The 137,365-nt window shown below is 43.8% G+C and overlaps 10 protein-coding genes across 18 annotated transcripts; 7 read left to right on the forward strand and 3 right to left on the reverse strand.

The window, feature by feature from the left end:
- The first annotated feature begins 10,350 nt into the window (after positions 1–10,350).
- On the forward strand, positions 10,351–26,824 carry stil (STIL centriolar assembly protein). 2 transcript variants are annotated; one of them, XM_026343038.1, is made up of 16 exons: positions 10,351–10,734; positions 13,166–13,273; positions 13,499–13,614; positions 14,129–14,310; positions 15,001–15,248; positions 15,334–15,417; positions 16,170–16,256; positions 18,272–18,425; positions 18,569–18,669; positions 18,919–19,027; positions 19,584–20,528; positions 20,795–20,891; positions 20,999–21,212; positions 21,511–21,601; positions 24,519–24,802; positions 26,226–26,824. In XM_026343038.1, exons 1-16 carry the CDS (start codon positions 10,655–10,657, stop codon positions 26,797–26,799), a joined length of 3,474 nt encoding a protein of 1,157 aa, XP_026198823.1. In that variant the 5' UTR covers positions 10,351–10,654; the 3' UTR covers positions 26,800–26,824. The 2 variants fall into 2 exon arrangements, with proteins under 2 accessions (XP_026198823.1, XP_026198830.1); XM_026343045.1 differs by having other exon boundaries at positions 13,205–13,273.
- A 2,670-nt stretch (positions 26,825–29,494) lies between these two features.
- serpinc1 (serpin peptidase inhibitor, clade C (antithrombin), member 1) lies at positions 29,495–35,856 on the forward strand. Its single transcript, XM_026343062.1, has 8 exons — positions 29,495–29,588; positions 30,412–30,772; positions 31,315–31,530; positions 31,604–31,741; positions 33,845–34,063; positions 34,191–34,365; positions 34,547–34,611; positions 35,559–35,856. The coding sequence occupies exons 2-8, from the start codon at positions 30,413–30,415 to the stop codon at positions 35,733–35,735; spliced, it is 1,350 nt and encodes a 449-aa protein (XP_026198847.1). The 5' UTR covers positions 29,495–29,588; position 30,412; the 3' UTR covers positions 35,736–35,856.
- A 192-nt stretch (positions 35,857–36,048) lies between these two features.
- On the reverse strand, positions 36,049–44,533 carry zbtb37 (zinc finger and BTB domain containing 37). The gene is given in 5 exon segments (XM_026343055.1): positions 36,049–41,464; positions 42,242–42,338; positions 42,406–42,722; positions 42,724–43,348; positions 44,181–44,533. Coding segments are annotated over 4 exon segments (1,548 nt in total). The 5' UTR covers positions 43,330–43,348; positions 44,181–44,533; the 3' UTR covers positions 36,049–40,936.
- A 373-nt stretch (positions 44,534–44,906) lies between these two features.
- On the reverse strand, positions 44,907–50,143 carry lrrc39 (leucine rich repeat containing 39). 3 transcript variants are annotated; one of them, XM_026344992.1, is made up of 9 exons: positions 49,813–50,143; positions 49,488–49,600; positions 48,907–49,050; positions 48,399–48,507; positions 48,162–48,318; positions 47,909–48,045; positions 47,359–47,504; positions 47,126–47,278; positions 44,907–46,990 (listed from the first exon to the last, which is right to left on the reverse strand). In XM_026344992.1, exons 3-9 carry the CDS (start codon positions 49,032–49,034, stop codon positions 46,816–46,818), a joined length of 1,005 nt encoding a protein of 334 aa, XP_026200777.1. In that variant the 5' UTR covers positions 49,035–49,050; positions 49,488–49,600; positions 49,813–50,143; the 3' UTR covers positions 44,907–46,815. The 3 variants fall into 3 exon arrangements, with proteins under 3 accessions (XP_026200777.1, XP_026200778.1, XP_026200776.1); XM_026344993.1 differs by lacking the exon at positions 49,488–49,600; XM_026344991.1 differs by lacking the exons at positions 49,488–49,600; positions 49,813–50,143 and having other exon boundaries at positions 48,907–49,056.
- A 328-nt stretch (positions 50,144–50,471) lies between these two features.
- dbt (dihydrolipoamide branched chain transacylase E2) lies at positions 50,472–57,870 on the reverse strand. The gene is made up of 11 exons (XM_026344988.1): positions 57,768–57,870; positions 55,787–55,904; positions 55,426–55,501; positions 54,801–54,982; positions 54,573–54,700; positions 54,175–54,436; positions 53,845–54,011; positions 53,676–53,753; positions 53,281–53,472; positions 53,121–53,192; positions 50,472–52,587 (listed from the first exon to the last, which is right to left on the reverse strand). The coding sequence occupies exons 1-11, from the start codon at positions 57,810–57,812 to the stop codon at positions 52,420–52,422; spliced, it is 1,488 nt and encodes a 495-aa protein (XP_026200773.1). The 5' UTR covers positions 57,813–57,870; the 3' UTR covers positions 50,472–52,419.
- A 3,057-nt stretch (positions 57,871–60,927) lies between these two features.
- rtca (RNA 3'-terminal phosphate cyclase) lies at positions 60,928–65,643 on the forward strand. Its single transcript, XM_026344989.2, has 11 exons — positions 60,928–61,089; positions 61,254–61,354; positions 62,390–62,533; positions 62,734–62,857; positions 62,973–63,031; positions 63,143–63,284; positions 63,446–63,567; positions 63,833–63,891; positions 64,574–64,668; positions 64,748–64,852; positions 65,389–65,643. The coding sequence occupies exons 1-11, from the start codon at positions 61,039–61,041 to the stop codon at positions 65,485–65,487; spliced, it is 1,101 nt and encodes a 366-aa protein (XP_026200774.1). The 5' UTR covers positions 60,928–61,038; the 3' UTR covers positions 65,488–65,643.
- A 1,703-nt stretch (positions 65,644–67,346) lies between these two features.
- On the forward strand, positions 67,347–85,229 carry cdc14ab (cell division cycle 14Ab). 3 transcript variants are annotated; one of them, XM_026345799.1, is made up of 15 exons: positions 67,347–67,732; positions 68,970–69,060; positions 70,000–70,075; positions 71,705–71,797; positions 72,605–72,684; positions 74,124–74,190; positions 74,958–75,020; positions 77,855–77,942; positions 78,035–78,265; positions 78,711–78,849; positions 79,740–79,905; positions 80,208–80,293; positions 80,651–80,827; positions 81,089–81,425; positions 83,341–85,229. In XM_026345799.1, exons 1-15 carry the CDS (start codon positions 67,636–67,638, stop codon positions 83,368–83,370), a joined length of 1,821 nt encoding a protein of 606 aa, XP_026201584.1. In that variant the 5' UTR covers positions 67,347–67,635; the 3' UTR covers positions 83,371–85,229. The 3 variants fall into 3 exon arrangements, with proteins under 3 accessions (XP_026201584.1, XP_026201585.1, XP_026201586.1); XM_026345800.1 differs by having other exon boundaries at positions 67,347–67,439; XM_026345801.1 differs by lacking the exon at positions 81,089–81,425.
- Positions 85,230–86,417: 1,188 nt separating this feature from the next.
- vcam1b (vascular cell adhesion molecule 1b) lies at positions 86,418–105,949 on the forward strand. Its single transcript, XM_026343548.1, has 10 exons — positions 86,418–86,582; positions 88,462–88,764; positions 96,054–96,359; positions 96,573–96,833; positions 96,912–97,184; positions 97,837–98,115; positions 101,091–101,393; positions 101,982–102,254; positions 104,168–104,428; positions 104,547–105,949. The coding sequence occupies exons 1-10, from the start codon at positions 86,546–86,548 to the stop codon at positions 104,705–104,707; spliced, it is 2,457 nt and encodes an 818-aa protein (XP_026199333.1). The 5' UTR covers positions 86,418–86,545; the 3' UTR covers positions 104,708–105,949.
- Positions 105,950–111,318: 5,369 nt separating this feature from the next.
- On the forward strand, positions 111,319–120,851 carry slc30a7 (solute carrier family 30 member 7). The gene is made up of 9 exons (XM_026346445.1): positions 111,319–111,485; positions 111,771–111,872; positions 114,423–114,536; positions 114,632–114,719; positions 115,288–115,417; positions 115,866–116,087; positions 116,312–116,356; positions 117,005–117,140; positions 120,675–120,851. Exons 1-9 carry the CDS (start codon positions 111,406–111,408, stop codon positions 120,838–120,840), a joined length of 1,083 nt encoding a protein of 360 aa, XP_026202230.1. The 5' UTR covers positions 111,319–111,405; the 3' UTR covers positions 120,841–120,851.
- A 3,602-nt stretch (positions 120,852–124,453) lies between these two features.
- On the forward strand, positions 124,454–136,195 carry palm1a (paralemmin 1a). 4 transcript variants are annotated; one of them, XM_026343213.1, is made up of 10 exons: positions 124,454–124,522; positions 127,628–127,673; positions 128,113–128,193; positions 129,166–129,284; positions 129,402–129,465; positions 129,738–129,759; positions 129,845–129,901; positions 130,204–130,269; positions 134,434–134,565; positions 135,010–136,195. In XM_026343213.1, the coding sequence occupies exons 1-10, from the start codon at positions 124,494–124,496 to the stop codon at positions 135,588–135,590; spliced, it is 1,197 nt and encodes a 398-aa protein (XP_026198998.1). In that variant the 5' UTR covers positions 124,454–124,493; the 3' UTR covers positions 135,591–136,195. The 4 variants fall into 4 exon arrangements, with proteins under 4 accessions (XP_026198998.1, XP_026199015.1, XP_026199024.1 ...); XM_026343221.1 differs by lacking the exon at positions 124,454–124,522 and adding an exon at positions 124,530–124,955; XM_026343230.1 differs by lacking the exon at positions 134,434–134,565.
- Positions 136,196–137,365: the final 1,170 nt, after the last annotated feature.

The raw sequence follows: 137,365 nt of genomic DNA on the forward strand, positions 1-137,365 counted from the left end.
AGAAACGAGGCCTGTTCATAAAAACACACAGAGCAAGAAGTGAAGCAGCGAAAAAAGACGGTTTGAGCCCAGAGACGTGGGTCAGGGTCCAGAAAGACACAAACCTGAACATGGGCCGCCTCGGTCTGAGCGCCACGTGCCGCTTTAAATCCTCTCTTCACTCATGCACACGAACACATCACTGATCTTTATTTAACATATATAACAACTCCCTTTAACAGCAGAACCAGGTTCAGGCTGGGAGGCCATCTGCCTCGACCTCAGCAGATCCAGATCCAGTAACCAGGCAGGGACGCGTTAAATGCAGTTGTGTTTCTTTCCGGTTCAACAATCGTGTAACGAGCGAGTTCTGCTCACAGACGACAACATGCTGCTCTGACGGCCCAATCGTCTTTATGTTGTGGGCTTTGTGTTGTGTTCAGGTTTTTCTGTGACCTTGTTCGACCTGAGAACTTTAGTTTTCCTGTCGCTGCCTCAGTTTAACGGTTCAGTGTTTTCCTCTGACGATGTGTCTGAACTTTCTCATCACACACAGTGAGATCAACCTTGAACCCACAGAACCGTCATCTGTTGTGGATCAGAGTGAACCGTAAACACCAGGATTCCATTAAATCCAGTGAAACATTTTTATTTTCATCTCTTCTCTGTCCTTCGTCTTCACTCAGGTTTTCACGTCTGTCTGACTTTTTCTGAAATGTTGGTAACGCAGCTCTCGGCGTGTCTGCAGACTGTTTCCAGCAGATTCATCCTGCGTTACAGCTGCACGTTGCTGTCCACATGTCATTAGTTTCCTAAGAACTTTACTGGGAGGCAGATTAAACTGGTGGAAACGGTGAAGTCAATGCACCTTTACTGTCACGATGAGCTTCGTCAGCAGTTCTTGTTGATTATTGTACATTTATTTATTGATTATTGTTTTTCAGGATTAATTTTAGCAAACAGACAAATCTCCACCTGAGGCTCACACCAACACGTGCACGTGTACAGCTTTGCTCATATGCACCAGCCGACCCTGACCCAACCAGCCCGGCACGCACGGCCCCTCAGCTTCCTCCCAGTTTCTGACACTAATGTGTCGCAGGCGCCGCGGTCGAGGAAACCTGCAAACGATCGGTTTCCTCAGCTGAACCTCACGTCAGTGGTCACAGAAACGACTCGTGTTCTGGTTCCAGTCCTACAGTCCTTCTTTTTCTTGGACAACTGGTGTTAAATTTTTGTATATTGTGTATTTTTGTGTGTTGCTTTTGCAGTGTGTGTTGCTCAAGCGCAGCGGGAAACCGAAGCAGAACCGTTTGTCACGCTCTCAACGGTTCCTGCAGTGGAAAAGCAGCATAACAGGAACAAATGCTGCACGATGTGATTCTGCTCATTGTCTTGAAACATGTCGTTCAGAGAACTTGATGTGTTTTACTAGGCTGAGCTGTAGTTTTTGTCCGTGTTGTGTTGCCATAGGCCTCTTTAAGAACCATCCTGTTGTTGTTTCTGCTGATGCTGCAGGATTTCCCTGCGTACTGAAGCTCTTTGTGCACTTTTCTGTCTCCAGATCTCAGAGCTTCTGCTGTTAAAACATTTTTTACTCGTGAGTGGACTCAGTGTCAGTAAATGAAATTATGAGGAAATGAAGCGTTCCTCTGTGGCTGCAGAGTCCCAAAGCCAAAAACACAAAACCCCAAAAATGTTAACTTCATTAAGGGTGTTCCTCAAAGCCGAACCGCCCCACAGCAGCAGAGAGAAACGGGCCGAGACTAAGAGGAGAGTCTGGGACCTGATGGATCTAATAAAAACCAACGTGTGAGTCGAACAAACAGTGGAAAACATGAGTTCATCCTGAATGAATCCACTTCAGACTGATTCAACGTCTGCAGCATTAAACTGTGACTGATTTTAATACGTGAGAACTTTCAGAACCAGAAAACACAACAGCTGCTTCAGACCTGATCCGTGGTCTGCTCCCTTAAACACGTCATTCTGCTTCCTGTTCGAGCTGCAGGAAAGCTCAAAGACACGGGAACGAAAAAAAAGCTGTTCGTTCACGTCCCAGACAGAAGGAACCCGTTCGTCGTCCGTTTATGTACTGAAGGTCCAGTCTGGACGGAGGAGGGAAAACCGGTTCGGTCAAAGGTTAAACACACAATAAAAGCATTTCGATTGAGTTGGACCTTTGTAATATCATATTTATCACGTCTTTATCACTTGTTAATCTGACAGCGACTCGTCGTGTCTGACTGACTAAGTGGCTCGTTAACTCCCCGTCCGCTGTCTGGCAGGTTTCTCTCCACCTGACTCCTGCGCTGCTGGTGGAGAAAATGGCGGACGGTTTTTATCCACAGTACAAAACAGAAATGCACAGCTGCAGCCGCCATTTTGTTCCGCCTCTTAACTCTGAGGTCGACCATGCCCCCCGCTGCTTCGACCCACTTAACCCCCCCAAGCTTCACCCCGACCTGCATGAAGAGCAGCCGGGCGTGGCCTCAGACGGACAGTTACAGACAGGACGGCCGAACGATCACAAAAATCCACACACAGGAAGTGCCGCTCATTAATATAACAGCTTCTCTTATTCAGCTGCAGGAACTGATGTGGTGAATACTTCAGAAAAGAGGTTCATTTTGTCACATTTATTCTTCAAATGTTCCAATTTATTTCCTTCAGAAAGAACGAGAGAATTTACAGTAACGTTCTGTGGATCTGAGTTTCACACAGAAGTGAAAACTTTAGTGTCGCTGCACATTTGTAATCCAGCAGAGAACTAGAGCTGGAGATGGAAGCTCAGAAACGCGTGAACTGGGATTTTACGTGTTGTAAATTTTCTATTTCAGCAGGTATTACACGTCAGATTCTCCACATATAAACATTTGTCGACTCACAACGTGAGCCACGATAGTGGTTTTCTTATTTACATTTCCTCAGCTTCTTTATTAAATATCAAGTTTGTTACATTGCACCAACATGAGGGACTTGATCAGAGCAGCTGGACGAGGTTCAACACAATACTGAATAAGAATTAGAATTATTATTAATAAAAGAGAAACGTTCATTCAGTAGTTTGGTCAAATGGATCAATTAGTGTGATTCAGCAAAATAAAAAAATAGAAATGTGATTTTAGCCAGATGGAAACTGATGCTCTTTAACTCTCAGTTGTGTGTGTGAAAGTTTGATCCGTCTTCACTCGCACCAACCTACAGCAGCCTCCTCTTGGTTCTTGGACGTTCACCGAGCTGGAGTTTCAGCTCCATCTGGTTTTGATCTGCAGCTTTCAGACGTCACAGCTCTGAAATCAGAATCTGCACTTTGTCCTTTTCCTCAGAGCGTTCCCGTTAACGTGCAGAGACCAGAAAAAGCAGAGACCAAACAATTTGACTTATTGTAAACTCTGTAGAGTAACGAGATTCCCTCATGACGAGGAGGACGATCGTTGTTTTTATGGTTTCACCAACTGGAGGAAGTCAGCGTCTGTCAGGCCTCCACGTTAGTCAGGAGCTCTCACTACGATCCATCAGAAATGAGAGAGCGAGGATGTTGATAGAAAACCTCATGCACTCATGCTGCTGTAGATATTTCAGTGAATTGTAACCTGAATGTGCTGTGGATGTGAGCAGTGAAACCAGCAGCTGACGTTAGAAACGTCCTGGAGCCAGTTTTCGGGTGTGATTTGTAGGATTCAGCAGTGTTTGGTACTGGTTCTCTTTAAATGAGTGTTTTCTCGTCACTTGGATAATTTGTGTTAGATTCCTGGAAACTGACCATGTTTTTGCAGTTGGATCTGAGCAGTGATGGGAGACGTGCCTCTCTCTCTTTTTCTAATGTGTGTTGGTGGTACAGACCAATAGCGTGGCAGCGTGGCGTCAGCAGGGAGAGGTTTGTGTCAGAGCCGCTCCTCCAGTTATTTTTATATTCTCTCCTCCTCGTGTCTCAGCACTTCATCATGCTTTCTGCTCCCCGCTCATGCATTTTAATGTCTGACCCACATTTCATTGGACACACACACACACACACACACACACACGGGAGAAACTTTGAAGTACATGCTCGAGCACACAGAGGAGGAGGAGGGGGGTGAAAAGCTGCAACCTTTCACTGTTTTCTGATGAAATTCGGCCTGAAAAGCAGCAGCAGAGTCGAGCAGGTCAGAGCAGGAGACGAGCAGGGGACGAGCAAAGCATCACTGCAAACAAAATCCTCGGAGGCTTTTACTTTGAGCTTTATTCAACCTAACCCGTATGTTAAAGCATGGACAGAGCTACACGGCACAAACTGCTTCTGGTTTTACAGGATATTTTGACATTTTAAACATCCTGTTGTCTGAATATAGAGATCACACTCCTCTCTGTTCAGCCTAGCTTAGCGCAAAGACTGGAAGCAGAGGGAAACTGTTAGCTTTGCTCCATCAAGTCTTTTATTATTTTACATTAATTTGCATTAATCATTATGTGTGCGTGAAAAATTCAGCGAGTGACTTCATTATTAAAACTAAAATTGTTATTGCTCTTTTTCTAGATTCAAGATGAAGAAGTCAAGTTTTTCTAGAAAATCCTGAATTGAAGGGAAACTGATCTGAGAACAAAGCCTAAACTTAGACCGAAGGTAATTTAAGATGACGATTAAAATGAGTATTTTTTTACATGTAGTTCTGCGTACAGGTAGATTGGACGTAATGATGTGTTGGCCTTTAGTAATCCCATAAACAATCTCTCTGAGCTGATGCGAGCCGCAGCCGCCGTGATCTCAGGTTGTTTGTACAGACACCGAAGTCTACGGCTGTCAATAAGTACTGATGATGAACTGATTAGCTTTTCTTATTCTTATCAATGCTTTATTTTAGAAGCGCCTGGAAGGAATTTTATTACGGAGACAAACGTCCAGTGGACTCACAAATAAACTTATTAGAATCTGAGTCTGGACTGTGTGTGTGTGTGTGTGTGTAAACTACAACATCACTGGTTAGTTTTCATTGTTGTGTCTATAAAATATCAGAAAACATACATGATGAAACCTTTCACTTTACTGTCTGTTTTCACATTTCAAACTAGAGAAACTTTCATTCCTCCTGGAGGTTATTGCTCAGGTGACAGGAGGACAGAAAGTGTTGACCTCGTGAATTCCCACAACATCGTCCGGTGCATGTTGTCAGACGGTTTACTGACCATACCTTTGGTCCAGCCCCATCGTGTGTGTGGAATTAAATAACATCTAGCGCTCGTAGTAACTGACAGTGCTGGTGTTGTATGAAGATGAAGGATGTTTCCTGAGCGTTCTTTTAATATCAGATCAGATTCTGTGTTTTCTTTGCTCTGAGAGATGAATATCGTTTCCTGGAATCAATTTGGTCCTAAGTTTCAGTCATTGATTCCAAAATGCTCTCATCAGAAGCGCTGGTCTAAACTGAGGTCATCAACAGGTTTAGTCAAAAAGTCTCGTAACAGCAACACAGAATTCAATCAGTACAACATTTACCAGCTTCCACATTTGAGGCGTAGGATGGACGTGGCCCAGAATCTGCTACCGTCTTGTTACAAATGACCCAACCAAATAAATATGAAGTCAATAAATAACTGTTAGTAACAAACACGAAGCAGAAAGTTTTACAAGAAGAAATGGACTAATGTACTAGAAATCAAATCCAGACTCTAATGTGTGAGCAGAACTAATGCGACTTCTAAAGCTACTTTCAGACAGAGATTCAAAAATCAAATCCAAAGAACTGGGCAGACTCAGACAACACCCAGACAGAAAGTTTTGAAACTGTATCGCAGCACTACTTCAAAAAAACTGAAATAAACATGGACATACCAAACTCAGAGACTGAAAACCAAAACACATAAATCCGTTACCAGGTAAAACAGACTATTCTGACCATCAATGAGCCCGGAGACGTCCTGTTAAGCTCTGCAAATACGTAATATATATTATAAATATCTTATATAAAAGATATTTTGTTCATGTTTCACTGGATTAATGAGGAATAATAAAAAAAACTCTGGGAATAATTATTATTAGCAGTCTGAGAAAATTGGATGAAGATTTATTCAGAATCGTTGAAATTGTAAAAGTGGAATAAACACTGATGCTGAGTGAAAACACTCCCTAACTTACCAAAAATAACATATTTGGTCTGAGTCGATTATGTCCCTGCAGATCAGTGACTATCAGCTGAGAAATGACAAGAAATACAAACGCTGAGTTTAGAAATTGTGTCACTGTGTTTTCTTACACTGTGAAATGTGCTGATCGGGTCATTTCCCTGTATTTAAGGAAAACATCAACATACAGTGAGTTTTTTTTTTATTATTATTAATCTTAAATATATCAGTCCATTAAAAACCGAGTACTGGAACAGCTCAGCTCTCCATCACAGAGCAGATGATATCTGAATTTACCTTTGGGGATTAATAAAGTTTATCTTATAATAAATGGTGGACCATCGTCCAGCCAGTTGAATTATCCACAGAGAACAATGACTGAGCTCCAACTTGACGTCAGCTTCTCCTGCACACATTAAACCTGATTACAAATCAAACTCATCGCGCCTGCAGGAAAATGGTCACATGTCTATTTCTGTGCATCCAGACACAGCTGAGGCTTCACTTCCACTTCCTGCTGGTTTCCAGTACAACCACAATACAGCAGCAGCCAAAGTGGACCCATCATTCAGAAAATGCCACAGACAGAACAGGACCATCCTGAATGCCAGAGCTGTCTCTTAGTTTAATCACAAAGTGTCCGAAGTGTCGAAATGTTGACCAATCCCATGAACCACAACACTGAAAATATATCATCTTCACTCTCCGACTGAACATATAGTCGGAGATAAACTGTAACTGGTCTATAAAATGACAGATATTAGTATTGACTTTAACACATTCACTACATGTAGCACAGACAATTCTGTAGCCTCTTTAGCTCCTCAGGAATATTTAACTAGAGGGAATCTCATTGCAAACAGCACCTCACCTGACATTGAACAGCATGCAGTAGATTTAGCAGGAAACTTTGAAGAATGACCAACTTCTAAAGACAAAAAACAAACAAAAAAAAACTAAACAAAAAACAACACTTAAAAACTCACATTTCAACAGAAAACTACACCAACATGTGGTGCATCAGAACACGTACATGTATTTGTCAAAGGTGAAAATGTACACAAGCAGCACAGTATTAGACAAAATGACTTAGTCACTGAGGTGACACAAGAAAAACCAGCTGGTCGGGCCGAGGCTGACAACACTGTGCAGGCTGTAAAGTAGCTAGAACAGGACCCCTCGGGGCACGAATGAGTCCTGACAAAGCACAAATATTCACAACAGGAACTCAAACAGCCCACAGTCTCCATTCCTGACGGCAGCTCAGATATTCTTTATATTCCACTGTTGAGTGTTTTCAGGAGGAAGACAACACGCTGTCAACATGTTTACTGACTCAACCTACTGTCAATCACACTAAAGAATGGAAAACTGACACTTTCGTTTCTGCTCAGCAGGTCTAGCTTTGGAAACATCAAGTGCATCTTCAAACAGCTGCAAGACAAACTGGTTAGTTAGCTCCTGTTTCCTCCCTTTGACAACAACATTTTGAATGACCAACAGGAGAATCAGGTTAGAACAACAATTAATACCGATGATGCTCAGGTTGTGCTTCAGTGGCGGCCTCACAGTCCTCAAAACACAGTTTAACACAGTTTAACACCTGTTACTTTCACAGACTCTAGTGAAAACAGATCTCCATATAAAAAAATATTTTTTAAATTACATTCCTCAGTCACAAACCATCAGATCGTCACTGTTAAAATAGGACTTCTCTTTATTTGCCACTTTCCTTCACTCTCTCCCAGGCTGAAGACTGGGAATCCAAGTAGAACTACACATTTAAAAAATGTCGTGTGAAAGATATTTTCCACGAGTATTTTCCAAATCAGCACTAACACACGAAGCTACGTCGACTTTAGTAAAAATTTAGTTTAGTAAAGTTTCTGTGAAGTTCTTCAGTCTGTCCTCCACCACTTTACTACAACTATACCAACATCCATCCGTCCAGAACACAGCTCTTCAGCTCTTCCACATATCTGACTGTGAGAGTTTCAACAAAAGCCAAACTTCCCCAGTGAAGGAGTGTCCGCAGTGGGCGTGAGAGCACCGTGAGGCTGCTCAAAGTTAGGGATTCTACCTTCCACTTGTTCATCATTCCGATCAATGGCTCTTATTCGGTTTGGAAACCTCGCTATATGCCCAGGAAACCTTCAAATTCTAGCTTTTGTTTGTGAAGTTTGGTGTGGACTTGTGTCCGCAGAGAATGGCCCGTTTCGATGCTAACTCGGCTAACTTAGCTTCCTGCTGCTACCGCAGACACAACTTTACCGACAGCTGAGCTAAAAACAACAGCATCGGCTGCTCTCTGTAAAAACATTGCCCGGCGATGTTCTTATGTTACCGTTCTCCGGTGGGCCTGAACCCGTCAGAGCTACATTTGAGAGGAGTGGGAGCTGGAACAACTCACCCGTCCATTGCACAACACGGAACTGCGGAGCAACAGGTTCCAGCCAGCGGCCAGCACGAGCCCCAGACACCCAGTTATAAACCGACAAAATGGCGTCCGGCTCCAGGAGCGATCTGATTGGACGACCGACACAGTGGTAGGCGTTCCACACAGGAGCTGCGTGCTGATTGGCTTGTTGGACTCAGAGCGCCACAACAAAGGCGTCAGAGGCCACAGATCAAAGGTTGTCTATAAGGACAGCTGACGACTCCGTAGAAAGAAAACGGGCCCAGACTCACTCTGACTCAGGGGACACTGCACTAGTAGTAACTAAATATTGAGGCTACTTTTACTTCACTACATTTGTAAGACAGTTTTAGTCACTAGCCACTTTGCAGGTGTCTTTTAATGTGGGAGGGGGTCTTTTACCTGTCTGTATCCAGTGGCCTTGCTGTGTCATAATCTGGCCATTTCCAGACCCCTCGGCCCCCAAAGATAAGCTACAGGTCTGCTCCATACAAATAAACACTGTACACAACTACAAACTGCATATTAAGTAACTTATTATACTACCCATTCAGTATATATTTGAGTACTCCTTCAGCTCTGCCTCAGCTTTCAGAAACTGTGTGACTAGTCGAAGTTGTCCCTGTTTGTGTCATATTGTTTCTTCTTCAACACCGTGTGGAGAAAACAATAAATATAGTTATAAAGCTCACTGTGATACATGTTCTGTTCATACACTATAAATTTATCATAATTTGAAACCTACAGCAGAACATCAACAAGGATGGGTCCTTCTCCATGGACAGATCATGACATGCTCATTGTGTATATACATGTAAAAGGGTCCTGACCCCATTTACAGGGCAGAGACCCCAAAACCTGACTGAGACTAAACTTTTGTGTCTCTGGAAGTGGACAGGGGACAGTGTGAGTGGCAAGTTCCAGGTTTGTGTCTCTGCTGGACTCAGTGTCAGGTGACACTAATAAATAATTCCTCTACGTGCTGCTTTTCAGGAAATTACTTTGAATGTTGGGAGGTGATTCAGGTGCTCACACATTAATAATTCAACACAGAGAAACAAATCCAATGTTTCACCTGTTGTTAACTGGCAAACTGCCCAATCACCACAAACATCTGCCACTTTTTGTTTTTGAAAATTGTGCAGTATGTTTACAAGTGAGGTTACCATATAAACCCTGCAGTGAGAAGAGTCATGGTGAAGTAGGAGACATCTGGCTCTGAGAAGTTCAACTTTCAAAATGAGATATTTTGTTCAGTTACGGTTTGTTATGTCTCATTTCTGGAACAGGCCACTGCTCACTCTGTTGGCGACTGACTCACATTTTGTGTTGTAATTATACAGCAATTAAACAAATTGGTGTCACATTCAGGTCTTCTTTTCAGGTATTCTTGAGCAGTCTGAACATTTACTTTGAAAAATCATAAATATTCACCAGCTGAACCTTCCATTAGTAGAAAGAAAAAAAGCAGATGTTGCAGCTACACATCAGAAAAGAATGTAACAGGAGGAAATATTAATAATATTTAAGATATTTATTATCTAAAATATACATCTGCAAATTAGCTAAAGCTCTCAGATACATGGAATGGAGGGAAAGTTCTTATAGTCTTGCAGTGGACTATAAGAAACAGACATATTAAATGGAAATACTCACGTAAAGTAAAAATATCTCAAAGTTGTACTTAAATACACTGTAGTTACTTACTGCCACTGTATCCGGTTGGGGGTGGTGTCGAGCTTCGGTTTCTTAAATCTACCGCACACAACTCTAGAAGAAGAAACGGACGAAACGCTATTGGTCAGACTCTGTGTGAATACGCTTCCTATTGGCTGGTTGAGTTGCCCCGCCAGTGGAGTCCAGAAACAGCGGCACAATTAAACTGCTGCGAACTTTTATGTTTTGTAGCTTGTTTGCGGTAGATTTCACCGGCAAACTACAGGAAAGTCGCTCCAGAAAATCTGTGATTTTATTAACGATCGGTTAATGTCTTAGAGGCCCAGTTTGTTTCCGTTTGTTAAGCTAACCGAGCTAAAAGACGGAGCTGATGCCACCCAAGTCGTTAGCTAACCTGGCTAACTAGCTTTGGCCGAACGGGCGGCGGTATTTTCCGTTAAAGTCACCGATCACGGCATCATTCGTTCGGCAACAGTAGCGATGAGCTTCCCGGTGAATCTCCAGGCTTTACCGACTGGAGTTTTGGAAGAAGTTTTTACTCCAGAGAATGTGAGAGGGCGGTAAGTTCATGTTTAGCACAGGTTTAATATGATTACACATGCTGTGCTTGGACTCCTGTGGGAAGTGGTGTAAAGTTACTAATTACACTTATCCAAAGGTGAAATCCTTTAACGGGTGATGCATAATTCATGTTTACACATTAATGCTTCAATAAGTATAATTCAGTAATTCACATATACTGTTCTGCATAAATAATATTATATTAATAAATATTAATTCGATTCAATTAGATTTTATTTGTATAGCGCTTTTTACAATTGACATTCTCGCAAAGCAGCTTTACACAACCAAAGAAACTATGGAAGTTTACATGAACAGTGAATGTGTATGAATCATAATAATCAGATTGTCCCTGATGAGCAAGCTGAAGGAAGCACATTTATCTATACATTAGTAAAATTTGGTGCAAAGACCTTGGTACTTTTACTTCATTGTTTCCAATGCAGGGCTTTAAATGCTGTTTTTATTCCAAGCCACGTCTATAATTCAGTTTTGTTTTTGTATAGCGCCCATTACAACAGAAGTCATCTAAAGGCACTTTACAGTGTTTAAGGTTTCAAACCTTGCAAAATATAACTGTAAACAGAATTATATAGAAAGTCCAACAACCCCACTGGGCAGCACCAGGAGACAGTGGAGAGAAAAAAACCCTTTTAGAGGAAGAAACCTCCAGGCTCTGGGTGGGCGGCCATCTGCCTCGACCGGTTGGGGTGGGTGGAAAGAGGAGATGGTGAGAACAGCAGTCAACAAAAAACAACAAGCAGCAAAAACACTGGACAGATTGGTAGGACCAGTAACTGGACTCTGGAGATATACAGCTCCAGGCCGAGGATACCTGCAGAGGAGAACAGAGAGAGGGAGACAGAGAGGAGGAAACACAACTACAGGAGAGAGAAGACACAAAGTTAATGACATGAAATGGTAGAATTTGAATGGATCAAGGAGAGAGGAGAGGAGCTCAGTGTATCAGTAGAGGTCCCCCAGCAGACTAACCTATAGGACCAGTACTAAGAGATGGTTCAGAGTCACCTGATCCATCTCTAACTATAAGATTTATTAAAAAAGGAAAGTTTGAAGTCTAGTCTTAAATGTAGAGAGGGTGTCTGCCTCCAGAACCTGAACTGGGAGCTGGTTCCACAGGAGAGGAGCTTGATAGCTAAAGGCTCTGCCTCCGATTCTACATCTGGAAACTCCACAAGTGAACTTGCAGTCTGAGAACGGAGAGTTCTGCTGTGAAAATATTGAACTATGAGGTCTTAAAGATAAAATGAAATGGAGACTGATTATTAAGTCTTTTATATGTGAGAAGTGTTTTACAGGGAGCTAATTTAGGAGAAATATGATCACATCTCTGTGGTAACACAGAGAACAACATAAAGAAACATACGAATACTGATACAACAGAAGACATTCATTTTTTTCTTTTCCAGGACATGTACAAAAAGCAATTTCCTGATATCACCTGTGGCTTTATGAAAGTGTGACAGACAATTTTAGGATTTCTGACACATTTATAGATCAGTTTATTAATAGGTTAGATGACAGAAAACTAAATATAAACATCCATATGCAAACTGTAAAAGGTTTTAGAAAGATTTTTTTTTTAAGATTTTACTTTTAGGACTTTTAGATCTTATAACTGTTCATGAGCCTCCAACCTCTAGTTGAAGCTGTGTGTGACCTACTGGCTGAACTGCATTCCACAAACTGAACATAGAAACACAAAACGGAATAAATAACATGAACACGTTCCCTCTATGCAGGAGACCAGGGTTTGAATCCCGACTGTGGCCTAGCTCCAGTAGGGGTCCTTGGGCAAGACCTCCTGACACTTACCCTGCTTTGGCCTTAAACCTAATTTTTAAGTCGCTTTGGATAAAAGCGTCTGATAAATGACAAAATGTAAACGTTTTTCTTAGTCTTATTTCCTTCACTACACAGAATATGTGCAACAATAATCAAGGTGGTACTCTCTCAATACTCAAACTACAAACAGAAACTGACCATATTTTTCTTCTGAGTTAAAAGAGGATTACAAATATACAGTCCAGCCTAGTTTTCTGGCGGCAGTTGAGACCTATGCACAGTAACTGTAGTTAAAGCAAGCATTTGCCATGACACTTAATGTCTGAGAGGAGTTGTTGATCTTACTGGTGTGGTAGCTGCAACGTAGGCCACTGTTTTCTCAAAGTGCTTATATATTGTTCATGTCTGCCATTTTGTTGCTGTTTGTTTCCACTGGGTAACAAAAATGCTGCCACATAAATGATGTCAAAGTGGTGGGGATAGCTACATGGTAATTTTGACTTTCACACATACTGCCTGCTACTCTTGTTCTGTTGCTTATATTGCTGATAATACAAGACCGACACATACTGATGAGAAGTAAGACTTGTTAATTATTACCACATTATATTTTCTGTTGTATAGAACCTCTGTGAACTATCTCACTCCGCTGAGTTTCCCCAGATCCAGATCAGCTCTGTGGGACGGCAGCCCAGCAGGAGAGAAGCTGCGCCTGCACCTTGGCTCTCACAGGTAAGCAGACGCCTGCTGACCAGTTCATAGGAAGGAGATGTGATTGTGGTTTAACTATAGAGATAGCATCTGTTGTGTTCAGTGTCTTGAAAATAGTCACTGTATTGACCTCAGGTGTTCACATGGATAATGTCCCACAGAGGGCAAACAGACCTCTGAGGTCGTCACACTAACTTCAGGTGGGGGTTTTAAGACTCTGGTAAAGGAGACTGTGTGTCTCTTTAGGAAGCCTCGGTTGGTGCTGCTGGAGAAAACTCTGCGTCTGGCTCAGCGTCATGTCCGTCACAGCAACAAACCACACCTCCATGCTTTCTTTTTGGGATCAGTGTCTGTCGACTCAGGTGAGACTTCACCTGTGTCTATCCTCAGCCCTTAACAAAAATGGCCACTGATATTTGTTTTAATCACACTGTAGGTCTAAAATGTACAAACTTAGAAATGATGTAACTTTAGGTATAAAGTGAGAGGAGTTTGTTTTAACTGAAAAGAGGGAGTTCATTTCAATCTGCCCAGAAACACACAGCCAGCCTCAGTTTTTTATTTTTTTTATTATTATTATTTTTTTTTTTTTTGTTAGTTTTTTTTTTTATTCTGGGAAACACCTTATTGGTATCAGGTAAGTGTTCACATGTACACTTCATGTAACACTTACCTGACACTAATAGTGTCTATTGTACACAGCTGGGATGTCCCGTCAAAGTGATATAAACATCATAAATTCACACTATAAAAAGTTGTAGGTTTCCTTATGTCTGTGAAAACTATTAAATGGTGTATTGAAATTATCTTAAAGTTAAATTCTGAGACCGTGATATGAAGTCCTGTCCTCTGTGTCTCTCTCTTGCTGTGGACCAGATGAGGAGGGGGTCACTATAACTCTGGACCGGTTTGATCTGGGTCGTGAGCAGACCACAGGCAGAGTTCCCTCTGCTCTGCTTCCTGGAGACGTCCTTGTTCCCTGTTTGTTCTCCTCTCAGTCTGAGTCTGTGTCAGACTCTTTCGTCCAATCAGAGGCTGAGCTCCATCACCACTTCAAGGCAAGTTTGACACCTGTGGGTCAGAGGTCAGTGTGTTGAGCTTGAGCTGCACATTTGTGTTCTGAAACAGCTGTTGGTTACAGTTTTTGCGCTACCTCCGTGGCTTTTGAAAATAAACGCCCTATCTGCTCTGACTGCTATGTGGACCTGACCTGGCCGAGGCCCAGATGAACCCCAGTGAAGTCTAGCCTTCATCATGAAGCTTTATTTGCACTAAATCAAACAAAGCAGCAGAACACACATTAGTTTCTTCTTACACAGCCGCTGGGATCCCAGTAGAACATACGTGACGTCCAGTGTGACATATCAGAAATAGAAAGTACACTGGTGTCGCAAGTGAGATACTGTTTGGCAGGTTTTTTTGCTGCTCTCACACATTCATGTCGCGATTCAGGCTCAGTTATTGTGTCATGTTTAAGATGTTATGATTACAGTCATGGATTTGTGATAAGACGTGGGACAGAACACATGGCAGGTTGCGAAAATAACAAGCTGTCAGTAGCAGGAGGAGGAGATTAGTCTTTAATTATTAATGTCATTCGATTCTTACAGTTGGCTCAGGACGTCTCTTAATAACTTCAGTGTTTATCCTGTCGCTCTGCTCTTTTACACACCTGTGTAGAATGGGTCTGGAGCTGGATGTTTTTTGTTTTACAGTAAATGATAGCTGACTGAATCTCTGTGTCTCAGGTATTGCAGCAGTTTGTGAGCAGCAGACAGACCCTGGATCTGTCTCAGCTGTTAAAGGTCAGAGGTCATCTCGTCTGCTCTCAGCAGTCTGACGCAGCAGCGTTCTGTCTCAGCTGGTCGGCCATCTGTCCATCCATCAGTGTGGACGTTCAGCCAGTTCGAGCCATTCCCATCATCCCCACGGCTCTGCTGAGGAGCCTGACTAATATCAACCGTCCGCTGCATCCCAGCTCCACCCAGCAGAGAGGGTGAGAACGTGTGACCTTCAGCACAAGACGTCAGGATCCTTCTAATGGAGCCCGGTCAGGTTTCAACTGCTGTTTGTTTTTCCAGGTTTCTGACCATGGACCAGACCAGGAAGCTGCTCCTGTTGCTGGAGTCTGATCCCAAGGCCTCCACCCTGCCACTGGTCGGGCTGTAAGCCAGATATTTTCTGTGTTGTTTCATTAATTAACAATCAGCCAGAAGCCTAACAAAGAAATCTCTTTACAGACAAGATAGTTGTTGTTGTTGTTGTTGTTGTTGTTGTTGTTGTTGTTGTTGTTGTTGTTGTTGTTGTTGTTGTTGTTTCATCATCAAGTATGTGTTCCGGGTCCAGTGCAGCTCAATTCAGAGGATTTACTAGTTTAATTGCAGACAGCGGTTTATTTTGTGTTCAAACTAAACAGATACAGCTGTTTTACAAATGTTTCTGCATATGGTGGGGGGTTCTTTATACTATAACAGTTTTCTTAAAATGTTATATTTAATACTTTCAGCCTGCCTTAAGTATTGCAGGATATCGCAGTTTGACCTGCACTGAAAAGAAGTATTTGGGCCTTGTCCCTCATGTGCAATGACTTCTCCAGATTCTTAGAATCTTTTAACAATATTATGAGAAAAGTCATTGTTAAATCGTTAAATTGTTTGCCCACACAGTCTTTAACAGAGTGCTGAAGCTCACACCTCTGACTCAGCTTCTCTGAAACTCTTTTTAAATCCAATTCTGCTTCTCGCCTTTTGACAATCAACCTCGTTAGTTGTCACTTTACATCAACTTTTACAGCATCTCAACAATTTTGAAACGGGTTGTAAAAAACAACTCAATCGTTTATATAAATCAGCAAAGGCCCACATAAACACACTCTTTGCTGTGCCTTTCTTCATAGTAAATTATTTTATTTTTACAGCTGGCTGAGTGGAGTCACACACGTCTACAACCCTCAGGTTTGGGCCTGGTGTCTGAGGTTCCTGTTCAGCTCTTCCCTCCAGGACAGGTGAGTGATGCCGCTGCTGGTGATAGGAGATCTAAACATCCTCCAGAAAGACATGAAGATATTCTGTTAAAGAGGCACTTCATCAATTTTCAGATTGTAGTTTGTGGACATGAATGTGAATCATGTCCAGATTGTCTCATCTCTCATTTTATACATCAGTGGTCACTATCAGGCAGACTGCGGTCCGGATGCGAACCCAGAAGCTGTCCCATACTGACGCGCAGCTACAGACCAAACCGAACGTTTTGATTCAAAATCTAGCGGGGCACCTTAATTTTAACTGGCACGGTGATCTTTACGTTAAGTATTTAGTGGACGCGAGAACGCATGGGCCAATTGAATGCGAGTTAAGCAATCCCACGTGACTTCACTTAGCCAATCAATTCTGTGGATCACAGGCGGTAAAATTAGCGACTCAACGGTAGATGAGAGAAAGTTTGAGGTTGGAAAGGAATTTATAAAGAAAGACGGTGATAACAGAGGAGAGAGATACAGACGAGAGAGAGATACAGACGAGAGAGAGATACAGACGAGAGAGAGATACAGACGAGAGAGAGATACAGACGAGAGAGAGATACAGACGAGAGAGAGATACAGACGAGAGAGAGATACAGACGAGGGAGAGGGAGAGGTACAGACGAGGGAGAGGGAGAGGTACAGACGAGGGAGAGGGAGAGGTACAGACGAGGGAGAGGGAGAGGTACAGACGAGGGAGAGGGAGAGGTACAGACGAGGGAGAGGGAGAGGTACAGACGAGGGAGAGGGAGAGGTACAGACGAGGGAGAGGGAGAGGTACAGACGAGGGAGAGGGAGAGGTACAGACGAGGGAGAGGGAGAGGTACAGACGAGGGAGAGGGAGAGGTACAGACGAGGGAGAGGTACAGACGAGGGAGAGGGAGAGGTACAGACGAGGGAGAGGGAGAGGTACAGACGAGGGAGAGGGAGAGGTACAGACGAGAGAGAGATACAGACGAGAGAGAGATACAGACGAGGGAGAGGTACAGACGAGGGAGAGGTACAGACGAGGGAGAGGTACAGACGAGGGAGAGATACAGACGAGGGAGAGGGAGAGGTACAGACGAGGGAGAGGGAGAGGTACAGACGAGGGAGAGGGAGAGGTACAGACGAGGGAGAGGGAGAGGTACAGACGAGGGAGAGGGAGAGGTACAGACGAGGGATAGGAGAGGTACAGACGAGGGAGAGGGAGAGGTACAGACGAGGGAGAGGAGAGGTACAGACGAGGGAGAGGGAGAGGTACAGACGAGGGAGAGGTACAGACGAGGGAGAGGTACAGACGAGGGAGAGGTACAGACGAGGGAGAGGTACAGACGAGGGAGAGGTACAGACGAGGGAGAGGTACAGACGAGGGAGAGGTACAGACGAGGGAGAGGAGAGGTACAGACGAGGGAGAGGGAGAGGTACAGACGACGGAGGGGAGAGAGGGAGACGAAAGAGAGGGGAGAGAGGGAGAGATGCAGACGACAAAGTTGCTAGTCTCAGAGCCTAGTATGACCAGTCCACCAGGATCCTGAGCCACAAGCTCAGTTCGATGTTACATAACAGTAAATTTGTAAAAAGGTTTTTGAATTGTACTGAATTAATTTGATTTGACAGTCAAGTATTGATTACCGTATATCCAGGCTACTTGATAATATATCACAGTAAATAGTTAGACATTAAAACCTTTGCTTCCAAAAAAATTTGTGTAATTTTGTGGACCTCTTTAAATTTTAGTTGAATGCCCCTGTTCTACATTAAAATACGTTTCTGCTTCAGGCTGAAATCTTGAAGTTGAGTCATGGCAACTGGACTTCCTTCTTGCAGACAAGACAAGAAGGAAGTCCAGTTACCATGACTCAACTTCCAGATAACTTCACCTGGACCACTGAGAATCTTCACCGACATACAGTACTTCAGGCTGAAAGCTCCTGATGATGTCACTGGGTTTTTCAGTTCAGACGATGCCACCTGAATACTACCATGTTTCCTCTGTTGTTGTGTCTGCTGTGTTTCAGAGTTCTATCAGAGAGCGGCTATTTCCTCCTCGTTCTGTTCGGTTCGACCCACAGAGCTCCTCAGTTCTTCCAGTGTCAAGGACTCAGACCAGGACCAGCAGCACAGCTGAACTATCAACTGCTGACTGCTCTCCAGTCTGTCACACTCCATCAGGTCATCATCACACAGTGATAAATAATTAGTGACATTTTTCCATCTGTGTCATCAAAAGTTCTGTCAGGAAGTCTGTTAACGTAGCTCAGTGATAAGTTTATCATTGATGAAGGTTTTCTGATGATGAGGTGTTTGGCCAACAGGTGGCGTCAGTGGACGGTCAGACTCTGCAGTGTGAGCTTGGTTCAGACAGTCACAGCAGACAGATGGAGGTCTTCACCAAGGCTCAGACCTCGTTCAACAGGTACCGTGTTTAACCTTTTCCAACTGAGCGGTGCTGGTCCAGAATTCTGACCACATGCGGTTGTGTATATGTGAACATAAGGCGCCTCCATCAAATCATAGGTTTGGTACCAGCTGATTCATCAACTGGTTTGAAATCTCTAGATCAGTCCAGCCCCGAACAAACACATTAAGAATTAATGTCTGAGCTGCCTCTTACAGACTAAACGAGTCTCAGCAGAAATTACAGTTAATCTGTTTTCGTCCTCAGGACCCCCCCACCAGCTGCTAGCCTGTCAGTCAGTGATCAGGACTCTGGAGTTGAGGATGAGGACCTTTCTCCACGACCGTCCCCGAGTCCACACGCCCCTGCTCAACAGGTCAGTCACGGGTTGAGTGTTCTAGTTTTGAATGACTCGGTCTGCTGACGGTGCCACAGTCACAGGTCCTCATGTTGTCAGAGGACACACGGAGCCCTGCTGGGATGGTTTCCAGAGACCCATCAGGTGATGTTGAAATCACTACGAGCACCAAAAACTGGTGTAGAAGTCAAAGAGAAAGACAAATGAATGAATCATCTTCAGTTATGGTGGAATGAAAACGCGTTGACAAGAAGCTTCAGCTGGTGATAATAATAATAATAATAATAATAATATCCATATTAGTAATAATCATATTAATAACAATAATAACATTAATAACAACAATAATAATAATAATATCCATATTATTAATAACAATAATAACATTATTAATAATAATAATATCCATATTAGTAATAATCATATTAATAACAATATTATTATTATTAATAATAATAAAGGTGATAATAATAATGCACACTATTACAATCACATGACGACAATATTTATTAATAAATTACATCCGTCTGATGTGAGTGAAACTCGGATCATAAAGTTTAACTTGTTGTTTCAGACTCGCAGAGTTCAACCATCTGTTCCTGAACTTTCTCTGCTCATCGACAGCAGCTTCATCACCAATCTCCAACCTCCCGCCTCCACCCACAGAGCTCCACCTCCTGCTCCTTCGACTGGAAAAATCACCACAACTACCTCCTCGGCTCCCACACCTACTGCTCCTTATCATCCTCTTCACCATCTCCACAGCACCCCCAACTCCAACCTGCAGCAGCCCTGCAGCTGCTGCTCCACCCACACCTATGACTGTACCCCCATCTTTTCTTCTCCAAGACTCCAGGCTGCTACTGCTCCTCCACCTTCCAATCTCCATCCAGCTGCTCCTCCACCTTCTGTCCTCCATCCTGCAGCTCCTCCACCTTCTGTCCTCCATCCTGCAGCTCCTCCACCTTCTGTCCTCCATCCTGCAGCTCCTCCACCTTCTGTCCTCCATCCAGCTGCCCCTCCACCTTCCAGCCTCCATCCAGCTGCTCCTCCTCCCTCACAGAACCACACTTTTCCTCCTTTCAGAAACCATCTAACTACTGCTCCTCTTTCCTCCAACCATTGTACTACTATGCTCTCCCATGAACCTGCTGGTCCTTCCTCCACCCACCAGCCTACTCCTCCATCTTTTAGCCAGCCCACCCCTCCGCTCTCCCATACGCCTTCTTCTCCTCTGTCCATCCACCACCACACTCCTTCTCCCTCCTCCCATTACTCTGCTCCTCCCTCCACGCTTCTCCTCCCTGCTTCTTCTCCACGCACCCATCCTCCTCTCCCGTGGTGTGGTGACTCCCCCTCCCCTGACCCATCCCATCCACCAGACCCTAAATCTCCCTCCTGGCTCACACGTCCCTCCTGTGTGAATCCGTGCTGCAATCAGGGGCAGGGACCTGTACAGTCGGACACCTACCAGCTTCTCCTCCACCAGGATCAACAGCTTCGCCTCCTGCAGGCTCAGGTAAAGGGAAACTCCAATGCTTGTGTTGAAAGTACAACATTGTTTTAGTGTCTCAATATAAATTTACAATAATTAATTCAGAATCTTCTGAGAAGAAAGTCAACAAATGAAAAGGATCAGACAGATTTTACAGTTTAACTCCTGTTCACCTTTTATCACCTTTTCTGATTCAGTTTCTAGAGGAACAGACGTGTTTGGTTTCTCTTTCACAGCCTCTTCAGTTCAGCTCAGTAAAGATGAGCTGTCTGTGTTCTGTCTGTCTGTAGGTGCAGATGCTGCTGGAGGCTCAGATGAAGCTTCAGTCCTCCAGTCAGCAAGACCCTCAGACGACTAGGAGCACAGCCAGCATTGCTGTGGGGACAGGTGAGACTGGTCAGGACAGGTGTTTAAAGGTCTCTGTTGGGACAGGTGTATGTGCTCACAGCATTGTACCGCTCACTATGTTTATGTCCTTACTGTGCTGTTTTCAGGAGCCAGTCTGTTGTGGGGGCACTCAGACCAGCTGCTCGCCCTTGAGGAAACACAGGCTCCTTTTCCCTCCTCTTCACCCACACCCTGCCCCTCTTTCTCTCCTAGCCAATCCTCCTCCTCACGTGACCTGTCCATCATTAAACCTTTGGGTGAAGCTGAGGATGATGGTGTCCCAGGTCAGGTGTCTCTCTGTTCCCCCTCCAGGCAGCACAGGTGAGACGACAGATTTAGAAATACCTTGTGATGTTCAGGTTGTCTGTAGTCCCAATGTCATAAAGGAGACATCACCTTTGAGTGCCTTCAAATGTGGCACAATGTCCACTTGGACTCATGATAAACTGTTCAGATTATGAGTCTGGATTATCTGTTTACTTACTAAATTTTACATTCATGTTCTGCAGAGGAGCCCCCTTTCTGGCCTTACAGCGACATTACTGTGTGTGGTTGCATTTCTATTTAAGGCTTGTGATTAAGACCTGAATCTGACTTTTGACTTTGTGTTTTTGTTCAGCGTCAGCGGTCTGCAGAGTCCAGTTCTGGGAGAAAGTGTGAGCATGTACAGACCTGCAGACGATCAGCAGAGCTTCTACCACAACCTTATGGTAAAACAAGTTCACTAAACATGTCACTAAATGCGACATTTAAATTTAGGCCATTGGCCAGACGCTTTTATCCAAAGCAACTTACATTAAGTGAGATAGATTGCAAAGACAACTAGATACAGCCTTATACAACTCTTACTTAATCTTTATTTAGATAGGAAGCATACTGAGATTTCTTTTGTGTGATGAGTCCAGTGAACAAATGAAAACAGTAGTGCTGATAATGCGGACAGTATCAGTTATGTGTTGGGTTGGGTTCAGCAGTTTTCTTGTCAAATGCACATTTACATTTCGTCAGACACTTTTACCTAGCGTGCAGAGTTCTGCAGCTTATTCATCCATTGTGGGATCACTGAGCTGAACAGTTTTGCTTGGTGTTGACTGTGTGGTGCTGGTGCCACTAGACGGCGTTCCCTGGTTGAGCGCAGTGGACGCGAGGGGATGTAGACCTGAATCGTTGAATTGAGATAAGATGGAGCTGTGGAGTTAACAACTCTGTAGGGAAGAGACAGAGCTTTGAACTTGATCCTTGCAGCCACAGGAAGCCAATGCAAAAATCTGAAAAGCGGTGTGACATGAGGCCTTTTTGGTTGATTGAAAATGAGGCGTGCTGCTGCATTTTGGATCATCTGCAGGGGTTTGGCTGTGGATGCCGGTAACCCCATCAGCAGAGCATTGCAGTAGTCAAGACATAAGATCAAGGCCTGTACAATGAGTTGGGTCGTGTACTCCGTCAGGTAGCGTCTGATCTTTCTGATGTTGTGAAGGTCATATCTACACAACCTCGTTCCGTGAAGGTTGGTCCAGATTTCTGGCCGTCTTAGCGGGGACAATCACCGCAGATCCAATGTACCCTGCGGTACAGAGAGTGTTGCGGGAAAGAAAGTCAGAGAGTTGATTGAAGGCTGCACGTTCCAGGGTCTTGGCCAGGAATGAAAGAAGAGAGACCGGTCTGTAGTTCTCCCCAAGGGAGGGATCCAGAGAAGGCTTCTTCAACAGTGGAGTAATCTGGGCCTTCTTGAACAAGGTGGGAAAGGTGCCTGTTGTGAGAGAGGTGTTGATGATCTGTGTAATGGCTGGTATTAGTGTTGGTGCAACAGCTTAAAGAAGAGTGGAGGGTATCGGAGAGCAGGTGGTCGGGCGATTTGAGGTGGATAGAGTAGAGACTTGAAAGTGGAGAACAGCTTTCTGGTGTCTGGCGTGCTGAGCTTGTCCTGGTAGTATTCAGTCTTTGCCCTAGTGGCACTGTGAAAGAAAGATTGAAGCAAATCCTGATAATCAGTTAGAGCAGGTTGAGACTTGGATTTGCGCCACTTCCTCTCCGCACTCCTGAGCACCGTGCGTTGTTCACGGATCTGGTCGGTGTGCCACGAGTTGGAAGCTGAAGGACGAGCAGGTCTAGTAGATATCAGGCAGAGACTATCCAGACAGAATGAAAGAGTATTGCAGAGCCTGTCCGTGGCTGCGTCTGTGTTAGAGGTGGATAGAACCTGCGGTGCAGAAACCAGGGAAGAAAACTGCTCCGGGCTGAGAGATCTGAGGTTGCAGCGGAATGTTTCCAATGCAGTGGAAGAATGCGACGGTCTAGAGATGAAGACTGTGAGCTGAATGAAGAAGTGATCCGACAAATGCAGAGGAGTGACAGAGATGTCATTCACAGTGCAGTTGTGGCCGTGTTTTGCGAAGTAATCCAGGTCTCCGTAAGTGCAAGCAGCTGAAGGGCTGAGCGTGTAGAAAAAGCTGTAATGAAGGTTGTTCACCGCCGACTGGCAGTTCCACAGGGCAAGAGAAAAAGACTTCCGGTAGCGAGGTGTTCTGGGTGAGGGGCCGCAGGTGGGAAATGCATCGTCCTTTCAGAAAACGCCATGTCCTGCGTCTGCGGAGGTGAACTGGAATCTGCTGAAAACACATTGAAAGAAAAGAAACAGGAGAACAGGCTTTCCAAAAGGGAAGGGGGTTAAAGTGAAGAAAAGAGATAGAAAGTGCAAAAAGGTTGGAAACCATGCATCTTGCAGTGTTGTTGCTCGGTGGACTCGCGCAGGTAGACTCGTCTTTACCCAAAGCGGTCTTCACACAAAGAGGGCTGAACACAAGGGCTGACGCTCCAGCAAAACAGGTGCTTTAATTATGGTCTTAATTGGCTACGGCTGAAACCGCCCCCTGGTAGAAACCAAACTAATTTTGATAGGTCACAGGTGTGAATGCTTGGTGATTGCTAAGCTGAAACTACCACCAACAACAGACCAAAACTATCTAACTACTATTCTTAACACTTATTGAGTCAGACTGACAAACAGGCTAAATCAGCAGACTGGAGAGAAATGACAGAAACTCTGCTACCTCTGAAACTAACAAACAAATTTCAAACAACCCTTACTTATTCAGTAGGTCTCCTGTCCTAGTTTGGTGCTTGTCCTTTTACAAATTTCAGAATCAAACAAAGTGAGGGAGGTTTGCAGGATGCCAGAAGGAGCCTGAGATCTGGAGACGTGCTGGTTAGTTTGCAGTAGCGCTGCTAGTTCAATTCAATTTTATTTCTGTAGCGCTAACAATTGTCATTGTCGCAAAGCAGTTTTACACAAGCAAAGAAATGATGAAAGTTTATATGAACAGTGAAAGTATATGAATCATAATAATCAGATTGTCCCTGATGAGCAAGCCGAGGGTGACAGTGGCAAGAAAACTCCCTGAGAAGGCAACAGGAAGAAACCTTGAGAGGAACCAGATTCAACAGGGAACCCATCCTCATATGGGTGATTACATGCTGTGTGTTAGGCAGCAGGCAGTCCAGTATAACTAGTTGATAACTAGTGTACAAGATGGCTTCATCCGCATAAAAATGTTTCTTGCTCTGCTCAGTAGGAATCAAAACATTTGATATTTCAACATCTAATGACTCGTTCACTTCGCTTTTTAGACTCAGCTGACCAGTCGTCTTCAGGAGTCCGACAGCAAACAGGAAGTGGAGGCTGACAAGTCCAAGAGGAGTAGTCTGTGTGTGGTTTCTGACTGCTCCCAGTCCTCTCAGACCTCCCAGACCTCTCAGTTGTCTTCCTTGTCCAAGAGGAAGCAGCAGAGTCCAGTAGGAGACCCGGTTGTGAGTGCCACCCTGCGGCAGCTGCGGCAGCTCGGAGTTGATGTGGATGAAGACATTCTGACAGAGTCAGGCAGAGACAGGCTCAGAACTGTGGAAAGCACCAGGTACTGAAAACGAAGTAAAGGAGTGAGAAATCACAACATTTAGACTGAAATTTGTGAGAAATGACAGTTCCCTCGCATTGTGACTGACATGAACGTTCAGTTATTAGTGAGATGCCTTCATGCAAATGGACTTACAAGTAAGGTACAAGGCAAAATACCTAAGTCAAGGAGACAAACGTTATTTATTTTTTTACATTTAAGTGCAGAGAAAGTTGTGGAAGAGTTCTGTATTCAGCAAGTTTTTTTTAAATTAAGAGTGAGGCTGATTAGTGTACAGAGGTGGGGAGGTTGTTCCACCATCGTGGAACCCCTGAGGTCAAAAGTTTAACCTGGGATCTTTTAGAGGTGAGGGGACCACAAGATGTGGTTCAATGGCAGAGAGCAGTGAGTGAGAGGGATTGTAGACCAGCGTGAGGGACTGTAGCCCTGGATAAAGGAGTTCAGTCGAGTCGACCACTCTGTAGATCAGAGTCCGGACTTTGACCCTGATGCAGCAGCTCCATGAGGCCAGTGGTGTAACGTGTCCTTTTTACTGATCCACATCAGTCCTCCTCTGGAGCTTTGATGGTGCAGCTGGTGACACCTTCAGTAAGACACTGCAGGAGTCAGGACCAGATATGAGCAGAGCCTGAACAATGAGCTGTGTTGTACAGTCGGAAAGGTCGGGTCTGATCTTTGTGATGTTGATGATGACAGAGGAGGTGTGGTCGATAAAGCTCAGCTGATCGTCACTGATCAGTACCAGGTTTCTGTCAGACTTGGTGGGAACAATCACTGTGGACTCTTCGTTGATATGTTAGATTCCATTCTTCTGTCTTTCTCTGGTCCTGTTGTTACAAACTGTATAAAGGTCAAATCACCTTATTTAGATTTTTGCTGTGGAAGTTCTGAAAAATATTTCAGTTCAAATGAATTTTGTCAGATTAGTGAATAGATAGACTAGATGGACTTTTATTATTTATCCAGCAAATTCTTATGTTTACAGCAGCAGAGGGAAACAGAAACAAGCACAAAAGGATCATTAGAAACAAACGGAACAAAATCTACAAATTTGATGTTTCTAAAGTTAAATACATTTTTCAGAATCGGAACAGTTTTTCACTGCAGTAACAGTGAAAAAGTAATAATAATAACTATTTTTTTATTATTTAATTTTCAATTCAATTTTATTTATAAGGTGCCAGATCACAACAGAAGTCACTTTACAGTGTTTAAGGTTTAAGACCTTACAAAGTAATTTATTAATCAAATAAACAAAAAAGATCTTTAACACCTTCACAGAACGTGACTTCGGGCCTGTGGCTCTACTTTATTTAATCTTTGATTCAGTGGAGTATCAACTGTAAAGTTTCAGTTACTCCTGAATCCAGATGTTCTGACCGGTTCCCTTGGTTTGGTTTCTCCCCCCACCCCCCCCCCCCAGCACTCTGGCAAGCATCTACCCGGCAGCGGTCGTGTCCAGACTGAGCGTTTCTGACCCAACAGTCAGCTCTCTGTTTCCTGGAGGCAGCGTGGATCTGAGTCTGGAGGCCAACGCCATCGCCTTGCGCTACCTGAGCGACAGTCAGCTCAGCAGGTTGTCTCTGGGAGCATCCACCCCCCGACCTGCCATCACCTCCTCCTGTGACTCCCTGTTGTCACCTAGCAACATGTCTTTGGCCACCAGGAAGTACATGAGGAGGTATGGCCTGTTCGAGGAGGAGGACGGTGAGGATGAAGAAGAGCAGGAGGAGGTCAGAGTTCAGGAGGCTTCGAGTCGACAGCCGCTCACCGAAGCTCTAAATGTGAAGCTCCTCCCACAGAGTCAGCTGATCAGAGACCTGCGACCAAAGATGCAGCTACTAGTTGGAGACGCCAGAACGAACTCCCCCACTGACAAGGAGAACTGTTCCAGCAAACAGACGTCTTTAATCCGGGCGAGCAGCCGCCCGACGGAGGGATCAGTGGGAAACATCCTGGATCTGAGCCGCCTGAGACAGCTGCCCAAACTCTTTTAACTCCACAGAAAACCTGCTGTTTGGTTCAGTTTGACTTGATCTTCCATCTTTATCCAGAAACAGCTGAAGAAACTTTCCTGACAGTAAACAACGACCTGCCGTGATGACGTCCCAGAGCTTGTTTGTTTTACATTGAGTCTGGTGGGGCTCAAATGCTTAGTGTTGAAAGACTGACTCCTTCAGGTCATTCTGGATTTACTGGAAACCTCCCATAGTTACTCTGCCAAAGAAAGTGGTGTGAAACATCTGTGAAACCAGAAAACCAACTGCTGTTGGAACATTTTAAAATCTTTTACATTTTAAATAAAGTCTGGTGTGTCTTAGGTGCTCGGTAGACAGAACGCTGGTCTGATTTAGGTCCTGGTTTTCATAGTCAGACTGGTAATCTGCCACCTTTAGGTTTGTCTCACCCGTATCTTTGCTTTGTGAACGTTCGGGAAATGTGAATTTTAGATTTTGTTTTCTTTAGTTTTTTTATGTAAAATCTCTTTTGCAAAGATTTATATTTATTATTCCACAAATAAAATTCATAATATTTTAGTACCTGGATACATGTTTTTTACAAAATGTTATTAAAATGCTCACATGCGTTTTGGGAAGAATACGGTTTCCTGAAATGTCAGATTTCTGAATGCAGCTGTGTCTGAACAACTGCTACAACAGGAGACTGATGGAAAACGTTTGACTTAAAGCTGAGACATCCAGCGGAGCTGATTCTCTGAAACAGGTTTACAATTGTTATAAACTGCATTTTATCATTTAGCTCTTGTCGACACTGTTTTTTTCTTTTCACTTCTGCTCCTTCTGTTTTGCTCCAGTCTTTTGTTGACGTTGTAAACATTAGTGTCCATCCATTAGTGTGTTTACATGCAGTTCATCAACCCGGTCTCTGAGAAACCAGCTTACGTAGGTAATCATTGAACAAGTCAGAGGTGGCTCCAGGGTCCTAAACATGCTGCCACCCAGGGTGTCTGAGCTGGTCGCCTGTGTGATGGGTCAAATCACTGAAGGGAACCGGTACCATTAGACTGACTCCGAGTATCCTACCCAGTGCCAGGTAATGCTAGTTAACCAGTTCATGATAAATAAAAATGTAGTTGACATGACTTTCCACGTCACTTTTACTGTAAAGTTTTCCTGCAGTGTTTCCTCTTATTACTCTTCCTGATTCTTTTCTTTAGTTTTCTTTTCCTGTCTTCTTTCCTGAGCCGCCCTAAACCTTGTGCTTTCTATACCTGTATGTTGCTGCTTTGGTAGACAGAGATTTTTATTCATGCCTCATACGGTTAGTTTAAAAAATGAATAAACACGTTTCTTGTAATTAAAAAATGAAACGGCCAACATGTGAGTGAAGTCAAAACCTTCACCTTTAATTCAAGTCCTTTGACAAAAGTCCTGTGGCATCAACTCATTCAGGAATCACAGACATTTTCATACACACCCCATTTACTAGTGGTTCATAAATATTGGTGTGTCCTGTTCCCTCTTTCCTCCATGACTAATCAAGCAAGTTCTGGTTCAGTTACATTTTCCTTCAGTAGCTGCTCACTAGAACTCTCAACATGTTGTGTATGCAAGTGAAGGAGACTGGGGAAAAAAAAGCCACAATAAACCCATCAGAGAAAGGAACAAAGACACGGAGTGTGACCAGTACAACAGTTTGGATCATTCTTAAAAAGAAGGAGTTAACTGGCAGCTCAGCAACAACAAAAGGTCTGAAGAGCACAGAAAAACTAAAGTGGATGATCACACGATGGATGTTCTGTCCACAGTGAAGAGCAAGTCAAGTTCACTGATAAGGAAGTGACGTGTCGTCGTCGTCAAAGTCTACAGTGAGGAGACACTTCAGAAATGTAAATACAGAAGGTTTACATCAAGGTGCAAGACACTGATAACATGCAGGAACAGAAAAGGAAACCACCTAAAATGATGTGAAAAATGAATGATGTCATTTCATTTGTAGCAGAAATATGGGAAGAGAGGGAAATGAACCTCATCTTTCAAACGTGGTGGTGGCAGTGTTATGGTATGGGTGTGACTGCTGACAGAAATATCAGAATGAATTCTGAGGTGTACAGGTCTATACTCTGCTCCCATTCAGCCAAATGCTACAAAACTAGTGAGACGCAGACGACCCTAAACATACAGCCAAAGCAACTCGAGCCTTTTTTGGGACAGGAAATTATTTAATGTCACTCAGTCGCCTGATCTTAGCCCCGCAGGGCAAAATTTCAGTTACTGAACACTGAAGGTAGAATGGCCCACAAACACAGCTGCAGTGAAGGTTTGGCAAAGCATCTCCCGGGAAGGAACTCAGAATTTGGTCATGTCCGTTTGTTCCAGACCTCAATAAGGCAATACTTATGTTTTCTAATGATGGTTTGTTCCATTATTTATGGTCCTCCAAAAAACAGGCATGTGTAAGGAAATGTCTAATTCCTGAATGGTTGATGCCAACTCTTGAATTAAAGCTGAAAGTCTCAACTGTTTCATTAGCTAAAAATTTGTTTTTTATGCCGCAGCAGGTTTTTGTGATGATGATGTGTTGATGGTCACATGTCTCTGCCATAACTGTAGAAGTTATTGATCGCTGATCAGTGTGATCAGAGGAGGTGAGTTAATCATCAGTGTTTGTGTTCAAATGTTTTCCTGGTATGAAGCTGTTGTGGACTCACAGCCAATCAATGTCTCAAAGGTTGATTTGATGTTCAGTGCTCTGCAGGACACTGACCTGAGTTCAGCTTAAACTGCACAAATCTGTCTGAAAACACACGACTTTACCTGCTCAGGTAAGATTTAAGATTTTTACTCTCTTAATTCTGCAAGCATTAGTTAAGTTTCATTGCTTGTTTCCCAACCACTTTATTCTTTCACTTGTGTTCTTTTTCCTGTGCATGTGCAACAGTTACAGCTGCCGAAAGTTTAATCTCATAGAAAAGCCTGGATTAAAAACACCTCTTCATTCTCAGTTTAATCACGTTGCACCGATGCTTCTAGCCCAGATTGTTTAACAATTTATTTGAAGATCCTAAGGTTAGTCTTCGAATTATTTTTAACTGGATTTCAGTGTTTGATTAGCTTATCTGCTAAATATCAATTCTGATGAAGGAGCACAGAAAAACAACATTTCAACAACAGCCACAACCATCAATGTTCTACCACACCGACAGAGGAACAGTGAAATTGTCTGTATTTAAAGTACAGTCACCAAAAAAATCACTTTTGACACTCAAACATCCTTTGCTGAACCTGAAACGAGACATACATGTTTTTACAGATTTAGTTTTTCCGTGATTAGATTATTCATACTTACAATTTGCTAATGAAAATCTGAGTGGAAATGAAAGTGAATCACATTAAAGTCGGCCTCTTTCATCACCTCCTCATCTGTTTATCAGCCAGTTAGCAGGACAGAAGCCAGACTTCACTCAGGTTTGACTGTGAAGACAATCTGTGCTGCTTAGGATGATGTGGATTCATAATTAACTTTTATCCCACATAAAACAACTGCTGATACTTGGTTCTTTAGAGACCTCGACACTGTTGGTCAAGTGGAAACAAATCTTGGACTTTATTCATCTTAATGTTGACAAATGTCTGTGGTTTCTGCAGGATGAGGGCTGCTCATTGGCTGAGTGTGCTGGCATTCCTGCCGCTCGTGTCTCTCGCCGTCCATCCGGACATCTGCAGCGCGAAACCCAAAGAGCTCCCTCTGGAGCCGCGCTGCATCTACCGCAGCCCCGACCTGGGCTCGAGCCAGACCCAGGACCCAGAGGAGGTCCCTGGGGCCACCAACCCCAGAGTGTGGGAGCTGTCGAAGGCCAACAGCCGCTTCGCCCTGTCACTTTACAAACAGTTGGCCCTAAGCAAGACCCCCGAGTCCAACATCTTCATGTCCCCCATCAGCATCTCTACCGCATTTGCAATGACCAAACTGGGAGCCTGCAACCAGACGCTGCAACAGATCATGAAGGTCAACATGAGAGAAAATTACAACCCGTAGCACTGCAGTGAAGAAGCTGTGATAAATTAGGAGCGGTATTGAGTGCTTACTGTAAAAATATGTATTTGTGTTTTAAACATCTTATGGGGTGGCTGTGGCTCAACAGGTAGAGCATTTGACTGCCAATCATAGGATTGGTGGTTTGATTCCCCGGCTGCCACGTCACATGCCAAAGTGTCCTTGGGCAAGATACTGAACCCCAAGTTGTGTGTGAGTCAGGTCAGCTGCATAGCAGCTCTGCCATGTGTGTGTGCTTGTGTGTGCGAATGGGTGAATGAGACGCAGTGTAAAGCGCTTTGAGTACCAGCTAGGTAGAAAAGCGCTATTGCTTGGTTAAATTGAACATGATCAGATTGTTCCTGAAGTCACTTCTCTAATTACCTCCACATATTTTAAATAAATACACTTTCACTAAGCTAATTTAATAATGATCTTATTTCATACAGTGTATTTTGTTCCCGTGATGTTGATAGTATCTTGATTTGAACTTGTTGGAGGGTTATTGTCTGCAGGTGTTTGAGTTCGACACCATCAAGGAAAAGACGTCGGATCAGGTCCACTTCTTCTTCGCCAAACTGAACTGTCGTCTGTACAGGAAGAAGGACAAGACAACCGAGCTGATCTCTGCCAACAGACTGTTTGGGGATAAAACTTGGACCTTCAACGAGACGTATCAGAACATCAGTGAGACGGTGTATGGGGCCAAACTGCTGCCTGTCAACTTCAAGGTAACGTGTCAGTCCTTTGTAAAACCAGATACCTGTCAGCAGGTACGCTGATGAGGATGGTTCTGTGTTGCAGGAAGACGCGCAGAAAGCACGGGACACCATCAATGACTGGATTGCCAACAAGACAGAGAACCGGATCCAGGACACTCTGCCAGAGGGGGCGCTAGACTCCACTACAGTCCTGGTGCTCGTCAACACCATCTACTTCAAGGTACAGAAGCACCTGAAGAAGAATTCTGATCGAATAGAATTCTGCATTATGACAGAAAGGATCTCCCCCCCAAAGGAAAACCTACACATGCACATTGGGGGCTGTGGCTCAATAGGTAGAGCAGTTGACTGCCAATCACAGGATTGGTGGTGGTTCGATTCTCGGCTGCCATGTCACATGCCAAAGTGTCCTTGGGCAAGATACTGAACCCCTAGTTTCCCCCGGTGAGTCAGGTCAGCTGCATAGCAGCTCTGCCATCGGTGTGTGAATGGGTGAATGAGACGCAGTGTAAAGCGCTTTGAGTACCAGCTAGGTAGAAAAGCGCTATATAAGTGCAGACCATTTACATACACTCCCCTCCAAAAGTATTGAAACACTGAGGCCAGTTGCTTTATTTTTGCTGTAAACTGAAATCTTTTAGGTTTGACATTGATGTATATGAGACTAGATATACATTTCAGCTTTTATTTCCAGGTGCTTACGTCTGGATCCGATACACAACTTAGAAGATAGCACATTCTGTTTGAACCCTCCAATTTTTCATGTCAGCAAAAGTATTGGAACATGTGACTGACAGGTGTGTTTTGTTGCCTAGCTGTGCCCTATTACATTGATTATACACAACAATAAATAGTACTGAATGTCTAGGCTCAGTTTCAGATTTGGATTTTGCCTGTTCAGATTGTATTCATAGTTCAGAGGTGTAACCAACATGAAAACCAGAGAGCTGTCTAATCAACATTGCACAAACATTGGCCATAGCCAGTACAACCATTTGGAATGACCTGAAGAAGAAAGAAACCACTGGTGAACTACGTAACAGATGTCAAACAGGTAGAATGAGGAAGGCAACAGCAGTTGATGACAGAAACATTGAGAGAGCTGTAAAGACAGACCCTAAAACAACTTAGTGACATCGGCAACAACCACCAGAGCGCAGGAGTGAAGGAATCGCAGTCTATGGTTTACAGAAGACTTCATGACTTCCAGAACCGACACCAGAAGAGGCAAACCACTCATTAGCAAGATGAACAGGGAGGCCGGGCTGGAATGTGCCAAAAAGTACAGAAATGAGCTTCAAAAATTTTAAAAATGTTTTTAAAGGTTTTTAAACTGATGAGACAAAGATGAACCTTCACCACAGTGATGGAAAGGCTAATGTTTGGAGAAAGACATGATCTGCTCATGACCCCAAACATACAAGCTCATCTTTGAAGCACAGTAGAGGTCATGTCATGGCTTGGGCTGCATGGCTGCTTCTGGCACAGACTCATTCATCTCATTGATGATGTAAAGTAGAATGAACACCGACATATACAGAAACATTTTGTATGACGAGTTAAAAAGAGAGGTGCTACCAAACGCTTCCTTGATTTTGCACCAAAATAGTGACCCAAAACACAAAGGAGTTCATCAGGGGCAGAAGAGGAAGGTTTTAGACTGGACAAGTCCGTCTCCAGATGTCAACCCTAGAGTATTTTACCTGCTAAAGAGGAGACTAAAGGGAGTAACCCCCCAAAACAAACACCTAAAGGAGGCTGCAGTGAAAAGCTGGAAAAGAATCACAAAAGAAGAATGCACAAGTTTGCTGATATCAGTGAGTCACAGACAGATTTTCAGCTAAATATTAAGTCTTATTCTATTCTATCTGTTCAGTACTTTTGTTGACATGAAAAATAGGTGGGTTCAAACTAAAGATGCTGTTTTCCGAGTTGTGTGTCGGATCCAGATGTAAACACCTGGAAATAAAAGCTGAAATCTTGATCTTTTGTCTCATATTTATCTGTTAATATAAAACCCAAAAAGTGTGATAGATATATATTTTCAGATTTTTAACAATCACTGAGAATTAGGTAAAAACAATAATGAGAATCTAAAGATTTCGTTTAAAGTCTAAAACTCAGAATAATAGAGCAGAGCATCAGAAATATAAAGTAGTAGATTGTCTGCATAAAGTGTGGCCTCACTCCTTCAAACTGAGCGTTAAAACAGTGAAATCCCAAAAGAATCAATTGATACAACAGGAAGAGACGAGGGATCATGAGCAGAACTCAACTTAAACTGTCCTGACTGATGAACAGTCCTGTTGTTTCTGCTTTTTAGGGTCAGTGGAGGAACAAGTTTGACAAAGATAACGTCTACACGTCAGATTTCCATGTCAGTTCGAGTCACAGCTGCTCGGTGAAGATGATGTACCAGGAGACCAGGTTCCGATACGGGAACTTCCCAGAAGACCACGTGCAGGTGCTGGAGATGCCGTATCGCGGAGACGACATCACCATGGTGCTCATCCTGCCAAGCACACACAGCTCACTCCGAGAGGTAGTGATCAGCCAGCAAAGCTTCTTTTTAAAATGAGCAGACTGCTCCTTGACAGCCAAGAAAACCAGAGCAGTTCAGTGAGAGTAGATGAGTTTTCAAAGGAGTGTAATATTTTTGTTGTGTTGAGGTGGAGGAGAGTCTAGACCTGAAAAAACTGGCCCACTGGTTGGATGCAACGAGGGAACTCGCCGTCCACGTCCACATCCCTCGGTTCAAGGTGGAGGACAGTTTCAGTCTGAAGGAGAAGCTGCAGTCCATGGGACTGGTCGACCTGTTCGCCCCCGAGAAGGCTAGCCTGCCAGGTGCAGTCTACTCTCACACAAGTCATCATCAGTCCAGACTGAAACCGGGTTTTTCTTTTAATTTTGGATCAAGTACTGGATTGAACTGGAACTTGGTCCACACAAGCTGATGCTGTATTTGAAACACGAGTAGAGATTAAGTTAGTTTGTGAATCCAGCTGGTAAAATGTTTTTGTTTCAGGGATGCTTGAGGACGGCAGCGATGGTCTCTACATCTCAGATGCCTACCACAAAGCCTTTCTGGAGGTCAGTGACTCGCAGCAGCTCACTACGCATTGAAGCTCAGACACACTCACAGACTCACTGGGAAATGTTGAGGTCTGCAGACCTCCACTGTGGTTTAATAAGGTTCAATTCAATTCAATTCAATTTTATTTGTAGAGCGCTTTTTACAATTGACATTGTCACAAAGCAGCTTTACACAACCAAAGAACAGTACATGAACAGTGTATGTGTATGAGTCATAATAATGTGATTGTCCCTGATGAGCAAGCCGAGGGCGACAGTGGCAAGGAAGGATAGGAAGGAAACTCCCTGAGAAGGCAACAGGAAGAAACCTTGAGAGGAACCAGACTCAACAGGGAACCCATCCTCATATGGGTGATTACATGCTGTGTAGGCAGCAGTCCAGTATAACAGTTAATGTCTTTTAAGTTAATATGGAGTCCAGTTAGTTATTGCAGGTTCTGACTTTGCTTGGAAATTTTAATGTCTTTGATTTTTTTTTAAGTTGCAGATTAAATCCTTCATAAAACTCAACAGAGTTAAAAACATCGTCCTGTCTGTCAAAGAATTTTAACCCCTGGCAGTCCGAGCACGATGATGTATGACACGAGCCTGAGAGTCCGGAGGTGTTGATTCAGCTTCAGCAGTTCTGACCTTCTGCTCACTGAACACAAATATTTTAAAGATGGCTTCAACTTCCATACTTTATTACTTCAGTGAAATGTTTCTTGTCTGTGGTGTTCCTGTCATCACACTGCATTTTATTGCCCAGTCTACTTGGTGTACATGAACCAGTGAGTTAATAAATATGAGGCTGAAGTCTGTGAGCTGTGGGGTGCTAGGTTCGGATTCTGGAGAGCCTAAGGTTTACATTTCTGTGAGCTGTATATTTATCCCTTAGTGTCCTGATCCATGTTCAGCTCAAACTGCACAACAGGATCTTAATAAACCTGTTTCGTGGTTTCCAGGTGAACGAGGAGGGCAGCGAGGCAGCAGCAGCCACCGCCGTTGTGGCCGTCGGACGCTCCATCAACTTGAACACACAGGTTTTTCTGGCCAACCGACCGTTCCTGCTGCTCATCAGAGAGTCGACCATCAACACGCTGCTGTTCACCGGCCGAGTGGCTGACCCCTGCGACCCCTGAATAAAAATTGCTTTAATCTGAACTCAACATCTCCTGAATATAGCATTGTAAAGTTTTCATGTTTACCAACCTAGAGTCCCGCCTGCAGCTCTTTAATAAACCTTCACTTGTTTGTTTTCCAGTTGGCCGAGCTCACTGTTGGAGAAAAACAGTCACAACCTCTGCAGCAGCCACAGTAAACGGTTTGCGCACCTCACTAGAGGGCGCCCCCCAGCACGCAACACTGACACACGTAACCTGACGGTGTTTACAGGGGAATATTTCAGCCAGTGCCCCTCGTAACGGGTCAGACAGTAGAAATGCGACGAGACAGTTTGACACTTAAAGTGCTTTATTTCCTTTGAAGGAGATGCGACCTGTGAGTGATCTAGTGGTCATAGTGAAAGAAGCTTCTTCACATTTTACTAAACTAATCAACCTTTGGCCTCACACCCCCCACCCACCCCCCCCCCCTCCACCACCAGAGACATGCAACATAAAAGATCTTCACATAAAACCTTTCAGGTTCGTCTATTACGTGTTAAGTACCTCCTCCTTAAAAATGTACAGTATTAAAGGTTAATTTAATAAACTCATTTTTCTTTTCTTCTGCTTCGATATATTAGGGATATAATCAACAGAGTAATCTCAATAAGTGAATACATCTAAATGATTCAGAATTAGGCAAGTTGTGGTCAAGGTTACTGGATATTCATCGACTAAACATTTGATTCACACAAGAAAAAGTAAAAAATAAAGTTTGAGACTGAAGAAATGTGACGTTTGTTGTGTAAAGAGTCGATCAGAAGAACTGACGCCCTGATGAAGACCATACGACGATGATGATGATGAGGTTGGGATGTTTTCACAGTTTAACTGAAGGTGACACTGAACTGAACCGAGGAACCATCAAGGAGGAAAGTCAGGTTGTGGCCTGTGAGCTTCAGGGACTAATCCAGTCCAGTGACTAATCAGAACCAGCTGTGTTCTGTCTAGTTCAATCAAACGTGTCCCCACAGGTGTGGCTGGTTTCGCCACACCTGTTCTGGGCCAGAACCAAGACCCTTTAAAGACTTGGTGTAGACTCGGTCTGGTCCCAAACAAATGCTAAGAAAAATATGAATTTGCAGTGGGAATGTGATCGGACCCAGATCTGTTTGGCGGTTTAATGGCTCAGTTGTGTAGCAGCTTCAGTGTGAAGCAGTTTCCCTGGATAAGAACCAGGATTCGGACCGACTGATACGGACCAGAGCAAAAAACACGAACTGTACGTTCATTGTAATCAACACATATGTACGGACAACACGGCAGTAACTAACAGAACACATAAGTTCCTGAAGAGTCAGGTCTGATGCGACTTTTCTTCCTTGACAGATTCCTCGGGAGCTGAGACTGAACCGGACTGAACCGGACTGGCTGTTGTTGAAGCAGCTATTGCTTGACTTTAGCTTGAAATGATGTGCTGTTTTCCTGCTTCACCACAGCTCAGTGCAGAGAGGAGAAAAGTGTTTTCAACCCAGTGACCCAGTGCCCCCAGTCTGGACCAGTCCGAACCGGTCCAGACGGACTAGGAACTGTTTCACATGTCACTGTTTATATGGAACATAAGAAAATCTATTAACCAGAGCATTTGTGACTCTTCTGCACTGACTTCTGAGTTTGTGTGTTGGAGCTGGGCAACATGTCGAAGGTTTAGTTTTACTGGGTCAGAGCTGCACGTTGGACTTTTTCTAACTGCTGTAAATTAAGATTTGCTTTACAGACAAACAAACATTACCGACTGAACAGAAGCAGGGTTCTGCCTTATAAAATACACTTTAATATTTTTCCAGGTGCTCGGCTACAAGAAATTCTAAACTAATCAGCACACGGTGGTTTCTATTCTAGTTTACTACGTTTCCACCGTATCTAATGTCAGACACGTCTGACTTTTAGATTTTTCGATCAACTGAAATCTGTTTTTTAGATTATTCTAAAGGTCGCGTTTGTAAAAGGGGAACGAACCTCAAGACGTCCGAACACATTAAAACACATTTTGAACCATTAATCATAAAATGTAGTAAAGTGCGAATTAAATCTGAATTTCTGTCGGCACTATTGATGCTTTTTTGAGATTTTCTTTCATCATAGTTCTTGATTTTTGCTCAGCAGATGATGTGAAGTGAAATCATGTACTGTGATATATGAGCAGTAATGTACAATAACAGGTCCTGATTTCTGAAAACAAGGAACAGAGTGGAGGTAAAGACACCGCCTTACTGTTCAGGTGTTTAACGACAATAGAAACCAGTATTTTCTGTGGCTGCGGTTCATTAAAAAGAGGTTTTGTGGTTATTGAGATTTCTGTTCCATATTGCCCAGCCCTATCTTGTGTATTTTTGCTGTCCTCTGCTGTGACTTGCAGGGATTTCATACCTGCTGCTGTTGTGTATTTACAGGTGACTGAGGTTAGGCGTTAGCGTTCTGCTACGTAGGGAAAGGTGAACATCTGATTCACTGAATAAAAGCAAAGAGTCTGTATACCTGATAGATCCTGGTTTAGCCTGAAGAGTGAGCGCGGCGGTGTGATCTGGGAGGAAATCTCAAGTCCAGCCAGCCGGAGCGAGGACAGAGCCGCTGGCTTCACTTGCATAAAGATTTTACCGTCCACTGAGAATCTGATTCACAGCTCTGTAGAAAAACAGTAACAGCCGATTCGTGTGCTACCTGCCTGCCTACCACAGCTCTCAATGCAACTCCTAGCTTGTTTACAATATGCAAAAAACATCTTAGTAGTTTAAATATGTTTGTCTGATAATATGTGTAGATTTCTCATTGTTCAGTTTTATAAAAAGTTTCTGTTTCTGACCCCGTCTCTCTCTCCCTAATAAGTGCTGAAGTGTTTTGGTGTTTTGGAGGACCAACGGGGCCATGCCGTCTTTCCTTTGGTTGCCAGGTCAGGTGGTCCAACCTGCTTCCATCCTCCAGCAGGTGAACTCTCACCTCAGGAGGTTTTGTGTTTTTAAAGTCCAACTCCGTGACCTGGCTACTACATCCATCTGGTCTGACAGGGTCTGGCTCTTCAACCTGTCTCTACTGGATCAATGTCAGACCAGATCAGAACTGTCTGTCGTCACTGCTGCATTCGCTCTGCTGCACATGTGCAACTGTGCACAAGAAGGAGGTTGCAGTTATTTAACATTTTATTCATCATTTTACTGGAGAAGCTATTTACCTGTCAGCTAGCACGCTAACTTTATCTGGACAAGATTACACTGTTGTTCAACTTTACAACATACGTTTTTCTTTAGTCTGCGTTTACGTAGCTCTAGACTCAGGGTACTTTGCTAGCATTTCATTTTTCTGTGTCTCAGAAATTAAAAATGTAAAACTACAACTTAAGTTCAGTAAACTACAGTTAGCTAGCTGCGTCACAAACACTCTTATAGCACGCTGTTTTTTGAAGCCCAATGAGTTGATCAGAGACAGTCAGCCAATAAATGTTAGCTTATATGCTAAAAAAAAAAGATTAGCTTTACCAATTCAAACAGAACTGACTGCAAAATACATTTTTAACAATTGAAAACTTTCCATGTTCAGAAAAATGAAAAGGAAAATGAAACATACAATAGGCAGCTTAAGTTAAATAATGTTGGCTAACAATCTCTAAATTATCATATCATTTCAGTAACGTGTGCCATTTGAATGTAATTTGTAAAAACTGGTTGGTAACTTACAAGCTAATGCTGAGTTTCTAGTTAGCATCGGCTAGGTAGCTAATGTTAGCTAGGAAAATTGATGGTGAGCAGTAAAGGACGAGCTAAAGAAATGCCGTATATTAAACGTGTTAGAATAGAAGCTAGTGTAAGTACGATTGTTAACAGCACAGGCTTTAACAGTTCTTTTAAATGATTTATCAACAGTAGCTTCTTTTTGACAAATCTTTCTTTTTTCTCTGCAGTTGAGGTGTTTGGGAGTCGAGTGCAGCAGATTTCAGCGACAGACGTTACTGATCAGGTCATGACACCGTCTCCCCCGCGAACATGAAGCTTCTGTCACACACATTGTCTGAGCAAAAAGTGTCCAAGAAAACAAAAACAACTAAGACATGCTTGTTTATAAAAAATATCTGAGAAGACTGACGGAGATCTCTGTGTGAGTGGATCAGAGCGCCCCCCGGTGGTGCTGTGCTTTGCGGTGCAGCAGCCGTATTGCGTAGTGATGAGAGGTAACTGAGCTGTGTAGCTTATCTGAGGCTGGACCACGTCCAGTTTTTCCTGCTGTGCGTCTGTTTAGTGAACAGGCTGCCGGATGGTCCAGTCTAATCAACCAGATCCTTAAAACTGATTTCAGCTGTCTGAAAATGTGTACGTGTGTTAGAGCCAGATTAGCAGTTTAACCCAGAGAGATTGGAGTTTTCTACTTTTCATCCCATATCATGTAAATTCTGTTTATATCTGTAAAACACCAGTACTGACCAGTATGAGTTTGTGGCATCACTGGTCATCGGTGTATTTTAAAGCAGATTGTGTCCGAATCTTTACGTTGAAAGGTGACAGCTCTGAGACTTTCCAACCAGAGAACAGAACCGGGATTTGAGGCCTACTGTATAACTGGGGACAGAGAGTTGAGCAAATCTGCTGTGAATTTGTTCTAGTGAGATGAAAACTGGAAAACCCTCCAATCACACTGGACCTGAACTTTGATGGCTGTCATTTTCATTTTGAACCTTTTTGTGCGATTACACCTTGTTACGCCGTTGTGGCACTTGCAGAGCGAGCAGGATTGTTTTTAATCAACCCAGCTGCTCCAGATTGTCTCAAGGCAAATATGAACGTTTTGAAATGTTAAACTGGCACTGGGTAGTTTGGCAAAGTTCCCACCAGACAGACTGTTGTGATGCTGCATTGTGAACCTGTAACACCAGTAAATATAAAAGTAGAAATCTGTAACATAAACTAGATGGAGGCAAACGAGAACCACTGCATTGTGTGGCGTATGAGGTTGCTGGAGTGTGTGGCATTTCTTCATTTTAGCTTAATCTGTTCGGTTTGGTTAGTGAAGGTAGATGCGGTTTAAAGCGGAAAAAATCTCAGTTTGGACTTTGAGGTGTCCTTCCCTGTCATAGCTTTGACTTCAGCGGGTTCAGGTGCGGTCATGTGGGCTCCAACAGGACCAGCCGAGCCCTCCATGGCTGTAACCCCCACCCTGACCTCAACTCTAAACTCCTTCCTCCCTCAGGGTCAGTCGGGCCCCGTGGTAGAGACCGAGGCCTGAGGACCCTCCCCGTACTGCCCACCCCCACTGCTGCTCCCACCGCCCCCGCCCTCAAGCTCCTCCTGGCTAGGAGAGGCCTCGTCGCTCGGACCACCCCTGGATGTGACAGATGTGGTGGTGGTCTCAGGGGAGGCACTATGAGCTTCTTGAGGGGCGCAGCCTGGGTGGTTCTTGCGGAAGTGCTGGTTGAGGATTGCCTGGAAGGGGAAGCTTTTGCCGCAGACATGGCAGTGGAAGGGCTTGTTGCCGGTGTGCTTGCGGATGTGGTACTCCAGCTGGTCTTTGCGGGTGTACTTCTTGCCACAGATGCGGCAGACGAAAGGGGTGATGCCCATGTGCAGGCGCATGTGGCGGTCCAGGCTGCCTTTCTGGTTAAAGGACTTGCAGCAGTAGATGCAGGTGAGGCGGGGGTTGTAACGGAACCAGCGATCTCCTACCTGCTCCCTCAAGTAGTCCTCATAGCCACCCATATCAAACGATGCGTGCTCCTCCCCCTGACACACAGAAAATAATGTTAACATATCTGAGACCAACACAGATGGAAACCAACTGGATCTTAATCTCTAGGGGAACAAAGCATTCTTTTTCAAACTGCTGAGGCTTAAGGACAGGCTTACTCTGGTTCCAGATGCCTGAATTGCCCTTTGGAAATACGGGGTCAGACTGGACAGTGTTTAAGCCGTAGACTGGATTTCAAGCTGCAATCCTTTAGAGTGCAGAGCTTGTACAGGTGGTTTTACTTATTGCTAAATTACAATGGAAGTCATCTCAAGGCATTTGACAATGTTTAAGGTTTAAGACCTTACGAAATATAACTGTATACAGAATTATATAGAAAACCCAACAGCAGAACCAGGCTCAGGCTGGGCGGCCATCTGCCTCGACCGGTCGGGTGAGTGGGGAAACTGAAGTGGTTCTGGCAAATATTTCAGGAGCCCTTCAGCTGGTTGAAAACCCAGAGACAGATCTTAAGAGATTCTTATGAAAAGAACGTATAGGAGATTCTATGGGTCAGTAAGGATTTTCTACTGACGTTCAGATGATTGGAGGGATCCTCTGGATGTCTAAACACCTGTGGTTGAGTTTGCAACAATGTGTTCACTCTGCAAAATTTTTACTTTTCAGTTTTCCATTCAGCTGTTAGGTTAAACCAGACTCTCTACATCAAGCTTTACAGTAACCACAGAGACCACGTTCTCACAGGTTTGCGAGTACAGCCTGTCTGTCCCTTCCAGGCTGGAGTGCGCTGACTTTGCGTAGTTAGTGTTTACCTGGGAGCTTGGCTGCCGCAGCTCGTCCGGCCTGGGAGACTCGCTCTTTGCTCTCTGACGCTCTGCCAGGACGACCACGCTGCCAGTGGGACTGAACCTGACACAAAGACAAATGTAAACACATCATCAAGTGACAACTGAGGGGTGTGACCACAGCGACTCACCTGTCTGTCTCACTAAAGCTGGAGGACGGTTGGACGCTCCGAGCCCCCAGCGTTCCCACCGGCCCTGTTACCACCGTGCTGCGCCCTGATGTGTCGATCATCACTGTGGTCCCCTCCTCCACTGGCCCACCTTCCTCTTGGTGCTCTCCTGCTCCGATCCACTCCTCCATCCTCTCCGTCTTGATCCTGACTCCATCCACACCACTTCCCTCCTCAGCACTGCCGGTCCGCTCTGGCTCGCTGCTTGTCTCCACGTACCACTGACCGGCTCTGTTAATCCGGAGGATGGGTTCCTTGCCCGTTCTGCTAGTGGTGGCCCTGGGCCCCTTCGAGTCCACTGTGCTCCACTGTTGGTGGTGGGCTAAGTGGCTCTTCGGCAGGGCTGACCGCTTCACACACCTCTGAGCTTCCCCGTGGCCCAAGGAGGCGCAGACCACCATGATGGCTGCCTCCTCGTACCACGGCCTCGAGCGTCCTGCTGCCCCTAGAGCCCCGCGCTGTCTCCTCCCTGGGCTCCTCCTCCAGGTCAGCCAGGCTGATCTTCAGGTGGATGCCCTCCAGGATTTGGGTGCAGCGGTCGATGATGTGCTGCATTTGCAAAAAGCTGGCTGCCGTCAGGTAGCTGATGATGTCGGCCAGCTGTAGGCAGAGGCGGCCCGTGTAGCAGAAGGACAGCAGCTGTTCGAACACTGATGGGTTTCGGATTACTGTCAGCGACACGGTGCTCATCTGGCCAAGAGACATATGGTCCCTGAAGTACGGAGAGCTAGCAGCGAGGACCACCTTGTGTGCGCGGAAGCTCTGGCCCTGAACGTTGACGACGATGTCACAGAGACGGCCCTGAACACGCAGCTGGTTCAGGTGGGACAGAACCGAGTTACTGAAGTCTGGGATGTCCAGCTGGATACTGCCGGAGCGCTCCATGCTGCAGCCTGCAGGGACGCTGCAACAACAAGGACAGGATCAAACACCGATGTCAAAGACCCGATGAGGATCAGATTCTGTAAATTGTCGACGTGCGACAGGGACCGGAAATCGAACCATCGATCTAACCGCTGAGGCAATGCCTCCCCAACCTGTAACAGAGGTTATTCACACAGTGCAGCCACAGTGTTTCTGTTCCAACAGTTGTCAAAGGTAATTCACCTGCGGTGACATCACTGCCTCTCTGGTTGTATCAAATCTGTATTTTTCCATAAATGTGATTTTTATGATGGGGAGAACATTATTGACCATTCTGACAGGTGAGAACACTGTCGACCATTCTGACAGGTGAGAACATTGTCGACCATTCTGACAGGTGAGAACATTGTCGACCATTCTGACAGGTGAGAACACTGTCGACCATTCTGACAGGTGAGAACATTGTCGACCATTCTGACAGGTGAGAACATTGTCGACCATTCTGACAGGTGAGAACATTGTCGACCATTCTGACAGGTGAGAACATTGTCGACCTATCTGACAGGTGAGAACATTATGTTATATAGGCTTCATGTAGAATCTTTTATTTAGAGTAAGAGCAGCTTTCTCAGATCACGCGGATGCTCAACTCTCACCTGTGTGAGGTCAATGCACCTGGTTAAACACGACAAACGTGTCTCTGCTCAGGACTCCGGATCAGGTGTTCCAGTGTCATATCGCAAACAGATCAGAACTAGATCTGCTCATAGAACCAGACCAGGACTAGTGTGACAGTGCGCCCCAGAACCAGATCTATGTCAGTCTGACCCACGAGAGCAGGTAAACATCCAGATGTGCAGCCGGTCTCTTACCTGAAAGGGGGGACAAGGGGAGATCGGGTCTGGTTTCAGGGTGCGGTGCTGTCAGTCCTGCAGCTCGCTGAGCATCGTCAGCAGGAAGGGAGAGGACAGCGGCTCGGCTTGGTTCGGCTCGGCCCGGCAGGCTGCAGCTCCACCCGCCGTTCGTCCAGGCTCCGGAGTTCCAGCGGCGCTCGCGTCGCGTTCAAGGCCGGAAAACAGCAGCTGCGTTCGGGCTCCGGTCTGTCAGCAGCCGCTCTGCCGCCATTCCGCTGGAAGTCAGGCTCGGTTCAGTGTGGGCCCAGTGTCGGCGGGCTGCGGCTGCTTCTCATCTTCCTTTTCACGGCAGAAGGGCCGAGGCTGCAGGAAGGAAAGGGGGAAGGAAGAAAACGCGCGGGGCATCATGGGAAATGTAGTTCGTCGTGCGGGAGAGAAACCGGTTCTTATTTAGTGAAAGACTCCACTTCCCAGCATGCACCTGTGAGCAGAAGGGTCATGATGGCACTTTGAGTTTGGGAGTTCACAGAGGTGGAAGCAGTACTCAAGTAAAAGTACTGCATTTAAATTCCCCCTGAATAAAAACCAGTCGAGTATCTACCAACTGCTTCGTGTCGTGTCACAATTCACATTTTTACTGTTTCTGTCTAAAATAAAAGAACTTCATACTGTTCAAAGATAGAAATGTGTAATATACACAGAGCAAAGCAGGAAAAAAGGTTGGATTTGTTTTTTTGTAAAGTTTAATTAACAGAAGATGAAAAACCATTTCAGGTAAAATCACAAACAATCACAAAACGGAAAAGAAAAATCGATAGTTTTCAATGTGGGTCACACTTGGAGAATAACACTCAGTACTCTGACCTTTTACTGCAAAAGAACTGTAGAGTAGTAGTAGTTAGCAGTTCTACTGTGGTGATCAGAGAACGAGAGGTGAGCAGAGATGAACCGTTAATCACAGAGTCGGTCCGACACAAAGTGGAAGTCGGCTGAGACAGACTGTTCTTCTCAGGACCATGTTCCTGAATTTACAGTCTGACATGTTGTTTACGTTCAGTTCAGTTCAGTTCCTCAGACAGGACTGAAACTGGTTTTCCTTTGGAGGGTTTAGTTGAAATAGGGATTCAATTCAAAGGGATTCACGTTGGATTCTCATTTGTTTCTGAATCAGTCTGAGCTAAAACAGGGTCAAGTCCTAAAACTAGGTTAAAGGAACCAAACTAACCTAATGAGACAGAAAACTGCACCTGTTCATTTGTTTACTGTGGAAAAAGATGCCGTCGTTCACATTTCCCGTGTGAACCTGAACAGGCTATTAGAGTCAGAGGGATGAAGATCAGCTGTGAGTCTGGGAGATCCCGACTTCACTGCTGCAGGGTTGTAGAAGCGAGTCCCATCAGATTTCTAAAGAGCTCAGAAGAAGAGTTGTTGCTCCACCAGTCACCAAGAGCAGGTGTGTATAGGAGGAGGCCCCGGGAAACCTCAGGGTAACGTCTGGGAAACTAAAGGGCTCTCTGACAATGGATAACATCAGTGTTTGCAAGTCACCGAACTAACATCTACCTTTAAATGAACAAGTGAAAGTTCTTGTCTCATTCGTTTAGTCGGCTTCGTTTTATCAAGTTTGACATCACACTCATGCAGAAACGGAGAAAAATCGAACATGAACATAAATATGAGAAACTGAGCTGTTCTTTCTTTAATGTTTGTACTGAAGCTCATCAGATGCATTCAGGTGCTCCCATTAAATAACAGCACATTACAGTTCAACCATCTGAAATCTCTGGATGTTCTAAACCACATCAACATCTGTTCCCAGTTGGAAGAAATAAAAAAATCAATAACCTGTAGAGGAAACAAACAGTCTTTACAGCACCGACGTGACAACTCCTGTAAACTAAGAATCTGCAGCTGAAGAAGAAGAAACGTCTGATTCATCTGAAGAGGCGTCGTTCGGCTCTGAAACGTCCACAAACACATTTTCTGTAGAAATAATCCCCACAGGAGATTCTGTTCAAATATGTTGTAGACACACGATGCTGCAGAGATTTACTTTGTTATTAACATTATTAGTATTATTATCGTGTCAGTATTTTAAATATTTGTTCTGACAAAATTGTAACTTTGAAAATTAAAACTAAAAACTGTTCAAAGTGGTTCCAACCTGGACCCAGTTCACAGGTCACAAACCAAGAAAATAAACATCAGTGACCAAAACCAGCAAGTTGTACTGGTCTTCTTTGTCCTGATGTTGCAAACTGGAGGCTGATTGTTTGAAACTGAACCTCTTAGGATGTAGGTTGTAAATCCTTTACAGGGACTGAAGTCTGGAGCCACATACGTCAGAAGATGCTGGTTTCTGTTTTTGGGGGTTTTATCTTCAGGACGTCAGACTTTTACACTAAACCCAAAATGAAAGCTAAATTAGACTCAGTATCTTCACCAATCAAAGAGTTAGAACCTTTGTGTCAGGAGACACAAACACTGAACACAAAGGAGCCAAAGACATCACCAAGCAGGTTTAGTTTCAGGGTCCAGGCGACATCCAAACTGTGTTAATGTATTAAAGACTAAACTGTTACGGTCCAACAGACGCAGACCGGAGTTAAGGTCCAGGTCATCAGTGGAGAAACGTGCTCACGCAGTGTTGGTACTAACGGTTCACGCGGTGCGCTCTCTTTCTGGCCTCCCGGATGTAGATCTGCATGAACTCTCGTCCAAACATCTCTCGATCGTCTTCATCATCTTCACCGTCGTCCTCGGTCTTTGTCTTCCTGAGAGGCAGCGTCACGTCCAAAGTCAGAGGGTTGTCCCGGAAATTCACAAACCTGCTCAAAAACGAAGACACAGATCAGTCCTTCAGTCCTGGTTCAGCAGAGGCAGAGACGACTGCAGGTGTATTGCTTATGGAGGAAAAAATGTTCCAGTTTTTTATTGGTTGACGACACTCTGAACCGTCTCACCTGAGATTGGACATGTCCTCCATCAGAGAGGGGATGTCCCTTAGTCTGTTGCTACTGAGGACCAGAGTGTCCAGACTCGCCATCCTGCTGATGTTTTCTGGGAGTTTCTCGAGCTGGTTCCTCTGCAGCCACAGCGTGTGCAGCTTCGTCATCCTGAGGACACAATACTTGGCGTTCATTGGCTGATAGCTGAGGTGGGCAGGGCTCAGATGATGTCACTGTCCTTCACCCACCTGTGTACGTCTTCAGGTAAATGCTGCAGTCGGTTTCCTCCTATATCGAGCCACTCGAGTGCCGGCAGTCCAACCACGCAGTCCGGCAGGCAGGTGAAATTGTTCATGGACAGGTCCAGGTGCTGGAGCCTCTTCAGGTTCCTGAACTATGGTACAAAACACAGAATAGACGTCACATAAGCTAGATCGGAGGTCTCCGGGTCAGAAAGATGGTTTAGTTTTGTTGTGGTTTGGGTTTGTATCAGGTCTAGAAGCTGGTTAAGATCTGTGTCCCACCTGGTTTGAAAGCTGTCTGAGCTACTGGTTACTACCAACCAGGTTTATGTTCAGACCTGGTCTGGGAGGTGGTTTAAGTTCAGACTTGGTGTAAAAATTGTCTGTTATCGATTTTCTATCTATCAGGTTCAAGTTTGTAGCCACATCTGATGTGGATCCTGTTTGAGGCATACAGGTACATGTCTAAGGCAGAATCTAGTCCAGGTTTAGGTTCAAACCTGGTTGAAGTTCAAATGTACACCTGCTTTAGAATCTGGTTTACGTGCGTTTGTACCTGGTCTGGAAGGTGGTCCAGGTCCCGGTTCATGGCGAGCTCTAGTCTCTCCAGACTTTCACAGTAGCTCAGCTCTTCAGGGACAACCTGGACTCTGTTGTAAGAGAGCAGCAGCTCTCTGAGATGGATTAGCTTCCCTGAGACCAGAACAGGACAGCAGAAGACTTACTGGAGCGTCTACAGACTGAATCTGTTTGACAGGAAGAAACAAATTCTGTTTCCTATTTTAATTTTTACCGGAAGAGGTACTGACCGATCTGTCTAGGGATCTCACCGATACCGTTGCGGGACAAATCAAGAACCAGAAGGTTTTGGAAGTTGGAGATGAAATGAGGGATCTTCACCAGTCCAGTCCGGTGGATTTGCCATTCCTGGACCTGACTCAGCTGGACCAGACAACCTGGTAAAGACTGGAAAAATTAAAAAAATGACAGATCAGATGTTCCTATCAGGTCCAGAGGTCAGACCAGGTAAATCCACATGACGTTACCTTCCACTCTTCCTGTTCAATTCGGAGGATCAGTCGTCCGTCTTCTGTCTGCAGCTTCTGTTTCAGTCGAGACAGAACTGCCCGGTCCTCCCAAACACTGAGACTCACCCTGAACCACAAACACAAAGAAACAGCAGAGACCAGAGTACAGGTGAGTACAGGTTTCCTTTTAATCCAGTTTTCTGGGTTTGGGCTGCAGCGGCACTGGTTCAGGTTTTCTAGTTTATTTTTGGTGAATCCTGGATCTACCCTGGATGGTCCCCCTGCACGAGAATCTTATTTGAGCTGCTTGTATCCATGATCTCATCTCTCTGTCACTGCCCACACCTGGTGGTGACAGGTGAACTGAGAGTTTTGTTTTGTAAACAAACTCTGTCACTGTCAGACTGAACAGAACTAACCTCTGTTCAAGTGAAGTTAAATAAAATGACGTCTGGTGTGGTGGAGACCCATTAGTGTGCTGAAAAAACAATCAAAAAAGTTCTCAGGTGAGTGGAAGGGACCTTACCTGCCTGTGGCCCCGCCTCTTAATGTCCTCCTCCTCTGCTCCTCTTCCTCCTTTCTCCTTCTGATCCTTGTCTCCCACAGAGCTTTAATGGAGCTGACTGAGCCGCACGCAGCCACGCCCACCATCATGACCACTTCCTGTCAGCTATGTGATGTCACAGTGCACAGGTGAGATGACCTCTGACCTGTATTCTGCCTCTGATCATTCTGTTTGTTTTAGGTTTTATTAATATTCAAAGTTTAAAATACAACAAACTAGCAGATTGAAAGTAGTTAAGTGTTGTAATATTCCCATCTTACATTTATCTTTTATCCAAAGCAATTTGCGTAGGGAGGTCTTGCCTATAGACCCCTACTGGAGGTGAGCCACAGCTGGGATTTGAACCCCATTCCCCCACACAGAAGGCAGTGATCTTACCACTACACTAACCAGCTGGTGGTACTACCACAAAGAACACGGTACTACACTAGCTTCCTGCAGCTGCTACTTCAGGGTCAGAGCCCCGACTCTTCTTTACAGAGTGGTCGACTCAACAGCACCGGTACCTGAACTCCCTCATCCAGGTCTACAATCCTTCTCACCCACTGTGCTCTGCCAGTGAACCACGTCTTGTTGTCCCCTCTCCTCCAAAGATCCCAAGTTAAACTTTTCAGCTCAGTCCCACCTCTGATCAGCTGACTCAATTTTCAAAAACCTGCTGGAAACAGAACTCTTTAGAATCTTTTCCTGCAAAAAAATAACTACAAATCTCTTTCTAGAGCACTTTACTTTAAAGTTCTTCTCCTTAACTCGGATCTTCTGTTTCGTTTCTCATAATCAATATAAATGTACTGCAGTGGCAGCATAGTGGTATTTCTGTTGTACAGTAGTAGTAATAGTGTTTCTACTACCGTACTGTGTTGTCACCTTGTGGCAGCGGCGTAATATCCCTGTAGTAGTACTGCAGTACTCCTGTCACCTTGTGGCATCGGCGTAATGTCCCTGTAGTAGTACTGCAGTACTCCTGTCACCTTGTGGCATCGGCGTAATGTCCCTGTAGTAGTACTGCAGTACTCCTGTCACCTTGGGGCAGTGGCGTAATATTCCTGTAGTAGTACTGCAGTACTCCTGTCACCTTGGGGCAGTGGCGTAATATCCCTGTAGTAGTACTGCAGTACTCCTGTCACCTTGTGGTAGCCACTTCTCTTCAGCTGAAATCTGATCTCTGATCAGCTGCTGGTTAATTTTAGCCTCCTGGTCATATGACACCAGTACACACAGCTAGTTCTCAAAGTTGCAGTACTTCAAATTCTTTACTTGAGTTGAATGAGTTGACATTTTAAAATTAACTTGAAGTACAAAAGTATTGCAGTATTAAAGTATTTTAACCAGTGTTGAACTTAACAAAACCTAAATGTTTGAGTCCAGATTTGTTCCACATCTTGTAAATCCGGTTCTGTTCCACAGAAATTCTTGGACAAACGCTGAAACACTGCTGCACGTTCTTGTCGTCTATTACAGATGTATTTGTTCAGGTATTTACAGGAGTACATGCCGATGCTGAGTGAATTATTTCAGAACGCCGGTTTCAGTTTGTGCCGTCAGCTTTATTTAGTGATTCAAATGTTTGAGTTCAATCGAGTCTGAAAATTCATCAACAGTTTCTGTTTTTACAGTGTGCTAACATACAACATACAGCATGTGCTCTTTACCCAGCAGCCCTCTGAAGAAGTCCGGGAGGAAGAGTTTAAAGCAGAAGAGTCGTCATCATCATCATCATCATCATCATCATCATCATCATCATCATCAGGAATGAATCGTCTCAACATGTGGAGATTAAACCAAACAGCTGGATGAAGCTTCAGGAGCAGGAACACTGAGCTTCACTGAGATAAAACGGCTTTATCACATTAAACAAAGGGTTCCTGAAGTTCTACTAGGTTCTAATCACACCTGCTGCCGCTGATCCAGCCTGATGTTAAGTGTTAACGTCCGCTTTTGAAGCCGACATTGAAGAGACATGTTTCAAACCTGAGGACGGTCACATGCGGAGCTGCGACCCACAATCACTGATTGGAACCAAACAAGTGCTAGTTAAAACAGTTTTGTCCGAGGACTGAGACAGGATTAAACAGGGACAGTAACTGCACTGGGAAGGTCAGATCCAGGACCGATCCTGGATGACACAGACTGGAGTCACAGAGAGAACTGGAACTAGGCTGAACCTGTCTCTCTAAGAGAAAGACTGGATTCAAATGACTATCGGCACCGGCAGGCCCAGACTGGAAGAGAGTCCAACTGAGTCCAGTCTGTATGAGGATCAGACCCTGGTTTCTACAGGGAACTGGTTTCAACATGATGAGATGGTTTAGTCCTGATCCTGGGTTTCAGTAACAGTCTGTAATAAATATAACACTACTGAGGACAATCATGTGGATCCTAAAGGACCACAGAGGGTCACATAGCTAAGAGAGGCCACCAGAGATCACAACAGATGAATTCAGAATTAATAATCATCTGTAGCTTAATTTGGGCTTTGTCAGTCTTAGTCCAGGTACCGGTGAAGATTCTACGCTCTGATCAGGAGAGAGTGGATGGTTCTGATCCACTTCACCTGGCAGAGAGCCCTAACCCTAACACAGACGGTCTGGTTCTGATCTGATTGGTTAACACAGTGACTGTATGTCTGTCTGCAGTTCTTAAAAGATTTAATCTGAAATGCGTCTTCAGTTCTGACCGGTGACGGCTCCACCGGGATACCCGAGAGTCTCCACCAGTCACAACTGAAGAAGTCAGAACCACTTCCCACTGAATAGTATGTTTAGGAAAACCAGGACCTGAGATGAGATAGATCCTGAGCAGTATTACCAAACTTGTTTAGACGTGACATTGTGAGAGGGCCTAGTTTTAAAATATGACTCCATGCAGCACAGCTGAGGCGGACCACAAACACAAACATACCTGTGAGAAACTGCAGGTTCTGAGTGTTCTGACAAACCCAAATTTCCTCTGGGATGATAAATACAAGGTTCTGTGGATTTGAAGGTGACGGACTGAGGAGAAAGTTTGGTGGACTCACAGGTTTATAGTCTGACAAAAGAACCCAAACAAACTTCACAGGGCCACACTGAGGTTTTCTCATGTTTCAATCTGTGTACTAATCCAGAACTGATAAACTGGACCAGTTCCTTCAGCTGGACTCTCCCTGACCATTTAGTGGCTGTTCTGGAGCTTTGTACTGAATTAGGTTTCTGAAATCCTACAGATTTGCATCCAGTAAAGCTCCAGAACAGCTGTTTCCAGGTTAAACCAGCAGACACAGAATCCCTCATGTTACCGGACAAACAGAAACCGTCAGTGTGACCCTTTGGAACTAAGAATCTGTAGGTTCACTTTGACCGCCCACTCTGTGTCACTGGTCGTCACGGAAACAACACGACCCCCCCCCCCCCTCCCCCCCCCGTCAGAGCCTTGCTCAGAGGCAACAAGGGAATGAGAGCACGGAAACGCGAAGGGAGAGGAGTGGTCGTCTGTTTATTTAAGGTCCAGAACCATGCTGGCCGGGTTCTCCAGGTACTCCCTCCAAAGGTTGGAGAAGCGACACATAGTGGCTCCGTCGATGATGCGGTGGTCCGCTGACCAGCTCACCTTCATGATGTGAGCCCGGATCACCTGGCCGGTGGTGTCGAACCGAGGAAGAATCTGACAGAAACAAAACAGAGTCAGAGTTTTAGTTGCAGGTTCTGCAGACGAGCCGAAAGCTACAGACAAACCAACCTGACGACTGAGTAAATCCACTTAGAAACAAACCGGACCCCACAGGTGCCGACTGTCAGAACAAACCAGCAGCTCGGACTGTTTCTGTTCAGGGGGAAAAAAAACCTGTGACGTGCTCGGTAACAGCGGCTGTTCACTGCCAGTGAAGCCTGGTTTAGGGTTACACAACAGGTCGACACTCGGCTTTACAAGCATCATTAGATGCAGCCAACAGACGAGAGCAGAGTCAGGTTACAGCCTGATGGTCTGATGGTCACAGTTTCTGTTTCAGTTCTCTACAACGTCTTTAACTATCACAAGACTAAAACAGAAGAAACAAATGTGGAAAAACAAACCACAGCCTTCGCTTGTGTCCAGTGAATTACTGCTCAACACAACTGTGAGGTGCGTGCAGGACAGACTGAGCCACAGTCTGAACATCCCGACTTTCCAGGGCCCTGGAAAGGTTAGGAACCCACCTGGATTTTTCCCAGTGCTCCGATAGCGACCTCTGGAGGAACAATAACCGGTTTGGCATACGTCCCGCCGATCTGGTTTCGCCACAAAACAAAACAGGTCATGTTAGTGCAGTACCAGGGTTGGGTTCAGGCTATGTTGCTGTTGTGTAGCTGGACTCACTGATCCGATGTTGGACAGGGTGAAGGTTCCCCCGCTCAGCTCAGCTGTGCCTAGCTGACCTGCAGCTCCCAGCGCCTGCAGACGGTTTAACGCCTGCGCGATTTCAAAGACGCTGAGCAGCTGCGCGTTCTTCACGTTCGGAACCAGGAGACCCTGACTGGTGTCCATGGCCAGACCTATGTTATGGGATGCCTGAAGGACAGAACACAACATTCAGTGTTACAGTTTTTACAAAAACGACAGTTTTCTTACTGAGGACTTAAACATATTTGATAAGATACTGCAGAGTCTAACTATAAGAGCCGCTACAGCTCAGTCCTGCATCTCTAACCTTCCGCTATGTCTCTCTAGCATACGAGCATCCATCCTGCCCAGCACTGGATGTCTTTCTTTACCTTATATGTGATGTTCTGGCAGGCTTCGTCCACCGAGGCATTAAGGACTGGAAACTGCAGCAGACTGAGGGAGGCGGCCTGAGCCAATGAGAGCGCAGCATTAACACCAACATTCAGCCAAACGTCAGGTTCATCGTTAACTGCCCAATCGTCTCTGCTCAGGTCCCACCTTGATGAAGAAAGGCATGTAGCTCAGTTTGACGCCTCGACCCTCAGCAACAGATCTGAGCTCAGCTCTCAGAGCCACCAGCCGGCTCAGGTCGACCTCGTCACAGTAACCGAAGTGAGGAATCTTCAGGGCGGCCGTCATCGTCTTCACCATCGCTTTACTGAAACCTGGACACAAACACACGAGCCAGAGAGTAAGACGCAGTCGTAGCAACACATTTGTTCTTCTGACAGATTTAACATAACCTCCTATGTTCACTTCTGCAGTTCAGACCTGTTGTAGGGTCCTGAACAGAAAACTTATTGTGTCCTCATCTGAATGACCTCTGACCTTTAAGGGGCTCTGTGATGTCTTTGCCAGTGAAGACAGGTTTGGGTGTGGAGGGTGGAGGTTTGGTGGAGGCTGGAGTGCTCACAGGCCTGGCGGCAGCGGCAGCGACAGCTGCAGCGAGAGGGGGCGAAGATGGAGCCGGAGTCTGGATCTCGGGGGTCGGAGGTAATATGGCCCCGGTCTGCTTCGCCAAGAAATTCAGGATATCCTCCTTCAGGATGCGACCGTCCTTTCCGGTCCCCACCACCTCACTGAGCTTAATCTGAGAGGACAAACCAGTCAAACCAGTAGCAGGTTCTACTGGGGGCAGACTGGGAATACTTCACACTGTTTGGAAACAAAAGCAGCAGAACTGGGATAGGACAGAAACTGACTCGGAACACCGAGGACAGACTTACGTTGTTCTCCATGGCGAGGCGTCTGACAGAGGGCGTGGCCTGGGTCTTGTGACCTTTGATCTCTTGGTGGGTATGTTCTTCTCGAGCCATCGCGGGGGTCTCCACCACATCCTCCTCCTGGATCACCTCTGAACCACAGTCAGGTTTTAGTCTGGATCAAACCAGGACTACAGGACACAAACTAAACCTAGTTTCAGACTGAAATCAGGTGTCAATGCTGCATCTCACCAGAACCAGACTCTGTCTCGATGTCAACCAGCGGTTTGCCCACTAAGGCGGTGGCGTCTACATCGTAATACAGTTTTTTGATGACCCCGTCATACCGGCTGGTGATGGTGACGGACGCCTTGTCACTCTGAACCTCGCAGATGCTGTCGAACTGAGAAACCTTATCCCCTTCCTTCACGTACCTGCAAAACAATGTATTCATGTGGGAACAAAGAAACCGCAGGACACACTGGAAACGGGTCATTTCTGTGGTTCTGGGTAGTTTTATATTATTTGTCTTAGGTAGCTGCTAAGGGCCTTGATAAATTAATTGGTTTCACCGTTTCCGAGGTAACGTAGTCTTTGTGGTCTTCAGGTAGTCTCTATAGAATCAGGGTAGTTTTATCAGTTTCAAGTTTTAGGGTCTTGGGGGAGTTTCCAACCTCCCAGGTAAATTCAATGGTTTAAAATATTTCCTGTAGTTTTAGGTTTTTATGTGATCACAGGTAACTTTAGGGGTCTTTTGTGCGTCCTGTAGTCCGAGGTATTTTTATGGTTATGGGTATAAGCTAATTGGTTTAAGGTAGTAGTTTCTGTAACAGAAAATAATTGAGAAGCACCGAGTTATGGTGACCTACGTACTTACCACTCCTTCACTGTCACCTCCATGATTCCTTCTCCAATGTCCGACAGTTTGAACTGGACGATGGGTCCTCGACTCACTGGAAAAACAAAACAAAACAAAACAAAACACAACACAACAACAATATAAGGACCTGCAGGACTGATGGACTCTGGCTCCACATATGAGAGAAGGTTCATACAAACTCTCATTTTTATTAATGAAATGCTTCTCAAGTTGAATTGAGTAACAGAGCTTAGAACCTCTCAACATCCAGGAAATAAAAAGTAAATCCACAAATTCATCCACTGTCTGCTACAACATAATCCCAAACTGGAGGTTTCTACAAGATTCAGGACTTTAGTCTGTGCTGGTCTGGACTTACCGAAGGCCGTGTGCAGCATCCTGCTGTTGAACATCTGGAGGTTTGTGTCACATCTGAAGATGAGCGGCTGCAGAGTCCGATCAGACCTGAAACACCGGCGGCGGTACTGCTGACTCAGCTACAGGAAGAGTTTAGTGATTAACCGATGAAGAGACAAGAGATTCAAGATTCAAAACACTTTATTAATCCCAGAGGGAAACTGTTCTGCCTTATTACAGTTGCACTCAACTCAGATTGAAAGAAAGGGAACCACAACCAGAAAAGCAGAAATACAAAATACAGAATAATATTAATACAGAAAACTCAGTATATACACAGAATATGTAAGATGGATGAAAAAAGTCAATAATAATAATAGACCAGAGTGGAATGATAACAAAACTAATGATTCTGATGATGATGATGATGATGATGATGATGATGATGTCAGTTCAGTTCCCCTCACCAGAGAGGAATTACAGTACAATACAGTTTGATGGCCACAGGTAGAAAGGACCTCCTGTGGTTCTCTGTGGAGCACTTAATCTTCAGTCTCTGGCTGAACATGCTGCTCTGTCCAGCAGCTCACTGTGCAGTGGGTGGGATTGATTGTCCAGGATTGAGAGGAGTTTGCACAGCATCCTCCTCTCAGCTACAACATGTAGAGGGTCCAGCTCCACCCCCAGAACAGAGCCAGTTCTCCTGATCGGTTTCTTCAGCCCATCATGAACAATATAAAGATTTCTGCTACCTACATGTTGCGGCCCCAGCAGACCACAGCATAGAAGTTGACACTGGAACCACAGACTCATAGAACATCCTCAGCATGGTGCTGCAGACGCTGCAGACGTTGCAGACGTTGAAGAACCTGAGCCTGCTCCCCAGCTCTTTTGTTTTGTCGTCCACTCTCCCATCATCAACACAAGATCTTGGCAAATAATTATTATTAAAAATCTGGACGTGAATAAATGTTGTGACATTGCAGAAGCTTATTGAAACGATGCCACGATGAATGTGTTCTATAATCAAAGCTAAAGGCGGTTCAATTAAATATTAGAGTGTGACTTTTTTTTTTTTAAACTAGCAGTGTATTTGGAGACTCTATCGACTTTACTCTGTATGTCTTCCTTCTCATTTTCAATATTTGCACTTTACTGCTCATATATTTGATTATTTGTTTACACACTACAGCAGCTAGCCTCCTATTACCTATTAGCCCTGCTAAATGCACGCCTGTTCCCAGGAGGGAGACCTGAAATCCACCAGGAGCTAAAGAGGCAAAATGGACGAGTAATCAGTGCTGATCATGGACCACAGCAGGTGATGAATGACCTGACTGCAGAGCTTAAGACACCTGTGAATGTGGTGTAACAGTAGTGTCTCATGGAGGAACACACTGCTTCTCACCTCCCTAATTATCTTTCAATATTTTAATACTGCTATTATAGCTCTAGACTGTCTTTCTTACTGATCTCTCTGCTGCTGGATCTTTCTTTACTTACAACCTACACCACTGTCAGAAAACGGAAGATGAAAGTAAAGTGAAATAAATAACATTATGGAGTCAATTTTGTCATTTAAGCTTTTACAGTACTGTGATTACATGGATAAAAAACGTCATCTCACAGTAAGCAGCATCTGTCTGCGACACTTCTGATCCTCCATAACTCCAAAACACCGTCAACTTGAATTGACTAATCAGTGTGTTTCTACTTGTTTCTATTGTAGCCTACTAAACTTGGCTTTTAGCTGTTAGCAGTTTGCATCAATGTTTCAATGAACCAGCTGTCAGTTAGCAGCTGCCTGTTTAACTTCACTCTGTTAGCATTAGCCGCACAGGTAACATGGCTGCAACAGCAAACTGGCTGAACTAACGAGCTGGTCGGGTAACAGAGTGATGACATCGCTTTAGCATTAGCCCCTCATTAGATCCGATGCAGACAGGCAGAGCGCAGAGACAGAAACATTTAAACACTGAAAAATGAAAACTTAACCTCCTCACCAGCCGTCTGAGAACACTGAAGGAGCCTCTGGTCACCGCCGCCATCTTTCTGTGTGCTGCCGCTGCTGAGCGCACGTCACAGCTGCACGTCACAGCTGCACGCCCCTCTCTGCAGCCAATGAGCGACCACAGTTTTTTTCTTTGCGTCTCTGGCAGTCAGATGCACCAGTGACGTGGCGCTGCCACCCAGCGGTCAGCGAAGGAACAACAGGTGCCTTTTATAATGTCGGGACAAAAAATTAATGAAATCATTTGTATATTCCTTTACATGAGGTTAAATTAAATGTTGTCAGACCCCATTTAAGTATTATTTATTTATTTTTATTTTTTACATTTCGTTTCACCATGTAGAATTTACTTACATGCCTGTTTTAGCACTCTGTTGCATTTAGCCACAGATACTTCTAATTTGCTTTACTGTGTGTCCAATCAGTTGATGTCTTATGTTTTATTTTTTGTTTGTTTTTAGAGTAAACAATACAAATATTTACAGCACTTAAAGCTAAATAATATATTCTAAAACAATGACAATAAGTAATAATATAACAGTAAAAAAAGTGAAGTCCAGTTGTCCAAAAGAATACAGCAAAATCCAAGCGACCAACCAAACAGCAGCTTTACACAACCAAAGAAAAGTTCATGAACAGTGAATGTGTATGAATCATAATAATCAGATTGTCCCTGATGAGCAAGCCGAGGGCGACGGTGGCAAGAAAAACTCCCTGAGAAGGCAACAGGAAGAAACGTTGAGAGGAACCAGACTCAACAGGGATTGAATACTATGGTCAATGGTGACAAAAGCTGCACTGAGGTCGAGTAGCACAAGAATAGTGACACTACCCTTATCAGAGGCCAATAGGAGGTCATTTACTACTTTAACAAGAGCCGTCTCTGTGCTGTGATGAGGCCTAAAACCTGACTGATAGAGTTTGTGTTTGTTATTTCTATGAAGATACGAGGATAGCGGCCCAGCTACTATCTTTTCGAGAATCTTAGAGATAAAGGGGAGGTTTGATATCGGCCTGTAATTGGACAGCTGACAGGTCGAGATCAGGTTTCTTGATTAGCGGTTTAATAACTGCTAATTTAAAACACTTTGGGACATACCCACAGCTGAGTGAGGAATTTATGATTGTCAGCAGGGGTTCTATTATTTCTGGCACTATCTGTTTTAGAAAGTGTGTCGGTATAGGGTCTAATGTACAGGTTGAAGATTTTGCAGAAGAGATGAGTGAAATTAGTTCATTCTCTTCAAGAGGAGTAAAGTAATCTAGGTATTGATCTGCTGAGGTTAGCTCGTCACCTGCGTCAACTAAATTGTCTGGTTTTAAAGCTTGAATTTTCTGCCTTATATTTACAATTTTGTTATTGAAAAAGTTCATGAAGTCCTCACTACTGCACAACGTTGTTGCGGAGATATCTGCAGTGGTCTTCTTTCTAGTTAATTTGGCTACTGTATTAAATAAAAATCTAGGGTTATATTTGTTGTATTCTATAAGAGTGAAGAGATACGTTGATCTAGCTGCACTAAGAGCTTTTTTATAGTTCAGGATGCTCTCCTTCCATACTATCTGAAATACTAACAATTTAGTTTGGCGCCATTTACGTTCTAACTTTCGAGTAGTCTGTTTTAAGACGCGCGTGTCATCGTTATACCAGGGAGCAAGTTTCTTATCTCTGATGACTTTTCTTTTAACTAGAACTACTTTATCTAAGGTATAACGGAATGACGACTCGAGATATTCAGTCTCCTGGTCTAGTTCTGTAGGTGTCAGACGGTGATCCAATCAAAGTTGATAACTCTGGGAGATTACTAATAAAGCTCTGCGTGGTAGTTGATGTAAATGTACGTTTAATGAGTATACATTGTTAATATGACACACTGTAGTTGAAACAAGATAGTGGTCTGAGATAACTTCAGACATTGGGAGCGTAAGTAAATTTCTTATACTTAAACCGAATGATATTATTAAATCTAAGGTGTGACCCGCTTTATGAGTGGGTCCTACTACACACTGATCTACTCCTAGCCAGTCCAATATGGACATAAATGCTGTTCTTAGAGGGTCTTCTGGATTCTCAAAGTGAATATTAAAATCTCCAGCAATTAACGCTTTGTCTACAGAAACAACTAGGTTAGAAAGGAAATCTGCAAATTCACAAAGAAATTCAGAGTAGGGCCCTGGGGGTCTGTAAATGATAATTAGCGGGATCGGCTGAGCAGACTTTATATTTGTATCTATACTTGTTATGTTACTATAGAGACATTCAAAAGCTTTAAATTTGTGTACATGCTTTTGTACGATAGTCAGTTTATCATTATAAATAACTGCGACACCTCCTCCTCTACCAGTCAGACGAGGCTGGTGAATGTAGCTGTATCCAGGAGGAGTTGCTTCATTCAAAGCTACATACTCGTCCTGTTTAATCCAGGTTTCTGTTAAACACAGTATATCAAACTGCTGATCTGTGATAGTTTCATTAACAGTAAGAGCTTTAGATGTAAGAGATCTAATATTTAACAATCCTAACTTCAGATCAGAGGTGCTGGCTGCTACAATCAGTGTGCTCTGAATTTGAGGTCTGTATGTTAATTAGATTATTAAAACAGACTTTCTGGGTTTTTCTAACTTTTTGTTTAGCTCGAGGAACAGACACAGTCTCAATATGTTGAACCCTGAGTGACGACTCTGTGCAGCTAGCAGACACTTGGTTTAGCCTGTTTGTCTGCTCCCTGGCCTGGACTCTGGGTAGTCAGCGACTAGCTAGGCCTGATCTTAGACTATGACCTATGCTACAAGAAATGAGAGCAGCACCTTCCCGAGTGGGATGGACACCGTCCCGCCCTAACAGGCCAGGCTTGCCCTCAAAGGTCCTCCAATTATCTATGAAGCCCACGTTGTTTTCGGAGCACCACCTGGACATCCAGCGGTTCAGCGACCATAACCTGCTGTAGGTTATGTCACCTCGTCTCATTTGGGCCAATTGGTGTCCGTGATTTTATGTCTTTATAAATGAAGTTATTTTACTCATTTTAAATTATTTTGTACACTATCAAACATAGTTTTACTATTTTTTAAAAAGTTGTGAAAATGGCTCTGAGAAGTTTCACATGAACAAAACTTCGTTTTATTGTGAAAGTAATCGGAAGTGGCAGTGGTTTGAGACGACGAAGAAGAAGAACCACAAACAGAAGAAGAAAAGTGTCGGCGGCTGCAGCTCAGCGCTAAACTTGTCGTTTTTGTGGAAAAGTTCTGGTTTCGTGTTGTGAATGACGATGGACTCGGCGGCGGTGGAGATAGACGGGAGCGTGATGGAGGGAGTGAGTACTCACACTTTATTCACTGGAGAAATAACAGAAGAGCAGTTGTTGTTCCGCGCTGCTAACATGCTAACAGAAGGCTAATAGCGGCGGGTAGCAGCCGGTTAGCCGCCGCTCCTGAGCTCACTGGTGTCCGCTGTGTTTCCGATGTTGGTTCTCTACAGGGCGGTCAGATCCTCAGAGTGTCCGCGGCGCTCAGCTGCATCACCGGCTCCCCCATCAAAATCACGAAAATCCGCGCCGGCAGGACCACACCTGGGCTCAGGTGAGTTTGCAGCGCCCGGCTAACAGGCTAACGTTAGCCTATTCATTAAAGTTGAACCGTCGGCTAATTTAGTTAGCAATAATTAAAGGTAACAATAAACACCTGTGTTCTCGTAGTTGTTTTATTCTTGTAATTTACGAAACTTTGTCCAGCTAAAATGCAGCTTCCCTTGAGTAAAGATGCCGACCAGACTCCATTCGAAATGTTCACATTATACGAGTATTTGAGTCACCCAGAGAGATTCATACCCACACATACTTGGAGCCATGTCCAGACGGAGGCTCTTTTTAATTCGGCATTATTCTGGTTCACACATATTAAGTCAAATTTACGAAACAAATCTTCAGATCCTTTCTCTCATACTCTGACGCAGTCTGTCTTCCAGAAAACTCTGTGAGCGGCGTCATCTAGTATCTGGGAATCGATGCTGAAAATGGGATTTTATCCATAAATATTTCACCTGGGTGCCGATTTTACCCAAAGACTCTCAGTATCGAGAAAGTCTTTCCAGACACCAGTGGAAATGGTTTCATGAGCGTTTTAATAAAAGCAAAGAAAACTATAAAATGTAATATTGAGACATCTGGTTTTAACCACTGATTTCGATTTTCTCTTAAAAAGGCATTTTAAAATATTTCTCTCTCTCAAGTATTTTTTTTTTCAAGAAATCAAAATATATAAAATGGGTATTTTATTAATTAATAACTTTTACTGTTTATGGTTTTTACTGATGCTTTCATACATACCAGAAAATGCTGCACGTTCACGTTCACCTTCACCTCTCATCCAGGAGATTTCATCAGAAATGATGATGCTTCTGAATGGAAGCATAAACGTCTTCAAGAACTTAAAACAAGTCCAGTTGGCACCATAGTGCTGTTTCTGGGATAAACATGACCTGGATGACTCACAGACATACAGCCCTGTAAATGGACAATTACTCACAGACACAATTTAAAGAGACCTTTTATTGCAGCTTCAGTGTTATAAACTTTATTTTTTGTTTTTGTACATTGTGTGTGTTTGTTCGTTCAGGCCACAGCACCTGAGCGGCCTGCAGCTGGTCTCAGATCTGTGTTCTGGCAGTTTGCAGGGAGCCAGCATCGGCTCCACAGACATCAGTCTGACTCCAGGGAAGATCCAGTCTGGAAACCACACGGCCGACACAGAGACAGCAGGGTGAGACTGTCTGTAGCTGACTCTTTGTGTCAGTTGGTGAGGGTTCTGCCGCACAGATCCCAGGTTCTTGTTTATGTCCAGTTGAACGGGTTCACACAGATACACTGATGGATGTTAACAGCAGTTTTCAGCAGCTCACGTGTGTCTTTGTTACATCATCATTCACTAGTGTAAACTGACTGTGTGTTTCTGTGTGTCAGGAGTGTGTGTCTGCTGCTGCAGGTAGCTCTGCCCTGTGCTGTGTACGCTGACGCCTCCTCACAGCTCTGTCTGAAGGGAGGAACCAATGCAGAGATGGCTCCTCAGATCGACTACACTGTGAAGGTCTGTGCAAATACAGACGGTGCATATAATGCACATACCGAGTACTCTCTGCACTCGCACTGAGCACATCACCTTTTAACTTCAGTGACGGACTTTCTGGATTTTTCTTCTTCAGGTGTTCAAACCCATTGTGGAGAAGTTTGGAGTCCATTTTGACTGTGATATCAGAATGAGGTGAGTTGACCCTCAGCTGTTCAGTAGGAACAGAAGGAGTGTCTGTGTGTGTGTGTGTGTCTGTGTGTCTGCGTCCGTGTCTGCGTCTGACTGATTCTGTCCGTGTATCAGGGGCTACTATCCAAAAGGTGGAGGCGAGGTGATGGTGACAGTTAATCCGGTCAAAGAGCTGCAGCCCGTCATCATGACAGAGAGAGGAAACATTACCAAGATCCACGGCAGAGCATTTGTTGCCGGCGTCCTGCCCTTTAAAGTACAGTTCCACTGCAACACGCACACAAATATCACTGCTGTGACACAACACAGGATGTCAGTCTTTTTACTTTGTCTAAGTTTTCTAAGGGCGGTGACAGGGCAGAGCAGACACGGTGTCCTGATTGTGTTTTATTATGTTTGTTGTTTCTGTGTCGTCAGTTGGCTAAAGACATGTCGGCTGCTGCTGTTCGAACCATCAGGAAAGAAATTAAAGAACTGTACATCAACATCCAGCCGCTGCAGGAAAAAGAGAAGGCCTGCGGTAACGGCAACGGCATCATGTAAGTCCTGCTGTGCTGCATTCACTATCTGGGAGGAGGATGGAAAATACCGATCACGACAGAAAATCTAAGCTAACGCTGTAGTTCTTTCAATGTTTAGACTGAAGATTCTATTTTAGTAGACACAGCTGCAATCCAACAAAATATTTAGTAGTAGTAGTAGTAGTAGTAGTAGTATGTTTACCTGAGTACAGTTTCAGTGGTTACTGTTATTGTAATGACACACATGCAGTTCTCTGATTGGTCCATCTGCTCTGTGTTTCAGAATCATTGCAGAGTCGTCGACAGGTTGTGTGTTTGCAGGTTCAGCTCTGGGGAAGAAAGGTGAGGAGCTCACCTGAACCAGCAGGAGGCAGTAAACACACAAACTCTGGTTTTAAGATGGATAAGATTTTAAAAAACAGTCGCCTCCAACTCCAGAGTCCTGCAGCCCTTAATAGGAACAGCGGTTTACATAATGGACTGTACTGTTTACATCAGCCAAAGCACGATGGGAAGTGTATTTCTAAAATGTCTGAACGCATCATTTCCAAATAAAAGAAATTGGCAACAGAGACATAAAAACCATATTTTCTAATTAAATCTTATTAAGTAATTTAACATTACTGATATCACTGTGTTCAGATATTTTACTTGAGATCTAAACATAAACAGAGTGTGTGTAGTTCCAGCTGTAAACCTGAGTGCTGAAGCTGAAACAGCTGAGATCAGTCGTCAGTTCGACAGGTCAACGTGTAACTTGCCCTAATCCCAGTTAATTTGTGTCTGCATCAGAACGTTATGCTGGCGGAGACGCTCCTTACTCTTTCACTTTTTTATCCATCTCACTGATTGTTGAATTTTTCATCTGACGCCTTCTCTGTGATGTCACACAGAAAAGCACCGTCAGTCTCACTGCTACTCGAGCCATGTAGAAACTATGATGAATGACAGTGCCCACAGCCAGTCAGAATGCAGTCTTTACACTATGACCACACCTGTAACCTCACCTGCGTGTGTGTTGCAGGTGTGTATGCTGATAAAATCGGAATTGAAGCTGCCGAGATGTTGCTGAGAAACATCCGACACAACGGCTGCGTAGACGAGTTCCTGCAGGACCAGGTGAGACCCACACCTGCTGGCCTCTGATCCTCCTTCTGACCTCCCTCTGACCCCCCTCTGACCTGTTCTTCCTCTTCAGCTTATCATCTTCATGGCATTGGCGAAGGGAACATCTCGGATTCGCACGGGCGCAGTGACGCTGCACACGCAGACGGCGATTCACATCGCAGAGAAGATGACTCAGGTGAGACTCGCCTTAAACTTTCTCTGTCAAATTTGACTGGACGCTTTATATCAGATTTTAAGGTTTTGTTAAACTTTTTGTTAAACAACTTTATTGCCACCAACATGAAAAGGAGAAAGTCTCAAGGTTCATTCCTTACCGTACAAAAACAAAACGCAATTCTGAAAAAATATATTGATGAGTAACTGAGGAGTCCGGCAATAAAAATCAATCATAACAAAGAGGCAATGTTGACGTAATATCGACTGGACAAAGTTGGAATATCAATGGAAAAGGTCTGAGAGTAACATTTGACTATTGAGAGGATAAATGTGGGATTTTAGCAAATAAAGACTGTTCTTGGAATAAAGCTGTTTTTGTAATGTGATGCTCAGATAACAGTGTTGTATTTTATCATTAATCGGGTTAAAGCTAAGAGTTCAGGACAGTTGCTGTGTTTCCCGTTTCTTCGTGTGTTCAATAACAAGATGTCGGTTTCAGCTTCAGCATTAATGTGTTTTTGTTTTTTTGTTGTTTTCCTTTTTTTTAATTTTCAGGCAAAGTTCACAATAACAAAGTGCGAGGACGAGCTGAGTAGTAATGTCACGTACATCATCGAATGTCAAGGATCGGGAGTCCCCAACCCGAACCTGTAGCCAAACACGCAGTGAACACGTGATACACATGAACCCGCCGTCTCTCTCAGCTGGACTCGGTAGCTGCTCCCGTCTTGGCCGACCCTCTTAGCTTCTGTCTCTCAGGGTGTTTCCTTAAATACTGTAATAAATAAATAAAGTTGTTTCCCACATTCACACGTTTATGTTTTTAATCTGTTTTAACCACATTAAGTTTGTGTTCGTCCATCACAGTTCAGGTGTCTCACGTGCAGAAACATGTTCTCAGACTGACGGAGTGAGGAAAAAACATTATTAAGCTTATAAATATATAAAAGGTCAAACATTCAAACGGGTCCATAGTGGGACAAATGTGGCAAAACAATTTGAAGCTGCAACTTAAATTCAAACAAAACAACTCTTTTGTTTGCTGTGATTCACAGTGGAGCTGATGTCTTGTGCCCAGTTTAACGTTGTAACTGCTTCGGCTCAAAATCTAACCAACAACTTAATTTGAACAGATCATGTCGTCAGTGGCAGATATTTTTATGTGCATTTCTAACCCTAGGTTACAGAAACACAAAACTTAAAACTAAGCTACTTTCCTGTTAAAGAATTTGGGGAGTTTTTCTTAATCTGGGGTCAAAGCAGCGATGTTTTCACGTTTGTAATATTTAGTAAGTTTCAAAAGTTGTTTTTATGTCATGGTTTTTAATCCTTCACAGATTTAGTTTTGGTGTGTGAGACTGTTGCGTTTTGGGTAGTGTAGTTTGTCGTAGTTAACAGGACACAGTAGAGAACTTGCTAAAGCGTCTAGTCCGTGGCTCTGCGGAAAAAGTCGAAATGAACAGCTGGTGCGATCATCCAGGTGTGTCTGTCCCTGCAGGAGGAACACCTGGACACCCAGACCAGGACTTCCTGTGTTCCTTTCTTGTTTCCATGACGTGACGAGTGTGGTGTTGTGTTGTGCCCCGACCCTCTGTAATTCACCTGCAGTAGGGGAGCCCGTGTACAGCAGGAAGTCCAGCTCAGACCTGTGTGTTGAAACCTGAGGAACCTGTAAACTCACACCTCTGTCCCCTCTGGAACCAGGAGTAACCTGATCCGGGTCACCTGACACCCTTCTTGGCTCAGCTCGGCTCCATCCTCACAGTCTGCTCATCGCCCTGCATCATGGCGGATGCTGGGGCCTGGAGGCCACAACAGGATGGCCCCAGGATCCCCCAACCAGGACCAGGGCCAGGATTAGGACCAGGTCCAAACCGTGTGTGGATCTCTCTGATAGCAGGTGAGGGTCAGTAGATATCAAAGGACTAAATTGTGGTTTAATTATCGAGCTGGACCTTCAGTCCGAGTCAAGTGTATTTACTCAAGTACTGTAATTAGGTGCCGTTTTGAGGTACTGGTATCTTACTTTAATATTTCCATTTGATATTACTTGTAGCTTACATCTTTAGTTACTTTACAGATGCAGATTTTTAAAAAATGAATTAATAAATGCTTTTTTTTTTTATTATAGAAGAGTTGATTTTAACCCTTGATCTTGGAACATAAAGGGTTAAATCAGCTCCATCTGTACCTACTGCTACATTAGAGATGGTTACACCTGACATTACCAATCATACATATCACTGTGCATAATGAGTGCTTTTACTTTGTCCCTTTCAATCACTGCATCTCACAGTGATTTATTAATGGTGCACATAATAAATTACTTCCACTGAGTGACTATTCTGATGAATTTTATTCAGTCAGTATCGTCTTTGAACGCCTCATTGTGCGTGTTTCCCAGCGGACCGTGAACGCCGCGCAGTCTGCCGATTGGCTGCGGTTGCTATGGGAGCGACTGCCGTTGCTACGGTAACGCTTCTTAAGGAGGGATTTGCCTAATCAGAGTTTCAGACTCTTGGAGCGTCGTCAAGCAGCGGCGGTGCTAACATGCTAACTCGGGAGTTGTTACCGGCCAAAAAACGAGCAAATAAACCACGGAAACGGTAAAAAAAAATCCTCTGTGAGCGAAGATCAGCAACAGAAACTCATGGGAAACTGAGGACAAAGTTTTTAACTTTTAAACAGTCTTTATTCCGCTGTCTGCTAGCGCTGCTGCTAGCCCGCTAACAGCTAACCGAGCTGTTAGCAGTTTTAAAAGTTTCTCATTTAGCTGGCTGTGGCCAGGAATTAGACGGATCCATGACCGGGGAGGGAGTGAGGCACTCCCCGGTCCTCTCCGCCCTGTTCGGGTCGACCGAGGACCCGGAGCTGCAGGGAGCCGCGCAGTTCATCAAGGGTACAAACTTTTCCAACACTAGTTAGTTGGAAGTGTAGTTTAATTTATAACATTAGTTTTTCATAAACTGTTTATCAAAACTACTAATAAGTGAAGATTATATTAGAACTCAATTAAGACTTTATAAGAGGCAGACTGTTTGTTAAATACGGTTTTAAAAGATGTTAAGACTTTATTAAATGTTAGTATTTTGAATGTAATTTTAATATTAATGAATAAATAAGTGACAATAAATTAGTGGTTACTGTAGTGGTAACATCACCGCCTTCCATACGGGAGACTGGGGTTCAAATCCCAGCCGTGGTAGTAGGTAGTAGGGGTCCTTGGGCAAGACCTCCTCACGCTGCACTGCCTCCTCTTGTACCCTGCTTGTCGCTTTGGATAAAAGCGTCTGCTAAATGACTAAATGTAAATTAATTTATGTTGATGACATTTCTGATCAGTTAGATTGGTTCATTAAAGGCGTCACCATAGTTACAGTTTGATTTTGCAGAAACTTTAATTAAAGGTTAATTAACATGTTAATGTGAATATAAAATGTTTAGTTTTAATAAATCATTAAATCAGATTTAATCTTTAAACATAAAAGTAAAGATAAAAACAATGATGAAACCTGCTGGTTCATTGGTTATTGAGCTGCTGTTGCCTGGTTACTATGGATGTGTATTTTAAGGAAAACAGCTGGTTAAAGGTTAATAATCTGTATTAATCCAGTAACAACAGAAGTTTTCCTGATTGAAATAAAGTGAAACTGTTTTTTTTATCCTGGAGCTTTTTGAGTTTATTTGACTTTTTATAACACAAGTTCAGATTGTACCTGATAGGTAATAATCAATCAACAGTACTTATTGTCAGCTTTTTATTTCTACAAACACAATAGTTTTTTTGAAATACTTACGTCCTCTCTCCTCAGTCTCGGGTTAAACAACAGACAAATTATAATTATTAATATATTATCTCTTATATATCTAAGTGTCTGTAAATGAGTTTCTTTATGTTTTATATATGTGAAAAAATAGGGTAGAATTGTTCTTACGTTCTTATTTGTCCCTGCCGTTATGTTATTTACTTATACTATCGATAAGGTAATATTCAATCTATCTGATTACTTTTAGAGAAAATCTCATCTCACATTTTGTAGTATATTAGTATTTTACTCCTGTTGTCTGACAGCTGAATACCTCGTGTTATGTTCAGATATTTGATCTGATCACTTGTTTTTGTATTTCTGTCTCAGAGCGTCTTTACTTCGCCACGTTGCGCAGTAAACCCAAAAGTACGGCCAACACTCACTACTTCTGCACCGACGACGAGTTTGTCTATGAAAAGTAAGTAGACACTCAGCCACACTTGTGGAAGGTGTTTTTTATATGATGCGAATGAATCATTTTGTGTTGACCCAGGGTCTGTGCTCAGTCCTGTGCAGGTTGTTGTTTTCCAGAAGGGCTCCGATTGGTCGGGTACAAATGTGTACAAACTCACCTGGAGTCAGTCAACTCAGACATTAAATTGATTTTATCCTTCCAGCTCCTCAGTACAGTCCCAGTAATGTTGTGAGGAATTCTCCAGGCATTGTCCAGAGTTCACGTGTTACGACGGCTTAAAATCATCTAACGGTAACCGTGTTAAAATCTTTTCTGCGTCCATGCCGACACCCCCAGACTTCAGGTTTTCTTTCTGTTGAGAATGAAGCTCAGTTCAGAGCAGGCTTCACTGTATCGCACAGGATTTACTGTGATTTTCACTGATGTTTTTGCAAAAAATTATTGGTCACAGTAATCATTAGTTTGAATCCGTGTGTATTGGATATATTATTTGACGGCTGGATAAATAAGCGGTTTGATGTGGGAGACTGGGGTCCGAATCCCGGCTATAGGGGTCCTTATTCAAGACCTCCTTACGCTTACCCTGCCTTTGCCTTTTACCTTGTACTCTTGTAAATCAAGCATCTGCAAAACGAAGTGTAAAAGAATCTTGTTTACCTTTGTACTAATACAATGTCAGTATTTAATCTTACTCTGTGCTAGAAGTTCTTTGTGATGCCTTCACCCCTGAACAGGTTTAGCCTACAACCCCTCAGGACAAACTCAGATCTGTTCAGATTGTCTTTGTACAGCTCTGAGTTCAGGTTGTTCCTGAGTCTTTGATAACACTGAAATATTTCTGGAATTTAAATTCAGACTTTCACCCAGAGCTGCTTATCATCACTTTCAATTTCAGTAACCAGAGTAAGGTTTCCAATGTCTCTGTCCTCTGTGTGTTTCCAGTTTCTATGCAGACTTTGGTCCTCTGAACTTGGCCATGTTGTACCGATACTGCTGCAAACTCAACAAGAAGCTGAAGGTGAGTTTCTGCTATCGCCTCTCCCCGAGGAGGAATGTCCAGAATGTAACAGGACAGATTCAGCATTACACAGCTTTATTCTGACTGCTTCACGTTTACATCATGTGGAGGGTGTAGCTGTCGGGCTGGCTGGACTGTGGCCATGCAGTCCTGGTTCCACTATGGTTGTACTGACCAGACTACACTGGGCAGCCCTGTACCGATATTCTGTTTACTGCAGGTACAGTCAACTTACTGCTGTTGATAGTCTTTCAAGAGGGACTCATTTTTATTTACATTTCAATAAAATAAATCTGCTGAGCAGCATGAAGCACAGAGCAGTAACCCATGACGTTTTAGCTGCCTCGTGTGTTTTGTTGTTTAATTTTTGTTGCCATGGTGACAACATTCCTTCAGTTGACTGTTGTCCTTTGTGAGGATGACAAGTCACACCCTGTGTTCTGTCACATTCGTGATCATCCCAGCTTGTATCTGTTCAGGTGGAAAACACACCTGCAGTGTACTTTATTAGGAACATCTAGAGAGAGAACAAATTAGAGCTGCATTATTAATTAGTGGTCAGTGGTCATGTTCTCAATCAATAATCAGTAAATTTATGAAGTGACTTGATCTGTGTTTAAGACAAATTCATAGTAAATGAGAAATTTAAAGAGCAGATGAAGGACACTAGGAGGTGCTGTAATAATATGACTTTATTTAAAGTGTGTTTAACAGCGTCAAACAGGTCGGACGTGTCTCACCAACAGTTGGAGCCGTTTCTCCTTCATTGATGTGTGTATGTATTTACAGTAGAGCAGTAAATGGGAGCGCTGCTCTCTGAAAATTAGCTCCTGTGTTAACTGAGCCTCATACAGACAGAAAATGTCTGTATGCATCCATGTTCATCAGCAACCACTGAAAACCACACAGATATTTATTTCTCTTTTCATAGTGAGGATGTGTGATCATTTGTGCAGCCCATTTAAGACGTGTCCAAACTGCTGCTCCACTCTTAGTTTTTGTCTTAGTTTTATATATTTGAATTAACAGCGTTTAATTGATAATGGATATGTGAAAGGTAAATGTTGTGAAACATGCAGTAATTACAGAGATTAACTGCAGTGATAATAAATCTGCTCTGCTGCTCAGTTTAATTTTAGCTCTATGCTGAGAGAGTTTGTCCCAAAACATATAATCACACACGGGATGGTTGCATCCGTTCAGGTCGCTGTTGTATTTAATACAATACTGGAGGTTAGAACTCCTTTTGGTGTTTTGGCAAACTGTTAACTTTGTCACAGTCTTGACATTTGACAGAGGAGTTGGCAGCACATTCAGTTTGGATTGTTTTTCTACATCAGGTGTTTTAATCTTCTACTCAGGACATGATGGATGTTGGCAGTGAGTTACTTATGATAACGGTTCATCACAATCTGATTCAGCCTGGAACAGTTTTACTTTGCTCCAAACACTAACCTGTCAGTCACTTCCTCGTTTGCCCACTTCATCATTTGATCCATTACAGGTCAGAATATTGGGCTAATTGTCGGCCTTAGTGAGTCCAGTGTAAAATATTTACAGTTTCCTCTGACAGAAAACTGAGTAAGTTTCCTGCAGCTGTTGAATTTTCCTTCTTCCTCTTCTCTGCAGTCGTTCACTCTGACCAGAAAACGGATCGTTCACTACGCCAGCTTCGACCAGAGCAAAAGATCCAACGCTGCCGTGCTGATTGGAGGATATGCCGTGAGTACAACACTTCCTCCTCCTGGCTGCTGCTGCACAAGTCTCACACTCATACTTAAATATAGACAATTCTAACATAATTAGATTCACAGAGACATCAAGAGGGTCAATGTAAATTTTTCTTCAGTATCATAGTAAAACAGTGACAGTTGTCTGAACATGCATGTGGAAACAGTTTAGTTGTAGGAACTGATGAGTTTGTCCTTTTTTCTCATTTATATATGTTTATTCTATGTTTATTCTATATTATGTGAGTTATTATGAGTCAGTATGTGTGTATAGGAGCCAGCATATTGATGCTGTGTGTCTGTTCAGGTGTAAATGTTAAATCAGAATAAATGATAACTCAGGACTCGAGCATATAGATCATATTGAGCTGTTCAGACAGAACAGATGGATGCGATCAGGTGGAGCTGATGCTGATACACAGAATCAAGAGGTGATCCTGTGGACCCACTAACACCAAAAAGTGACTGTCATCGTTTTGTCTGTAAAGCTGATGATTTCCTATAAAGACAAACAATCGTATCAGATCTGATACTGCATTGATGTACACACACTTTGAAGTATCGTAGAACTTACATACGGCACTTCAAACATTACATTAAACTCTGCATGAGCACAAATTTCTGAATTGGAGAAAGTTTATGTTCAGTCTGTGTGGAGTCGGTGCTTCTCTAATAAAATTCAGATGTAATGTAAACTGTGCAGTTCTACTGTGAGTCTCCTACCAGATATTCAGTAAGTTTACCTGGTGTAAGTGTTTTTCTCCACGTGAGAAATATAATTTCTCTTCTTCTGTGTCAGGTGATCTACCTGAAGAAAACTCCAGAAGAAGCCTACAGAGCCCTAATCTCTGGTTCAAATGCCTCCTACCTGCCCTTCAGGTCAGTCTGCAGCAACCCTACAGCAGTAGTACAGCACTACTGCAGTACCAAGTCAGGAAATTACCTATAACCCTGTGTTTTCCCAAAAGAGCAAATGAATCGGGGACCGATCACAGGCCTTCAGTGTTTACACACTTTGCTGCGTTGAATGTTCATCAGATATTTATGTTTAACTATTTTTAATCTACACACAACTGAAATGTCTAATTTACGGAAGTATTCAGACACTTAAATTTTTGTTTTGTCCTACAGGACTTTGACAGCACCAACACAGTGTTAAAAACAGACCTGACATGTCATGTGTTCAGCTGTAGCATTTAGCTTCAGTGCTTGTTCACTTTGGTTTGTTTGTGTTCCCCCTGTTTGCTGTGGACCTGCTGCATATGTCATTGAGGATTGAGTGTAACAGCAGCTGAGAATGAGTTATTCTGAAGATTCAGTCTGTTCCTGTGACAGAACCTCAGACTGTGTGAGGAGGATAAAGACCTTTTTGTTTCTGGTCGTTATATAACAGCAGCAGCATGTTGTTCTTCTGTCAGTGTGACGCCGAGGCTGCTGAACCATTAAACATGAGGCGTTCACTGACTGCAGGACACTTTTACTCTGATGAGTTAGTGTGCAGTAAAACTAGTCACAACCTGCCCTTGTGTAAGGGGGCAAACATCTGTCACTGGCTCTAAGCTGTGTTATTGTAGTTAAGATTTTTTACACTCTTTGGACACTAGGCTTGTTAGTTCCAGTTTTTCACACAAGTCTCATTTCATTAAATTCATTCCATTTTGTTTTCTTTAGTCTACCTTTACCAAGTCTAGGTCCACAGCGACTAATGTGCCCCCTGGAAAGGGACTGATGTCTCTACTTGAACTCCTTTTTTACTCTGTTCCTACGTTTGTCGTCTAAAACATATATTTTTCCTTTATGGAAACATGATATGAAGGAATCTGTTACTGATGTGAGAAGTGGTTTCAGCTCAGTGAGACTCTGACGCTGCTGCGATAATGAAGCTGAGGATTTACTGCTGGACCTGAAGACCTCCTTAGATGTTGAATATGAGGTCATCCTTTTTAGGGATAAAGATTGTCTCTGACTAGAGATATGATCTTTTCATTGGAGCTACATTGGAATGCTCTGTTTTTATCCAAATGGTAAATTTATTAAAGTATAACACCTCTAAATGGGTCCGGCTCACATGGAATTAGATCCACATCCCATTTATTTTAAAGACCTGCTGGAAGTGAACCATCTTCTCCTGCACCGCTTTTTCGCTCGACAGTGTTAAAGTCGAGTAGTGACTTTGTTTTACCCTGATGCTTGACTGGAATCCAGTTCCTTTACCTTTTACATAAAAACCACAATTAAAGGTGTCATCAGTAGTCAATGTGAAGGGTTTAAACAAATTATGTTATTGCTTTCTGTGATGTTTGCTTTTCTCTCTGCAGAGACGCGTCCTTTGGAAACTGCACCTACAACCTCACAGTGCTCGACTGTCTGCAGGGCATCAGGAAGGTAAGTTCACTCTTCCTGTGTTCTGATTGGATGAGTGGATGCTGAAATATTTATTATTGGGCTTCTTGTTCGTCTGTGAAGTTCTGGACCACAATCAAGTGTCTAGACAACAGTTTTAGCCGTAGCATGTACAGCACAACTCAGTAATATCAAAACCAGATGACTGTAGGTTATAACAGCAGCTGTGTGTTAAATCAGAGCTGCTCACACTGCAGGCCCACATATCTGACTTGACAAAACACCTAACTGAACTTCCAGGAGCTGGGGATTATTCAGGTGCTGAGACCTCCAACTCCTGACATTTAACCATAATCTAACATTTGTCAGGTGCGACTGGTCCGGGCGTTCAAGCGTTATACATTCTGTTTGTTCAGATGCTTAATTAAATTTGCTTGGTCAAATAAGGCAACACCTAAATAGCCCACATTTACTGAACTCAGCCTAAAGACAACAGATCATCCTGTGAGATCTGCAGATCCTGGACCGATTCAGGTCCCGACTTTCTAACAAGCAGAGCTCATGAGCTCAGTAAAAACAAAACACTGTTATAACAGTGATTTCATAAAATCATCCTTATGATCTTTAACCTAAATCACCTGAAACAAACGACAAATCAGAAACACACAGAAGGGGTTCAATACAAAGCACAGAGTTTAGTTTTAGTCTGTAGTGGTTTTAACGTTACTCTCTGATCGTGATAATATGATCAGTAGCAACATTTTTTCATAAGACTCTCTTCCGGTAACCTCTGACTGTGTGTTTTTCAGGCTCTGCAGCACGGCTTCTTCAACTTTGAAACGTTCGACGTTGACGAGTATGAACACTACGAGGTAAAAAACTAAGACGAGTAGCTGTCCACCTAGAGTACCACCTGTTGTATTCAGTAATTAACTAAGGAGCTTCTTTGGTAAAGTGCTTCTGTAGTCGGGAGTCTTTGTTCAGCCAAAGATGTTTGTGAGGGAAAATGCTCTGCTCTGTAACAATGCTGTACAACCAGCTTCGGCAGGAAACAGTTGACTGATGTATTCACAGTTACTATAGGAGAAGCTGAGCATCCGATCAGCAGATACTGAATATTAAACAGTGGTGTTGAAAACACTTGAGCTTTTGCTAACTGTACAAACTGAACCAGGACCAGAACTAGCTGTTCTTACCTCAGCACTAACTGGAGGCTAACACCTGGACAGAATAAACCAGCAGCAGTCAGCCTATTGTCCTGAAGACTGCAGAGCTTCAGATTCATTGATGATTTAATTGGGTCACCTCTGCTTTTCAGGTTTTACTGTGGCAAGAAAACGTTTTGGAATTTCACGATTTTCTGCAATAATTTGTCATAAAATGTGCTCTGTTCTTCATCTAACTGACAACAATAGAAAAACACAGTTAAAATAATAGTACACAAACATTATATGTTTTCATGTTTTTTTATTGAACATAAAATGTAAACATTCACAGTGCAGGGTGGAAAAAGTATGTGAACCCCTAGCCTAATGACTTCTTGAAGAGCTAATTGGAGCCAGCTGTGAGCCAACCTTGAGTCCAATCAGTGTGATGATATTAGATGTGTTGCTGAAAGCTGTCCTGCCCTTTAGGAACACATACCAGTTTTGGGTTTACTGGTTTCAAGAAGCACTGCCCGATGTGAACCATGCCTTGCAGAAAAGACCTCTCAGAAGACCTATGATCAAGAATTGTTGACTTGCATGAAGCTGGAAAGGGTTAAAGAAGTACCTCCAAAAGCCTTGATGTTCATGTGTCCACGGTAAGACAGACTGTCTACAAATGGAAAAAGGTTCAGCACTGTTGCTACTCTCCCTAGGCGTGGTCGTCCTGTAAAGATGACTGCAAGAGCACAGCGGAGAATGCTGAATGAGGTAAAGAAGAATCCTAGAGTGTCAGCTAAAGACTTACAGAAATCTCTGGCACATGCTAACATTTTTGTTGACACATCTACAATAAGGAAAACATTAAACAAGAATGGAGTACATGGGAGGACACCACGGAGGAAGCCATTGCTGTCCAAAGAAAAATATCGCAGCACGTTTGAAGTTTGCAAAAGAGCACCTGGATGTTCCACAGCACTACTGGCAAAATATTCTGTGGACAGATGAAACCAAAATTGAGTTGTTTGGAAAAAACGGACAACAATATGTGTGGAGAAAAAAAGGCACAGCACACCAACATCAAAACCTCATCCCCACTGTAAAACAGGGCAGAGTGAGCATCATGGTTTGGGGCTGCTTCGCTGCCTCAGGGCCTGGACAGATTGTTGTCATTGATGGAAAAATTAGTTTATCAAGACATTTTGCAGGAAAACGTAAGACCACCTGTCCGCCAACTGAAGCTCCACAGAGGATGGGTGATGCAACAGGACAATGACCCAAAGCGTACAAGTAATTCAACAAAAGAATAGCTTCAACAGAACAAAATACACCTTCTGGAGTGGCCCAGTCAGAGTCCTGACCTCAACCCGATTGAAATGCTGTGGCATGACCTTAAGAGAGACATTCACACCAGACATCCTAAGAATATTACTACCCTGATACAGTTTTGTGAAGAGGAGTGGTCCAACATTACTCCAGATCGTTGTGCAGGTCTGATGTGCAACTACAGGAAACGTTTGGTTGATGTTATTGCTGCCAAAGAAGGGTCAACCAGTTATTAAGTCCAAAGGTTCACATACTTTCCACCCTGCACTGTGAATGTTTACATGTTATGTTCAATAAAAACATGAAAACATATAATTTTTGTGTAGTATTATTTTAAGCAGACTGTGTTTTTCTATTGTTGTGACTTAGATGAAGATCAGAGCACATTTTATGACAAATTAATGCAGAAACAACACAGAACATTTTTCCCGGTTTGTGTTTTGTTGAATGTCGGAGTTTTTCGTTGGATTATTTTGGATTTCCTATTGGAGCTACGGCTTTGGATTATCTATGTTTCAAGAACTTTGATTTCACCAGGTATTGACTCCTTTTGTGTTTTTCTAAAGAAAAGACTGCTCAGCTGATGCTTGCGCTGTAGTTTTGTTTGTGTGCCGCAATAAACGCACTGAACTGAGTAGATTGCTTCGGCCTTATTATTGGTCCTACTAACTCCTGACACTCTGACTGTTTTGTTGACATTCCCTTTAGCGCAGCTCCATCTAATGTTGCATAAGGTAACCCAAGCCTCTACTGTAGCGTCTATTCTATGCGCCTTATAATGTGATGTGTCTTATATATGAAAAATATAAGGCGCATAATAGGCCAGTCATTGAAAGTGCGCCTTATAGTGTGGAAAATACGGTATATACTGAAAATGTGAGATGGATGAAAACAGATAATTGAAAATGGGTCAATAATTATAAGTCCAGGGTGGAATGACAGCAGTTATAACAAAAATTGTCAGTTCTCCACCCCTTATAGAAGGAGGAGGAATTGTAAATATTGATGGCCACAGGTAGAAAGGACCTCCTGTGGTGCTCTGTGGAGCATTTAATGTTGTTCAGTCTCTGGCTGATCAGATTCAGGCTAGTTGACACAGCAGAGATGTGCACAGCTGTCAGAGCTACATACTGGACCAGCACTGGGCTGTAGGTTTTTGACACCTCTCAGTCCTGTCTTGACTGTAACACTCACACGTTTTGTGTTCTGTTTTTTTGGGGGATTTGAACCTGCAGCGGGTGGAGAACGGAGATCTGAACTGGATCGTTCCAGGGAAGCTCCTGGCCTTCAGCGGACCTCATCCTAAAACTACAATAGAGAACGGTGAGTCCCATGGACAACAGTTTGACCTGAGGAGTGAGAAGAAATAATGAGAACCAGCATTAACACCTTTGGTTGAACCTACCACCCTGCAGGTTACCCTCTCCATGCTCCTGAGGCTTACTTCCCATACTTCAGGAAACACAACGTGACCAGCATCGTCCGTCTGAACAAGAAGATCTATGATGCCAAGCGTTTCACTGACGCTGGGTTCGACCACTATGACCTCTTCTTTGTGGATGGCAGCACACCCAGTGACATCATCACACGCCGTTTCCTGCACATCTGTGAGAGCACAGAGGGAGCCGTGGCCGTCCACTGCAAAGGTGAGGACCCTTGTCTTCATGTCCTGTCTTACGTCCTGTGTTTTTCCCTCTGTTTACTTATCTTTAAAATATAAAATGCAAAATGAGAAATACACAGCAGGAAGATCTGTAAGACGTGAGGATGAAGACATTGATTGTTGCAAACAATTTAAATTCTACTGTGTGATAATGGAAACGAGCTGAATGTCTTTTCTGTTTTCAAATGTCCCTCCTGGTCTGGTCTGTCCTGACAGATCACTGTAGATGTCAGCCAGTCCAACAGAGAGTAGTGCAACACCTCTGTGTGTTTGTCTCTACTGCAGCCGCTCACTCTAACTGTGCAGATTTTAAACATTGACGTGTTTATCTGCTGCTCTGCTCTGTTCACTGTTTCTGTTTCTACACGCAGCAGGAAACTAAGCACCCTGAACTGTTTCATACTACATAACCTCTGTCTCTCTGTCAGCTGGTCTGGGCAGGACGGGCACTCTCATTGGCTGTTACCTGATGAAGCATTATCGTTTCACAGCAAGTGAGGCCATCGCCTGGATCAGGATCTGCAGACCGGGCTCTGTGATTGGACCACAGCAGAACTTCCTGGAAGAGTGAGTCTCTGAATGGATTATTCCATATGCAAAATGACATGGTTCTGAAAGCTGCTTCCATTTGGATCTGGGTCCAAGTTTGCTAAATACCCTGTTAAATAATTTATTAAAGGGCATCATCTTGACTTCTGTGATTCGGGTTTCAGTGCTTGGATATGAATGTTATTAAATTTCTCACATGAACTCCTATAAAAGCTGCTGTAGCTACAGTCAGAGATGCACTGTCCGTCCAAACAAAATATTAGGGTGTGACTATTGATGGATGGACAGTGTATTTTAACACAGCCGTCTCACTGTTCATTTACATGTACATATGCGACTGGCTCAAATTTTCAAAACTCGGTGTCCTTTGTGTTCAACATGTTGAAGTCAGAACTGACTTCAACATGTGTTGGCTAAAGTACTGCTGGCGTCACCTGCAGCAGAGCAACAACCAGCTCAGCTTCAGGCAACGTTCAGCTCTAGAACTAAATTCCATCAGAACAACAAGAGGTTAATCTAAAAACTTTAACACTTTCACAGGCAATTGATTGTTTATTACAATTCCAAACATGAATTTTTTACGGCCCCAATGTTCCCACAGTCAGCCTAACCCACATCATCAGAAACCACTTCAGTCTGCTGACAGCAGCACAGTGTGTGCTGGTTGTGACCCGCTGCTTATCTCTCTGAACAGAACAGTTTCCACACTGTGGCAAATTCTGGTGCCAGTCTTTGTGTTTGTGTTGGCCCCCAGGATTCCACAGCAAATCTCTTCAGGCTTGCACATGCGTAGGCGGGGGGCAGGAGTCAGATTAACCAATCGGATAATTTCCTGCATTTACCTGACTGTGTGTGTGTGTGTGTGTGTGTGTGTGTGTGTGTGTGTGTGTGTGTGTGTGTGCTAACAGGAAGCAGTCTGTGCTGTGGTTGCTAGGCGACAGCGAGCTTTCCCAGAAGGCCAAGGTGGAGGAGAGAGCAGTGTCTCACTTCATCACCAGTATGGACAACCTCACCTTAAACTCCACCCACAACAGCGACATGTGTAGACCCCCCACCTCCAACCGTCTGCACGAGGTCAAACACACACACACGTGTTGGTATAAACTATTTAAATTAACAGTCAATGAAAGACCTGACGGGGGCAGCTACACCTGCTGCAGGGAAAAGTGTATACTACAGTAAGGAGTGTACCGTCTCCACACAGAGTTTTCTGTGGGTGTTTAAAACCGTGTCACTTGACTCTTTTATTGGTTGTGATTGTTTGAAGAAAAATATTCTGACTTGTACAATAATTATTTCCTCTGCTGTGACAGATTTCTGAGCCGTCGTCTGTTGCTCTGTGGTCACTTTATTTCTTGTTGCTTCATCATCTGCAGATGGAGCTAATAGATGGAGGTCCAGGTCTCACTCAGGGAGACAAACTGAGAGCCTTAAAGAGCCGCCGCCCCCCCCGCCCCACCAGGTACCAATACCAGAACCAGCCTCTTACAGAAGCTAAGGAGCTCAGAACTGTAGGAGCTATATAACTGTGGGCAGTGGTGGAAGAACTTGTATTATTAACAGTGTAGAAATACTGTTACAAATAAAAGTACACAAGTTTCACAGTACAGGTGACAGGTCGAAGGAGAGCTTTGATTGGTCGGGTACCAACGTGTCGTCTGATCCAGATCACAGTCTGATCCCAGTGTATATACAGAAGGACTGAGGGTGAGGAGGGACAGATGTGGGGGGGTCAGGTGGTGGAGGAACTGGGCAGGGGGGGCTGGGGAGCAAGAACACTCCTGACAAACACCGGAGGTTTGTGGATGTTGTGTTTCAGGGTGGAGGAGATGAAGATGCACAGCAGGTCGGCATCGCAGCCTCTCAGGATGTCGATGGGAGGCGGTCAGGGCCCGGCCTCCCACCTCAAGTCCTCCAAGTTCCCAGCATCCTCTGCTTCTGCTGCAGCCAAGAGGATCGGGAGAAGTCCATCATCATCGGCGTCCAACATCAGGAGGTCGGTATCTTCCCCAGCTCTCAGCTGATCAGTGTTTTCTAAACCAGGATCAGCTGTTTACATCATTAACGTCTGTAGCATGTATGTTGTATGTTGTGTCTGACATGTACCCGTTGTATGTTGTCTGACATGTACCCGTTGTATGTTGTGTCTGACATGTACCCGTTGTATGTTGTGTCTGACATGTACCCGTTGTATGTTGTGTCTGACATGTACCCGTTGTATGTTGTGTCTGACATGTACCCGTTGTATGTGCCTCAGCTCAGCCCTCAGCTCCCGATTGGCCAGCTCTCTCAGTGATCTGTACGCTGCAGATGTGGAGAACAGGAAGGCTCCCTACTCCTCTCTTAGTCCCTCCTCCTCCTCATCTGTGTCCCTCAGCCCCTCCCTCTCCTCCATTGTTCACCATGGTAACGGCCCTAGCAGTGCGCAGCGCGAGGTCAACAACAACAGCGGCCCGTATGGCGGCCCCGCAGCGTCCCCTACAGGGAAAGGTTTTGTCCGGCCAGGGCCTCAGGACTTGAGCCCCTACAGGGTCTCTGGGCCCCACAGCGCCATGAAGGGCCCGTCAGGACGCTACCTGAGCCGCTCCATACCTGTAAGTCCTCTGACACAGCAGCAGCTCAGCCCTGCCCCTCTGTACTGATTGGTTCTCTCAGCTCTGACATCACTAACGCAAAAGATCAATGAGTTTGTGATCTAACTTAATGATCATCGGTTGATTAACAGTAATAATTAAAAAACATTTTTTAATTTGTCTTCTGACTTTGATCACGTTAAATTGCTAACCCTAACCTTTTAGATGTAGCTACAAAAATCTCCTGGACTGAACCCAAGGAACTGGACTTTATTCAGCATGGGCACCAGCTCCTGAGTCTGAGCAGATGGACCAAACTAAGTCCTCTGGACTCTCACAGACAGTTTGTGGTTCTTCTGCGTTTTCAAACTCTGCTGTTTAACTTTAAACCTGCCATTCAGTAGAAAGCCTGATGAACAGTGGAGACGAGAGCTGCTCTCTGTGACACTTCTCTCTCTGTGACGTCATCACAACTCTAAATATTCGTCTGATTCCTACTCACTGGTTAAATGTTCGTGTTTCTGTGTGGTGGGGATGAAATCATGTTAATGTCACTAACATCACAAAGCTGCTGCTGAGTTAAAGGAACCTGCTGACAACAAACATCATATCCATTTTATCCAAAACCTTTATGGCTTCAGACCATCAGGTTCTTTCTCAAACTGAGTGCAAATCAGGTTCAGGTCCTCGGTGCCAGATGTCAGTTAACACAACTGGCGGGTTCCCACCTGTTGTGTTAATTTCTCCTTGTTCCATCGAGGGACACACAACACCAATGTTTGGTGTTGTCTCGGTGACCGTCACGTGTGTCGTTAGTGTTACAGGAGTCAAAATGTGACCGATCGTTGCTGTTCACCTGGAAAGACTCTGTGCTAATAATGAGTAAATCTAATGTTTCTTCCTCTGCTAAATTCATTTAGGTCTCTTTGGATGTACGAGTCACAAACTGAAAGAGTGATTAATCAGACGTGATACAGTTTTATATTAAGACCAGTCATCTAAAGTGACACCTGATTATTTGCACAGGTAACACCATGTACTGTGCATATTATAATTATAATAAAGTTACTATTACTGCCAATGCAGCAACATAAAACACCAGAACAACAACGGTTTGTAACATCTCTACTCAGGAACCATAAACATTCACATACACGACTTATCTGTGGACCTTTGTTCCCCCTGAAATCACACCGAAGCCACTCTGGCCTCAGCTGCTCTGCTTATGTCTGGGTGTTTTGTCTTCAGGGTGGACGAGCATCCTCTTCCGTATGTTTCTGGATTTGAAATGTGCATTTTTTAACAGCTGTTTGTTCTCTAAATTGTGATCTCGACGACACATGACGGTCAGGTTGGACAATGATTCACATGTGACAACAACCCTGAAGGGGCAAACGACCCCACAGAGGTTAATGTTATGTCTGGTGTGATGTAAGAAATTGGAGCCTGAAGGGCAGTGTGTGTTGTTTTTATTGTAGATACAGAATCATGTGGAGGCTGATTCCGTAGTTTGTTCTGCACAGAGCCAAACATCAGCTTGTTCTCATCTTAAACTCGGAGTCTAGCTCAGAGAAAGTTTCCTCCCTCAGGAGATGCGTGTGAAAACTGCCGAGTCAAACTCGACACAGAAAACCAAGAAAAAAACGGGACAAATCGTGACAAAAACCAAGAAACGTGATTGACTGTGTCTTTAAGCCTTAAGATTGAATTCCTCTCCCTACAGCACTGATTATGTGCCAAAGAGACAGAGCAGCTCTGCATTTTCAGAAAGCACATTAACTTCAGCCTACAGTCAGGCTGTAGTGCAGCGGATAAAAGCACGGTACTTGTCATCACCTGAGTGAAATCTCCCACAGCAGAGTTCACTGATGTTCTGATATTCAGCCGAAGATGAACTGTGACAATAAAGTCTGACTCTAATGTTTCATTATTTCAGTCTCTTCAGTGTGACTACATCCAGTACTAAAACTACACATCTCTACTGAGGACACATTACCCACAATGCCTCCTGATTACCCAGGATTCCTCCTGTGTTGGATGCTCAAAGGGAAGTTGATAAAGCAGCTGGAGATTATTTCTGTCAGGACGGAAAAGACTGATTCTCCTCTGAGGTGGTAACAACTGCTCTGTGTTCAGACTGTATGTGAATGATCTGTGTGTAAATATGATGTAATCCACACGCATGTTTGGCTGAAGAAGATATATTTAGATAAAGACAGATTTTATATTTCTTATTTGTGACAGAAGAAACATATTTTTGTCTTAATGATGATTGTTTTGAGTTTTTGATAAACTAAACGATCAGCGGACAACGACTCGCTTCGTTGTCATGGTTACAGTATTTACTTCCTGTGTCTTACCAGTTAACCAGAAGATTTTAGTTGATGTGACTGATCAGTTTTGTCAGCTCCTGTAGGACGAATCAGATTTATTATAATGCAGATGATACAAGAATGGAGCAGAAGCAGGATGTCAGGGCCTCGTCACCTGGTCAAATCCACGAGGGTCCGGGTGACGACCACGACAACCTAACTGAACACTGTAGGTTTGTCCCGGTTATTTCAGCATCCATGACTCTGTTCTAATGCACAGTTGCACATACAGACTATGTTAAATCTGGCTCTGTAGTTATCAGATTACAAGCGTTATGGATTTTTCAGGTCAAATCTCAGATTTCTGAAATTCCAGGATGAACTGTAAATAAATGCTGCATCCTTTTAACCTGCAGTGTCCTCTATCGCTAAATGCTGAATGTTCAGTTTCTGAGTTCATGTTGCGTTTACTGACCAGCAGGAAAGGGGATTTCCCTACACCAGGCAGACACTTGTTTAAAATCATGCTGATAATTGAGGAAATCCAAGTTCATTTGATATTTTGTTCATGTTGTTGCGTGACATAAATCCACAAGCAGAAACAGGGAATTTAAGCAAGTGTCTGTTTTGGGGAATTTTTATTATTAACTTGATTATATATTGTTACTTTATGTAAATGATGAGTTACAAATGCATATTTCAACAAACAGCATATTTTTCTATTTAAATAACTAGTCCTGTGTCCTAAGCTACGCTTAAGTCTCGCCTGATTTCAGTCTTTGTGCTAAGCTAGGCTAAACACGGACTCTGAGAAGATGGGTACAAAAGGATTTACTGAAAAGTAAATTTTAACTTTCAGAGACTTTGGCTGAATGTTTTTCAGCTGATCCTCTTCACATGCAGCTCTGAGTGGTTGGAATCGCAGCTGAAGGTTGATTATATATATATTTTTTGTTGACTCTTCTACCTCTGACATTTTCATGAGCTGTTTTTTAGTTTTCGGTTTCTCACATAATGTACAGAGGTTTATTTGTAACATACGTGTCACTGCGTCGAGCACCTTTAACACACTTATAAGGGAATGAGGCATGTTCTTTCAAAATAAAAGCTCCTGGTCTCATAACATTAAAAAATTTAATATTTGTCTGACGTGAATCCCTTTTACCATCCTGTCAATAATTTATTAGTCACGGTGTGACATTTTGAGATTGAAAAATATTTGTAATAAATAAAACGGGTCCCTGCTGTGCCTTACACACATTAAAACTCATCTTTTTGAGCATTATTAAAATATTTTTTGGAATCATTTTTCTTTTCAATCTGTATTAATACAGGGACTAAGGGCTTTTGTTTTGGAATTTAATTGTCTTGGTAATAAATGAAGTATTTCAGTAGTTCTTGTGTTATGTTTAATGTACTGAATCTTTTTATTAAGGGAAAGTTGGAAAATAATTATTTCCCTTATTTTTTTCTGTTTGAGCAATAACAGAAAATAAAATAACTGTTCTTCTGACATTGTGTGTGTTGAATAAATTAGTGTGCTTTCACATAAGTCTGAGTCAAAACATCACAAGACCAAGAAAAGTCTAAGTCAGTGTCCAGAAGTTCACAAATGTCAAAGAAGCTACAAGAGCCAAATACAAGTAAAGCAGAGGCGAGTGAGTCAAAAGAACCAAAAGAAGAAGACGGAGACGGTTTAGAGGGAAACAGAAGTAAAAATAAAAGAAGTTAAAATACTGAAGAGACTGAGATGACTCAGTTTATTATGATTCATAAACACTCACTGTTCATGTAAACTTCCATAGCTTCTTTGCTTGTGTAAAGCTGCTGTGTGACAATGTCAATTGTAAAAAGCGCTATACAAATAAAATTAAATTGAATTGAAAGTTACAGCATCCACAAGACAAAACACATTTTAAAAAGTTTGTTCCACTTCTTCTGTAGTATTTCTGCACGGTGAAGAGACTCAGAAACAGGTGAAAGTCCAAAACGAGACTGAGTCACAAACAGGGATCAGAGGTGAGTCAGAGAAAGTTTTACACCTGAGTTCTTCTTCCACTACTGAACTTTTCACCTCCACAGGTGACAAACAAAAACACGTCGTCATCAAGCTGATCAATACCCCGTCACTGTAAATCAATCAGTCAGTCAAAGGCCAGAGCACCTGGACTCATCACTGCTGCTCTGTGAAACCAAACTTTCCCATCTTTGTTTCATCAGCTTCAGTTTTTTAATCAGGTAAATTCAAGTGAAATGATGTGATTCATTCAAATGATTTTATCTGTTCATCATTCAGTTTGATTGATACCAGGAGGAACCAGTTACTGAGCTTGAGACCGTCTTTCTGACATTTAACAGGTGGTTAAACAGACTAGAAATGACCTTCTGTAACGTCAGACTGAGTCACCGGAAAATCAGGAACCATCAGTATAAGAAACAGCTCAACAGTAAAACAGTTTGTGGGTCTGGTTAAAATCTGGGACTGTGTGTGAAACAAGCTGATGATGTTAACAACTGGTTTTACATCAGTTCTGTTTCTCTTTCCTTTTGCAGGGAAACAACCAGACTGAGACAGTTGTAGTGTCCTGTGAGTCCTGGGGGGGGCACTGTGGTCTGTAGACACAAAGAGCTGTGGGAGGGGGATGGGAGGGGGAGGTATAAAGGGTGAGGAGATGATCAGGGGGCGTTTGTTTCTGAGCATTTGAGGATTTAGACACTGGCTTCATGTGTTGAGCTGATTTTCTGCTGCAGACTGTGAAAAATTGGCACAAAGGAGACGCTGCTCTGATCTTTTCATCCATCCATCTTCCCGTCTGCTCTGGAGTGAACATGTCTGTCTGCAGGATCATTGTTCAGCTACTCTCAGGTAACATTTGATTCTTTTTCTCTCTTCAGTTGATGTGATTCTCTGAACACGTCCGTTATGAATCATCACAGATTTGGAGCTTTGAGCTGGAATCGCTTTATTACAACAGAGACAGAGGCCTTTAAATAAATCACAGAGGTGTAGAGGAGCAATTCTGAATTTCACACCTTCCTCTGTCACTATTGATTACCAATATGTCCAATATCAGTTTATCTGTCTTTAAACATCAGCTGACTCCATGAGGGGTCACGACCCACATGTTGAGAAACTATAGATTTTAGTTTTTCACCTGTACTGAACACAGTCAGTGCGCATAACGTCAACTACCTGATTTCTGAACAGTAGTTTCACACAGTGTACTGTGCACACTTTGTCATCAGTAATTTGCAGGTTTATTCAAGTCTCCAGCAGGATTATGTCAGGGTGAAGCTTTAGGACAATGACCCTAAATATCAGAGTAAATCTACTACACTGACCCAGAGTCTACCTTTTGGTGGAGTGGTCCAGTCAGAGTCCAAACCTCAACTCAGCAGAGAAGCTGTGGTTTGACATGAAGAGAGATGTTCACACCAGACATCCTGAGAATCAGTTCTGTGAGGAAGGATGAGCCAAAGTTCCTCCTGGACATTGTTCAGGTCTGATCCACAGCTACAGGAAGAACGTATTGAGGTTTTTGCTGCCAAAAGTAAAACACCGTTTCATTTACTTTTTCCACCATCACTCTGTGAGTGAAATGATGTGTTCAACCATCATGGATCAGGATTCACATTTCATGAAACTGAGAGTAGTTGACTTACTGGACTTGTTACATGTTACTGGATAAAAACTATTAGCGTAAACATCGGTGATGTGGCAGCAGCTGATTGGAACTCTTTATGTTCTGAAAGCTCCTTCATCCACAGTAAAATATCAGATTTTGTCAGTTCATCCAATTCAGTTTGAACAACCTGTGTCTGTTAAACTGTCAGAGACACATGAAGGAAGGAAAGTAATAAATGTAATGGAAGTACTCTGGTAAAAGTACCTTAAAATTGTGCTCAAGTTCACAACTAGAGGTCAGTGATTGAATTACCTTCATACATTTATCAGATGCTTTAATCCAAAGCGATTTATAAGCTAAAGGCAGGTTCAATGTAAGCTGTTTTTCCTAAGGACCTCTACTGTAGTTCTATACGTGTGTTTAGACATGAATTAAGTTCTATTTGGATTTATTTCATGGATAATTATCATTAGTACTAATTAAATTCAGAAAAAATAAAATCACAATTTAGTTTGTAGCTGCTAAAAAGAACCAGAACCTCTGAGCTTCAAACAAGGTCCAGTAAGCTTCTCTGTCTGTAAGCGAAGAACTCTGTACTCTGTACTCGGTACATCTGTATAAAACACGGTTTTATTTTCTCCTTTAAAATCTTGGTTCGATAAAGTTAAATCACTGGTTCTCAGTCCAGTTGTGTCACCTGGTAGATGATAAACAGCACCGGTGAAGATCTGAAGTGAACCCAGGGAAACAGGAAATGATAATAACACTGATAAACATCCAGAACCCAGTCAGTCAACCTCATCCAGACATTTCTCCACAAACAGGTGACTTTCAGTTTGCGAAGGACCCAGACTGTTGGATGTTAAACTGACAAGAATCCTTTAATCAGAAAATGTTTGTATAAATCACAAACATTCAGCAGAAAATTAAAAAAAATGCATCAAATGTAAAAGCACGTTCAGAGGTTTGGATCCACAGCAGCAGTACAGATTTTTCAGGGTTGTTCCGACTGCAAACTGGATCAAATCACTGTTTCTCATCACGTATCCCTGACATTTCTGCTTTGTCCCTGTGGGGCCTCCCAGATCTTTCTGAAATCCTTGCTGTTTTTTTCCTCAGCCGTGCTACTGATGGCATCCTGGTGTGTTCAGGGTCTGCGTGTCGACGTGTCTCCCAGACAGCCTGTCTTCAGACTGGGAGAGCGACAGCAGCTGGTCTGCTCCGTTCATTCCTGTCCCATGACACCGAGCATCTCCTGGTCCCAACTGGCGGACCGACCTCTGACCGCCCCCATCACCACCAACTGGACCCATTCTGTGATGACCTTTGACCCTGTGATGATGTTGCATGAGGGATCTCTGCTGTGTAAAGTCAGTTGTGTAGGTGAACAGAAGCAAATCAAAACATCTGTGCACGTTTATGGTGAGATCACACGAAAATGCACCCTGTAACAGACAAACACTGTAACATAAACACTGTAACAAACACACTGTAACATACACTGTAACATACACATTGTAACATACTGTAAAATACACACTGTAAAAGACACACACTGTAGCATACACACTGTAACAGACATACACTGTAACACACACAGTGTAACATACACATTGTAACAGACACACACTGTAACATACACAATGTAACAGACATACACTGTAACATACACTGTAACACTCACACACACTGTAACAGACACACTGTAACAGACACACACTGTAACATACACAGTGTAACAGACACACACATACAATGTAACATACACACTGTAACAGAAATACACTGTAACATACACACTGTAACAGACATACACTGTAACATACACTGTAACACACACACCCTGTAACAGACACACACACACACACACACACAAGCACACACACTGTAACATACACACTGTAACAGACACACTGTAACAGACACACTGTAACAGACATACACTTTAACACACACACACACACACACACACACACACACTGTAACAGACACACACACACACACACACACACACACACACACACACACACTGTAACAGACACACTGTAACATACACATTGTAACAGACACACACTGTAACATACACACTGTAACAGACATACACTGTAACATACACACTGTAACAGACATACACTGTAACAGACATACACTGTAACACACACACTGTAACAGACACACACTGTAACATACACAGTGTAACAGACACACACATACAATGTAACATACACACTGTAACAGAAATACACTGTAACATACACACTGTAACAGACATACACTGTAACATACACTGTAACACACACACACTGTAACAGACACACACACACACACACACACAAGCACACACACTGTAACATACACACTGTAACAGACACACTGTAACAGACTCACTGTAACAGACATACACTGTAACACACACACACACACACACACACACTGTAACAGACACACTGTAACATACACATTGTAACAGACACACACTGTAACAGACACACTGTAACATACACATTGTAACAGACATACACTGTAACATACACACTGTAACAGACATACACTGTAACACACACACGGTAACAGACACACACTGTAACATACACATTGTAACAGACATACACTGTAACATACACACTGTAACAGACATACACTGTAACATACACACTGTAACAGACATACACTGTAACACACACACTGTAACAGACATACACTGTAACATACACATTGTAACAGACATACACTGTAACATACACACTGTAACAGACATACACTGTAACATACACACTGTAACAGACATACACTGTAACACACACACTGTAACAGACACACACACACACACACTAACACACACTGTAACAGACACACTGTAACATATACAGTGTAACAGACACACACACACACACTGTAACATACACACTGTAACACACACACTTTAACAGACTCGCTGTAACAGACACACACTGTAACATACACACTGTAACAGACACACACAGTGTAACATACACATTGTAACAGACATACACTGTAACATACACTGTAACACACACACACTGTAACAGACACACTGTAACAGACACACTGTAACAGACACACTGTAACAGACACACACATGCACTGTAACATATCCACTGTAACACACACAAACACACACACTAACACACACTGTAACAGACACACTGTAACAGACACACACATGCACTGTAACATATCCACTGTAACACACACACACACACACACACTAACACACACTGTAACAGACACACTGTAACAGACACACACATGCACTGTAACATATCCACTGTAACACACACAAACACACACACACTGTAACAGACACACTTTAACAGACTCGCTGTAACAGACACACACTGTAACAGACACTGTAACATACACAGTGTAGCAGACACACACATTGTAACAGACACACTGTAACAGACACACACACACACACACACACACACTGTAACATACACTGTAACAGACACACTGTAACAGACACACACATGCACTGTAACATATCCACTGTAACACACACACACACACACACACAGACACACACACTGTAACAGACACACACACACACACACACACACACACACACACACACTGTAACAGACACACACAGTGTAACATACACATTGTAACAGACATACACTGTAACATACACTGTAACACACACACACTGTAACAGACACACACACACACACACTAACACACACTGTAACAGACACACTGTAACAGACACACACATGCACTGTAACATATCCACTGTAACACACACAAACACACACACACTGTAACAGACACACTTTAACAGACTCGCTGTAACAGACACACACTGTAACATACACAGTGTAGCAGACACACACATTGTAACAGACACACTGTAACAGACACACACACACACACACACACACACACACACACACTGTAACATACACTGTAACAGACACACTGTAACAGACACACACTGTAACATACACAATGTAACAGACATACACTGTAACATACACTGTAACACTCACACACACTGTAACAGACACACTGTAACAGACACACACTGTAACATACACAGTGTAACAGACACACACATACAATGTAACATACACACTGTAACAGAAATACACTGTAACATACACACTGTAACAGACATACACTGTAACATACACTGTAACACACACACACTGTAACAGACACACACACACACACACACAAGCACACACACTGTAACATACACACTGTAACAGACACACTGTAACAGACTCACTGTAACAGACATACACTTTAACACACACACACACACACACACACTGTAACAGACACACACACACACACACACACACACACACACACACACACACACACACACACACACTGTAACAGACACACTGTAACATACACATTGTAACAGACACACACTGTAACATACACACTGTAACAGACATACACTGTAACATACACACTGTAACAGACATACACTGTAACAGACATACACTGTAACACACACACTGTAACAGACACACACTGTAACATACACAGTGTAACAGACACACACATACAATGTAACATACACACTGTAACAGAAATACACTGTAACATACACACTGTAACAGACATACACTTTAACATACACTGTAACACACACACACTGTAACAGACACACACACACACACACACACAAGCACACACACTGTAACATACACACTGTAACAGACACACTGTAACAGACTCACTGTAACAGACATACACTTTAACACACACACACACACACACACACACACTGTAACAGACACACTGTAACATACACATTGTAACAGACACACACTGTAACAGACACACTGTAACATACACATTGTAACAGACATACACTGTAACATACACACTGTAACAGACATACACTGTAACACACACACTGTAACAGACACACACTGTAACATACACATTGTAACAGACATACACTGTAACATACACACTGTAACAGACATACACTGTAACATACACACTGTAACAGACATACACTGTAACACACACACTGTAACAGACATACACTGTAACATACACATTGTAACAGACATACACTGTAACATACACACTGTAACAGACATACACTGTAACATACACACTGTAACAGACATACACTGTAACACACACACTGTAACAGACACACACACACACACACTAACACACACTGTAACAGACACACTGTAACATATACAGTGTAACAGACACACACACACACACTGTAACATACACACTGTAACACACACACTTTAACAGACTCGCTGTAACAGACACACACTGTAACATACACACTGTAACAGACACACACAGTGTAACATACACATTGTAACAGACATACACTGTAACATACACTGTAACACACACACACTGTAACAGACACACTGTAACAGACACACTGTAACAGACACACTGTAACAGACACACACATGCACTGTAACATATCCACTGTAACACACACAAACACACACACTAACACACACTGTAACAGACACACTGTAACAGACACACACATGCACTGTAACATATCCACTGTAACACACACACACACACACACACTAACACACACTGTAACAGACACACTGTAACAGACACACACATGCACTGTAACATATCCACTGTAACACACACAAACACACACACACTGTAACAGACACACTTTAACAGACTCGCTGTAACAGACACACACTGTAACAGACACTGTAACATACACAGTGTAGCAGACACACACATTGTAACAGACACACTGTAACAGACACACACACACACACACACTGTAACAGACACACTTTAACAGACTCGCTGTAACAGACACACACTGTAACAGACACTGTAACATACACAGTGTAGCAGACACACACATTGTAACAGACACACTGTAACAGACACACACACACACACACACACACACTGTAACATACACTGTAACAGACACACTGTAACAGACACACACATGCACTGTAACATATCCACTGTAACACACACACACACACACACACACACACACACACACACTGTAACAGACACACACACACACACACACACACACACACACACACACTGTAACAGACACACACAGTGTAACATACACATTGTAACAGACATACACTGTAACATACACTGTAACACACACACACTGTAACAGACACACACACACACACACACTAACACACACTGTAACAGACACACTGTAACAGACACACACATGCACTGTAACATATCCACTGTAACACACACAAACACACACACACTGTAACAGACACACTTTAACAGACTCGCTGTAACAGACACACACTGTAACATACACAGTGTAGCAGACACACACATTGTAACAGACACACTGTAACAGACACACACACACACACACACACACACACTGTAACATACACTGTAACAGACACACTGTAACAGACACACACATGCACTGTAACATATCCACTGTAACACACACACACACACACACACACACACACACACACACACTGTAACAGACACACACACACACACACACACACACACACTAACAGACACTGTAACAGACACACTTTAACAGACTCACTGTAACAGACACACACTGTAACAGACACTGTAACAGACACACTGTAACAAACTCGCTGTAACAGACACACACTGTAACAGACACACTGTAACAAACTCGCTGTAACAGACACACACTGTAACACACTGTAACAGACACTGTAACATACACACACTGTAACACACTGTAACATACACACTGTAAAAGACACACTGTAACAGACATACACTTTAACACACACACACACACACACACACTGTAACAGACACACACACACACACACACACACACACACACTGTAACAGACACACACACACACACACACACACACACACACACACACACACACACTGTAACACACACACACACACACACACACTAACACACACTGTAACAGACACACTTTAACAGACTCGCTGTAACAGACACACACTGTAACAGACACTGTAACAGACACACTGTAACAAACTCGCTGTAACAGACACTGTAACAGACACACTTTAAGAGACTCGCTGTAACAGACACACACTGTAACAGACACTGTAACATACACAGTGTAACAGACACACACTGTAACAGACACAGTGTAACAGACACACACTGTAACATACACACTGTAACAGACATACACACACACACACACTAACACACACTGTAACATACACTGTAACACACACACACACACACACACACACACTGTAACAGACACACACACACACACACTAACACACACTGTAACAGACACACACACACACACACACACACACTGTAACATACACTGTAACAGACACACACTGTAAAAGACAAACAGACACACACACACACACACACACACACACACTGTAACAGACTCACTGTAACAGACATACACTTTAACACACACACACACACACACACACACACACACACACACACACACTGTAACAGACTCACTGTAACAGACATACACTTTAACACACACACACACACACACACACACACACACACACTGTAACAGGCACACTGTAACATACACAGTGTATCAGACACACACAGTGTAACATACACATTGTAACAGAATCACACTGTAACATACACACTGTAACATACACACTGTAACAGACATACACTGTAACACACACACACTGTAACACACACACACACACTAACACACACAGTAACATACACTGTAACAGACACAGTGTAACAGACACACACACACACACTGTAACATACACACTGTAACACACACACTTTAACAGACTCGCTGTAACAGACACACACTGTAACAGACACTGTAACATACACAGTGTAACAGACACACACAGTGTAACATACACATTGTAACATACACACTGTAACAGACATACACTGTAACAGACATACACATTGTAACATACACACTGTAACAGACACACACACACACACTGTAACAGACACACACACACACACACACACTAACACACACTGTAACAGACTCGCTGTAACAGACACACACACTGTAACAGACACTGTAACAGACACACTGTAACATACACACACTGTAACATACACAGTGTTACAGACACACACATTATAACATACACACTGTAACAGACACACTGTAACAGACACACACAGTGTAACATACACAGTGTTACAGACACACACAGTGTAACATACACACTGTAAGAGACACACTATAACATACACTGTAACATACACACTGTAACATACACACTGTAACATACACAGAGTAACAGACAGACACACACACACACACAAACTATAACATACACACTGTAACAGACACACACACACACACACACACACACACACACACACACTGTAACAGACACACACACACACACACACACACACACACACACACACACACACACACACTGTAACAGACACACACACACACACACACACACAGCGTAACATACACACTGTAACAGACACACACACACTGTAACAGACATACACTGTAACACACACACACACTGTAACAGACACACACACACACACACACACACACACACACACACACACACACACACACACACACACTAACACACACTAACACACACTGTAACAGCCATGTGAATGAATTGAATTCCTGTGTAAATGTGAGGAGGGAAACTGTACAGACACCTGGTCTGACAAGTTTTACATTTGCCCTCTTTGTCTCTGGTGGATCCAGCTTTCCCATCAGCCCCGGTGATCACAGGTCAGGACCGCCTGAGACTGGGGAAAGAGTCCACCCTGACCTGCCAGGTTTCTGATCTTTACCCTGCTGAGCGGCTGACCCTCACGTGGTTCCGAAGAGAAGGAGACCTGCAGAGGACTGTGGGAGAACATGGATCCAGTTCGGTCCAGTCACAATACAAGTTCACCCCTATGAACCAGGACTCCGGAGGACACATTGGCTGCAGGGCCACACTGGACCTGGAGAATCTGCCAGCTGAGGACAGGACCAGAGAGACCATCGTCACACTGAATCTGCTCTGTAAGTCTGAAACCAGTAGCTGAAAGTCTGCTAAGTCCTCTGAGTCCCAAAGTCTTTAGGTTTTGGTTTTAACCTGTTTCAACTGCCATGACCAGGTTTGGACCTTTTTCAGACTCTCAGGCTCTTGTTTCCTGTTCACATTGTCAGGATCCAGTGTAGCTGTGTTGATATTCAGAGGCTTTGGTCCCTGAATCCGGGTCTTGTCTCTTGTAGATCCTCCTGTTATCACACTGATCTCAGACTTTGTCGTCAAGAGGTCCGGATATCCGCTCACTCTCAACTGCTCAGCGGAGGGAAACCCTGAACCAAGCATCACCTGGAGCTTCAGGAGGGCAGACGGTCGGACTCTGATGCGCGGTAGCGGGCGTCAGCTCGTTTTCCCTGCCGTGAGTCTGTCTGATGCTGGAAAGTATGAGTGTGAGGCCCGAAACATCGAGGGGACCCAGACCGCTTCTGTGGACGTCACAGTCCATGGTGAGAGACAGTGCTGTCCCCTTGTTGTCTCCTCTTTTATATTACCTGTCACTGACTCACCTATCTGTCCCACCACAGCTCCCCCAGCCAACACCTCGCTCTCAGTGAGTCCAGGTGAGGAGGTGGTGGAGGGTCAACAGGTGACGTTTAGCTGTCGCTCAGATGGAGCTCCGCCCCCCACACTGGTACTGAGGAGAAAGGGGGCGGAGCTTCAGGTGGCCAACCACGCCACTTCCTCCACGATCTCTTTCAGCCTGTCCTCAGCCCAGCTGGAGGACTCGGACCAGTACCAGTGTGAAGCCTCCAACCAGTTTGGATCACAGCTGGTGTCCAGCTCTGTCACGGTCAGAGGTTTGTTTCATTATTTGCACAGTACTACACAATACTTATTATTGTTAGTACTGTTAGTACTAGTAGTTGTTTTCATTACAAACAAACCTGAACTGATGGTCTGGTTTGTAAAAACTGATCCTGTGCTTCACTGACACACGGCCGTGTATTTTTTATGACAATCAATTTAGAGAAAAGGGAAATCTTTTATGACTGGCATCAAGCGTTCACATGTTACTGATTTAAATTTCTTTGGGGGCTGCAGGCTGCTGATCCGAGACTCGCTTCTCTGACATTTCCTCTGCTGCTGCAGTAACGTGAGATTAAAAAAAAGCCTGTTATTGGAACAAGGGACTTCATAATTGGAGGAAGTGCTTCAGAAAGTCTCCTCCAGAACTGTTGATGTGTGAGCTCAGAAAATACTGGCCAGAGCTTTCCTTCCATTAATTCCACTAAACATAAACTTCTAAGTCAGAGTAAAGTTTTGAGGAGCTGTTGTAGTTTTATTTTCCAATACACAGTTTGGAAACTTGTTTACTCGATTATGTTGTTTACTTCATCATTAGAGCCAGATCTTACAGCTACGGAGTGGTTTGGATTATTTGACCAGTTTTCAGACCTGATCTGTCTAAAAAGCCTTTCAATGTAAATCAGTCCTGTTCTGTTCTTTCAGCTCACCCTCTGCAGGTGGAGGTGAGCCCTTGGATCTCAGAAGTAGAGCGGGGTTCAGGGCTGATCCTGACCTGCAGAGCCTCAGAATGTCTCCACCCTCCGACACTTACCTGGAGGAGGATGGACCAGAACCAGACTATCCTCCAGAAAACGCAGCAGCAGAATGGACTGTCCCTGCTCCACCTGCAGGGCCTAGACCTCCAAGATCAAGGAGGGTTCACCTGTGAGGCAGAATGTGACTTCATCCTCAGGACCAGAACTGCCCAGGTCCACGTCTACTGTGAGTCTGACACCTGAGATCAGGTCTTTGAAGGAGCAGTACACCCTAAATCCTTGTTTTTGTGCTGTACACACAATGACAATTTAAAAATAGTAATTCTGAGTTTAACGGGTCCACAACGACAAAAAACAGTCCAAGTTTTACTGTAGGTTTAAGGGTTAGACTGAGGTTAGGAGAGGGACTAGACAATGCATTATGTCAGTGAGTGTCCTCACAAGTATAGTAAGACAAACATGTATGTTCTATTGGTAACTGTGGTTCTGTGAGTTTCTGAAAGATGGAACAATGTGGAAATGTCCGAATGTCCGCACAGATCCAATGGTAACAAAATGTGGCGTGTTGTGTGCGTGCGAAACCAAAAGTCCCAAAAGTTTTGAGACAAGTTTCGTTTTTACACACACGCCGTTAACAGAGAACTTTGAGCTTTACAAAGCCCCTCTGACCCCAGGATCGGATAAAAGTCCCTAAAAAGCCTTTAACAAATGAAAGAAACCTCAGTACGGACAACAGGGGAGGATCTCTGACATAGTGAAACTATAAGAGAGAAAAGAACAACAGGCAAAAAAAGAACAAGAAGCAGCAAAAACACTGGACAAGTTGGTAGGACCAGTAACTGGATTGTGGAGATATACAACAGGAGGATACCTGCAGAGGAGAATTCAGGAAGGGAGACAGATAGGGGGAAACAACTACAGGAGAGAGAAGACACAAAGTTAATGACATGAAATGGTAGAATTTGAATTGGATCTTGACCTGCGAGGAGAACGAGGAGAGTGAGGAGACGGTCATGGAGCAATGAAACAGAACCATGTCTGGATCATTGGTGAATAAATGGCTTTTGAACACTGATACAACTCTACAGAACAAGTCTGTAAAGTGTTTTGTGGGGGACCTGGTGGGGGCGCTGCAGGTGAGGTCACACAGCTTCATTACTTAATCATCAGTGTTGGTTCTGAGGTTTCAATCGTTTTTCTTTGTGAACGTTTTCCTGAACGCCTCGTTAAAAACCCGTTAGTGCTGAGACACACTCACGGTTTTGTCAGTCATAGTGCAGCTGGAGCTCCTGTCATAAATAATGACAAACAACTGGATGACAGAAGGAAACGAGGCATCGTGAACCGAAGGTTAAATAAAGACTGAGGTCACTTCAGTTTGACTCAGCTGTTAAATCACTTTCCTTCTATGTGTGACACAGGGTCCTGAATAAGAACAATCATGTAAAGTGCTGTTCAAAGTAAAAACCTGTGAAGACCTCAGTCTGTTTCTACAAAAGTAACTAGGGGAAAGTCGACTTTCTCCACTAAGCTGATTTCTTAACTGTCATGTAAAAGGGAAACCTGGTTAATCGGGGTAGTGGATTAGAGAAACCTGATTTTTCTCAGAAAACTCAGATCACCCTGTCCTGTAAACGTGTCACCAGGTTTCTAACCAGCTTTTTACCAGAGATCATGTTTAGGACAAAGGCTGCAGACACTCACCACTCTACTACCATCAACTGAGAGATGCTGTCTTGATTTAAATAAAGTCCAACTAAAACTGAAACCCACAGAGTTCTGATCATCAGAAAACCTCTGAGTTTCACATTTTCTGAGTGAGTCCAAACTAAACTGAATGTGAAGGAGAAGCTGAGCTCTTTAAATTGTGACGTGTCACTCTGTTTGTTCCTGCTGTTCTTACCACCCGCTGGTGCAAACGAAAGTTCATTTAATAAACTAAATGAGTTCTAACAATAACTGATCTTTTCAGTTATTGTTAGAACTCATTTAGTTAATTAATTAATTAATTAATTATTAACAATTACATTTAATCAGAAATCAGTTTCCTTCTCTCTGCAGAACTAGTTCTTTTGATACTTTTGATACGTTAATTACTTTTTGGTGATAAAACTTTGTGAAGTAGGATTTGGTCAAATGCAGGACTAAGGATGTAAAGGATGGGAATTTGTATTTAGGACAGTTTCTGTGAGAGCTCTTGACCTCGACCTGCTCTCTCTGCTGCAAGTCTCAGTTTATTTAACTGACAACGTTTTCGACAAAGGTCCGATTAAATAAACATTAAATAGGTCTAGGTGGACTTTACGCCCCTGAATCCAGGATCCCGTTAGAAACTATGAGTGGAGCAGGACACAGTGAGTATTTCTGAAAACTGTTGGAAAATGAGTCACATGAATCATCGGGATTTCATTTTAGACATTCCTGCAGGTCTCAGTGGGGGTTCAGACCTGGACCCGAGTCAGAGCTTCAGTTTGTTTGGACAAGTTCCGGCCTGTTGATCCAAGCCAAGGGTTAGGGTTAGGGTTAGGGGAGAACTGTCTTTAGTCCAAATGAAGAGGACACAGGAAGAGGAGGACACACAAAAACACTAAAACATTACAACATTGTGAAACCTCCCACACAGAGACGGGAGGAGAGGACTCACTGTTTCTGGTAATAATCACACAGACGGAGGCATCGGACGGCTCACAGCCAGACTCCATAGTCCATAATCCACAACATGTGATCCACCATCTATAATCCAGGACCAAAGTGGCTCTTCAGATTCAGAGTCACTTTTATAGAAACTTTTTTATTATTATTTTTTGTCCAATTTTTTATTTTAGTCTGTATGTTGTTCTGTGTTTTTAATATTTCTATCCACAGTTTATATCTACTGTAAATAATATTCATATAATTACAGGCAACATGTTACTGCTGTCTCTGTCCCGCACGGTTACCGCGGTTACTGCCGTCTGCGACGTTGGTCTCAGAATATTTTTTGTCTTAGTTTTTGTTGATCGCATTAGAACCTGCTGGAAAAGTTAGTCTGAGCCCTGATTGGTTCTAGTGAGCACCTGATTGGTTGTTGTCACGTCACATGACCTTTGTATCATCTGGGAATCTGAAAACTGATTCACGGATAGAAACCCAGTTCTGGACCCATGATCCTGATCCTCCTTTAATCTATGTTTTATTCCCTGTTGTTTTCCTTCCCTGCAGCGTTTCCATCTGATCCAGTTCTGGAGGATCCTGGTCCTGTCCTGCTTGATGAAGTGGCTGCCCTTCGCTGTGATGTCATTAGCATCTTTTCAACCAATCAGCTGAGGATCCGCTGGACATCAGGAAACACGTCGCTGATGTTAGAGAAGTTCGGGTCCTCTGATTCTTTACAGAACTTTTCATCTGTTCTTCGGCACCAGGTCCGGGAGGACCAGCAGACTCTGACCTGCAGTGCAGAGCTGCTGACGGAGGACGGAGATGTGAGGAGGACCAGGAAGACCAGTGTCCATCTGCAGGTCCACTGTGAGTCTCTGTAGCCGGCACAGTGGATCCAGACAGGTTAAGGTGTCCACTGTCAGGTTTAAGGGGTTTGGTTAAACATACTGGACCAAGGGTGGCAGAATTAAAACCATTGGAATTCAGAGAGAGAAAGTTTTAGGGTCTGAAAGGTTTTTTGACCAACAAACATGATCACAAATGAAATGAAATGTTTAGAGCTGGTTCAGAAAATGCTCCAAAGTCTGGATCATCAGCAGATTCTGGTGTCTTTACTGCAGCTGTCTTCACTTCCTGTTGGTTTTGGCTGTTTCACCTTTACCTTCAGGTAGCAGGTGAAATGCAGCTCAGCTGGATTCAGGTCAGGTGACAGACACCTTGATCTTAAAAGTTTTAAATCATTGAAATGAAAAAAGAGAATTCATTAGAAAATCTGTCTTTATCCGTTCATACTGTAAAACACCACACACACGTTTATTTAGTCGTAAAAGGGTTTGGTAAACTCATCTTAAAACCAGGTTCAGGTTTCGTTCATCTTAGACTTCTGTTTAGTTAAACTCAGGTTTAGGACTTAGGGATAAGGTTTATCTAAATCCTGGTCTCTTTGTGTTTCAGATCCTCCGAGGAGAACTTCGCTCTTAGTGAGTCCAGGTGAGCAGGTGGTGGAGGGTCAACAGGTGACATTTACCTGTCGCTCAGATGGAGCCCCCCCCCCCACGCTGGTGCTGAAAAGAAAGGGAGCGGAGCTTCCAGTGGCCGACCATGCCACCTCCTCCTCGATCTCCTTCAGCCTGTCCTCAGCCCAGCTGGAGGACTCGGACCAGTACCAGTGTGAAGCCTCCAACCAGCTTGGATCCCAGCTGGTGTCCAGCTCCGTCACGGTCAGAGGTTTGTTTCATTATTTTCTGGACACGATGATGTTTGGTTTTGTTTTTTCTGAGCTAATTAAGATAGAATACTAAAGAGTTTTAACCTACGGGGAAAACGGACAAATTTCAGTTAAATCTCAACAAAGATTTTTGGTTTCAGACATTTTTGTCAGTTGCTGCTGAAGTTCCACACTGAACCTGCTGTTATTATAAGGTCAGCACAGCAGGGGATTTGTTGATCAAATGGTTGCTTTTCTGGGAGTCTGAACATCAGCTCTGTTGAGACATCAGATCCATCTTCTGCTGCGTTTTGTTGCTGAGTTTCTGTTATCTGAACACTCGACCTCTCCCTCCTTCACATGACGCTGCTTTGGACAGAAATAAACTCTGACTCCTCTGCTCAGTAATGTGTCAGAATCTTCACAGGCTGATTACAGTGAAGTGACAATAGTTCAGCTCTGTGACTCCAGGTTTGTCCAAGTCACAGACTCAGAGAAAAGTGGAGCCATTTAAATGGTTTGTGTGGGTGACAAGTAAGACACGTCTTTAGATGTAGACAGTTTTCTTAGATAGGACATAATCAGACGTGTAATGAACCAGTGATCCACAGACACATGTCCAGTATCAGCAACTGAAGACACGAGCTGCCCTCCTAACCTAACCTACCTAATCTGTGCTGAAAGGTTTCAGAACAAAGTCAAAATAAATCAAATAAAATCAGCAGAAATCAGAGTAGAAAAATAAAAAGCTTCAATGGTTCTAAGTTTGAATGTTTGAGGAAGTTAAGAGTTCAAATGTTACTGAACTCAGATCCTCAGAAGGTTGTAGAGAAAGAACATAAACACCCGGTCCAACAGTGACACGTGAGGACACAGTTCATCTCTTAAAGTTCTGTTTGAAGCAGGATGAGGTTTCACACACCTGCTGGGTTCTAAAATAAAAGTTGGATCTGTTCAACATGTAAAAGTGAAACATCTCAGAAGTGTCTCTGATGAAACTGTGTCCCTGGCAACAGCCACTGAGCATTACTCCGATTATTCCCGTTATTTGCATTTTTCACATAATTTCCATTATTTACAGGATTTTTATTTATTAGAATTTATTTAGTTATTAACATAACAAGAGACAAAGTTAAAGGTAAAACATCTCTTAAGATGTTACATGTGCAGTTCATGCCAACCTAATCTCTGTGAATATCTGGAAGGCAGTGAACGCATCTTTCCAGCAGATAATTACCTTTGGATTTTTTCTGTTATCATGAGTTTCTGGTTTACCTACCTCATGTGTTTAGTTGCCACAGGGTAAAGCAGCTTTTCTGTCCTGGACCTTTGAATATGGATCAGATCAGTTTTCCTCTGCAGGTCAGAACAGAAAACTGTTCTTCTTAAACTGTTTTATAATCTCAAGTTTCATAGTCACAAAGTTTTACTAATAGTAACATCATATACATGTTTAATGTTGAGCTATTAGATATGAAATAGTATTTAAATGTTTTCAGATGTTCAACCAGAAACTAATAACAAGACTCTTTGGACAACTATAACTGTAACCAGATGATATTTTCCAGTCTGTTGACATGTTGACAGTTAATATAAATTTAAACACACACACACACACACACACACACACACACACACACACACACACACACACACACACACACACACACACATTAATACTGAACCACATCCAGTTTGTCTGACTGCAGCATTATCAAACTGTCACAGCTTCTGTGTTCAGGTTTTACAAAGATGTTAAAACATGTTTATTAACCTTCATGACAGGACATCACAGCTGACGTCCTGTCTGTGAAATCTGTCGTTCTCACATGTTGGACAAGTACTTTCACTTCTCACAGGTTCAAAACGTCCTCTGTGTGAATCATGTGACCAAAAGCGTCACTACAAACTAATCTAGTTTCTTTTTGTTCAGCTCCTCCAAGGAACACCACAGTTCTCATCCTGCCGTCTGCGGTGGTGCAGGAAGGACAAAATGTCACCATCTGCTGCCAAACCATCAGCTTCCCGCCATCAGCCATGATTCTGAAGAAACTGACCAATGGGAAAGAACTGTTTTCCCCCAACGGTACCTTCCTATTGGTCAATGTCACGGCTAGAGACTCGGGGCTGTACCAAGTCAACGTGACTAACGACCTCGGATACCAGGTCAAAGTCTTCAGCATCAGTGTCAGAGGTCAGTAGGACCAGTTCAGACCAGTCCGGTTTTTCTCTGAGAGTCAAAGTGGTTAAAGACTGAAGCAGTTTAAGAACTGATTTAGTTTATCTTACTTCACCTTCCTGTCTCCACACAGAGAAAACCAGGAGCCTTCCTCCAAATCTGAGCGTCATCATCATCCCAGCCGTCTGCGTTGCCGCTGGGCTAGCAGCTGCCGTGGTGCTCCTCGATTACCTGAGGAGATCCAGGAAGAAAGGCTTTTACCAACTGCCCCAGTCTGCTCCACCCTCTGCCTGAGCTTCACACTGGGCCACCAAGTGTTAAAGTGTGAATCCCATGTCCCTAAAGTTATGGTCACTACAGCACTGTGACTTTAATATGTGAAGATGTGGCTATCAGAATGTGGCTACCGCATGGCTACTGACTTCCATCAGGTGGCTTCAGTATCTCAGATCCCAACACATCAGTACCACCTACAATTATGTGGCTGGTTTTAGTGTTGTATGTGTGTAAGTGTTTTGTAGAATCTCAGACTTAATGCTGATGATTTGGCCAAAAGGCCGCCAATGCCAGCCCGTCACTACATCTACAAATATGTGGCTACTAGAGTTCAACATGTGGCCACCAAGATTTAAATTGCAACAACCACATCACCCAAACTTGGCTTCTGTCCTCTAACATGTGGCTGATGGTGTTCCAGAGGTTCTACCATGTTCTCATATGTGACTAACGCTTCCAAACATGTGGTTTTGATACTATGAACAAGAGTGACTTCCATATATGTGTGGACATAACTTCTGTTTCCCTGCTGTAAAGAAACCACCTCCCCTAAGATACAGTATGACCACGGTGTAAGAACAGATGATCAAGGACGGACCAAAGCGTGACTGTGATCGTGTGGCTACTACATGTGGCTCTTATTGCCCAGTATGGGACCTGACAGTGTTTCCAAAAGCCCACATAACCACGACTCCCCAGTGTGTGGCTTCCACAATGGAACTCGTCAGCATGCTCCCTGCTAACAGGTAACTACCACCTGTTCTAGTGTGTGATTTTAATACTTCAGCACATGACTACCACGTCCTTAATTGTGATAGTCACCTCTGAATACTCGTAGCTACCATATCCAAAGCTGTGTAAAGATGTGGCGACCATATTCCTTTTGTTTTCGTTGGCCCATTCCAGCACATCCCAACAGGTGGTTCATGTATGAGGCATCAGGATGTGGCCTGATTACTACAGCTGGACACCAGCCACTGCTAAATAATTGAATATAACTGTGTTGTAGATGTTTTCAGGAACTGTGGACTTTGTGTTTGTGAACTGTCCCTTTAACAGCTCAGAGGATTCAGACTGAAATCAGAAATTTGAACATTGAACCTGTGACCAGAAGTTTCTCAGTTTGTACTGCTGCATCATCACTTTTTCATGTTGGTTACAGAAACATATTATTCACATGTTTGCGTTTCTGTTGCGTTTACCATAGACGCCTCTCCAGTTTCACACTCTGTGCTTTTATTAAAGATATTTATTTCTTCACTCCTGTGCCAGAAGCTTGTTGGAGCGTGATTAGACTTTGTGGGGATTTCCTGTAATTCAGCAGCCCGTACACCCGTACACTTTCTCTTTCTCTTCTGTCAGATCCAGTGTTTACTGTGAGTCTCAGCCGGTTGTCACGGTGACGCCTACGCCACTATTCACACCATCAAATCCAAAAACACACTCGTGAACGCAGCAACACACAAACTGGACTTTGTTTGTTTTACTGACAGTTCAGGGGAAAAGTCTCTGAGAGGAGCAGAAACCTACAAAGGGTTTTTCAGCAGGAGTCCAGGTCCACAATCCTGAGCTTTAATCTGTTCTCTAGGGGAACCGCTGAGGCTGAGGAGTCTGTAAATGTTCCCTAAAATATTAAAACTGTCCTAAGAAAGAAATTTAGTTTGGAAATGTCCATAAAATCCCTCTGGCTGGATCAGGATTGTGATTAAGGTTTGAGTGCCCAGCTGGGGGTGGCTGGGACCCCCACAGAGGCTAAAAGGCACCAAAATACAGCTAAAAGCTTTTTTGTAGTTTAATTCAAGTGAAAACTCATAAACAACAGTTGGGAGGAAAATATACAGACTAACTTAGAATGAACTGTTTGAACACTGACATCAACTTAGCCTTGATTTATGGTTTCTGTTTTATTCTGAGGCTCCACTGACACAAGATTATACAGAGTGACTTTCCAGTTTAAACGGTACAAGTACAAGTTATAATGTCTCCTCATGCAACTGCAAGCTGAGACCAAAGAGGTTTCACCATGTTTGAGCACCTGCGTCTGATACGATCTCAGGGACGCGTTTTAACTTACGGCTCCAGAATTCCTCCACCTGACCCAGGTACAGCTGGAACAGCACCGCCCTTTGGCTACGATCCAGCTGAAAATCCTGCTGTCTACTGGGCCAGGTCGTCTGTGAACAGATAAAAACATCTGTTTCTGCTCTGTAACTGTTTCTATTGTTGTTTCGTGGTTTTATCTTCAGGAAAAGTAACGTAGGTGATTTTCCTTCACAGCTGAAAAAACACTTTGTGAGAAGCACGTCGGCCTCTGTTCAAACACTTGAACTAGTTGTAGTGAGTGGAGCTGTAGCAGCTCACCTGAGGGTGGGGCATGTACTCAGTGGGTGCAGGAGCCCAGGGCAGGTGGTCAGTTATGGATTTAGCTTAGTTACAGGGGTTCTGTAGCTACAAAGCTTGATGTCAGTTGATGCAGCATTTTGAACAAAGTCTCCACACTGAAACCTGTGAGTTTCACTACCAGCCAACATCCAAACACACGTCCACGTCCAGCTCGGAGCCTCTGACTATGTGAAACAAGGACACACGAAAACGGTACGGAAAGTATGTTCATGAAAGAAATCGACTACACATCCTGCCCTGACTTACAGTCTCCTGGTGATAATTTCACAGATAACCTCGTTACCTCCACCCAAAATGAACATTCTTTTATAAGAACCAGTTTGAGTGGGACTGGCCGTTTACCATCTGGTCCACGGTTCAGACCAGAGCTGAAGCTGCTGAATGGTGATTTTGTGAAATGATGGGTTCAAACAGGGAGTTGCCTTTGTGGTTTTCTTTATTTACATCTCTTTCTCAGAGAGGACCAGACAAGTCTGGGACACTCGGTCCAGAAGAGGAACAGGTTTACAGGAGAAACTGTAATTTGTAATTTGTAATCTGTATTTTTTATGTTTCAATCCAAAATAAAACATTCCTGCAGTTTTGTTCCTGTGAATCTGGCTTAGGACAGGTTCAGCATCCAGGAAGCGTCCGTAGCGTTCTGAATATGAATGCGTTAAACATACGTGTTCTGTGTCTGACGCTCAAAAAGATTGATCAGACAGACTGAGTAGCCCTGCTGGGTCAGGTACCCCACCTGGACCCTGGACTCTGACGTTCCTGCACTTTCTCATCCTCACTCTAAGTTTTCTTTCTCCGGTCTGACCTGTAGGAACTAGAGCTACAGTAGCGTCACTTTTTAAAATATTTAAACAAAGACTGATTTTCAGTGGAACTTTGCTGGAGTCCAGTTTCTTCCAGAGTACGAAGCTCAGAGCAGCAGTGAAGCTAAAAAAGTGACTTTAAAGCATCAGATTGAAGAAACCAGCTGTTACTGTGTAGGTGGTTTCTCACTGACTGTGATTCATTTAGTCTCTCGCAGCCTGGTAAACAGATCTCTCAGAAACTGGTCCAAGGACTTCAGGTCTGACCCACATTCGTCTCTTCACACCTCGCATCTCAAACCCTGCTGTTTCCATGACAACGAGCTGAGGAGCCAGCGAGTTTTGTGTTGTCGACAAAAACACCACAATATTTAATTCTTTGGTCCAGCTCGTTAAATACAGAGTGCCAGGAATTAGACCGACCCCACTGCTGCACCCTCCAAACTACCAGAATAAAACCACTTGGTGGTTTAGAGAGTCTCTGGTGGTTTAGAGACTGGTGGTTTTGAGACTCTGGTGGTTTAGAGACTGGTGGTTTAAAGTCTGTGGTGGTTTAGAGACTGGTGGTTTACAGAGTCTGTGGTGGTTTAGAGACTGGTGGTTTACAGAGTCTGTGGTGGTTTAGAGTCTCTGGTGGTTTAGAGAGTCTGTGGTGGTTTAGAGTCTGTGGTGGTTTAGAGACTGGTGGTTTAAAGTCTGTGGTGGTTTAGAGACTCTGGTGGTTTAGACAATCTCTGGTGGTTTAGAGACTGGTGGTTTACAGAGTCTGTGGTGGTTTAGAGTCTCTGGTGGTTAGAGAGTCTGTGGTGGTTTAGAGTCTGCTGGTGGTTTAGAGATCTGGGTGGTTAAAGCTGTGGTGGTTTAGAGCGCTGGTGGTTTAGACAATCTCTGGTGGTTTAGAGACTGGTGGTTTACAGAGTCTGTGGTGGTTTAGAGTCTCTGGTGGTTTAGACGAGTCTGTGGTTGGTTTAGAGTTGTGTGGTTTAGCGACTGGTGGTCAAGTCTGTGGTGGTTTAGAGACTCTGGTGGTTTAGACAATCTCTGGTGGTTTAGAGACTGGTGGTTTACAGAGTCTGTGGTGGTTTAGAGACTGGTGGTTTAAAGTCTGTGGTGGTTTACAGACTGGTGGTTTAAAGTCTGTGGTGGTTTAAAGTCTGTGGTGGTTTAGAGACTGGTGGTTTAAAGTCTGTGGTGGTTTAAAGTCTGTGGTGGTTTAGAGAGTCTCTGGTGGTTTAGAGACTGGTGGTTTACAGAGTCTGTGGTGGTTTAGAGTCTGTGGTGGTTTAGAGAGTCTGTGGTGGTTTAGAGACTGGTGGTTTAGAGAGTCTGTGGTGGTTTACAGACTGGTGGTTTAGAGAGTCTGTGGTGGTTTAGAGTCTGTGGTGGTTTAGAGACTGGTGGTTTAAAGTCTGTGGTGGTTTAGAGTCTCTGGTGGTTTAGACAATCTCTGGTGGTTTAGAGACTGGTGGTTTACAGAGTCTGTGGTGGTTTAGAGACTGGTGGTTTAAAGTCTGTGGTGGTTTAGAGTCTCTGGTGGTTTAAAGTCTGTGGTGGTTTAGAGACTCTGGTGGTTTAGAGACTCTGGTGGTTTAGATATTCTGGTGGTTTAGAGAGTCTCTGTCAGTTTTGCTGACCCCCGTCCAGGACTTCCTGTGTCAGCTGACAGTCCTGTACATATCAGACTAAATACTGAAGCACACAGTACAAAATATGCCGCCCCCTCAGGCCCCTCAGGCCCCTCAGCCCCCCCGGGCTCCCTGACCCTGGATTACCCCTCTGCTTCGTGGCTCTGGGGCTCAGGATGAAGCTGTTGATGCAGATTCAGCTGAAACAGTGAGACGATGATAAACGTGTTTCTTTTTGCTCCATCTGGTGTTTTTCAGTCGTGAGGCGTTCGCTGTCCCGCTCGGCCTCCGTGACCTCTGTGCTGCTGTGTGAGAGAGGACGAAGGTTCTGCTGCGTCTTGTCATTTTAATGTCCTGCTCCGCTGGTATTTCCTGTCTGAGAGACGACGAGATGCAGCTCTTTGTCTTCCAGCGCTGAAGAGGCTCCGTCAGCAGCAGCAGCTCCTGTCGGAGGAGACACTCGAACGCAGCATCAATCATCTTTACAGATTCTCCTCGACCTCTCAGCGCCGCTCTGACGAGACCACGTGTCAGGACGAACACAAGGGGAATTTTTACATGTGATAAAAAAGGTTTCAGGCAGAAAACACCGGGAAGATGAGAAGCAGATCCTGGTTCTGGTCCTGACCCAGTTCATTGTGTCACTGATGGTCGTTGCTTCTGCAATGCTTATTATTAAAAAACAGGTGTTAATTCACTCATTTCACGCCTCCATTTAATTTAATGTTCACATCCTGGTCTTTGGACCTTCCTGATCACAGTATGAGTTCATGGTCTGAGTCATGGTCTTGCTCCTGAACCCTGGAGTTCAGTGCAGCTTCTTCTACTGGCAGTTTGAGGGGGGTTTTCACAATAAAGGTCTGAGCTTCTATTGACAGTCTGAAGGGACTGTACAAAGTAAGAGTTCCACTTCCTGTGTGTGTCACCTGTATTTGCTGGTGATTAAGCTCAGGATCATCTGAGTGGAGGAGGATGGAGCTGCTGCTGAGGACAGACTCAGTGACTCAGTGTGAAATCCAGAATAAAGAATAAAGCAGCTGCAGAACGTTGTCCAGAATCTTTGTGTTTTTAACTTGTCTGAACCTTTAGATAAGAGATAAGAGATAAGTTAAGCTTTATTGTCATTGCAACATCGTACAACAAGATTTATGACTCACAGCAAACAGGAGCAGGTCACAGAGGATCCAGCTGCTTTTAGTGTCGGAACAGTTTGAAAACGGGGCTCAAATTACAAACACACAAATTAAAGAACCATGTTAACCTGTTTTTATCATGTTCACGTCTGAATGTCTTCATTTCTCACTGCAGCAGAAGGAAAAACTCAGACTTAAAAAACCCATAAAACAAAACTGACTTCCATCTGACAGCTGATGATGTTCTGAGACTCCCAGAGAGGATTTATTTTTGGATCATATATGTATATAGATGAGGAGTCCTATGAATGCAGTGTGTAGGCCTACTGGGAATAGTGTTCTGATCCTGTTCTGGATCCAAATAAAGAAACGTTGACTCCGTGTCAACCCTGAGAGACACACGCACCTCGGACTCCCTCTGCTGATCCACTGTTTCAGAACAGACTGGACCGATCTACTTCAGATAGAAATAGGACAACGAAACATAAAGATTCAGGTACAACAGTAAATGGACTGATGGCAGACAGACATCCAGCAGCTCATAGAAAACAGACATAAGACAAATGAAAAGCACTGACAAAGTATCTGAGTCCTTCCCGCACTGAGCCAGTGTTTGAACTGCAGCTTTCAAACGCTTTTATTGTGAAAACGGACCCAACCGGAAGTTGACAGTTAGCATACAGTAGCTAAAGCAGCCAGTGTGTGTGTGTGTGTGTGAGTGAGAGACAGTGTGTTTGTGTTCAGGTGTGAAAATGTTACCTTTATCTATTAAGGACGACGAGTACAAACCCACCAAGTTTAACCTGCCGGTGAAGATCTCCGGATGGTTCAGGTAAATTCCCCGCTGCTAGCAGAGCTAACAGCTAACAGCTGAATCTAACGAGAAGCTGCTAGCCTTATGCTAACCGGCTAGCCCAAACAAACCGTCCCCACACCGACATCAGTCTTTATTAAGTTTATTTTTGTATTTCTGAGCCTGACAGTCGCTGTACCGTGTTACTGACAGTGTGCAGTGTGTGACTGTGGCCGTATGCTGTTTACAACCCTGGCGTTTCTCGGGTTTCGGGTTCCTGTTCAGCCTCTGATGCAGGGTTTGTGGTGGTTTTGTGTGTTTCAGGTCGATCCTCGCAGATAAAACCTCCAGAAACCTGTTCTTCTTCCTCTGCCTCAACCTCTCCTTCGCCTTTGTGGAGTTACTGTACGGGATCTGGAGTAACAGGTAGGCTAACGGCGTTAGCATCAGCCGGCGTGTCTTCAGGATGTGCCACGTATGTGTTAGCGCTGGTATGAGGTCAGGGTCGGTCCCCGTGAAAACCCAAAGTCCAGACTCTGTGATCTGGATCCGTTTTACTGCTGATTAATGCCGAGGTTCATCATCTGCTGCTATCATCGGTTTAACGGACGATAAATCAACAGAGCCAGGGGCGGATCGAGACTCTCTTGAACCAGGGGCCACAGAGGGGCCCCAGTGCTCAGAGTCTGGTAGAAACATGACAGATTAAATGTTCATGTCTTAGTATCTTTAGATGTGTTTGTGTGAACCTGTCACTTAGATGAACCCCTTTTCTTACAGAATCCTGTTGATATTGAATGATCAGTGTGTCAGTCCCAGCCCCCCTCCCCACAGTAAGAGGGGAGTCTCTAAGCTTTAAACAGTTTCTCCTGGTCGGTCTAATAATCAGACACAAACAGGCGACAGGTTTGTTTTTTTTAGGTTTTCCAGAATCTTTCTGTGACAAGAGAAACAGCTGATTGATTGATTGATTGACTGATTGATTGATTGATTGATTGAGAAGAACACAAGAAACAATTTTTTATTCAACCAACAGTTATTATAGATGTGTGGACATGAGTGGATGTGACATTTAACATGAAGTGTGAAAAGCTACAACCAGTAAAACCCGTAGGAAACCGGAGAACCACCAGCAGGATTTTTGCACTAAGACTAAAACCAGCAAACCACACCCTCTGATCTGGATTAACATCCTGTTGGATGAATAGAATAATGGTCAAATCAAATGTGCGTGTTAAACTTGCATTGATACAAAATTATTTGAAGCAATAACCGACAAATCTGAGGCTTCTACTAATCAGACTTTGGTGAATGAGCCGCTCAAACCATCACAGAGACTGTTCCAGCAGCTACTTTCTTCTCCAGAGAGTTATTACACAGTCAGGATCAGTGCTTTGGATCATTATCTTGCTGAAGAATTCAGTCGACGATCACTGTGACGCTGATTGCACATGATGCAGATCTCTTATTACCAAAGCATCCCCAGATCGTCACGTATCCACCTCCATGTTTTACTGATGGTATTCAGTAGGCGTCCATCATTTTATATGAGCTCTGTACTGGGTTTTCTTCTCTCATCAGTCCACAAGACTTGGTTCCAGTCATCTGAAGTCCACGGTTTGTGCATCGTAACCCACTGCAACCTTTATTTCTGGTTTGGCTTAGTTGTTTTTTTTCTTGGCAGCTCCGCCCATTAGTCCAGCTGACCTGAGTCTCCTGCACACAGTGTCCGTGATCACTGATCTCTTGTTTTATTCAATGATGCAGCTGATTCAGGAGCTGTGAGACAGGAGGACACTTTTATGGACTTATCTTCTTGGACAGATGCACACTTGGACCTTCCAATGCGCCTTCTTACTTAATGGATCCATTTGCTGCATGTCTCTGAAGAATATAGTGTAGATTACGCCTTTGAAAGGCTTTATCTCGTAGAAAATAACCTTCTCAAGCCAGGCTGCCTTTGTTTGCAATGAAAATCTACCTACCTCTACCTACATTGGAAGAGCCAAATACAGTTGGGACCATAGATATTGGAACAAAGATACGTTTTTGGACCGCCACACTAAATTTGAAATGAAACACTCCAGACTGTAATTAAAGGGGTTTGACAGTACTGTGGCATCAAGAATTCAGGAATTAGATATTTTTCATACATTACCATAAATAATGGTAGGAGTAAAGTAACAAATCAAATTGTATGGGTTGCCTTCAACACTCTTTTGCAGTCAGTGACTGAACCAGAGCATGAGGATTGTTTTAGGTGGTTTCCTTTTCTGTTCTAAGTCTGATCTGGTCTTTCTGTTCCTGCATGTTATCAGTGTTTTGCACCTGGATGTAAACCTTCTGTATTTACATTTCTGAAGTGTCTCCTCACTGTAGACTTTGATGACCACGACAAGTCACTTCCTCATCAGTGAACTTGACTTGCTCTTCACTGTGGACAGAACATCCATCGTGTGATCACGATCCACTTTAGTTTTTCTGTGCTCTTCAGACCTTTTGTTGTTGCTGAGCTGCCAGTTAACTCCTTCTTTTTAAGAATGATCCAAACTGTTGTACTGGTCACTCCCTCCTTCTCTTGCATACACAACATGTTGAGAGTTCTAGTAAATGGGGTGTGTATGAAAATGTATGTTATTCCTGAATGTGTTGATGCCACAGTTTTGTCACAGGACTTGAATTAAAGCACATCTTGGCCATTTCAATTCAATTTATATTGTCAAAACATAAAACATCAACCCACTAATAATAAAGTTGTTCCCTTTACATAAGGGAACTCTTGTTCTGTTTACATTTCTAACCACTGACTTTTTTTGTATTTGCTTTAAAATTGAGGATAAACCTTCTTGTTCAGACCTCCCACTATGATGATTTTAAGTGTTTCTGTCACACCGGGATCGGCCTGGTCACAGGTGGTTTGGACTAAGATCTTGTCTTGTCAGTCCTTCACACTGTGTGTCCATGTCCTGTCTTCAGTTTAGGTCTGATCTCAGACTCCTTCCACATGTTTTTTGACTGCACCGCCCTGCTGGCAGGTCTGGCAGCCTCCGTCATCTCCAGGTGGAGATCCAACGACAGTTTCTCCTACGGGTGAGATGATCTGCGTTTGGTCTCACTGATCTGGGATCTGCGGTGGTTCCTGCAGAACGCAGTTTGTGCTCAGCCTCTTTTCATCTGTGTTTTAGTTATGTCAGAGCAGAAGTGTTGGCCGGCTTCGTCAACGGACTCTTCCTCATTTTCACAGCGTTCTTCATCTTCTCTGAAGGCGTTGAGGTAACACACACAACCTGTCTCTCTCTCTCCAGCTGTTTTCACATATGCACTCCGGGCTATCTCTGGAGATAGCGATCACACACCAGGAGAAAGCCCGAGTGACATACAGTATGTTCCTACTCGGGGTAATAGTCCATTTGATTTTGGGGTGGGGGGGTAGTCTCTGGGTAGAATGAGCAGGAGGAACGACATGACACAAAAGTTTGCCTTGGAAATCCCAGTGTTTTATTTACAGCAATTCAATGTAGAACCGGTCACATGATTAGAAACATTATGTTTCTAACTCCTCCTCCTGAAGGAGAGAGAAGGCGTGACACAAAAGCAACCAACAGAAAACCAGGTAAATACCTCCTAAACTTTCTGATGTGGTGCTGACAGGAAACGCACCCTTGCTCGCTGTGAGTCCTCTAGACTATTACCTGCTGTGTTCACACCTGGGCTCACCCGGACATTACCTGAACTACCTGGCAGAGTTTTGAACTAAGTGATGTTACTCTGGGAAAAGTCCGGAGAAGCTCAGGGTTCCAGAGCATGTCTGTCTTTATCAACCTGTCTCTCTCTCTGGCAGAGAGCCCTGGAGCCTCCCGATGTTCACCATGAGCGTCTGCTTCCTGTCTCTGTGGCCGGACTCCTGGTGAACCTGGTCGGCATCTTTGTGTTCCAGCACGGAGGCCACGGACACTCACACGGAGAAGGAGGTAATTCCTCTAGAACCTCAGTTTTTAGAACCAATCTGTAGTGCCTGTAGTATTTCAGGTGACAAATCTTCACCTCTTCTTCCAGTTAATTGTTTCTAGTTTTGGTGTCTTGATTCAGGTTCTGTGGGTCACGAGCTAAACTGATCAAAGCCTCAGAGAAGCTGTCACACAGTTTTTCATTAGCCTGTTAGCATGATGAAGTGTTTTTAGTTTTTCATACATGAGGTGATGGTGATGCCACTGTTCTCAAACACAACGTTGGGCCCTAACGTTTAGCAACTAGCTGAACATGATCACAAAACTGTGTGAGAAGAGACAGGAACAGTTCTAACTTCAGGACTGAAGAGGTTCAGCATTGTGTTGAAAGTAGCTCCTGTTGTCAGCGTGACAGATGTTAGAGTATATCAGCTGTGTAGAACCTAGGTTCTCTGACTGTGTCTGTCCTCAGGTCACGGTCACAGCCACTCTCTGTTTAACGGCAGCCTGAGTCATGGACACAGTCACGGAGGACACGACCACCAGAGCAAACATGGAGGACACAGTCACGATGGACACGGACACAGTCACGATGGACACGGACACAGTCACGATGGACACGGACACAGTCACGATGGACACGGACACAGTCACGATGGACACGGACACAGTCATGAGGAACCGCACTGTCATGGTGAGAGTCTGACTCACCTGGTCAGGCTCTGTGTCCAGGTGTCACTTCCAGTCAAAAAAAATGTAGAGACCGTTTGGAGAGTTGTTCTTTCGAAACAGACCCTACCTGACGGTGGTTCTTCACCTCCACCTCTCATCATGTTTTCAGACGTCGTCTTGTGTTATTGTTGTTTTAAAGCAGCTGATAATTGTTCCTCAATCTTCTGTGCTGTCTTGGTCTTGTAGATGAGCTGGAGCCGGGGAAAGGAGCCAGCAAACAGATCCTGCAGGGTAAGAGCTCACATCACAGACTCATCACTACACACATCTTATCACTATCACATCCTGATTGGAGCTCAGGCCACAGCAGGCTGTTTTTGATTGGCTGGATCAGATTCCACAGCAGCTGGATTAAAGATGGAATCTGATCTAAAGCTAAATTTTTTGCAGCTGCAGCCTCTGCTCAGAGCCACTGGGTGGTGCTCTCACAACATCACACATCAGATAAAGGGAGGGAACAGAGTTCTGTCCTCAATTCCCAATAAAAAGAGGAAAACACATCTGCTTTTCTTCTTTTGGATTAAACATGTTAAAAACCAGCTGGACACAGGTTGAACTTTTATTTCCAGATAAATTACAGATTCACTGTGTGAAAATAAATAACTTGGTCTGTAACTTGTGTGGAACTTTCTTGGATGTTACACATGTGGAGGTTGATCGTGTTTGTGTGGAGTCACATGTGAATGTTCCCCTTCATGTGGGAAAGTGTATTAGACAGAAAATCTAAATAAAACCTTAAAATAAGAAGAATATACAAAGTGAGACAAGGCAAAAATACACAAATCTAGAAAAGGGTGTTTTATACAGGAATAAGCAACATTAAGAGGACTGAACATACATAAAATTTTTATGTGAGATAACCAACTGTGTGTGTTGCAGGTGTCCTTCTGCACATCATCGCTGACACTCTGGGCAGCATCGGTGTGATCATTTCTGCTCTGCTGATGCAGAAATATGACCTGATGATCGCTGATCCCATCTGCTCCATGCTCATCGCCCTCCTCATCGGAGTCAGGTAACAACACGACACTGAACATGTCTCCATCCTCTGCAGCTCAGACTGCTGGTCAGGCTGCTGAGACAGTTTGGAAACTAAACGTTAAATCTTTTACTGAAGGATCCACTGAACTCTATAAGGTCACTGACACATTATTAAGCTGCATTATCATATAATAATAATAAACACGATGAACATATCTGAGTTCAGACTCTGATGTTGGTAAAATCCAACGATTGATCAGCGTAGAAAACATTGAGCTGCAGCTTGGCCTGTTTCTGCATCTACTGCTTCACGTGACAAACGTGGTTTTAGCTTCACTGACGAACAGGAACTGTGAGGAACCTGCAAAGATTGTTTTTGAGATCAGATGCTCCGATCTGTAAAACCGAGTGTTTCTGTACATCGAGAAAATCCAACAGAGTGATACATCTTTACTCTAGAGGATCCTGTTATGTCACAGTCTCTTTCTCCCAGTCCTTTTTTCATTTAGATCAGATCAATAAGTGAAGCTGCTAAACTTCATACGAAAAACACAGTGAGTGAGTCAGTCTCAGGTCACTGTTGATCCTCCTTTAAGCAGTCTTGAGTGGTATCACAGGTGAGGCGGCTCCACCTCGGTGTCTGTGGAGGAGAAACAGCCTTTACGACCTGATTCGGTGTCCTGCATCATGGACATGTTGATGATCACAGACTCATGAGGGTCCGCTGTGATGGAAAGTAGTTGGTGGAATGCAGCAGAAGTATGTGATCAGTTTTCTTGTGTTGTGTTATTGTGTTTAACCAGACCCCAGTCAACCAACTAACAGTAACTTCCTCCTACTACTGTGCGTTGTGCCGAGTTTCTGCTCCAGCTTCTCATCACCCACATGTTCCTCCAGGAAACTGAATCTATTCAATTCATATAGCGCCAATTTACAACAGAAGTTATATCAAGGCACTTTACAGTGTAAGGTTTAAGACCTTACAGAAAATATTTATACAAAAGATTATAGAGAAAACCCAACAATCCCATTTGAGCAAGCTTTAGGGTGACAGTGGAGAGGAAAAACTCCCTTTAGAGGAAGAAACCTCCAGCAGAACCAGGCTCATAGTGGGCGGCCATCTGGGTTCATCCATCAGTAATCTTTTAAAAGTCATGGATGACATCGTCATCTGACATCAAGTTACACGTCTCACCTCTGACACCGCAGAGCTGCTACCTGTGTAAAATAAACTCTGGAGCATGTTGAGAGCAGCGTTTTTAAGAAGGGGCGCCTTGCTCCACCCTGGTGATTGAAAGCTGTGAGCAGCAGAGGCTTTAACCAACAACTCCGCCCCAGACTGACAGCTCTGTGCATGTGTAGGGGGGTGGGGTTGGCAGCGTCTTTGTTGTGGGCGTCCTTTACCTCAGCAGTGGACCAATCAGCTCGTCTCTGTGGATAATGACCTTTCTACACAGTGGACTGTAGCTCGCTCTACTTATACTGTAATCTGCAGTTGGACACGTTTCACCCACGTTCACTACAAATAATAATGATGATGATGATGATGATGATGATGACGTTGTTCATCATCAGAATCAAACACTCGTTGGTCGGAGGAAATCCTAATCCAACTAGACCACCATCAAACCACTTTTTTTAATAGAGACCACAAGCTTTAAAGCTGGTCCCCACAAAGAGCTATAAAAACTTCAGTTTTGTTCTTTGGAAGTGAGACAGTGGAGACACGTTGTTCCGTCCTCACGACCACACGTCGGTTTGAGGGTTCGGACCTGGTTTATTTTATGGTAGGGGTCAGGGATTTTCTGCATGGTTTCAGGAGGAGATACAAGGGGTGGGGTGGGGCGCTCATCAACGCTTTATGTAAATTAGAGTCCTCACTAGTACAGAAAGACCAACGTGTGCAACAGATGAAATGTGATGTCACTTCCTGTTTCTGTTGTTCTGTCTCTGGCCTGTGTGTAGAACATGTTTTAAAGGCTGGTTCCACCTATTACTGGGGCCCTAGATCTCCACAGTGATCACTAGAACCTCCTAAAAGGACAGAGCCTTTGAGAAGACCCTTAGAATCTCCTCACCGCCACTGGAACCATTTAAAATCTCCACAGTGTTCTGTAGCTGTTCTGCAGGATTAGATATGTGGGCATATCTGTGAAGTCATATGTTTAGACACAGGAGCTCACGGCTGTTGTAAAAAAAAGACATTATAACGTGTTTCTGTACTAAAAACGTCAGTGGAGCCTCGGAATAAAGACTGAATCCATCTCTGATCTCAGCTGCATCACTGGTAGATGTTACTTTTACCGAAAACTAATGTTAACTAAATGCTGACGTAAGTTTATTTCCACACCACAACCAACGGCGGCCTAGGAGGAAGGAAATCGCTCTGACCTGATAGATACTGTAGAAAATATTTTCCACTGAAGTAAAGAATGTGAAATTAGTAGTTAATGGGCTGCAACATGCCAAACCACTGGTATGGACCTGGAAAGAATGCTGGAGTCCGGTCTGGGCCTCTGGTCCTCTGGATGTAAATGCAGTGGTCACATTTCCCAGAAGCCCTGGTGATAAATGGAGTAGATGTGGTTTGATAGGCTGGAAGTGAATGCAGCTGCAGATTTAAAACATTAGTGGAGCTGAGCTGTGGTCAGCTGAGAGGCCTGAGTACAACCGCAGGCTTCAAGTTACTGCAGCTGAAACTGCTGCAGTCCCAGTTCACAGGGTGCAGAACTCCAGTCAAAAATCTACTGATCCTACACACTCTGACCAAACTCCTCTTTAAAATGTACAAATTCGTCGTAGAATTTGAGCTTCAAGGTCAAAACAGATCCAGTTTTATTTCTACAGCAAAAACTCAAATCTACACTTTCTGTACATGGATTTGATATCTGATCCTGGACCTAGGTGCACTGCATAGTAACACTGTGTTAATGTTTAGTTGTAAAACACTAACAGCTGTTTGGATTCCAGCCTCTAGTAACAGTAGAAATATCTGTACAATATCTAGTAATATAACATTATTAACTGTTATACTGGACTGCCTGCTGCCTAACACACAGCATGTAATCACCCATAAGAGGATGGGTTCCCTGTTGAGTCTGGTTCCTCTCAAGGTTTCTTCCTGTTGCCTTCTCAGGGAGTTTTTCCTTGCCACCGTCGCCCTCGGCTTGCTCATCAGGGACAATCTGATTATTATGATTCTTACACATTCACTGTTCATGTAAACTTCCATGGTTTCTTTGTTTGTGTAAAGCTGCTTTGTGACAATGTCAATTGTAAAACGAACTATACAAATAAAATAAATTGAATAATAGTAGTACTAGTAGTAGTAGTAGTAAATCCTTGTTCACACTGACTGCGAAGAAAATCCTGAGATCCTGTTCATTCCTGATATGTCATTTGTCATTGGTGGTTTTATTCACCTGTAGTATTAGTGCTGTTATTTACCCTGTCGCTGTAGTATTAGTGGTACTATTTACCCTCTCGCTGTAGTATTAGTGGTACTATTTACCCTCTCGCTGTGGTATTAATGGTATTATTTACTCTCTCACTGTCTCTTTGTTCTCAGTGTGGTGCCATTACTGAGAGAGTCCATTGGGATCCTGATGCAGAGAACCCCGCCCTCACTGGACCACTCCTTGCCCGAGTGTTACCAGAGGGTGAGTACTACACCCCACACCCTCCCCCTTATATACCCATATTACTCTGATTGGCAGGAGTCTGATATTTCCTAGCTTTATGAGGGGCACCTGAGTGTTGATAGGAAGAGAAACGGGGTAGGAGTGATCTTGAAGGGGGAGTTTGTGAACAATGTTCTAGAGGTGAAAAGAGTCTCAGACAGGGTGATGAGCATAAAGCTAGAAATTGAAGGGGTGATGATGAATGTAGTCAGTGGGTATGCGCCACAGGTTGGCTGTGAGTTAGAAGAGAAGGAGAGATTCTGGAGTGAGTTTGATGAGGTCATAGAGAGTATCCCCAGAGGAGAGAGAGTTGTTGTTGGAGCAGACTTTAATGGGCATGTTGGTGAGGGCAACAGAGGTGATGAGGAGGTGATGGGCAGGTTTGGTGTGAAGGAAAGGAATCTGGAAGGACAGATGGTGGTGGACTTTGCTAAGAGGATGGAAATGGCTGTAGTCAACACTTACTTCCAGAAGCGAGAGGAACATAGAGTGACATACAGAAGTGGAGGTAGGAGTACGCAGGTGGACTACATCCTATGTAGACGAGGTCATTTGAGAGAGGTTAGTGACTGCAAAGTGGTGGTAGGAGAGAGTGTAGCCAGACAGCACCGCATGGTGGTGTGTAAGATGACTCTGGAGGTCAGGAAGAAGAAAAGAGGGAAGTCAGAGAAGAAGACCAAGTGGTGGAAGCTAAAGAATGAAGAAACTTGTGAGGAATTCAGGCAGAAGTTGAGACAGGTTCTGGGTGGTCAGGATGAGCTTCCAGATGACTGGGAAACCACAGCAGAAGTTATCAGGGAAACAGGTAGGAAGGTGCTAGGTGTGTCATCTGGAAAGAGGAAAGAAGGTAAAGACACTTGGTGGTGGAATGAGGAAGTACAGGAATGCGTCCAGAGGAAGAAGTTAGCTAGAAGGAAGTGGGATGTAGAAAGGACTGAGGAAAGTAGACAGGATTACAAGGAAGCGCAGCGTAGAGTGAAGAGGGAGGTGGCAAAGGCCAAACAGAAAGCTTACGATGAGCTGTATGACAGGTTAGACACAAAGGAAGGAGAGAAGGACTTGTACAGGCTAGCCAGACAGAGAGATAGAGATGGGAAGGATGTGCAACAGGTAAGGGTGATTAAGGACAGAGATGGAAAGGTGCTAACAACCCAGGAGAGTGTGCAGAAAAGATGGAAGGAGTATTTTGAGGATCTGATGAATGAGGAAAATGACAGGGAAAGAAGAGAGGAAGATGTTGATGTTGTGGAGCAGGAAATAGCAGAGATTGGAAAGGATAAGGTGAGGAAGGCTCTGAAAAGGATGAAGAGTGGAAAGGGTGTTGGTCCTGATGACATACCTGTGGAGGTGTGGAAGTGCTTAGGAGAGACAGCAGTGGAGTTTCTAACCAGTTTGTTCAATAGGATTCTAGAGAGTGAGAAGATGCCTGAGGAATGGAGGAGAAGTGTTCTGGTTCCGATCTTTAAGAACAAGGGTGACACGCAGAACTGCAGCAACTATAGAGGAATAAAGTTGATGAGCCACACAATGAAGCTGTGGGAAAGAGTAGTGGAAGCCAGGCTTAGGAAGAAGGTGGAGATTTGTGAGCAGCAGTATGGTTTCATGCCCCGTAAGAGCACCACTGATGCCATTTTTGCTTTGAGAATGTTGATGGAAAAGTACAGAGATGGACAGAAGGAGCTGCATTGTGTCTTTGTAGATTTAGAGAAGGCGTATGACAGGGTGCCGAGGGAGGAGCTGTGGTACTGTATGAGGTCGTCGGGAGTGGCAGAGAAGTACGTCAGACTAGTTCAGGACATGTATGAGAGAAGTATGACGGTGGTGAGATGTGCTGTAGGTCAGACAGAGGAGTTCAAGGTGGAGGTGGGACTACACCAAGGATCAGCTTTGAGTCCCTTCTTGTTTGCTATGCTGATGGACAGGCTGACAGATGAGGTCAGACAGGAATCTCCCTGGACAATGATGTTTGCGGATGACATTGTGATTTGCAGTGAGAGTAGAGAGCAGGTGGAGGAACAGCTAGAGAGGTGGAGGTTTGCTCTGGAAAGAAGAGGCATGAAGGTCAGTCGTAGTAAGACAGAATACATGTGTCTGAACGAGAGGGATCCAGGTAGAAGCGTTAGGTTACAGGGGGCTGAGGTGAAGAAGGTGCAGGAGTTTAAGTACTTGGGGTCAACAGTTCAGTGTGATGGAGAGTGTGGAAAAGAGGTGAAGAGGCGAGTGCAGGCAGGTTGGAGCGGGTGGAGGAAAGTGTCAGGAGTGTTGTGTGACAAAAGAGTGTCAGCAAGACTCAAAGGAAAGGTGTACAAGACAGTGGTGAGACCAGCTCTGCTCTATGGGTTAGAGACGGTAGCAGTGAGACAGAGACAAGAGGCTGAGATGGAGGTAGCAGAGATGAAGATGTTGAGGTTCTCCTTAGGAGTGACCAGGTTAGACAGAATAAGGAACGAGTACATCAGAGGGACGACTCACGTTGCCTGTGTTAGCGACAAAGTCAGAGAGGCCAGACTGAGATGGTTCGGACATGTTCAGAGGAGGGATAGTGAGTATATTGGTAGAAGGATGTTGGAGATGGAGCTGCCAGGCAGGAGGACAAGAGGACGACCAAGGAGGAGATACATGGATGTCTTAACAGAGGACATGAGGTTGGCTAGTGTAAGGGTAGAAGATGTTCATGATAGAGTTAGGTGGAGAAGGATGATTCGCCTCAATGTCTCCTCTCCTGTCTCCTCCGCCTCCCTTCCTCCTCCCCGCTGTCCCCCACCCCTCTCATGTCTCCTCTCCTGTCTCCTCTGCTCCCCCCTCCCCTCCCTACCCCCGCCCCTCTCCGCCCCTCCCCCTCTCCTGTCTCCTCCCCCCCCTCCCCTCCTGTCCTCCTCTCTCCTTCCCCTCCTCCTCCCTCCCTCCCCTCTCATGTCTCCTCTCTGTCTCCTCTCCTCCCTTCCCTCCTCCCTCCTGTCCCCCCCACCCCGCCCCCTCTCCTCCCCTCCCCTCTCCTGTCTCCTCACCCCCCATCCCTCTCCTGTCTCCTCTCCTCCCCTCCTGTCTCCTCTCCTCCCTTCCCCTCCTGTCCCCCCCCCCTCTCCTGTCTCCTCTCCCCTCTCATGTCTCCTCTCCTGTCTCCTCTGCTCCCCCCTCCCCTCCCCTCCTGTATCTTCTCCTCCCTTCCCCTCCCCTCCTCTCTCCTGTCTCCTCACCCCCCTCCCCTCCTGTCTCCTCTCCTCCCTTCCCCTCCCCTCTCCTCCCCTCCCCTCTCCTGTCTCCTCTCCCCTCTCCTGTCTCCTCTCCCCCCCTCCCCTCTCATGTCTCCTCTCATGTCTCCTCTCCTGTCTCCTCTCCTCCCTTCCCCTCCTCCCCCTGTCCCCCCCCCACCCCTCTCATGTTTCCTCTCCTGTCTCCTCTGCTCCCCCCCTCCCCTCCTGTACCCCGCCCCCTCTCCTCCCCTCCCCTCTCCTGTCTCCTCTCCCCTCTCCTGTCTCCTCTCCCCCCCTCCCCTCTCATGTCTCCTCTCCTGTCTCCTCTCCTCCCTTCCCCTCCTCCCCTCCTGTCCCCCCCACCCCTCTCATGTCTCCTCTCCTGTCTCCTCTGCTCCCCCCTCCCCTCCTGTACCCCCGCCCCCTCTCCTCCCCTCCCCTCTCCTGTCTCCTCACCCCCCTCCCCACTCCGCTCGTTGGGCGGGTCTGTTTTCTCTCTCGGATGTAGACCGGATGATTCGGACTCTGGACTCGGACATGGAGTGAGTACACTTTTTATTTCTTCTTCTCTTGATAACCTCCCATTTCTTCTTCTGTGTACTGTTTCTGCGTTTATGACGTAATCCGTGGCCGTGTCGTCACTGTGCGGCATCAGTCCGTCAGAGCGCTGAGTCAGGAACCGAGCGGAGGGAAAACTGCACCAAAACCCTCCCCAGACCGGGTCCAGGGCTCCACAGAGACCAGAGTCCAGCTCCGTGTCTCTGTGTAACGGGAAACGAAAGGATTAAATCTGAGCGCCCAGGGCTCTACTTTTCTCAGCGGAAGCAGACGGGACACATAGCGGACGCCTGATCAGGCCTGATGATTAGATATTGATCTGATTTCTGATCAATAAAAGCCACTGTGAAGGCGGGAAAGTTAGGGTGGCGCCAATTCCGGTAACTGCCTTCAAAATAAAAGCATGGAAACGGTCAGGTGAGGCTGTAATTTTCTGCTCCGTCATCGTTTGAAGAACACACTTTGTTGCAGTCAAATTCAATAAAAGATTCTTCCAAATATAGAAATAAAAAATATAGACATTTTAATAACACTAAAACTGCTGGAGGACATTAATTAGTTTTTTCCTTTAACTAGTTTTTCTGATGAAAAGTTACCAACTGATCGACTTAAGTAGTTTGTAGCTATTTACAGCTGAATATTACTATTCATTTTATTTATACATCTTCAAATCACAACAAAAATTATCTGAAAGCACTTTACTTTGTAAGGGTTAAGTCCTTAAAGAGAAAATCCAACAACCCCACTGACCAGCATCAGGAGACAGAAAGAAAAAAGTGGAAACAAAAACACTGGACAGGTTGGTAGGACCAGTAACTGGACTCTGGAGATGTACAGCTCCAAGGAGAAAGGGAACCTGCAGAGGAGAACAGAGAGAGGGAGACAGAGAAGAGGAAAGTTAATGACATGAAATGGTAGAATTTGAATGAATAGAGGAGAAAGGAGAGAGGAGAGGAGCTCAGTTTATCAGTAGAGGTCCCCCAGCAGACTAACCTATAGCAGCATAACTAAGAGATGGTTCAGAGTCACCTGATCCATCTCTAACTATAAGCTTTATAAAAAAGGAAAGTTTTAAGTCTAGTCTTAAATGTAGAGAGGGTGTCTGCCTCCAGAACCTGAACTGGGAGCTGGTTCCACAGGAGAGGGGCTTGGTAGCTAAAGGCTCTGCCTCCCATTCTACATTTGGAAACTCTAGGAACCACAAGTAAACCTGCAGTCTGAGAACGGAGAGTTCTGCTGGGAAGATATGGAACTATGAGTTCTTTAAGATAAGATGGAGCCTGATTATTAAAGGATTTATAAGTGAGGAGAAGAATTTTAAATTCAATTCTGGATTTTACAGGGAGCCAATGGAGAGAAGTTAACGTAGGAGAAATATGATCTCTAGTACTAATTCCTGTCTGATGCTAATAGAAGATCATTGGTGACCTTTACCAGTGCTGTTTGAGATGTGCTATGATGTATTCTAAATCCTGACTAAATATTATGAATACTAAATCTTCATACAAGTTATTACTGTGCAGGTGGTCATATAATTGCTTAGAAACTACCTTTCAAGAATTTTAGAGATAAAGGGCAGATTGGATATTGGTCCATAATTGGTTATAACCCCTGAGTCCAGAGTAGTTTTTTGAATAGAGGTTTGACTACAGCAACTTTAAAAGCCTGTGGTATGTAGCTTGTTAGTAAAGATAGATTGATCTGATCTAATTTGGACGTGCTGATCAAAGGTAAGACATCTTTGAGCGATCAGAAGAGAATTCAGGATCTGGTCTCTAATGTTTCTGGTCTGAAGTGTTCAGAGGTGCTGAACAGATGCATTGTTTGTTTTATGGAATCAGAAACTCTGTATCTCTGTCTAACAGTAAAACTCCACTTCCATCTTAAATTCTGTGGTTTTATTTTGAAGGGTGTTTTGTGTGTCTGTGTGAACTTGATAGAGCTGCGGCAGCCGGGCGGATTCATGTCAGGACAAGGACACAGACTGAGCCTGACCACATGTTCCTGTTTTCTTTATTTTTATTTTAACATTTAAAGCCGTAAAAATCCAAACTTTAAGTCAATGTAAATGTGTTTGTTCCCGATTCTGATTCTCTGCTTTAACATCTGTTGGACTGAGGTGAGCTGACAGTTCTGTTAAGACTCGTTTAAACAGGTGAACATCAGAAACCATCAGGATCCACTGACTGAAACATTCTGTACAAACGCTATAAGATCTGATTAATCAGCTTATCTGAAGCCTTTGAACTGGTCTTTACTGTCTATAGTGGTCTTTACTGGTCTGTACTGGTTGGTGCATTTACATGGACTCAAGAAACCAGGTTACAGTTGGTTTTCTCCACTAAGCTAATTTCTTAACTATCATGTAAACGGGAAACCTGGTTAATCGGGGTAGTGGATTAGAGAAACCTGATTTTTCCCAGAAAACTCAGATCACTCTGCCCTGTAAACGTGTCACCAGGTTTCTAACCAGCTTTTTACCAGAGATCATGTTCAGGACAAAGGCTGCAGACACTCACCACTCTACTATCATCGACTGAGGAGCAGCTGGATGAAAGCAGAAAACCTGGGCCAGGTTTTGTTAAGGTTCAGTTTGTTGTTCAGTAAACATGAGGCTGTGATGGTCTGAACTGGTCCCCAGGGTTCCCAGTATCAGACCCTGCTGCTGAAGCCCAGCCAGGTTCTGTGTTGTGGGTTCAGATCTCCATGGAGACGGCAGTAGCTCTATGCAGAAAACTGCAGAGTTCAGCTCTTTCACAGTTCAACACCACTGCTCTGTCAGCTCCGGGTTATCTTGGGTTATCCTGATTTATCCTGGTTTGTCCTGATTTATCCTGGGTTATCCTGATTTATCCTGGTTTGTCCTGATTTATCCTGGGGTATCCTGTTTTTTCTGGTTTATCCTGGTTTAACTCTACTCTAGTAGTTGTGTCTTGCTGATCCTGAGCTGCACATCACAGTGGTTCGAAAGAATCTCTAGGAGAAATGACCACAACACGTTAAATGAGAACTGAACCAGGTCTCTGTTGGTCAAAAATTCTAGTAGACTCTGCTCTGCTCTACTGAACGTTTCTGTCTCTGTGTCTCAGGGCGAGTGAAGCTCTGTGTCAGGAGGAGCGGCTGCAGCTCATCGCAGTGAGTAGACTTTACTGATTGTCAGTGAACACAGCACCTCAGAGCTCTTTGACTAATGCACTTATTGATCCGCACAGAGGAAGAGCACGAGACACTTCACAGTGAAACTGTGTAGTAAAAAACACTTGACACAGGGAACGGTTTTCTGAAGGTAAATGAAGTGTGCGTGTCACAAAATTGCAGCTTCAGTTGAGGCAGTTAAAGACACTGAAGTGTGACTTAATGGTGAAGTAACAGTGAAAGTAAAGATGAAAGCAGATGAAGTGTCGGTCAAAATCACTTTAGTTAAAGCAGATGAAGTGTCTGTGTAAATAGTATAGATGATGAGTTGAGACTGTAAAAGCTAAAGTATCCTCGAAGGAGTAAGATCTGAAAGCACTTCAACTTGGACAATTTAAAGCCGGTGCATTGTCTGACTCTGTCTCCCATTATGCCTCAGGAGAAGAGGAAGTGGCAGACGGAGATCGACAAGAAGAAGCAACAGCTGGAAGACGACAGAAGAGCTCTGCAGCACCTGAAGGTGAGACAGACACAGCGTTTCCATTTTTTAAAATCCACCCAGTACATCTGTTGTCCCTGTTGGTGTATTGTCCAGCTTGAGCGAATTATTTTTTTACAGTGCAGGTCTAGAGGTGTGGTGACCCTGAGCTTTACCAGGCTGCAGACTGACAACAGCTGCAGAGTAAAAATATCTGCAGCTGATCTCAGATCAGCCGCAGGAATGATGGAAACGTTGGGACTCCTTTCACTGTCACACTCGCACATAACGGCGAGTATTTTTAACACATTGTGAGGAGACAGCTGTTCACAATCCGACCCAAACATGATGTTTTAAACGTCAGAGCTGATCAGTGGCTGACAGGGTTTCTGAAAAATTAAAATCTAAACATTTAGATTAGAATTAGAAAGAAATGTTACCCTTTCATGCACGAATTGTTGAGTGTTTTATCCTGTCTAGGCATGAAAAAACGATGCAATTGAACTTTTTTATGAACCTATTTTTCATAGAGTTACAGAAATAACTTTTACAAAAATAATTTTAACATATTCTAATATGAACGTCAGAGTTTCTAGGATTTTCTGCATAAAGACGGAGTCCACTGCGGGACAGCTATTGCATTAAAGGGTTAATAAGAAAACGTTTCTCCTGGTTTTCTGTATAAACTGGTGATGAAATGTGAATCTCTTTGTTGAACACATCATTAAACTCAGCTTCTTTTAACAGTTAGTGTATATACATGTAAAAGAGTTTTTCAATTTCCTTTTTACGATAAATTAGCTAATATTTCTTCAGTAGAGTGGAATTTATTTTGAAGCAGTTGTCATTTTTATTTAGTCCTCTTAGTTATTATTTTATTCATTTTTCACCATGAAAATTAATAATTGATTCAGAACAGGAATGAAAAAAAATCCCTTTATTCAATATTGAAGCATCAAACTAGAAGCTAGAAGTCAAAGTCGAGGAAACAAAGTTGATGTTGTTTCCCTTCAGTCTAAGGCTCTGAGGGAGCGCTGGCTGCTGGATGGAGCTGGACCGGAACAGGACGAGGTCAAGAGACAACTGGAGCAGGACGAAGCCAAGACCAGGACCCTGGAGGACACCATCAACAGGTCTAATCTGGTTAATGTAATATAATCTCATTTAATATTATGATCTAGGATTGTTTGGTATTTTAGTTAATTAAAAAGAGATGTATTTTAACGAGACAACAAACTTAATGTTTGCAGGTTGGAGAAGGAACTGATCAGTCTGGAAACTGGAGCTGTTTGTCAGACCATAACACACACGACTGTGAGTATATACATAAAATCTCACACGCAATTTGTGGTGTTTGGTTTACCACTGTCATGTCTTTGGCTCCTGCCACTGGACTGTACAGGCTAGATTACAGTAGTCAGATTAAATCTTATTTAACTGGGCCAATCATATAAGTCGTAAGTCACAAGTCAAACAAAGCTGATTTATTTTGAATGTAGTTTCAGGTTTTAGGTCCTTGTATTTCTGTACTTCTGTTCTGTTTTAATGTGAATTGTAAATTCCCGTCCCTGTCTCTGTACCTCCAGGTGTCATCGGGATCAGTTAAAGGTAAATTTCTTCCTCTGTGTCTGTTTTCATTTTTGTTGTTTCCCATCAACCATCTCTTTCCCTGTGTCTCTCTGATCTTCTGTAGAGGTCAAAGGTCACAGCAACCACCTGCAGGACAGAGCTGCAGCTCAGGTAGTCAAAGGTGAGACTCTGCTGGACTACTGTGTTCTGTAGCTGTAATGTGAATACAGGAGTCAGATAATACAGTAATTACAGCAATCAGATTTCACTGGTTAATTTACCATGATGAGATTCTAATTGTCGGATTATGAGATTATTGTAATGTGGGGAGATTAGTCAGATTACAGTAGATACAGACTCTGGTAATCAGATTAAATAAACCAGATTACAATATAGTGATTTAATGACCTTCTCGTGGCCTCACAGCATCTGCCTTTTCTCTGTCTCTGTGCTCACCTCTCTTTTTCCCATGAGCCTTTGCAGAGGTCAAAGTTCACAAAAGTCCTCGAGTGAACAAACCGAGAGAGGCGACGGAGGAGATGAAGACAGGTGGGTCAAAGCAGGAGAAGTTCAAGGTCCACGGTCAAAATGTGCTTTGGATTAAAGGGGAATAACTGCGAAGACCGAAACAGAACCAGAGTCAGAACATGCTGAGGGTCTTGGTTCTGCGTGTCAGCTGCTCACGGATCAGTGAAGAGTCTGTTTATCAGTAGGACTCAGACAGGATCCTGTTGGCTTCATGTGAAGAGTTAAACTGTCTCTAACACTGTCTGTCTCTCTCTGTTCCTGTCTGTGAGCCTGTCTATCTGTCTGTCTATCTATCTGCCTGCCTGTCCATGTGCCTGCCAATCTGTCTGTCTGTCTGTCTATCTGTCTGTCTATCTGTCTGCCTGTCTGTCTGTCTGCCTGTCTATCTATCTGCCTGCCTGCCTGCCTGTCTGTCTATCTATCTCTGCCTGTCTATCTATCTATCTGTCTGTCTATCTATCTATCTATCTATGTGTCTATCTATCTATCTGCCTGTCTATCTGCCTGTCTATCTGCCTGTCTATCTGCCTGTCTGTCTATCTGCCTGTCTATCTGTTTATCTGTCTGTCTGCCTGCCTGTCTAGCTGCCTGCCTGTCTAGCTGCCTGTCTATCTGCCTGTCTATCTGTCTATCTCTCTATCTATCTATCTGCCTGTCTATCTATCTGCCTGTCTATCTGTCTGTCTATTTGTCTATCTCTCTATCTATATATCTATCTGCCTGTCTATCTGTCTATCTGCCTGTCTATCTGATCTACGTATCTATGGTCTATTATCTCGCTGTCTACTGCCTGTCTGTCGCATCTGAATCTGCCTTTCTATCTGTGTATCTGTCTGGTCCTGCTTCTAATCTGTCTGCCCTGCTGTGTCTAGCTGCCGCCTGTCGTAGCGCCTGTCCTAGCTGGCCTGTTCTGTCGATTTGTCTAGCTCTCTATCTATATAATTGTCTGTCGTATCTATCGTCTGTCTGTCCTGTCTATCTATCTATCTGCTCTCTATCTGCTGTCTATCTGCCGTGATCTATCGCATGTCTATCTGCCTGTCATCTCTACTATCGTCTAGCTTCTTGCTATCTATCTGGTCTAGTCTATCTATCTATCTGGTTCTGCTATCGATCTAGCTAGCTATGTGTCTCTATCTATCTATCTATCTTAGTGGTCTATCTACTATGCTCAATCTACGGTCTATACTTCTATCTATCGGTTGTCTATCTTCTGATCTATCTATCTACTGCTGTCTACTATCATCTATCTATCTATGGTCATTGTCATTATCTATCTATCTAGCTGTCCGGCGTATATCAGGCGAGCTCTATTCTATCTATCGTATTATGTTTCGACATCTACGATTGCGACTAGCGTGCTGTCGATCTCGATCGGATCTGGTGGTCTATCGTAGCTACGAGGGTCGTTGCGCTATCGTCATGCGCGGTGCATCGGTCAGCTGCGCTGTCTAGCGGCCGGTCGAGCGGGCCTGATCTAGCCTGGTATCGGGCGCATCTTCTTCTTCTATCAGTGTCTACGACCTGCCTGCAGCTGCCTGTCTCTAGCTGCCTGTCGATCTGACTGTCCGTAGCTATATATCTATCGTCTGTCGTACTAGCCGATGTCTGGTACTAGCCGATCTGTGACGGTCCTACGATCTGCCTATCTTCTATCTATCGGCTGTCTATCTGTCCATCTGCTGTCATTCCTGGATAAAAAGAGTCTATCTGCTGCGGCGAGCATCGATCGTTCAGGTCCTGCACTCTATACGTATACGTTATAGACTGTCTATCCTATCTTCTGCATCTATCTATCTATCTCGCCTTATCTATCTTCTCTATAATTCTAGTCTACTGTCTATCTCTCTATCTATATATCTATCTGTCCTTTCGTCGTATCATCGATCTATCTGTACTGTCTATCTGTCTGTCTATCTATATTTCTATCTATCTATCTAGTACTATCTATCTCTAGTACTGTCTGTCGATCTACTGCTATCTGGCTATCTATCTATTATCTGTCTGTTCCAGTGCTTAGTCTATCGATCGATCTTCGATTATCTTCGATTCTATCTACGTTCATAGATCTGTCTGTCTATCTAGTAGCATCTAAGCTATCTAGCTTTCGATCTTCTAGCTGCTATATCTCCATCGATCCTTATTTCTCATCTGTCTGTCTATCTATCTACTATCGTTTATCTATAAGCTTGATCTATCTGTTTCGTCTATCTATCATCTGCCTCGTCTATCTAACTTCTGTCTGTCTAATCTAGCGATCTATCTGTCTACTTCTATCTATCTTTGTCCTATCTATCTATCTGTTGTCCTATCTATCTATCTGCCCTGTCTATCGTCCTGCTGCTATCGAATTATCTGGCTACTTCTATCTATCTATCTGTCTGTTATCTTGCTATCTATCGGTCTATCCTATCGACTATCTATGTGTCCGATCTATCTATCTATGTGGTCTATCTACTATCCTGCATGTCGAGCTGCCTGTCTGTCTAGCTGCCTGTCTATCTGTTTTAATATGTCTGTCTGCCTGTCGACTTTTTATCTGTCTGTCGCCTGTCTATCTGTCTGCCCTGCGTGTCGAGCTGCCTGCCGTCTAGCTGCCTGTCTATCCTCTCTATCTATATATCTGCCTGTCTAATCTGTCTGTCTATCTATCTCTATCTATCTGTCGGTTATCTATCTACTGTCCGTCTAGCTAGCCTAGCTATCTATGTGTCTATCTATCTATCTGCCTGTCTATCTGCCTGTCTGTCTATCTATCTGCCCTGTCTAGCTAGCTATCTGTCTGTCTTCTATCTTATCTATCTAGTGTCTATCTATCCTATCTGCTGGCTATATCGGCCTGTCTGTCTATCTATCTGCCTGTCTATCTGCCTGTCTATCTATCTATCTGCCTGTCTATCTGCCTGTCTGTCTATCTATCTGCCTGTTCTATCTGCCTGTCTGTCTATCTATCTGCCTGTCTATCTGTCTATCTGTCTGTCTGTCTATCTATCTATCTATCTATCTATCTGTCTATTCGAGCTATCTATCTATCTGATCCTATCTGTCTGTCGGTCCCTATCTATCTATCTATGTGTCTATCTATCTATCTGCCCGGTCTATCGGCACCTGTGGTCATCTATCTGCCTGTATATCTGTCTATCTCTCTAGCTTATATCTAGCTGTCTGTCCCTATCTATATATCTATCTAGCTATCCTGTCGGTCTATCATCGTCCTGTCTGTCTATCTATCTATCTATCTATCTGTGTCTATCTATCTATCTGCCTGTCTATCTGCCTGTCTGTCTATCTATCTGCCTGTCTATCTGTCTATCTGTCTGTCTAGCTGTCTGTCTAGCTGCCTGTCTATCTGCCTGTCTATCTCTCTATCTATCTATCTGTCCATCTGTCTATCTATCTATCTATCTGTCTGTCTGTCTGTCTGTCTGTCTATCTGTCCATCTATCTATCTATCTGTCTATCTATCTGTCTGTCTGTCTATCTGTCTGTCTATCTATCTCTCTATCTGTCTATCTATCTATCTGTCTATCTATCTGTCTGTCTATCTATCTATCTATCTATCTGTCTGTCTGTCTATCTATCTCTCTATCTGTCTATCTATCTATCTGTCTATCTATCTGCCTGTCTATCTGCCTGTCTGTCTGTCTATCTATCTGCCTGTCTATCTGTCTGTCTGTCTAGCTGCCTGCCTGTCTAGCTGCCTGTCTATCTGCCTGTCTATCTGCCTGTCTATCTGTCTGTCTATCTGTCTGTCTATCTATCTATCTGTCTGTCTATCTATCTATCTATCTATGTGTCTATCTATCTATCTGCCTGTCTATCTGCCTGTCTGTCTATCTATCTGCCTGTCTATCTGTCTATCTGTCTGTCTATCTGTTTATCTGTCTGTCTGCCTGTCTATCTGTCTGCCTGCTTGTCTAGCTGCCTGCCTGTCTAGCTGCCTGTCTAGCTGCCTGTCTATCTGTCTATCTCTCTATCTATCTATCTGTCTGTCTATCTATCTGCCTGTCTGTCTATTTGTCTATCTCTCTATCTATATATCTATCTGCCTGTCTATCTATCTGCCTGTCTGTCTATTTGTCTATCTCTCTATCTATATATCTGTCTGTCTGTCTGTCTGTCTACAGTTCTGTGTGTTTGTGTGAGTTTTGTTGACCCTCTGTGACCCGTCTCACCCTCCTCCAGCCATGTACTCGGTGGAGATTAAAGTAGAGCGCGACAGACTGACGGGGGAAACCAGGGTTCTGTCCACTAACACCATGCTTCCTGTTGACCTCACTGAGAAAGGGGTCAAAGTGTACGAGGACGAACGGAAAGGTGACAGCAGCCGGTAGAAATCAAACAGAACTGACGTGGCTTTACGAGAAGCTACCTGCTGAAATGATGTGGAGCACCTGAAGGACGGAACCCTGCTCCAGGTCAGATAGAGCGTAGGGATCAGAACCGGATTAAACCTCCCACGAAACCACTCGTGGAGAAAAACGTTGAGAGTCAGTGATAAAGCGAATGATTGATTATTGGTACAGTTGAGGTAGAGCAGTGCACTTCTCTTAAAGTGAACCCTGAGCCGTGTGTCTGCTCTCCTTCATGTTTGTTCATTAGACAACTTCCATGAAGGAGGGGGGACACAGTCTCCAGCTGAAGGTCTGGTGCCCCCCCCCCAATCATAAAGAGAGTTGTTTGTTTCTTTTGGTCCTTCAACTTGAGGTTATCTGTGACCCGTGATATCCAGTTCTGACCCTGATCCTGTTTCTGTCTCAGTGGTCCATGAGATGAACGGTGAAGATGGCATCCACCTCCTCAGCTCCTCTGAGGTCGATGAGCTCATCCACAAAGCTGACAAGGCGTCTGTCATATCGCAGACTGGTGCCACGGTGACCGTGCTCCCCAAAGCTGAAGTCCAGGAGGAGGCGGCGCCTCCGTCTGAGCCGTATGTCGCCGTGGAGATCACCGGACTGGAAACCAGATCGGGTGGTGAGCCGAGCATGGCCGAGGCGAGCGCAGAGAACCCCGTCACCATGGTATTCATGGGATTCCAGAGCGTGGATGACGAGGACGAGACCAAGAAGGTCCTGGGGCTGCAGGGGAAGGTGAAGGCCGAGCTGGTGCTGATCGAAGACTCGGACGGGAAAACATCTCCAGGAGAAGAAGGGAAGGAGGAAACCGTCAGCGCTCAAACAACAGCACCTCCTCCTGGTGCCGCCGCCTCGACCACCCAGCTGCCGTCCTCCAAACACCCGGAGACGACAGCGGGGAGTAACGGGGAGACGGCAGGGGAGGTGGAGAGAGGAGCGGTGGAGATCAAGGAGAAGCAGCCGTGTAAGTGCTGCAGCATCATGTGATCCTGCAGGGGGCGCTGCCTACAACTCAGTACATTAATATAGAAACAAAAACCTTTCAGGACAATTAAACAATATGAACTAAACTCCACCCACTGCCCTAATCTCTGCCTCTAACCACATTACATCATTTCCTGTCCTGTCCCTTCATTCTCATCTGTTTGATAAAACTTTACTTTTTCTATTTTCTTGAAGCCTTTTTACTTTTATACTTTTGTCCTCCACGCTGGTTCCTCAGTGCATCTGATTAGCATTAGCATTAGCAGTCCTGAGATCTGTATCACTGCCCCCCCATCCCCCCAGTCCCCTAGCTCAATAATACAAAACAGTGCATTAACTCAAGCGTTGTATTTACCTGTGGGAAAAACTTCTCAGCTGCTTCTGCCTTTTATAAAACACTATAGAATTAATAAAAGTGACCTGATGCGACTAAATGATTTTGTACTTTTGTTTGAGTCCATCAGCCCCCACCCCCATCACATCACATCACATCACTCATTCTGTTTCTAACCTGCAAACTTTGAAAAACAATGATTTGTTATTTATTTGTTTATAACCTGGAGCCTTTTCCAGTTTTCATGAGTCCAGAAACCTGAGAGAATCCCTGAATCCTGTCAACATATTGGAATAAAAATCTGGTCTAGAAAATAACCCACAATGTTTTGGTCTGGAAGATTTCAAATTAAATTCAGTATTGAATCTAAGACTACAGAAACACTAACCTCTAACACAGCTGATTTCAGACACTGTTGGTGTGTTTGCGGTAAGATTTGTTATCGTAGAGAAAAAGTTAAATTAAAGAGCTGTAAGAGGAAATCAAGAGCAGAGAAAGTTGTGGAAGAGTTTTCAGCAGGTTTTTGAAAATGGAGACTGAGGTAGCTGAGTGTTCAGAGGTGGGCGGATAGAGAGGAACTGTAGACGTGGATGAGGGATTGTAGACCAGGATGAGGGACTTCAGGTACCGGTGCTGTCGAGTCGACCACTCTGTAGATCAGAGTCCAGACTTTGACCCTGATGCAGCAGCTCCATGAGGCCAGTGGTGTAACGTGTCCTTTTTACTGATCCACATCAGCCCTCCTCTGGAGCTTTGATGGTGCAGCTGGTGACGCCGTCAGTAAGACACTGCAGGAGTCAGGACCAGATATGAGCAGAGCCTGAACAATGAGCTGTGTTGTACAGTCGGAAAGGTCGGGTCTGATCTTTGTGATGTTGATGATGACAGAGGAGGTGTGGTCGGTAAAGCTCAGCTGATCGTCACTGATCAGGACCAGGTTTTTTGTCCGTTTTTCCAGCATAATGTCTGCAAATACACAGAAAACAGATGACAGGTGTGATCACTTCCATCTTCATCATCTTCAGTTAATCGTTCGGTCACTCATGAAGCTGTGAGACGTTTAAATGGTTCATGACCTTCGTCAACAGATCTGAACTGAGTCAGCAAACGGAGACGAACGTCACAACGACAGGAAGATTGTGTCGTCGACGCCCTGAGAGAAGCTCTGGATGCAGTACATGTGGATCCTGATGGAAGTGGACCAGATCTGATATGTGAGAAACCTGATTTGGTTTGTTCACACTGACTTAGAGAGAAATCAGATCTGAGTCACTTCTCTTTTAGACAAGTGTGTTCACAGGAGAACGTACTCGAAATCTCAGGTTCCTACAGTAATGTCCGCTTTGAACGGTTCCTGTCACGGCCTCTGTCTGAGATTAAACAGCAGAAAGTCTGAATCATCCAGTCACTGTCCAAACCACACGTTACAACAAAAACAGCTTTG

Source organism: Anabas testudineus, chromosome 4 (genome assembly GCF_900324465.2).
Source record: "Anabas testudineus chromosome 4, fAnaTes1.2, whole genome shotgun sequence".
In the NCBI taxonomy this organism is placed as follows: Eukaryota; Metazoa; Chordata; class Actinopteri; order Anabantiformes; family Anabantidae; genus Anabas; species Anabas testudineus.

Bases quoted from the DNA above. Each gene is read 5' to 3' on its own strand.
- stil (XM_026343038.1), top strand. From the start codon at position 10,655: ATGAGCTTCCCGGTGAATCTCCAGGCTTTACCGACTGGAGTTTTGGAA. The intron at 10,735-13,165 runs GTAAGTTCATGT...TCTGTTGTATAG, and splicing joins CCAGAGAATGTGAGAGGGCG to AACCTCTGTGAACTATCTCA. The intron at 18,426-18,568 runs GTCATCATCACA...TTTGGCCAACAG, and splicing joins AGTCTGTCACACTCCATCAG to GTGGCGTCAGTGGACGGTCA.
- serpinc1 (XM_026343062.1), top strand. From the start codon at position 30,413: ATGAGGGCTGCTCATTGGCTGAGTGTGCTGGCATTCCTGCCGCTCGTG. The intron at 30,773-31,314 runs GTCAACATGAGA...TATTGTCTGCAG, and splicing joins CGCTGCAACAGATCATGAAG to GTGTTTGAGTTCGACACCAT. The intron at 34,612-35,558 runs GTCAGTGACTCG...CGTGGTTTCCAG, and splicing joins ACCACAAAGCCTTTCTGGAG to GTGAACGAGGAGGGCAGCGA.
- lrrc39 (XM_026344993.1), bottom strand. From the start codon at position 49,034: ATGATGGTGGGCGTGGCTGCGTGCGGCTCAGTCAGCTCCATTAAAGCT. The intron at 48,508-48,906 runs GTAAGGTCCCTT...TTTGTGGTTCAG, and splicing joins AGAGGCGGGGCCACAGGCAG to GGTGAGTCTCAGTGTTTGGG. The intron at 47,505-47,908 runs GTACAAACGCAC...TTTGTACCATAG, and splicing joins TGGACCACCTTCCAGACCAG to TTCAGGAACCTGAAGAGGCT.
- dbt (XM_026344988.1), bottom strand. From the start codon at position 57,812: ATGGCGGCGGTGACCAGAGGCTCCTTCAGTGTTCTCAGACGGCTG. The intron at 54,983-55,425 runs GTAAGTACGTAG...ATTGTTTTGCAG, and splicing joins GAGGTGACAGTGAAGGAGTG to GTACGTGAAGGAAGGGGATA. The intron at 52,588-53,120 runs GTGGGTTCCTAA...TGTTTCTGTCAG, and splicing joins GAGCACTGGGAAAAATCCAG to ATTCTTCCTCGGTTCGACAC.
- rtca (XM_026344989.2), top strand. From the start codon at position 61,039: ATGACGATGGACTCGGCGGCGGTGGAGATAGACGGGAGCGTGATGGAG. The intron at 62,858-62,972 runs GTCTGTGCAAAT...TTTCTTCTTCAG, and splicing joins AGATCGACTACACTGTGAAG to GTGTTCAAACCCATTGTGGA. The intron at 63,892-64,573 runs GTGAGGAGCTCA...TGTGTGTTGCAG, and splicing joins TTCAGCTCTGGGGAAGAAAG to GTGTGTATGCTGATAAAATC.
- cdc14ab (XM_026345799.1), top strand. From the start codon at position 67,636: ATGACCGGGGAGGGAGTGAGGCACTCCCCGGTCCTCTCCGCCCTGTTC. The intron at 72,685-74,123 runs GTCAGTCTGCAG...TTCTCTCTGCAG, and splicing joins GCCTCCTACCTGCCCTTCAG to AGACGCGTCCTTTGGAAACT. The intron at 74,191-74,957 runs GTAAGTTCACTC...TGTGTTTTTCAG, and splicing joins GTCTGCAGGGCATCAGGAAG to GCTCTGCAGCACGGCTTCTT.
- vcam1b (XM_026343548.1), top strand. From the start codon at position 86,546: ATGTCTGTCTGCAGGATCATTGTTCAGCTACTCTCAG. The intron at 97,185-97,836 runs GTTTGTTTCATT...CTGTTCTTTCAG, and splicing joins CAGCTCTGTCACGGTCAGAG to CTCACCCTCTGCAGGTGGAG. The intron at 101,394-101,981 runs GTGAGTCTCTGT...TTTGTGTTTCAG, and splicing joins TGTCCATCTGCAGGTCCACT to ATCCTCCGAGGAGAACTTCG.
- slc30a7 (XM_026346445.1), top strand. From the start codon at position 111,406: ATGTTACCTTTATCTATTAAGGACGACGAGTACAAACCCACCAAGTTT. The intron at 114,537-114,631 runs GTGAGATGATCT...TCTGTGTTTTAG, and splicing joins AACGACAGTTTCTCCTACGG to TTATGTCAGAGCAGAAGTGT. The intron at 115,418-115,865 runs GTAATTCCTCTA...GTCTGTCCTCAG, and splicing joins ACACTCACACGGAGAAGGAG to GTCACGGTCACAGCCACTCT.
- palm1a (XM_026343213.1), top strand. From the start codon at position 124,494: ATGATTCGGACTCTGGACTCGGACATGGA. The intron at 129,285-129,401 runs GTCTAATCTGGT...TAATGTTTGCAG, and splicing joins CTGGAGGACACCATCAACAG to GTTGGAGAAGGAACTGATCA. The intron at 129,760-129,844 runs GTAAATTTCTTC...GATCTTCTGTAG, and splicing joins GTCATCGGGATCAGTTAAAG to AGGTCAAAGGTCACAGCAAC.